We start from the raw sequence: 108891 nt of genomic DNA, 5'->3' as shown, positions 1-108891 counted from the left end.
ACAGTATCACCATTAGGACAGCGAAGATCAACAGACTCAGGAAAAGGAGAGTCTAAATTGACATCAACACACACGTTAGCAAAATTCATCCGTATGCATTTAGTAGTAAACTCATCACAGTACAATGGCTTGCCAACAGAACTAGCAACATAACTAAGACCACTTGCAGTCCAATACTCAAAAGGAACATTGTAAAATTGGACCCAGATTGGGACAGTTCGAAGCTGCTCTTTAATCGAAGCCCGATGAGGTTGCCACTGCTTCAAAACTAGTGATTTACTACCAATGAGCCAGGGACCAGCTTCTAACACCTTAAACAGATCTCCATCGTGTGCAAGATCAAAGAAAAAGAAGCCATGATCATTGGCAAGGACATCACTCAGCCCAAATTTTCATAGTAATGCTTCGCACCATCTTAAATGGTAATTTCTTATCTAGAAAATGGCCAAATAGGCAGTACTTTCATCTATCCAATCCCTATTCCTCAACCTCAGCAGGGGGAGATACTACTATTCTGTCATTTATCACCGGTGGAGGAATAAATTCCAGGTGAACCCGACTCTCAGAACCACCACCTACCTACCTTATCCTTCCAAGCGCCCACTGGAGGAGGAGGAGAAGACACAGATTTCTCAGCCAAGAGCTTACGTAACATACTATTTTCCATACTCAAATCCTTAATCCGTTTATCCGCAGAAAGTTCCCCAGCAGAAAAACTCGGAACAGAAACCATTTCAAGGAAATCAAGCAATTTAGGTTTAGGAACCGTAATCGTAGATGTACCCTTCATAGATCCAGAATGAACATGCACAAAGTCTTTCGAATTTTGTTTCTCCTGTTGTTTTATTCAAATCATCAGAACCTGCATTTAAACTGTCTTCATCTGACCATGAAAGTGTTCATTTTTTCTTCAACCTCAGAAGATTCTGGCCCGAATTAGCATGCAAGTACTTCAAATCTTTGACATTTCTGGATGTAGACTTTGACTTCTTTGGCCCAAGTGGTGATTGTTTATCTTGTGTGTGTACTACTGTAAGATCGGAGAGACTTTCTTTTTGATTGATGAAGTAAGGATTCGATGAAGTCTCATGGAAAATAGTGGACATCCTTTCCTTTTCTCTTCCTCTTTTATTAGTGCATCTTTTGAGTTACTTGTTTTACTTTTTTTCCATAATATCCTATAAAGTATAGTATTAGGAACTGAAAGCCTTGTGTTTAGAGTGCCAGTTTGCAGATATTAATTGCTGCTATCAAAGCTTGGGATTGTAATTTGTGACATTGTTCTGGCATGATCGTGATTGTGCTAAAGTTTATGAAAGGTTTATTAGGAACGGAAAGCACTGAGGTTGGAACGTAACATTATTTTGGGACACTGGTGTTGGCTTTCGAAGTTGACAATAGGGACATTGTCCAAGTGCTATGGAGCACGGGTACCGGTACACGGTACGGGTACGGTACCGGTACGGGTACGGGAAACGGCAAAATCCCAAAAAAGTAGGGTACGGGTACGGCGGGGGTACGGCGAATAGATATAGAATTTTTTTTCTATTTTTTATTGCTTTAAATGAAATATAAACCCATTTTACCAACAAAATGTAAGATAGATAAAAGTTCGAAGTTCATACATCAAGTTCAACGTGCCTAGATCAAAGCTAGACGAGTTCCTTGTTCCTTACATACCAACAGTACTTACAAACATTGACTTAGTGTAAACGTGTATGTGTATATAAAAGAGAAAGAACTTACGTCTTCTGTTCCGATTTGGAGCCCTAGACCGCTGCCTCTCTCAGTGACTCAGTAAACGTGTATGTGTATATAAAAGACAAAAAAATTACACAATAAGCCCATATTTTATAATTATTTACAAAAAAATCCCTGAAATTTTGAAAAAAAAATCATTTTGGGCTAAAACGTACCCATGCCGTACCATTGCCGTACCCATGCCGTACCCAAAATTATCAAAAGTACCCGATCAAATTTTGCCGTACCCATGCCGTACCCGGTACGTTTTTGCCGTACCGGCGCCGTACCCGTACCCGTACCCGTACCCGGTACGGGTACGGCGACATTTCTGAAGTACCCGTGCTTCATAGTCCAAGTGTGAGTCGGTATATGCTAACATTGCTTTACCAGTTGCATCTTTTTAAATACTATGGCATATTGAACGTCCAAGATAGAGGTGGCAATCTCAACCCATATTTTGTTTTCCGCCCACTTATAACCCAACTCAACCTGCCCATATTATATAATGGGTTCATATGGGTTGAATCCATATCAACCCATATTTATATGGGTTTAGATGGGTTAAAAATGGGTTGAAAAACGTTCATTATGAACTCAAACTAAAGGCCCAGAGCCGTAATTGAAGCATAACGAAGAGTTCTTTAATTACGAAAAATGGGAAATTTGGATTTTGGCTTTTCTACTTCTTCGGTCGAGTGAGGAGGAGACAACGAATTATCATACACACACGACGCCATTTAATTACCTCCTAATTATGAAGGCCTGAAAGAATAAAATCTTTTTTGTGAAAAAAAAGAATAATTCAAAATCAATAAAACTATGGTTACACCATTTGGTGCACACTAAATACACAACGCGTTGTGTGATAACTACCTTGGAGTTCCACACAATTGATTGACCCGCCCATTTGCTGCCTCTAGAAAATGCGATGTAAAAATTATACCCTGATCTCGTAAGAATTGAGAGAAAACAACCAAGAAAACTTTTTTTTTTTTTTTGTCTTCGTTTAAATTTTTTCATATTTGTTAGTTTTGCGTCAAACTTTTGTGACTTATTGATTCGTATTGACGAGAGAAACTGAAAAAGTAAAACACTTTGGACACGCAGGAAAATTAGGTTAACGCCCTCCAACTAAGTGTCGTCTATTACTTAAAAGACGGTGGGGGATACACGTACACGCATATACGCGCCCGCCTGCGACTAGTTTTTGCATGTAGGTGCGCGGGCGCGCACACCCCAGTGCCCGTGGCTTGGTAGATAAAACGTTGTTCACGTTTTATCACATTTCCCATAAACAACGAAGAAAGAAAGCGGAACGACTGAACGAAGTGAAGGAGTGGAGCGATATATGCTCGACTGACCGTAGGGAAGGAAGAGCATATGCACGTAGGAAAATTAGGTTAATTAGGGAAGCTAATTTTGGTTTGTGCCAAGTAAAATGGGTCGGGTTGGGTATGTCGCAATCTCAGTCATCTATTTGCGCAATCAATGATTGAGATTTGTTTTCAATTATAACTGGTTATAATTAATTGTTATCGGTCATAATTGATTTTCTATCTGGACCGTCCAAAAACACTTTGGACATGTGTGATTGGTCTCCATAAAACCTTCTTTACGGAATGGTCCGCAAATAAGATTTTCGTATTTGTTAATTTTGCTTCAAATTTTTGTAACTTATTGATTCGTTTCGTCGAGAGGAATCGGAAAAGTAAATTTTTTTGATCAAAACTCATAATTTTTTTTTAAAAAGAAAAGAAGTAAAAAAAGATATCACGGATAAGGAATCGTGTCGGGTGAAAAAAAGAAAAAAGAAAAAAGAAAAAAGAGGAAAACGGATCGGGTCGGGCAGGTTTGGCTTTGGCTTGACCCATATTCGACCCGACCCGTTTTAACCAGTTTACTATTTGACCCGCCCATATTTGATGTGCGACCCATTTCAACCCGTCCAGACCCGTCCAATTTGCCACCTTTAGTCCAAGATGTGAAAATTAAGATATTTGCCAATTTGATCCCTCCTTTGATTATGAATTATGCGTGATACATTGTAGCATACTTTTTTTAAGCTACTCACTTTTTAAGGCTGTAGCTCAAGTAAATGAATTTCAATAGACTTTACACGAAACTAGCATTGATCCATTGAACCTTTTTGCAGACGGATAGGGCTGCCATGCTAGACGAAATTATAGATTATGTGAAGTTGTTGAGGCTTCAAGTCAACAGTCTTGTATCATCTTTAAAGTGGTAACCATTTTGCCTATTTCATTGCTATCTTAACACGAATTTTGCTAGTTTTCATGAAAATATTCCATTGGATCCATTAGTTGCTTATATATGACTGTATGCATTTCCCTCCTTGTTTTTGTATTTGTCAATATTGTCTTTCCTTGTTTTTATGCTATTTTCTTTTGTTTCTGTAACTAATTTGATACCATATCTTTTTCTGGACTCTTTCTTTGGCCACTTCAACACTACGCTAAGGAACGTTTTCTTGTTGAGATGAGTTTAGTTCCTTTGGGTCTAATGGTGTTGAAGAATTTTTCTTCATTGGGAATTCAAGTTTCTGTAAATATTTAAATATATTCAACTTGCTTGCCAACTACTAACTAATCAAAACTTTTTATGTGCAATTACAAATCAACGGGCATGACATACGTGCTATGCAACGTAGCCCTTCACCTGGTAATATTAATATATTCCAAAATTTGAAAGCAACCGCTTACTTAAATGTCTCATGGCTTTATTTTGGTCTTTATAATCTCCTTATTTTTTGTTCTCCCAATAACAGAAATTGTGCAAAACTATTTAGTTAATCTTGGAATTGTTCATTAAGAAGTGGACTACAATGGAATATTTACGTAATCGATTGGAATTTTGACCTGGGGATGATGTTGTAAGCCAACTCACAACTCCTGTACTATTAGCTTATATTGACCCAATCTGGAGTCCATTTCAAAGATAAGATCCGAACCTTTTTTTGCAAGGCATTTAATGCATTAATTTGATAATGTTCAGAAGAGGTTGCTCATACTACATGCTTTGTAGGGGTGCGAGAAATTGCTATGAAATTTTTAAGGTGGTCCGATTATGCAGGTATTAGTTATTAAATTGTTTGAAGACTAATATTGGACGTTAATTGTGCAATGCAGGGAGGCAAATGCGGCTTTACGTTAACGACTTGTTGTGCCTTCCATGGTTTTCACACCCTATTTTCCCAACTCTTAATATCTTAAATGTTTTACAGTTTTACTGATTGTGTCCATGTTTCACGGCATTTGTAATTGTTTCGTGTTGGTGATATTACAAAAGTTTACAACAAAAAATAAACTTTACAATGGACAAATTAACAGGCTGAGTCGCAGAAATCTCGCTCTCTTTAAGGAGATTCAAGCCCCCTACGGTAATAAACCGGTGCAGTAGAAAATCTCTGACTTGTCCCCTCCAGGATATAACAGCCCAATAATTTATCGTATGGTTCGGACCTACTCTGCACAAGTAGGAGAACCCAAAGCTCCACAATAAAACTCCCTTACACTTTGCCCAAGACTCTCACACCGACTAATTTTTTAGAGAGCAAAGATGGAAGGGAGAATTGAGTATGGAAGACTAAGTATTTTGGAGAAGTCTTAGAATTGCTCTTGGGTTTCTTAGCTTAGATTGCTTCACTCAAGCAAGCTATATATAGCAAGAGAGAATCCAAATCAAATCTTTTCATTAATGACCAAATCTCACTTGGATATGGAAAGATATGCTTAGATTTGGAAGATATGAAAGATATGGATAGATATGAATCTAAATTATATCTTTTCCATTAATGACCAAATCCAATTAGATATGATCTTGATTTTTTCTAGATTTACTTAGATATCTTAGATTTTCTAGATTTGCTAGATCCTCCTTGATTCTTCTAGATATGCTTCTAGAAATCCAAGCAACCGCTAAGATAGAGCCTCTCACACAGATATACACTTGACTTGTAAAAGTCTAGAACCAGAAGATGTACATAAATTTAATATTAAAATAACAAATTTCCAACATTTCGTGTTTCATAATTTTTGTGGTACAAAACCCCAAAAATATCCACCCGGCCTGGCTGCCATCCCTACATGAGACTCACACACATCAGTTGAACACTTACGCGGCGGAATTTGCAACCCTCCGTTTGTATCTGTAGCATTTTTTCTGCAACTTCACCTTCTTTTATTTATGTAAGTTAATTCCACACAAAAATAACAGTATTTAGGCGATACAAGAATACTACTCCTACTAGCGCTAATTGACTAGCCAATCGAGCTAGTCAAGGCATGGGGACTCCAGTGGTGGTGATAACCCCATTTCCGGCTGTTTTATTTGGGGAGGAAGCTATGGTACACATGGTATACCGTATGTCTAAATTATGACAATTTGTGATTTTCATTATGCCAATTTTTGATTTTTTAATACATATTTATGATTCTAGTTACGACTTGTACATTAAAATTTACCTGTTGAACAGGTCATTAGTAGGTTACCTATAATTAAAAAATATTGTTATTATGTAACTATAATTATTCGTACCGAAATCCATAATACTTGTACCCTAACCAAATATATGCGTACAATATCAAAAATTAAATAATGTTACCCACAAATGTTATAACAACATCATAAATTGGCATTATCTTACCACAATGAATCGTACCAATTTTTTTTGACTCGTATGATATTCCGTAACAAAATCAAAATATGTCGTATCAGAATCAACAATTGTTATACTCAAGCCAAAAATATTTGTAAAATGCCACAAATTTTATAAAATAACCACAATTATTATGACAACACCTAAAATTGTCGTTTTCTTAACACAAGGTGTCGTATCAAAAGAAAACATATTTAAATACCACAAATTATATAACAAACCATAATTATTATGACAATACCATAAATTGACGTTTTATTACCATAATGTGTCATACCAAAGGAAATTAATTAAAATATTCCGTAACAACACATGTCTAAAATACCACAAATTCAGTAATATAACCAAATTTGTTATGACAACACCATAAATTGACGCTTTCATACCCACAACGTGTCGTATAAAAAAATTCAATCAGAATGTTCAGTTAACGATAGTTATAATCAACAAAATATCATACCACAAATTCAGTAATATAACCAAAGTTGTTATGACAACACCATAAATTGGCGTTTTCATACCCACAACGTGTTGTATAAAAAAAATTCAATTGAAATGCTCAGTTAACGATAGTTATTATTAGCAAAATACCATACCGCAAATTCAATAATATAATCAAATTTGTTATGACAACACCATAAATTGACGTTTTTATACTCACAACGTGTCGTATAAAAAAATTCAATCAGAATGTTCAATTAACGATTGTTATAATTAACAAAATATCATATCATAAATTCAGTAATATAACCAAATTTGTTATGACAACACCATAAATTGGCGTTTTCATACACACAACGTGTCGTATAAAAAAATTCAATTGGAATGTTCAGTAAACGATAGTTATAATTGACAAAATACAATACCACTAATTATTTTCAATTCCCGCCACATTATTTTTTTAAATTTTAAAATTTCCACCATATTATCTTAATTTTCGATTCCCTCCATACTATTTTTTCAAATTCTTATTTGTCCTTACACAATACCTCAATAATTTAAACTAAAAATGAAGTTCTCGCTCAAAATTTTCATCCAAGAAATTCACCAAAAAGTAAGAACTATACCCAAATTTTTGAATACAACTACAATTTCCTCTCAAAATATTGTCTAAATCAAATTCTTTCTCTACAAAATTTAATTCAAAAAATCAAAATTCCTTCGTGGAAAAATGAGAGGTCACTAAAAAAATAATTATCCTACTGTCTCAAATGCATATACTTTCGACACTAAAATGGAATACAAAAAAATAAGTGTAAATATCAAAAAATAGAGTGTGAAAATTACTCCTCTTTTTGTAATTGGTGAAATTAATTATATTAATACCCAATCTTATTAATATTCAGGGCGGTGCACTTAACAATTGGCACTATATATGTGACACATGGATCGGTGTCAAACCTTCACCCTATGCATACCAATCAAAATTTAATGGTGGTCCTTAGAATTAGGTCGTGGAAGTAAAATCTAAATAATTTTGTAAATTTATTATTATTGTACTTTCTTTCAAAAAAAATATTATAGTCAATATTTTGATTTACACCAATGACATAGGCTATAATATAATCTACAAGTGTAGGCCCAGCACTAGGACGGAGGCATTTGAGGTCTCTGTCTTCTCAAATTTTTAGCCTGAAAATAAAGTCCCTACGTACAAGAAAATATTATATAATTAATAGCCTTTAGAATTACAAATTCTCAATTGTGTACCATAGTGATAAAATTTTGGAGTTTGGACATTTATCTAAAAGATCTGGGGTTCATGTCTTACACCCTTCGTTCCTATTTTTTTAAAAGAATGTTGTTATTTTTTAGGATAAATTACATAGTTAGTCATTAAAGTTTCATACTTCAACAAATCTCGTCGTTCAATTTTAATACAACATTAAAATATAATAATGCATTATCTGAGCCCCACATAAGGTGTTTTTTTTATTTTATTTTTTATTTCATCAAAATCGTCTATCTTTTACATAATATTAATTAGGTCATTCGTACCAAGAATGAAGTTGATGGCTTATAGCTAGACATCTAATTGGATGGAAAATATCATTATATTATTCAATTTGCGTGCCAATGATGGAGCTTTCTAAACCTGATTGAGACAAAAATTTACGTAAGTGACTTAATCAACAAACATAAAAAAATTCAACGGATTTGATTGTCATTATTGTGTCACAGTCGCATGGCTACATTACATTCAACTACAACAGAGGACTGGGTTTCATACCAAATACTATAAAGACTGTACAGTCTAAATGTCGTTAGTGAGTGTACTTTTAAAATGATCGATCAGGACTATTAGAATGTTAAGTTATACAATATTTAATTTGTGATATTTTAGACATGTATCTTACTTGAGTATAATAATTATTGATTGTGCTACGATATATTTTGGTCTTGTATCTAGTATTTTTTGATCGATTTCTTTTGGTACGACACATTGTAGTAAGAAAGTGTCAATTTTTTGTGTTGTCATAACAATTGTAGTTATGTTATATAATTTGTAGTATTTTACACATGAGGGAGAGGGAGAGAAAGTCAAGGAGGAGAGAACAACCTGTTACCTGCTGAGCCCTTTTTTTATTTTATAAATTGATTTAATAAATGGGTGGTCCGGATTATTTACTTTGAAATCCAAGGGTTTAAAACCATGATGTGTACGGTACACCCCCTAATAAAGGGTGTGTACCATAGGACTACCCTTTATTTGGCAATGGTTTTTGGTCGGTTTGCGTATCTGCAACCGGAGGTGGCGGCAGGCTTGGTTTGATCCTCCTCATTTCCACGTTCCTCGCCTTGGCGTTGGCATTTTTGTCGGCAAAATGTACAACTTATTAGTACGCTGATAATTAAACACAGACCCAACCAAAACTTTGCTCAGGTCGATGGTTTAGTCTTCATGCTTATGGGGTTTGCTAACCCAATGGCAGTTTCCGTTCCCTAAACACAAAGTCAATTTTCATCAGGAGTTTGATAAGATAATTAAACTTCAACACAGTAACTAAACAAAAACCACGATAGAAGGGGAAATTCACTTGTCACTTTTTTACATCCTCGTGCATATTAAATGCAGATGCGAATAAAATTGACGTGAATTTGGCAATCTTTTTGGCTAACAATCCCTCCAACAATTCAAAACCATGTTGTTCAAATCTTGTATGACTTCTATCTGCGTGCTTTTAATCCACGTGTTATATAGGCTAGTGGACGATAGAATCAATCTCTTGATTAGTCGGTCTATTGAGTCGACTACCAAGTTAATATGAAAAAACCTAATATATCCCACCACTTTGGGTGCCTAACATACAGCCCAACACATATTCAAGAGTTAAAATTGCAACGTATAGCACATTGCATACCTAGTCGGACCAGACATCTTGAGTTCTAAGAAATCAGGAGGAAGCTATGGTACACAGGGTATACCATATGTCTAAATTATGACAATTTATTACTTTCATTATGCCGATTTTTGGTTTTTTAATGCATATTTATGAATCTAGTTACGACTTGTACATTAAAATTTATCTGTTGAACAGGTCATTAGTAGGTTATCCATAATTAAAAAATATTGTCATTATGTAACCATAATTATTCGTACCGAAATCCATAATACTTGTACTCTAACCAAATATATGCGTACAATATCAAAAATTAAATAATGTTACCCACAAATGTTATAACAACACCATAAATTGGCATTATCTTACCACAATGAATCGTACCAAATTTTTTTTGACTCGTATGATATTCCGTAACAAAATCAAAATATGTCGTACCAGAATGAACAATTGTTATGCTCAAGCCAAAATATTTGTAAAATGCCACAAATTTTATAAAATAACCACAATTATTATGACAACACCTAAAATTGTCATTTTCTTAACACAAAGTGTCGTATCAAAAGAAAACATATTTAAATACCACAAATTATATAACAAACCATAATTATTATGACAAATATCATAAATTGACGTTTTCTTACCACAATGTGTCGTACCAAATGAAATTAATTAAAATATTTTGTAATAACACATGTCTAAAATACCACAAATTCAGTAATATAACCAAATTTATTATGACAACACCATAAATTGACGTTTTCATACCCACAATGTGTCGTATAAAAAAATTCAATCAGAATGTTCAATTAAAGAAAGTTATAATCAACAAAATATCATACCACAAATTCAGTAATAGAACCAAATTTGTTATGACAACACCATAAAATTGGCGTTTTCATACCCACAAGGTGTTGTATAAAAAAAATTCAATTGAAATGCTCAATTAACGATAGTTATTATTAGCAAAATACCATACCGCAAATTCAATAATATAACCAAATTTGTTGTGACAACACCATAAATTGACGTTTTCATACCCACAATGTGTCGTATAAAAAAAATTTAATCGAAGTGTTCAGTTAACGATAGTTATAATCAACAAAATACCATACTACAAATTCAGTAATATAACCAAATTTATTATGACAACACCATAAATTGGCGTTTTTATACTCACAACGTGTCGTATAAAAAAAATTCAATCGGAATGTTCAGTAAACGATAATTATAATTAGCAAAATACAATACCACTAATTATTTTCAATTCCCGCCACATTATTTTTTTAAATTTTAAAATTTCCACCATATTATCTTAATTTTCGATTCCCTTCATACTATTTTTTCAAATTCTTATTTGTCCCTACACAATACCTCAATAATTTAAACTAAAAATAAAGTTCTCACACAAAATTTTCATCCAAGAAATTCACCAAAAAGTAAGTACTATACCCAAATTTTTGAATACAACTACAATTTCCTCTCAAAATATTGTCTAAGTCAAATTCTTTCTCTACAAAATTTAATTCAAAAAATCAAAATTCCTTCGTGGAAAAATGAGAGGTCACTAAAAAATTAATTAGCTTACTGTCTCAAATGCATACACTTTCGACACTAAAATGGAGTACAAAAAAATAAGTGTGAATATCAAAAAATAGAGTGTGAAAATTACTCATCTTTTTGTAATTGGTGAAATTAATTATATTAATACCTAATCTTATTAATATTTAGGGCGGTGCACTTAACAATTGGCACTATATATTTGACACATGAATGGGTGTCAAACCTTCACCCTATGCATTCCAATCAAAATTTAATAGTGGTCCTTGGAACTAGATCATGGAAGTAAAATCTAAATAATTTTGTAAATTTATTGTCATTGTATTTTCTTTAAAAAAAATTATTATAGTCAACATATTAATTTACACCAATGACATAGGCTATAATATGATCTACAAGTGTAGGCCCAACACTAGGACAGAGGCATTTGAGGTCTCTGTCTTCTCAAATTTTTAGCCTGAAAATAAAGCCCCTACATACAAGAAAATACTATATAATTAATAGCCTTTAGAATTACAAATTTTCAATTGTGTACCATAATGATAAAGTGTTAGAGTTTGGACATTTATTTAAAAGATCTGGGGTTCAAATCTTACATCATTCGTTCCTTTTTTTTTTTTAAAGAATGTTGTTATTTTTTAGGATAAATTACATAGTTAGTCCTTAAAGTTTTATACTTCAACAAATCTCGTCGTTCAATTTCAATACAACATTAAAATATAATAATGCATCATCTGAGCCCCACGTAAGGTGTTTATTTTATTTTATTTTTTATTTTATCAAAATTGTCTATCTTTTACATAATATTAATTAGGTCATTCGTACAAAGAATGAAGTTGATGGCTTATAACTAGACACTTAATTGGATGGAAAATATCATTATATTATTCAATTTGCAAGCCGATGGTGGAGCTTTCTAAACCTGATTGAGACAAAAATTTATGTAGGTGACTTAATCAACAAACATAAAAAATTCAACGGATTTGATCGTCATTATTGTGTCACAGTCTTATGGCTACATTACATTCAACTACAACAGAGGACTAGGTTTCATACCAAATACTATAAATTGACTGTACAGTCTAAATGTCGTTAGTCAGTGTATTTTTAAAATGATCGATCAGAACTGTTAGGATGTTAAGTTATACAGTATTTAATTTGTGATATTTTAAACATGTATCTTGCTTGGGTATAATAATTATTGATTGTACTACGATATATTTTGATCTTGTATCTAGTATCTTTTGATCGATTTCTTTTGGTACGACACATTGTGGTAAGAAAGTGTCAATTTTTTGTGTTGTCATAACAATTGTGGTTATGTTATATAATTTGTAGTATTTTACACATGAGGGAGAAGGAGAGAAAGTCAAGGAGGAGAGAACAACCTGTTACCTGATAAGCCCTTTTTTATTTTATAAATTGATTTTTTAATAAATGGATGGTCTAGATTATTTACTTTGAAATCCAAGTGTTTTAAATCACGATGCGTACGGTACACCCCCTAATAAGGAGTGTGTACCATAGGACTACCCAAGAAATCAGATGGTGTACCTGCATTGGCAAAATTCAATTGCATGAAGAATACTGCTACAATCAAGAATAACAGTACTGCAGTAGATATCGGTTTGCAAAGAAGGTATGCCATCAGAGTCGAAAAACTTGCTATCTTTCTCTTGCCCCGTCTCATCTGAATATAAACAAGCGAATTCATTCGGGTGGCGAATTCATTCGGGTGGCGAATTCTTGCCGGCATAGAAACTATTGATTACGTACTTCTCCGGGGCACCTTGAGAGCAAATACTTAAAATAAATTAATAAGCCATACGTGCATAACATAGTTACGCGGAGCAAGGCTGTCAAAACGAGATACGTAACGTGCAATCTTTTTGTGTGTGCGTATTGTGATACACATCTTTTAATCTTAAATATGCTCAAGTACAGATATATGTCAAAATAATAGTTATATCCGTAACACGTAGAATTTTGATGACATCGATTATTGGGTTAAAACGTGTTGGCCCACCTTCAAACAAGCATGGCGAGAGACCAATAGCAAACAAGTACTGCGAGGGAAAGATGAAAAGGATTTTGAAAAAAGAGTCAACGATTTTGGTCAATTAAGACAGCAAGACGGTGGTAATGGAAGTCTAAATCCGCAAAGGAATTCACTGGCCGAATCAACTAGCCCCGAAAATGGAAGTGCAATTTTTTTTTTTTTTATCCTCCATTTGAAATTTTGCAAACAGATTATTTTAGGTCGTTATAACACCCAAATTTGGATTATGTGCTAAAGAAAGCAAAAAATATGCATCAAATGTTAATCTTGTCAATTCAAAAGAAATCGGTACAATTCTCTGTAGTTATACGTGGTTTTCGATTTGTAGACCTTTGATTCAATCTTCTATTATGATCTAATCCAACAACTATCAGAATTTCTTGTCGAATCGAACAGCTTGATCATTTCTTTGAGTTCTGTCGAGAGCTTGAATCCCTTGATCATCAAAAGAGAGAAGTATTGGAACATTCTCTTTTCTTTTTAAATTTTGAGAATCATCTACGAGCCTTGAAAAATGTTGGACTATTAAAGGTGCTTGAGAACTTGTGCGAGACCAAGTAGATAGAACTTTATCTCCCTTTGATTTTGGCAATAAAATTTATGTGAGATGGATTTGAAATGTTATTTTAAAACTAACATCCCTTCATTGGTGATGTTTATTCATAATATTGTGGGGGTTGGGGGTTCACATCTTTTGTGTTGAACTTTTGATTTTGAACAAGCAAGATTCTATAGTATATATAAAAAATTGTTGGGAAGTCCATTATAGCATATTTGTAACCTACTAAATCCACTTCTAAATTTCATAACCCCTTTAGTCCACTAATTAGGTTTTGGTGAGGCCTTAAGTCCAATTCAATTAAAAAAGGAATTAGTTCAGGACCAAAATACCCTTACCTTTAAAAACTGTTAATCTGATATATCTCACTCCTATAAAATCTCCCATATCCCACTCCTATAAAATCTCCCATATTCACGTTGTTCCTGTTGAAAAATGTATGCATTATAATTTGTGAAAATTTATATGCATCTCTATTAATTATTTTGATGATTAATTCAATGATATTTTTATTCGGCAAATACAAAATTATCGAAAAGTCGATTCCCGAATTAAATATTTTCGTGACCTTGAAATATAGCATAAAGTCTCTTGGATTCATGATTTATATTTACAAAGACTTTATTGAGCTCAATACATGCTTTAACGGTTTATTTAGATGAAATTGTGAGCCACAGGTTGACGAACCGGCTGACAAGCCGGCTGTCTGAACAGAAAGCTGTGACAACCGGACGACCACCCGGATGACCACTCTATCAAACGGCTAGTTTCCAACGGCTAGTTTCAAACGGCTAGTTTCCAACGGCTAGTTTCAAACGGCTAGTTTCCAACGGCTAGTTCCGACGGCTAGTTTCCAACGGCTAGGAAGCATATGGATGGCTATATAAGGCATCAAGAACTCATTAATGAGTACATACACAAGCTACAACATTCCATATTATTGCTAGAGCAAATTCTCAAAAGATCAAAGCCAAAAATTCTCATTGTTCTTCCACTTTCATATTATTCTTGAGAGAAAATTTGTACAAGTCGTGAGCGATAATTTTCATACCTTCTTCACATACTTGTATTTCCTAAGTGAGTGTTTGAGTCAAACACTTGAAAGCTTAGAAGACCAAATTCGGGTTGGAATTTGGGTGTTATTGTTTTTGAGAAGTTTTCGGAGAAAATTCTTGCGGTTGTGCTAGCTCCTCGGGAAAGCTAGAGGCATTCGGTTCTTGTAAGCACCCGCAAGACTTACAAGTTGTAATCTTTTAAAGATTAGTCTAACCTTCAAGTAATTGCTTGAGGAGAAGTGGAGTAGGGCCGGACCGTGGACAAATCCGGACCGAACCACTATAAACGGGTTCTATCTCTCTATCTCTCTATTTTGATTGCATACTTATTGTTTGCATATATTGTTAGAGATAAATTTTTATTGGTAATTATTACTAGCAATCCTATTCACCCCCCCTCTAGGTTGCATAATTTGGGTAACAATTGGTATCAGAGCCTCGGCTCTTGTTTGTAGATTTAACCATCTAAGAGTTAAGATCCATGGCAACCACTAGTAATGTTTCTTGTATCGAAGGTCAATCGTCCAATAGACCTCCCTTGTTCACCGGAGAAAATTACTCTCATTGGAAAAATAGAATGATGATCTTTATTCAATCCACGGATTATGATCTATGGAAAATTATCAAAAATGGTCCCATTATTCCTACTAAGAAAGTTGGAGAAGAGACTATGCCTAAACCAGATTATGAGTGGAGTCATTTGGAAAAGGCTTCAATAGAAAATAACTATAGAGCTATGAACCTTCTTTTTTGTGCTATTACTCCCAATGAATATGATTGTGTTTCCGCATGTGAATCGGCTAAAGAAATATGGGATAAGTTAGAAATGTCACATGAAGGAGATAGTCAAGTTAAGGAGTCCAAAATTGATATTCTTGTGCATAGCTATGAGCTCTTCAAAATGAAACCGGATGAATCTATATCTCAAATGTTTGCTAGATTTGCTAGTATTACTAACGGTTTAAAAGCTCTTGGAAAGATTTACAGTCAATCCGAAATGACAAGGAAGGTGCTCCGTTCCATGCCAACCAATTGGGACACTACCACCTCCATCATCCTACAATCCAAAGATTTCTCAACATACACGATGGACAAGCTCATGGGATCTCTCATGACGGAGGAAATGCATCACAACCTCAAGGGTGAAAAAGAGAAGAAAGTTAAGGATCTTGCCTTCAAAAGTACAACAAGCAAATCAAAAAGCAAGGAGGATTCAAGCAACGAAAGTGAGGATGATGAAATGGCGCTCATCACAAAAACGTTCAAGAAACTCCTCAAAAATAGAGCATCTCACAAAGGCAGAGGATTTTCAAGAAAAGATGGAGGCAAAGAAGAAAATAGTAAAAAGGATCCAATCATTTGCTACGAGTGCAAGAAGCCCGGCCACATCAAAAGTGAATGTCCATATGCAAAAAAATATTCAAAGAAGGACAAAAAGAGAGCTATGATGGCCGCATGGGACAATAGTGACGATAGTAGCTCCGATGAGGACGATGAGCAACAAGAGGTCGCTAACTTGTGTTTCATGGCCATCGAAGAAAACGAGGTAGATCTCGACTCATCCTATTCCTTTGATGAATTATTTATTGCCTATAAAGAGTTGAAAGTAGAATTTGAAAAGGTTGTTTCTAAAAACAAATTTCTTAAAAAGGTTGCTAAAGATCTTTCACTAGAAATAGATGATTTAATTGAAGAGAAAGATATTTTAGAGGAAGAAAATGAAAGTTTAAGAACCTCTTTGGAAAAAGAAAAAGAGTATTTGAAGGATACTTCCAAAAACGAATCTTTAGAAAAACAAATTGATGATTTAACTAATTCTCTTTCAAAACTCACTAATGGAAAAGAAAGTTTAGACATTCTTCTTGGAAAACAAATGGTTTCTTTTCACAAGGCCGGAATTGGTTATAATCCCACTCAACACAAAAATCTTTTTGAAAAAGATGTTCCTCCTTCTAGCCATTCTAAATTGACATGTCATTATTGTGGTAAAATTGGTCATATTTCTCCTACTTGTCCTATGAAAGGATACTCATCTTCTAATGCAAAAAGGGTCTGGGTTCCTAAGAACCGTATCAATGCTAACCTTCAAGGACCCAAGATGATTTGGGTACCAAAAGTCAAGAATTGATGTGCTATTGTAGGTATGCTTCAAAAGTTCTCTCAAGGAAGGAAGTTGGTACCTTGATAGTGGATGTTCAAGACACATGACCGGTGACAAGAGGGCTTTCAATTCTCTTTCGCCTAAAGATGGTGGACATGTCACATTTGGAGACAACAACAAAGGCAAAATCATAGGAATCGGTGATATAGGTAATTCTCCTATTATTGAAGATGTTTTACTTGTTAGTGGTTTAAAACACAATCTTCTTAGCATAAGTCAATTATGTGATATAGGAAATCGTGTTATCTTTGAAAAATCCAAATGTATCATTGAAAATGTCAAAAGCAACAAGACACTCTTCGTTGGACAAAGACTTGAAAATGTATATGTTTTTAATCTCAATGATTTAAGTAATTGTGATATAAAATGTTTTTCCGCTTTGAGTGAAAATAGTTGGCTTTGGCATAGGCGCCTAGGACATGCAAGTATGGATGCTATTTCAAAACTCTCTAGAAAAAATTTGGTAAAAGGTCTTCCTAAAATCAAATTTGAAAAAGATAGACTTTGTGGTCCTTGCCAACAAGGAAAACAAACCAAGGCTTCTTTTAAGTCCAAAAATGTTGTTTCAACTACTAGACCTTTGCAATTACTTCATATGGATTTGTTTGGACCAACTCGCTCTCCAAGTCTTTGTGGAAACTATTATTGTCTTGTTGTTGTTGATGATTTCTCTAGATATACATGGGTGATGTTCCTAGCTCATAAGAATGAGGCTTATCCTAATTTCACTAAACTTTGTAGAAGAGTTCAAAATGAAAAAGGCTTTGTTATTTCTAACATTCGTACGGATCATGGAAAAGAACTTGACAATTCTTTATATGAAAAGTTTTGTGATGAACATGGTATTGGTCATAACTTTTCCGTACCTCGTACTCCTCAACAAAATGGAGTAGTAGAGAGAAAAAATCGTACTCTGGAAGAAATGGCCCGCACTATGCTTTGTGAAAACTCTTTGCCAAAATATTTTTGGGCGGAAGCCGTTAATACCTCATGCTATATTTTGAATCGAGTTTTAATTAGGCCTATCCTCAAGAAAACTCCTTATGAGCTTTGGAATGGTAGAATACCCAACATTAATTACTTTCATGCCTTCGGTTGTAAATGTTATGTATTAAACAATGGAAAAGATAACTTGGGTAAATTTGATTCAAAATCGGATGAAGGCATCTTTATTGGTTACTCTCTTACTAGCAAAGCATATAGAATTTATAATAAGCGCACTAATCTTGTTGAAGAATCTATTCACGTTTCCTTTGATGAATCTAATCCTTGTGCTACTAAGGATGTTGTTGATAATGATGACTTAGAGATTACACATAAAATTCATGACTTGACAATTCAAGAAAAAGTTGATGGTGATACTCAAGTAGAAAGCTCTCAAATCAAAGAAGATGAAGTTATTAATCAACCTCAAGATGCCATGGGAGACAACCAAGATCTTTCCAAGGATTGGAGATTCGTGCAAAACCATCCAAAGGACTTGATTCTTGGAGAAGTTTCGAAAGGGGTAACCACTCGCTCGTCTCATAGAAATTTTTGTGAAAATCAAGCTTTTGTTTCTCAAATTGAGCCTAAAAACTTTCCGGAAGCTCAAGATGATGAAAATTGGATTTTGGCCATGCAAGATGAGTTAAATCAATTTGAAAGGAATAAAGTTTGGGCATTAGTACCTAAGCCTCTTGATCACACTATTATAGGTACTAAATGGGTTTTTCGTAACAAGCTAGATGAATCCGGAAATATTGTTAGGAATAAAGCTAGACTTGTTGCTCAAGGTTATAATCAAGAAGAAGGTATTGATTTTGAAGAAACTTTTGCACCGGTAGCTAGATTAGAGGCTATTCGCATATTACTTGCCTTTGCATCTTTCAAAAATTTCAAGCTTTATCAAATGGATGTGAAAAGTGCATTTTTGAATGGGTTCATAAATGAAGAAGTTTATGTCAAACAACCTCCCGGCTTTGAAGATCATGTATACCCCGATCATGTTTTTAAACTCTCAAAAGCTTTATATGGTTTGAAGCAAGCACCACGTGCATGGTATGATAGACTTAGTTCATTCTTGCTTGACAATGGCTTTACTCGTGGAAAAATTGATACTACTCTTTTCATTAAAGCCAAAGGTAAAGATATGCTCATTATTCAAATATATGTTGATGATATTGTCTTTGGTGCCACTAATGATAATATGTGCAAAGAGTTTGCTAAGTGTATGCAAGGTGAATTTGAAATGAGTATGATGGGGGAGCTTAACTTCTTCCTCGGACTTCAAATCAAGCAAACTAATGAGGGGATCCTAATCAACCAAGCCAAGTATGCGAAAGAACTTATTAAGAAGTTTGGCATGGAAGGATCAAAGCCAACGAGCACACCAATGAGCACATCAACTAAGCTAGACAAAGATGAGAATGGTAAGGCCGTCAATGAAAAGATGTATCGAGGTATGATCGGCTCATTACTTTATCTCACTGCAAGTAGACCGGATATAATGTTTAGTGTTTGCATGTGTGCTAGATTTCAATCATGTCCTAAAGAATCGCATTTAAAAGCTATTAAACGTATCTTTAAATATGTTGGCGGTTCTCATGACTTAGGATTGTTTTATCCACGTGGAGTTGCATTTGATTTAATTGGTTATTCGGATGCGGATTTTGGAGGTTTCAAAGTTGATCGTAAAAGTACAAGTGGGACTTGCCAATTTCTAGGGCACTCTCTAGTGTCTTGGCATAGCAAGAAACAAAATTCCGTAGCTCTATCTACCGCCGAGGCGGAATATGTAGCGGCCGGAAGTTGTTGTGCCCAAATATTGTGGATCAAACAACAAATGGAGGATTTCAATTTGCAATATGATCATATTCCTATTAAATGTGATAATACTAGTGCAATTAGCTTAACCAAGAATCCAATTCAACATTCTCGAACAAAACATATTGAGATTAGACATCATTTTATAAGAGATCATGTTCAAAAAGGGGATATTGAACTTAACTTTATTAGTACCGACAAGCAATTGGCGGACATTTTCACAAAACCCCTTGGTGAAGAACAATTTTGTTTCATTCGACGAGAACTCGGCATGTCTAATCATTTATGAAAAAGTTGTGTTCTTGATGTCAAAAGTTTTTTTTTTGGATTCAATGTTGAGTTGATTGAATTCGTAAATATCATACTTGATGGAGAGTACAAATGATCTTGATAAAGAAATCACCCTCCAAACATTTTATCATATGTTTCATTTTCCTGTGTTTGGTATGAAGAAAATCAGTTTTATGGTCTTTAATGTTACTCCTCTTAAACGATTTCTGGACTTAACCTGCATTTGTCAGTCGGATGTCCAAGCGGATGTCCAACCGGACAACCGTGAGGTTGAGACTTATTCAAGCTTTTGCGTTGCTAACTCTGATTTATTAAGTCTGTTACACTTAGTTTGTATGAACTTCATGGCTTAGTGCTTAAATTGTCTCTTATATACTTCGCCGATATGAATTTCTTGTCTCTAAGCTTGCAGGGATAATCATTCTCGGTAATACCCCTCGCATTCTTTAAAAAGCTCTCTTTTAGGGGGAGCATGTATTAAGGGGACACAACAATAAACACCCGAACACAATTTTCTTCCCCTATTCTTGTCCTAATCGGCGCCGCATCCCCTATCCTCAATCTCAAATTTCAAACAATTCGGCCGCATCCCCTATTCTTATCTCTTTCGGCGCCGCATCTCTACCGCATCCCCTATCCTATCTCTATCTCTTCGTCTATCTCTCTTTCGGCGCAGCATTTCAAACAATTCGGCGCAGCATTTCAAACATTTCGGCAATCTCATACTCTATAAATTCAACAACACAATCTCTATCTCTTCATCTATCTATCTTTCCTTCTCTCTCGGCCTAAATCTCTCATCAAGCAATGGCAAACATACCGCAAGGGTTACCGTTTGAGTTTTATGAAAGAGATGCCGAACGAGCAGAGTTCAGGTTGTTTATCCAAACCATTTGGATGCAACTCTTTATCTTCATTCTGCTGTGTGCGTTACTTACCATGAGAATACCACCATGGTTCGGATGGAATGTAAATGTGGATACTCTGTGGTATTGGATTGGCATTATAGCTGCCGTTGTAGCAGCCATTATTCGAGAATACGAAAATCAAGGACGCCAAGCTCTCAATGAACGAAGATAGAGTGCTACAGGGCAAGAGCGGCATGGTGCTGGAACCATGGCCCTATTGTTTTTCTCTTTTTAGTTTTTTTTTTATGATGTCACAGGGGGAGAAAAAGCCAAGTTTTAATTGATCTATCTTGCCATTTTGGGCAAATTTAAAAAATTGCTTACTATGATCTGATGATTATTGCTATTACTCGTTGATCATAGATAACTGCTTTGGTGCATGTATTAAGGGGGAGATTGGCATAACTCCTACTTGAATAAAAACTATCATTTTGTGTCATCATCAAAAAGGGGGAGATTGTTGAAAAATGTATGCATTATAATTTGTGAAAATTTATATGCATCTCTATTAATTATTTTGATGATTAATTCAATGATATTTTTATTCGGCAAATACAAAATTATCGAAAAGTCGATTCCCGAATTAAATATTTTCGTGACCTTGAAATATAGCATAAAGTCTCTTGGATTCATGATTTATATTTACAAAGACTTTATTGAGCTCAATACATGCTTTAACGGTTTATTTAGATGAAATTGTGAGCCACAGGTTGACGAACCGGCTGACAAGCCGGCTGTCTGAACAGAAAGCTGTGACAACCGGACGACCACCCGGATGACCACTCTATCAAACGGCTAGTTTCCAACGGCTAGTTTCAAACGGCTAGTTTCCAACGGCTAGTTTCAAACGGCTAGTTTCCAACGGCTAGTTTCCAACGGCTAGTTCCGACGGCTAGTTTCCAACGGCTAGGAAGCATATGGATGGCTATATAAGGCATCAAGAACTCATTAATGAGTACATACACAAGCTACAACATTCCATATTATTGCTAGAGCAAATTCTCAAAAGATCAAAGCCAAAAATTCTCATTGTTCTTCCACTTTCATATTATTCTTGAGAGAAAATTTGTACAAGTCGTGAGCGATAATTTTCATACCTTCTTCACATACTTGTATTTCCTAAGTGAGTGTTTGAGTCAAACACTTGAAAGCTTAGAAGACCAAATTCGGGTTGGAATTTGGGTGTTATTGTTTTTGAGAAGTTTTCGGAGAAAATTCTTGCGGTTGTGCTAGCTCCTCGGGAAAGCTAGAGGCATTCGGTTCTTGTAAGCACCCGCAAGACTTACAAGTTGTAATCTTTTAAAGATTAGTCTAACCTTCAAGTAATTGCTTGAGGAGAAGTGGAGTAGGGCCGGACCGTGGACAAATCCGGACCGAACCACTATAAACGGGTTCTATCTCTCTATCTCTCTATTTTGATTGCATACTTATTGTTTGCATATATTGTTAGAGATAAATTTTTATTGGTAATTATTACTAGCAATCCTATTCACCCCCCCTCTAGGTTGCATAATTTGGGTAACAGTTCCCATATCCAGAAGGGAAACAGAGTCCAAACAAGAGAGAGAGAGAGAGAGAGAGAGAGAGAGAAGATTACCCTTTACATTCAAATCCTATATTTTTAGCCCATTATTCAAATCCCAGCAGTTACGTTGGAATAAAGCGACAGAAGATTCTCCTTTTCTGATACACTGTATATAACGTAATTGTACATATATAACGTTATATACTCGTTCTTCAGTTCTCATTTAACGTGCGATACTTACATTTTACGTTATATACTCATTCATCGGCTCGCATTTAACGTTATATGAGTTTTTGAAATCTTTTTTTATTATAATACAAGAACATATAACATTCCACGTTTACATCTGAACGTACATATATTAACATAAAATGGTATATGTTACGTTATATACTCATTCATCAGCTCGCATTTAACGTTATATACTCATTCACTCATGACAGAAGACCACATATAACGATATTAAGGATGCAAACCTAAAATGATTTTGGTTGTTTAGGTTTAACCTTATATAATGTCAATATAACGTCATTGTACATATATAACGTTATATAAGGTTATATATTTTATTGAATTAGTCCGCGCAACGGCTTCAATAGAGCGACAGAAGATTTTCCTTTTCTGATACACTGTATATAACGTTATATACTCGTTCATCAGTTCACATTTAACGTGAAATACTTACATTTTACGTTATATACTCATTTATCAGCTCGCATTTAACGTTATATACTCATTCACTCATGACAGAAGACCACATATAACGATATTAAGGATGCAAACCTAAAATGATTTTGGTTTTTTAGGTTTAACCTTATATAATGTCAATATAACGTCATTGTACATATATAACGTTATATACTTTATTGAATTGGTCCGCGCAGCGGCCTCATTGACTTGCTTCTGATAACCGTATATGTATGAGCTTCTGAAATTTTTTTTATTACAATGCAAGAACATATAAATAATCTTATATATGTTTACAATGAAAAAACAAACAAAGAACCTTATATGTGTTTCGATTACTTTGCCACATAAATAAATACACACAAAAAAACGTAATACGTGTGACAAAAAATAAACATATAACCTTATAACGTTATACATGAGATTCTGTCCTTTCTAACTCAAAAGAAAAAAAGAAAAAAAAGAGGAGATCTCGTAACTTCTGTCCCTTCGATTGCGATGTAGGATCTGACGAAGGCAAAGAACAGCGACGGCGACGGCGACGGCTTCCGATTGAAGAGAGGGCGAATCAAAGGCGACGGAGACGAACGTGGGTGAACGGAGACGTAAGTGGGAGAAGGCCGACGACGAACGTGGGAGAAGGCCGACGACGAAGAAGGGCTGACGCCGAAGAAGCCTGACGAGGATGAAGATTGCTGACTACCAAGAAGGCGACGACAAAGAAGTTCGTCTATGGTTTCTAATGGGAAATCGTCTGGGTTTTGTTCTTCTGGAAAAGGGGGGAGGGGGGGTAGGGGGGGGAGGGGGGATGGGTTTTATAATGGAGGAATCCGAGAAAAAAAAGGGAATGGAGGAAAAAAGGGAGAAAAAAACGAGAATCGAGGAAAAAGCAGGATAAAAGATTTTTTGAAAGCAGTGGTATATTAGACTAACCAGGGTTATTATATCTTTACTAATAGATTAGTGGACTTAGGGGGTTATAGAATTTAGAAGTGGACTTAGTGGGTTTGGAAAGTGGTACAGTGGACCTGGAAAAAATTCTCCCTAGTATATATTGGGGCAAAGTCTACTTATACCTCATGTAGAGGTCATGTGCGGATACAGACATCAAGTTCAATTTTGTACATCCACACCTACTATGCTTTGTGAAAACGTGCAGATGCACTCAATTTTGTTCATGTTAATGGAGGTATATCTCACACATCTATTGAATTCGAGCTGTTCATAATTTACAAATCAAAGAATATAGCATCTTTGTAAAAAATCATGTCGATCAGAAATCAATAACAAAGCCAAAGTGGCTTATTTTTTGTCCTTATTCAAAATTTTTTCATATCACTTGGTTTATCCTTATTTTTTTGGAGATTATTGCATCTTCATAATGAGAGGAATCTAAAAAGTATAAAATTTTGATCGAAATCCAATATTTTTTGAATAAAGACCAAAAAAGTGGCTTGTTGACTTATTTTTGTTTTTATATAGGTTTATTTGGCTTATTTTTTGCGGGAAAGCCAATGGTTTTTTAAGAAAAACAAGCATTCTTGTTAAAATGAAACGTAAATTTAAATTTAAGAATTTACATCATAATTGACCATGCGTTTCCATTTTTTGAACTTGAACTTTGGTGTGAGTGTAGTTTTCACTACAAGAAAAAGGGGAGTACGCGGCAGTTTGTTTCCGGCGTTTGTACAAAACCCCACCTCCGTCGACCTCACCATCGACTTTATATCCTGCGTCGGCCGGCCGATCTACTGTTTGTACCCCTTATCTACCTTTTTTTTTTTTCTCTTCGTTTCAAGGTAACCCTAAATCGTTCTTTAAACCGTGCGAATCAGACCTTAATCGAAGCCTATTGAGTTGATTCGAAGGCTGCTGTCTCTGTCTCGAGCCTAGTTGTACCTGATTCGAGGATAATCGAGTCCTAATCTACATCTTTGGTTTACGAAATCGAGTTGGGTCGAAGTTTTAAGCCCTAATCAGATTCCCGAAGTTATTCCGAGTGGATTTCGACCCACAAGCAAGGATTTCGACCCCTTTTCTGCGTGCAACTATGGATTTCGCGCAACTTGTCTGATTGGGGACATTTCGAACCAGATTAGAGCCTTTCAACTTCGATCTTCTTCAGGTTTGATGGATTCTACACAGGTGTTGCTCTTTTAATCTGTTTCCGTCTCTTTGTTTTAGTTTCTGGTCATCAATTGTGGGCTGAGTTTGATTGGGTTTATCAGGTCAGGAATGTGTCTTGTGTTATATGTATCTGTAGTTTTTGATCGTTATTTTCCTTGTAATCTTCTTGACTTAGTTTTATTGATTCTATTTCCTGGCTCCTGAGCTGCATGATATGTGATTTACCATGTCAATTTATCTCTTAGGGTTATGTTATTTGTCATTATCTGTTTGTTGACTCTAATTGTTCCTCTAGGGGAAATATGGTGGATGCCTTTCGAATGCATATAATGCAAACGAAAGAACTTGGTACATGTCCCTGAGGCAGATTGGAGGATGCTCTTTCTTTTACATGAGAATCAGTAATGTCTACATTGTAATCGTGGTCAGCAAAAATGCCAATGTAGCATGCACTTTAGGAGTTAACTAAAAGAACTATTTGAACTATATATTGTATCTTATCAAATGAGTAACAGGAAATCTATGGAGCACGGGTACCGGTACGCGGTACGGGTACGGTACCGGTACGGGTACGGGAAACGGCAAAATCCCAAAAAAGTAGGGTACGGGTACGGCGGGGGTACGGCGAATAGATATAGAATTTTTTTTCTATTTTTTATTGCTTTAAATGAAATATAAACCCATTTTACCAACAAAATGTAAGATAGATAAAAGTTCGAAGTTCATACATCAAGTTCAACGTGCCTAGATCAAAGCTAGACGAGTTCCTTGTTCCTTACATACCAACAGTACTTACAAACATTGACTCAGTGTAAACGTGTATGTGTATATAAAAGAGAAAGAACTTACGTCTTCTGTTCCGATTTGGAGCCCTAGACCGCTGCCTCTCTCAGTGACTCAGTAAACGTGTATGTGTATATAAAAGACAAAAAAATTACACAATAAGCCCATATTTTATAATTATTTACAAAAAAATCCCTGAAATTTTGAAAAAAAAATCATTTTGGGCTAAAACGTACCCATGCCGTACCCATGCCGTACCATTGCCGTACCCATGCCGTACCCAAAATTATCAAAAGTACCCGATCAAATTTTGCCGTACCCATGCCGTACCCGGTACGTTTTTGCCGTACCGGCGCCGTACCCGTACCCGTACCCGTACCCGGTACGGGTACAGCGACATTTCTGAAGTACCCGTGCTTCATAGCAGGAAATTAAGGGCTTACTAGCAACTTATTACTTATCAAAAATAGATCTGTCATAAATGGACACCACAATGTCACTGCTAAAAAACAACTATACCGCGTATGACTTGCACGTTTAATTCTTATTACTTATCAAAACTAGATCTTTCTGGAATGCCTGATTTGAAGTTGAGTTTAAACGATAAAATTGGCCTTGAGTCACGCCCCACTAAGAGGTAAATTCTGAGGGCTTACTATTTTTCGCTCCCATCCTGTATTCGCTTGTCTGTGTACATCTTGGAAGTTAATATAGTTCCCTACTTCCTTTGAGGAACTTGTAGAAAATGCACTCCTGGCCTGATAAAAACATGTATTCTAAGAAATATGTTGCTAGGTGAGCTGTTAGCATAACAGTTGTACATGTAAGTTAAAATGTTCCATCTGAACTAAGCCTGTCTACTAGGTGCGTGGGTTTTAGCTTTGATGCTTAACTTCTAAGTTTGCCGTTTGAACTGCTGGAGTTGTAGCTTTAACTTCTCAATTTGTCACTTTTTGTTTGTTTGTGATGAGTTAGTGTATAGTATTCTTCTGGCAGCTGCAGGCCAAACACGAGGAAGGTGCAACTAGTGGGAGATAACTAGAGATTGAGGTGGGTCTGATTTCATTTTAAGTGCAATTGTGGTACATCTCTGCAACATAAGGAAGTACATTCTTTGCTTTGGTACCGTAACATTTATTTGTTTATTTTCTTGTTTCAAGAGAAGGTTACATGGAACGCTTCTACAATGCTAGGTGACGAACTGCTTTAGTGGTTGGAGATGAGTACCTATTGTAATGCCCTATTTCATAGTTTCATTCTTTGTTACTTTCATATTATTTATTCTCCAGTTTTCAACTAATATTGCGTCTTTATTTGCAGATGCTTGAGAAAAAAGATGATTGGGAGATTGTGTTTGATAAAGGCGCGCGGGGCACTGTTTATTTTGGGGACTTAGTGTTTATTTTCTTTGACTTGTTTGTCTTTTTTTCCCTTGACTGTATTTTATTGAGTATGATTACATATGAACATGAATTTGGATTGCAAAAGTATGAATTATTGTTTCTATTGTTTCTTTTTGCTAGTATATATGGATTCTAAAGTTTTGTTGTTTGGATATCAACAGCATTCTTGCAGTTTTTTTAAAAAAATAAAATAAAAAATTCCCGGCATTTTTGTAAACCCCGGTAAAACCCACCCTGCCGGAATCGAAAAAGTCACAACCTTGGACTTTTCCCGGTGTTTTTGTAAACTCCGGTAAATCTCTGCCGGAATCGGAAAAAGTCGCCGGCCTTGGACTTTTCCCCGGGGTTTTTGTAAACGCTGACAGTAGTAATAAAAACGCTGGCGAACATTACCGGCATTTATCAAACACCGGGAACTATTCCCGACATCGGCAGTCGTGGCGTTCACTAAAAACGCCGGGGGAAACGCCGGGAAGACTTTTGCCGGCGTTTATAAAACGCTGGGAAGGCCAAGATTTCTTGTAGTGTGCTACTTTCTTTGTGGATCTTGATCTGATAATCTACTATGATATTCTGAAATTTGAATAAGGATTGGGTTTTGCTTTTCGCCATGCTATACCACATTTTGGTCTTGTTATGTAGCATTCATAATGGCATAGCTGCTGGGTGCTTTTGCCTTCCCTACACCGGCTACCCTACAAGATTCAATTCAATGCTTTGTAGATGCCAAGCTATTGCAAGGACATCAGAATGGAGAAATTTGTTTGAACATCAGGTTTTTGTTCAATCTCAATAATCTTAGTCTGTGTGATATTTTCAGATTATTATAATCTCACGAAATGCCGCGAAAGCTAACCAGGCGCCACCGATTTTCAAAACCTCGGCCTTTCACGTTCTCCCCATTTGCTCGATCAGCGGCACAAGTTGCTATGGCATTCAAGGTCAAGCGTCAGATCCAGAACTCCAAGTTTCAAAGAAAATCTTCCCCGACTTCTGCAGGTATTATTATTTTCGGTGAACTCTTCTGAGATAAGTATATCCTCCGGCTGTTTCATATAAATTCTCAATTTGTCAATTTTGGAATGGGCACATTGCCAGCATGCAATTTGTTTCTGTGATTCTTCGTTTTGTTTGTATTTCTTATAGAAGGTATAAATTCAAACGTCTAGGTGGCAAGTTTCCATTTGACGCTTCAAAAGATAAGAAGAGCGAATCTGGATCTTCTGACGAAGGAGAGTTTGAAGTAAGCACACATAGTTAGCTAGTTGTCAGCGTCAATAAAACCACAGTAACAAGCTCGCTGCAGGAAGTTCCTTTAGTTTTTGCTCATTCTTCTTTGTTCCTGTTTACTTTGGTCTGTTTGTCTGAAGGGAGTTGTTCAAGCAGACTTTGCTTTCTTTGATCCCAAACCTGACGACTTCCATGGAGTGAAGGGCCTGCTGCAGACATACATTGACAATAAGCAATGGGATCTGAGTGGTTTTGTGGACCTGATTTTGGGGCAGACCACAGTAGGTACCATAGTTAAAATTGAGGACGATGAAGATGATACACCTTATTCTCTAGTTACTGCTCTTAACTTGGGAAGATACAAGGCAAGAAACAGATTTTCAAAACCCCACTGTTAGTGCTGCTCACTTGCTTTATGGCGTTTTCATAAGTCAGATGATTTTTTATCTCTACCAGGATCATAGATGTATGAAGGAACTCAAAGAGTATTTGCTTAAAGTATGCAAGGAAGAGGATGTACTAAATAACTTGAGATCATTTTTGGGAGCGCAAGCACAAAATGTTGGGCTCTTGGTTTCTCAGAGGGTTGTAAATCTTCCTCCCCAGCTTTTGCCGCCTCTTTATGATGCCCTCTTTGACGAAGTCTCGTGGGCTACAGAAGATGAGGTTAGATGACAAACCTGTGAGATGGGGGAGCTTGACATACGTATCTTTATCATTATACACTCTGCACAATTTTCACATGAAAGCTTATCAACCATTTCTCAACTTATTGAAGCCGACAAAGGAGCTTAGGAAGTCCTTCTGCTTTAAGCACTATGTATTGGTCACCAAAATCTATGAGGTAATAGATTCTACTCCATCCCATTTTGTTCGTTTTGCTTATGACCTACCCTCAAATTCATAATCTTTCCCTGTTTTTTTCTTCTGGGTTTCTTGTGGGAACCTACAGCATAAGAATGCTGGCCAGAAAGAGGGGGCAAGTAGTAGCATTGACGAAGCTATAATCTACACTAAGCCAGAAGATGAAATTATTCACCAGGTAGAAGTTTTTTTGATAGGTAGAATACCATGAATGATACTGAGGCTCAATTACCTTATTGTTACTTTCTCTGAATCCATTTCAGCTCAGTTCATGGTCCTTCAGGTTCCCATTACTTACTCAGCAGCTTCCAACACATGAGGTAAGTAGCAGGGCTCTCAACTTGTCTAAAATGTACCTTGCTACCTTTCTGTGCATTTTGAAGAGCAAGATTTATGAAACTGCCTTGTTTGGATGGTGTTTTGGAAAAAAAACTCATTGAATCATTACTCGCATTTCTCTCTCCACTCATTACCTCTATCTCCAATTATTACTCTAATTTCTCTCTCCACTCAATACCCCAAAAACCAAACCCAAAAATTTTCAAAACACCATCCAAACAAGGCTACTGCTACACTGATTTGTCTGTGTTTTGCTATCTTAGTTGTGTACTCCCATAGAATCTTCAAGGACCAAATCACTTTTTCTAGTATTATGTGTTATTTGATGTATGCAATTCATTTCTCAACTGGGAAGAGAGGGAAAATGAAATTGAAAGGTGATTTGGCGTTTGAAGAGTGTGCTTGTATATTTCTTTCGGTTTCCTTTTCCCAACATCTTGTTTCTGATAGATGCTATGAAAGTTGAAGTTCTTTCATAAGACTTGACACTATTTCTTAGATCTTGTTTTGACTTTTTTGACTCGTGACTTTTATATTGCAAATATGTATCTTGCTTCATTTGTTGATTACTACCATATATTGCAGCTAAGAAGTTACCGGTTAGTGGGTTTACTTATGGCCTTAGAAGCAGAAAAAGTTCCTACATTCCGGCAACAGTTGCATTCTTTGATAAATGAATCATGATGCCATCAAAAGGTGCTCCATTTTATGAACGCTGTTGTTGTTTTTTCATCCGACACATCTTCGCTATAATTTTGGCGATTCCAGCTTATCATCATCTTTGGGGGATTTCTTTGGTGACCGTGATGGTATTTTGAATAGGCCGGATGCCTTAAATTTTGTTTTTCATCTTCCTGTACTCAAAGGAGCATTGCTTTTATGATAGTTTCTTCTTTATTTATCTTAGAAACAGATGTTAGTAAATTTCTTTTATTTCTGTACTTAAAAGGAGAAATGTGAAGGAAACATGGCAATGTTCTTTCAATCCTCCACTTGGCAACAGAAAAATTGTATTTCCATCCTTGTAGTTTATGCTGATGGCAGTGTTTTTTTTTCCCTTCCAGTTTTGAATTACAAACTGCGACACAAATCCTGCGAGAGACTAACAATCAGAAAGCCCAATTGTCCTGTTTATTCTCTTAACACCATTTGTTTGCTCCAAAATTGTAACTGCGTAAAAACAGCTGATCTCCTGAGAAAGAAACATGCAGTACTTCCCTTGTTGGAATTTTTTTTGCTGAAAATTAGGTAATTACTCAGTCGTATCTGTCTAGCGTAGAAGATTTCTAACAGGGGAAAAAGAACTTGCATCAAGATCAGGTTACAAAAATATCTTGTTTGCTAGGTTGAATGGTGATAGAAAGTGCTTAAGTCGCGGTACCCTTGGAACAAAACTTACTGATTGATCAGTTAACATCTTAAGTTGAAGTACTGCTCGGATCGGAAGTCAAAACTAGCTAGACGGAGGTTTGGCCTCGCCTTGCTTATTGATTCAGCTCTACTCTCATACTGCTACTGCTTGAAAGATATAGATGAAGTTCACGCCTTTACTCTCCGGAGTTTCCTTTGTTCTTCCTGACCGTTAAGGTTGTATAGGATACCTTCCATTGCCTCGGACCGATTGGTTCCTTTTCTTTGAATCTAGCATCTCCATGTTATATAGAGAACTCTCGTGTGAATCCCTAATAATTCTGTGACCATGTAACACAAAAGCAGATTATTTGGTGCTTTCAAAGCACTAGAGTGTGGTCATGCACGGTTCTTTTTCACCACATTTGTCTTGGTGGTGAAGTTCACATGAATGTGTGCTCGAGAAGGCCCGTAGAGCACCGCCATGTAGTACTCTAGGAGCAAGTAATAATTACCAAAGGATAATTTGGTCATTTTATTGGTGAAGTTAACACTGTTTGGAAGTAAATTAATAGAGTGGGAAATATGTACATTGTCAGTAAAAACAAGGAAGGGCAGAGTTATTTTAGAAACCTCAGGGGAGGTTTCTACATTTGTTAGAATTCTCAGGGGAGGTCAGTGAAACTTGCCCTTTTCCCGTTTAGCCTCTGCTAAAGAAGTGTAAAAAGTTGGCAGTGGATTATTTCCATCAACTAAAACTTTTAGTTTTGTTCCTATTTGAATTTTTTTCGCGTTTGTTAGTTTTGCGCCAATTTTTTTGTGGACTACTGATTCGTCTCGACCGAATCGGAAAAGTTAAATTTTTTTACTTCTACCCAAATATTTTGGAAAATAACCACTTTTAAGCAAAAAAAAGTTCAAAATTTTTTTAAACTTAAAAGTGGTTATTTCTCAAATTATTTTGGTTTTTTTTAACTTTTACTGATCCATCTTGTCGAGACGAATCAATAAGAACAAAACTAAAAGTTATAGAAAAAATTAGGTGGAATGGAGCCTAATTTTCTGTTGTAGCAGCTTTCAATTGCACCTTCTGTGTTGTTATTCACAATTGCACCTTCTGTGTTGTTATTCACACTTCACTTCTAGACACATGCATCTCACATTTTTGTCATTTTACAGACACGATGTAAATTGTGGTCAACAAAAATCATCTGAAATTAGTTTAGTTAGTGTGAATAAGTGTTTTCCACTAAGACGTCAAGAGTTCAAGTCTTCTGATAAGCAAGTTATGACATTGTAATATTCCAAAAGAACAGTGTGAACAGTAAACATGTACGATTGACATTGCTGGAGAATTTCAAAATTTTAATGCCAAGTCTTGAGTGTTGACCCAGTTATTATTTTGGAATTGGCTTATAGGTGGGGCTGTAAATGAATCGAGCAGCTCGTGAGCTCAGCTTGAATCGTAGAGTAAACGAGCTGAGTGGAGTTCGGCTTGTTCGACGAAAGTTTGGCTCATTAAGGGAGGCTCGGCTCGATTAAAGAGGCTTGTTTAGTAAATGATTATGTTCGGCTCGTTAAGGCTTGAGTTGAGCTCGGGTTCAAGTTTTTGGCTCGTTTACAGCCTTACTCATAGGCTACTGGAGTCTTCAACTTAAAACAATTTAACCCCCCCTGTTTTGTATGTAAGTACATCAATCTTGCATTATCAACTATTCATATTATGACCCACAACTTGATCACATTATTCTGAAGACAATTACTACAAATCATATACTAATTCTGAAGACAACTACAACACCAATACTTTAAAGACACAAAAGCTCATATATATAGTAGACTGAAAAACTATGCCATCTCCACTGCTCTACTACACCATCACCTTTATAACAATCGGCCACAGCCACAACAGCCCTTCCCTGCACATTCTTGTAAGCATACCGCCGTGCCAAGACCACATAAACTCCTAAATTCGCCACGGTGATCGCCACAAGAAGCCAATAAAAATAGTTCAAACGGCTACTATTCAAGTCCTTTCCGAACCAGCTTTTCCCCCTCTCCTCTGTGATACAGTCCACAATTGTTATCAACCAGCTACTTATGAAATTCGCCACTCCAATCACCCTACGGTAGAGTGCAATCCCCAAGCTTCTCATCGAATCGGGAACTTGGTCATAGAAAAACTCTTGCAATCCCACTAGAGCAAATCCATCTCCAAACCCAATTATGAGAAACTGAGGGGCTAACCAGAAAACACTCATTGTACTTGAACCTTTGGTTGGATCATTTTCAACGAGGGTTAGCCTTTGTTTTTCTACTAGGGCTGCAACAACCATAGTCCAGACCGAAAAAACCATACTGATTCCGATCCTCTGGAGGATCTTGATGCCTCTCTCGTTTCCTGTCGCGGTTCTCAGAAAGGGTACGAGGATTTTCTCGTAGGTTATGACCGATATGATCATTCCTATGGCGGCGAGAGAGTAATCGAGGCTGAAGGGATTACGAAGGAGTGGCCAATTTTGCGGTCTAGGGTTGCGCCTTGTTTGATGAAGAATGTTGAGGCTTGTGCTACACAAATACCAAATGGTAATGTGGTCAGCCAGATGGGGATCATGTTGAGGATTAGCTTTATCTCTTCTACCTGAGTAACAGTTGCAAGTCTCCATGGATTTTGTTGCTTTTCACCTGAACTTTGTTGGTCTTCGAGGATTGCAGCCTTGTCAAGAAATCTGAAACACATAATATAGTATCGTATACGAGAGTCAAGGAAAGTATATGGGCTTTGAGTGTTTTCTAGTTAAAGAAAAGGACTAGACGTGTCCTAACGAAACAAGCGACATGGATCCTCTGTCTGAAAATTCATGTCTCTTCCCCAATTCACTTGTAGTTGCACGACCCAAGCCATGTTCGTGCAACTATGAGTACAATGAGACGGGGAACATAAAGTTCAGGCGCAAAGGATCCCATGTCATGACAAGGTACATCGATGGAAACGAACTTACTTAAGCTTGTCGGTATGCCAGAGGAGCCTCCCCTCCATTCATACAACTGACTAGGATTTGAAGGACAAGCAAGATTTCTCTTGGCAAAGGCTGCAACAAGAACCTGAACCATGGGAGTCAATGGACTCCCCGGCTGCCTCCTGTACCGATAAAATGGCTTACCGATGCAAAAAACCACCAAGCTGGAAGCCATCACAATAGTAAGTATAATGTCAGCAACAGCCCAACTCACATGGTCTTGAACATAAACCACCACTGTCACACCAAGCAATAAGCCAGAGCACAGACCGAAGTTCCACTAGTTGAAAAACGACATCTTTTTTCTCCTCTCCTCTGAATGATCGTCGTCGAATTGATCTGCTCTGAAGCTCTCTAAGGAGGGTTTGTGGCCCCCAGTGCCGATGGATATCAAGTAGATGGCCAGGACGAAGAATACTTCGTGAATTTTTCTTGGTTCAAGGCAAGTGGTGGAGTCACATGGCCTAAGGTTTGGAACTAGTCTTGACATTGTCAGGAGGATTAAACCCTGTTTGCCAAACATCGGAAATTCTTATAATGAAATGAAAAGGGAAAAAAACGCTAATAGACAGGCCATCAGTTAAATATGACATATGGGAAGATCAAACTAACAGAAGAAAGCACTTGTCGATATTATTTCCTCCAAAAAAACATGTACTAGTCCAGTTTTGGTTATAGAGGCCTATGTGAAGGCACAACAGAATGAAAAGGAATTCGTATCATTTCAAATCACTGTTCTTATCAAAGAGAAGGAACGAGAAAAACCGAAATGATTTGACCATCTAAAGTGGGATTTGAGATTTGTTACCAGAAGATAAACAATGGATGAAGCAAGAACAGTAGTGAATCCGCCCAAATAAGCATCAGCTAAGAACCCTCCCAGAAGTGGCATTATGGTGGTAACACCAATCCAGTAATTGACATTCTTAGCTGCTGTTTTGAGGTCTTGATGCATCACTTTGGTGAGGTATATGATCAAACTTGTCGCGATTCCAAAGTAGCTCAACCTCTCACTGAACTCAATTGCTGCCACAAAAACATCACAGCCACAGCCAGACTAGTTTACTAATGTTTCAAGTTGCAAAGTAGCCATTCAAGAAGTAGTGAAAAAACAATACCAAGTTTGGTATTGTTTTTTTTTTTTTTTTTCTCGTTTTCGTTTATCTACTAGCATTAACTTGAGAACATGTAAAGCTTTTCCCAGGAAAAAAAAATGTTGTCAAATTCTGTTTTCGGGAAATTTCTTGCAAAAACTCTTCAAAAAGGGCTAAAAATGTTACCAGATTTCCAAAGGCTGTGTTTTTGGGAAAAACTAAAAACACTAGGAATTTTCTACACGAACCGGTTTTTGACAGAACCAGTTTTGTGCAGCGTCTACCGATGGGCATAGTGTAAACAACACTGCGAGGCCTGTGGCTTCAGAGACCTTTGTGTTCATAACTGTGAACAAAATCTTTGCACCTATCTTTAATCTTTTCGGAACTTTTATGGGTTTTGTTTTCAAGAGAACACGAATAATGACAACCGAAAAAAAAAAAAAAACGGAAACAATTCTAAGACCCTAGCGCCGTTTGGTTGCCCGGGAAAAAATGGAAGAAAAAGGCTTCTTCATGTTCGTGCAAGCAAGCCAAACAAGTCAAAAAATCTATCAGTATTTTTTAGGCATGGTGTCACAAAATATCAACTGTACTTATTCTTCTTACCAATAATGAAGAGTGAGGCTTTCCAAACACCAGTGGTGGCTCGGAGAGGAACCCTTCCTTTGTGATCCAAAGAGGAATCATATACCCATTTCTCTCTCTGTTCCATTTTGGTTTTCAGAATTTTGGTTTCACTACTTGCCAAACAGGACCGAATTTTGTAAACAGAACAGATGCCTCTTTTCTTAAGAAAAAAAATACTGCAGAGGATATCTGCTCTGGGGTGCATGGGTTCTTACTTCTTATATAGGGGAGGGAAAGGGTTGTTTGGGAGCTGAGAAAAAACACAAAAAACAGAAAGTTGGAAATGACTGTAATAGAGGGGGGGGGGGGGGGGGGTGGGAAATCATTCCGTCCACTTAAATCTCCCAAATGGTCTTCTTTCAAAGGGAAAAGAAAAACAGAATCCATTTCCATTGGACGGTTTCTACTGGATAGAAAGTCAAAAAAAGTGGATTTGATCCTGTTAGATGGTCCTCGTACCAGAGGTTCAAAAAGAAAAAAGAAATTTGGTTCATGTGACACGCCGAGGGGTTGCTCTTGCAGTGGTTCGGACGGATGTCCAGACTATGGGAATACTCTTCAAAGTCTCGGGTTTGATTCCTCACCTAGTGAGTACCCTGAAGTAATTGGGGGGCCCATGACTGGTATGGCCGCGCTAGCTCTCCGGAGGTCTGGGTTGCGCAGTCGGATCCATTTAGTGATCTGGCTGTAAGGCTGTTCCTCTTTTATAAAAAAAAAAAAGGTTCATGGGCCCAGTTTTGATAAAGCTACTTCAACTTTTTAGGACAGGGCTTCTCTGCACTCTTTGGATCGACTGCAGGAAGCACCCATTTTGATCGTGCATTTCGATAAACAATGGTTAAAATTCGTGAATGTTTCTTACTGCCGTGGAAACCGTTCAGCAAGTCTCAACCATCAAAAATATTTTTTGGCGGCTGCGATTGCAACGTCTGTTTAAGGAAAGTATTTTCGTGTGAATATGTTCTAAATATATCTTGTAACTTTTGTAATGCAATAATATATTTCACATGATATTATTTTGCTTTTTTGACAATCGCAACGCCCATATGTGCTTTTTTTTTTTTTCGTTTATAAAAGAAATTGAGAAAATTTTACATGAAATGTGAAATAACTTCAATTTCTAACCAGATTAAATCAACATTACTTGAATTTTCAGAAATTTCTATACTAATTACACATTTATAATTATATAACGCATTATTATAAGTTAGAAATTTCTGACCCCAGGTGTTTGGCCTCTACTTAGCTCCGTCAATGTCCACAGACCCCAAATGTTTGACTCTAATCCAAACCTGTCTCGTAAGGATGTGTTCCACTAATTAAAATAAGTACGTATTTTTTAAAAAGACACTCCCAACCCGTCGACCACACACCCTAGCATAGCCTTTCCCACAGGAACATCAACAATAGGTCTAGTGCGCTTGACAAGATCTCCTTCTTTAACATCAGTATCACTACCAAAGACAACAATCCCTACATTCTCATTCTCAAGTTTCAACGCTATTCCTTTCACTCCGCTGGCAAATTTCACCATTTTGTCTGCTTGAATCTCGTTCAATCCATAAACACGTGCAATCCCATTTCCAATGGAGACCACTCGACTGATCTCATCCACTTGAAAATTGGTGTAAAAGTTGGTAATTCGACTTTCTAATAAAGTAGTTAGCTCTGCAGCTCTTGTTGATTTTTTTTGAAGTAATTATGTTTTAAATTAAAGGTGATGTACTATGAGAGAATGACCTGTCTTGTAAAGTAAAAAATAAGTACTTAAAAAATAATAACCTTAACAGAACAGAGCCTAAATAAGCCATGATACCATTTTCTTGTTTGTTGCAAAATACCCTACGTAACACTTAGCCAAAAAAAAAAAAAAAAAACGAGGAAAAATCCATAGAATGCCCTGGTCAGCTCACCTTTATACCACTATACATCCACCATATTTCTCCAAACCTCAACTTTTTCGGCTCCACTATACATGGCTACAACGGTGATCCAAACAGTACAATGATGAGTAGTCTAGCAAAAAAGGTCTTTGAAATGTCCAACTTGATTAGCTATCGATAATTATACATATATATATAATTATCGAAATAATGAGAACAAATATTCCATACATGTGGGCATAGGAAAAGTTTATTCTCGACTTCCAAATGATTTTCTTACTCAACGTAAGTCACAAAAATAACAACCTCCTCGCATGGGTTTTTATTTTCATGAATTAACTTCAATGCTAATCTTTAACTTAAACAAAGTAAATTCAAACCTCCCTATGGGCAAATACTGCAATACGCACTGAATCTACGTCACTGCAACAACAAGAAGACTAGCAATTTCAAACATCAACATAAAATGCATAATAACAGGAGAAATTTTTGTTTTCATGTGGAATTTTCCATTTTGTCCCAAACAAACTAATAAAATTAATTATTCTCCTGTCGGTAAAAATAATTAATCTTATCAATTCAAACTTAATAGTAGATGCCATATAACACCAACATATATAGCCCAATGGCTATCCATGTGACAATTCTTAATATGAATACCATAATATTTCAAGATGTTGTGGCTAATCTCAAAATATTACGACGTCCAAGTCATCCCAAAAGGCATGAACCAAACTTTAACGGGACAAACCTCAATAACGTCCACTCCTGAGTCCCGATACCGTGAGTCGATCTCATGATCAAAGTTCGAACATGGATTGCAATCATGCATAGTAAGTAATATGGGCTTAAATGAAATCAAACTTTACTGTACATAATCTGAATATGCATAAAACATCAAGGCATATCGGTAGAACAAGTGCCCAAATAATTCTTACCATAAGCAGAATCAACCAATATGTCCACATAGAACCAAATAGGTTTGCACATGCTAAACTTGAATTTATCTTGATGCCTAGATCCCATAGTTGCGGTATCTCGAAATATATATCACGCTATAGAAAATTGCTCTTTCTTGTTGTTAATAGTCAAGCAAAACTAGGCTCTTAATATTCCAAGACCAGTAAAGGAATACCATGCAGTGATTTCAATCCAAGCTATCCCTCCACAATCAACAAATAGCAGCAAATTCATGAAATACATGTTGTGTGAGACCAAATTCTTCTATCACCAAGTAATTGTGAAAGATCTTGTAATGAAGTATATAAAAGTAAGAGAATTTGATCCACTGGACACATGAAATATAAAAAGCTTTATGACCACATTACTGCAAACTAGCATGTGAAGGAACAAGAACGATCATAACCACATACCACCGACCGTATGCGATCATATTTTGTTTCACTATATCTAACCAAAGAGCGTAGAGCAAAACAGAAATCACTTTTCAAGTATTTAATTATGATTGCAGTCTGATCATGTTCTATCGTAAACAGGATAAATCAAACATGTGTACATATGCAGGAACTTTAAGATCCGTATACTATACAACATGGATTAAAGATTGTTCTAATACCACATGTAATATAAAAATACCCATACCAGTATATGCACCGGAAATATGATCAAACTAACTTCTAGCCATTGTTGTTCAAGTAGAGAACACCAAACATTCACACACTCTAGATTTAGGTGTCTTCTAACCTATGCATGACTTGAGATGCCTTGATTGATGGATATCATAGGCTTATATAGATACTAGGTTAGGGACCCTTAATCTTCCTCAAGAAACCTTATAGTTTCTCTCCATCATGAAAACACACTTATGGAGATAGGGGAAAGCCAAAAATCTTTTGAAACCACCACTACATATTAAGTAAGTGGGCAACTAACTATAATCACACAAGTGTCTAGGTGGGCCCTAAAATATTTCTTACGTCGGATGTCGGAAGGGGTTTGATCAATCCGTTAACTTTACGATCCTTGAATTCAAGCTGGCATGCATAAAGATATAAAGGCCTTCCACGAAGATTCTTTTTTGCCTTTGTGAAATCAAACGCCAAAAAGTACAGTGGAGTAAATGTGCCTTTATTCCACCCAGACACCACCACCGACCCCATTATCATTTTACCTTTTTTTCCCCTTGAATTAGTATGAGAATAAATTTCTTATACCGACGGTGTAAACCCCTCATTTTCCTCCAAATCAATACATGAATTAGTATGAAAATAAATTTCTTACACCGGCGGTGTAAACCCCTCATTTTCCTCCAAACCAATACAAACACACCACGTCAGAAAAAAAGGTACAGAAGTGGAGAAATTCAAACCTTTTCCTCTCCTCTGGTTACCAGGGTTAACTTCACTTACAGGGTTAAAGTTTGATTAATTACAAAAAAAAAACCCATCATTGCATAAAGACCCATTTTCCTATTATCTTTACTTCTATACCGTCTCCACCGAATCGACAACTTCGGCCTTTTCCGCTCTGTGCGTGGAAGCAACCACCAGTCATCGTATAGCTTCCATTGCTCCATCAAGTAAGTATTTTATTTTTTAGACTTTTTCCTTATTGTTTCCAATACAATAACATACACGTATACACATATTTTCATGCCTATGTGTAAAGATTGATTGGGTATTCGAGATTTAACTTTGTTTTTAAAACCACTAAAATTTCTTCATACCTCCAAATACATATAGGGCTTGTATGTGAAATCCCTTTTCCAACTCAAACCCCCCCCCCCCCCCCCCCCCCCCCCCGTTATTTGCAATTGTTTGCTTGTAATGTATATGTGCATTTAATTTATATTGTAGAATTGATATGGAAAACACATCCAGTGGAGGAAATTTGAGAGAAGTGTACTATACAGAGGAAAATTCAATAGATGGTTTCAAGAATCCAGATTTTGAGAAAGAGCCCTTTGTAGACACTAATTCAATGGAAGGTTTGGAGAATTTCGAATTTGCGGAAAATGAAAAAGATCAACCTATGAAATCATCTTTGTATAAGGGTCCTCCAGAGCCATGTATAGGCTTGATTTTTGAGGAATGGGAAGATGCTCTGAGTTGTTACATAGCACTAGGTGCTCCTTCGTGCATAGCACGAATGCATGCCCGTTGAAGGGAACAAGTTTTGATATAGACCTGATATGTCTTGTTTGTATAACAACCCTTCTTCTTCAAGTATTCTGATAGATTCACTGGCAAGAAAACAATAAGAAAGATAATTAAGGGTGTGATTGTGCATAATGAGAGAGAGAGAGAGAGTACATGATCTTGCCCATAGGAAGTTTTAGCTTCTGGGATAGTTCATCCCTATGTACCCCTTTTTCCCGTCCACTGCAAACATAAATTGTTCTCAAATGTTGATAAATATCAGCATGCACCAAGGATACATTAAGCATTAGAGAAGGGATATGACAAGAATTTTGTACTTAGGATTATGAGAAATAAAGCTCAACTGTACCAATATTGCTGTTGAATGTAACACATTCAAGGCATTGCTTAATGTCTGAAACTGGTAATACCGGCCAAAAAAATCATAAAACAAGCAGACAATCAATTACTCACAAGTTCGAAGGTTGCTGCAGATTATCAAGCACCATTTGATCAAATCCCTTCAGTCCCTTTACACTAAATTGCCCAGAGAACTGGGGAGGAAAAATAACAAAATAGGATATTTACAATACTAAAGATATCACAACAAAAGTTGGTTTTCCCAATATGAATCTCATACATGATTTGGTGGTGTTGACTGATATCCATTTGATCCATCCCTCGAAGCTGTGTTTGTAGATGGAGTCATAGAATGAGACTGAGTTGTGGCATCTCGTTGCTGCTTTAAGCAGAATAAAGACAATCAGCTATACAAGACCAGGGAAGGCATATCTGAACACAAGCAAGGTGCTAATTTGGTATTTTTTTTTTTTTAGACAATTATAACCACGAAGGTGTTAAATATTTATACCTTTGTTCTGGAATTTTGCACTTGGAAATGTGTACACTCGACGAAGTGGAAGGTAAGCTCATCGAAGTTTGTCACGGGCCTGAAATGAGTCCAAAACAGCTCTTTAAAATTTAAATTATTGACTTGTGATAATTGCAGAGGAAGTGCACCGCCAATTGATGCATGCTACAGAACCGTAAGGCAGTGTGACGAACAGGTAAGATTTCCTTGACTAATCATTACACTTCAATATAGATGCAAGCGATGACATACATCATACATGCATCGCCGTCTATCCACTCCACTACATAAATGCATGCTACCACAAACATGGTTAAAGTACGTACAGCCACAGATGACAGAACTATAGACTATAGACTTTAAAGGCATTTGCAGAAAGCATTATACAATTTAAATAGCGAAGACAATCTTCAAAGCTGTTCAAGTAATTCTACAGCTTGACAATGATATAACAGTCAATTTTTTCAAGCTAACACTAACAAATATGTTTATCTATAACAATCAAATCTCAAGCTCCTCAAACATGGACATTGACACGGATACGGGGCAAGAAAATTCTAAATAAATGGGGACACAGTAAAAAATTTGTATACATGTACTGATATTTAGTTGCTACTTATGTGAACATTCCATCCAGAAACGATCATAACTAATATCTTTCTAATTCTTATTGTTTCCTTTTGAAATATTACAAGTCAAACAAGAGTTATTTTATCAAAATTAATTTATTCGTACTTTTTTCATTATATCTTTGGATTTCATATCATCAAAATGAACTTTCAGTATTATAAATTGATCCTTGTCATGCTTCCATTCACGTTCAAGATCAGACATGGCTGTCCCCAAAGTGTCCCCTGGTTAAAAATAACTAAATTGATTGGACGAACCATGGTGCGTCTCATACATGTCCCCATTTGTACGTCGAAGCATGTAACATGTGCCCCAGTGTCAATACAGATACAACAAGCAGGTAGGTGTGTTGGTGCTCCATAGGACATATCTAAAAGGCGAAAAGGAAGGAGGACAACAAAAAGTTAGGCAGAAAGCCAAACCGAAATGTGAAGAGAAGAAAATAGAATGAGAAAGTGAATCTGGCAAGTTATGACTCTTAACCAACCCAAGAAAAAATGGGGGGAAAACAAACTAATAACATTGACGACAATTGAAATAGTGCAGAAATTTAAATTCAATAAAAGTAACCCGCCCCATAAACTGTTTCAAAGTTTCCACCTGATGATCAAACATTTTGCCCCTTTTGAGGCAAAATTAATGCTGCAGACCCCTTTATCAGTTTTCAATCATGAAGTGACTATGCATAGCAATTGACTCAATTATTGGGAAAAGGGAGTAAAGCCATCTTTGCATACATACTTTGACACAGGAAACAAGTAAACGGATGTTTCACACTTAAAATTTTCCAATGAATTGGAACTCAAGTACATTGCATCATGTATGTACTCCAGTCTAAAATCTGAAACATTAAACTTGTAACTATATTTCGTTGCAATGCAGCGAAATGGATATAGTAAACAATTGACTAATAGAGTGTCACTTGAAAAGGACAACCGTCTCTCACCTCTGATTCTGTAATTCATGTGGCAGGCTTTTACCAAAGTTTACACCACAATGGTTGACAAAATAGAAGACTCTTGGACGTTATAAATACTCTAAAGCATATTCCATAACAAAGTCCATCCAAACAACGCCAAATACAGATACAGATGTTATGAAAACCATCCTTTGCTTCCATCGACATGTATAATTTAACTTAATAAAACCAGAATGGAAAAGAACCGACTATCAACATAAAACATAAATGCCACAAGCAACAAATGGAATTATTTTGAATTAATAATTAAAACAGAAATTCAAGCAATAGATATACCTAACAGAAAAAGCAACTAACTGCTTACTGCCTTAAAGATTTTTAGGCACCCATTGACACGAACATATATTCCATCTCTATGCAAAGAAAAAGAAATCATAAACAAAAAATAACGCATCCTACATGGAAATCAACCGACTCAATTCACAAAGTTAGACAAAAATCTCCATAAACTCGTATGAGATTGGAAACCTACTGTATGTCTTCCATTTCCTTGGTATTAAAAGCTTGTAGCATGGGATAGATATTTAACATTTAACAATGTGTCACAAACAGCTCTAATTACAAATAGTTCATGTTATTATTTTCCATGAGTTCACCGCACCAACAGAAATTGTATTGCCACAGCGTCGGAGTATAAAACCATAAATAACTAATTAATTTATGAAATCAACAATGGATAATCACAATACATCAGCACACAAATCCCTCAAGCCATCTAAACTCACAGGCAAAATAGAAACTTTATATATTTAAAAACAAATTCCAGTTGGAAGTCAAATTCCATATGCATGGAATATAAAACTCTGAATAAGTAATCAATTTATAAAATTGACATTTGATAATTGCAATATATTGACAAAACAAGCACCACAAATCCCTCAAGTCCTCAAGAAATATAAACTCGTAGCAAAAATACAAACTTTATTCATTCAAAGACAAAATCCCTATGGAAATCACAGGTATATACATCCAACTCAAAGAACTCAGACTTTCTCAATGCACAAACTGTAACCAAGACTGTAATTCTGGGGAAGGAAAACACATTTTAACTACAAATTCCTCAAGCCATCTAAACTGTATTCAAAGGCAAATTCCAAACGGAAATTACAGGTATATACATCCAAAGACAAATTCTGAACGGAAAACGCAGCTATTTACATCCTAAGACAAATTATGGGCGAAAATCACAGCTACGTACATCCAACCCAGAGAAATTAGCACTAACAAACACTCGCGGAGCCGACAAATCAAATAAAAGTAATAAAATTCAAAGGAAACCCCAGAAAATAGCAACAGAGACAGGGAGAGGAAGAGGGAGCTATTATACAGGGGAAAACTCCAGAAAAAGCATGCTAATAACAAAGACACGGAAAGCCAGCAAATCAGAAAAGACAAACAAAATTCAAATGAAACCCTAGAAGACAGCAAGAAGGACTGAAAGATTAAGAGATGTTATGCGTAAGAAAACTCCAGAAATAGCGTGAAAGACGCCAAGATCTCGCATCTACCTCTCCCTCTTTTGGTCTCCAAATGTCACGCCCTCGATTTTTAACATAATAAAGTAATACATTTCAATAAAAGAGAAACCTCGCATATCATATACGTTACCCAAATGAGTTTCCCACCTGTTTAATTTACAAACAAGTCCTTAAGTTTATATAATTACAACTTTAGTCAAAAGAAAATTCAGTAATAATTAGTTACAAAACCACCTTTAACAAAATGAGATCTTCACAAAGATGACAAAATAACCAGTGATGTCAGCTTCCAAAAGTCTTTTACTGTTAAGCACACAATGCATGCAATATATTGCCCTGCATCAGAACCTGAAAAGAAAGATTTGGTTGAGCTACACTAGCCCAGTAGAAAATTCTAAACTCAAGCTATATGTAATTTGAATGAACCATGCACCGAGAATGAATGAGTACTGACAGATACGCCTATACCACAAATGACTACCAACAAGCTGCGAATTATCGCCTAAGAGTCCTAGACTTCAGATCAATGTCACTATCCGTTTACTTCTTTAACTAGTTATGTTATTAAACTCACGTCATCCCACATTTGTCTATAATCAAATCAAAACATCTTATTCTTCTTTGTACGGTAGTACAATCTTTCTCGTATCCACATTGACCTTCATTAAAACCCTTTATTGCAAAACCTTTCCTTTCTTTTAATCCGGTATTTCCCATCAATCATCACTAGGGTCACCTCGGGTCTAGTTCCCTCGAGCGCAGGGTCACCCCGAGTCTTTTCCCTCAACAATAATAATCAGGTGGGGTCACCTTGGGTCTAGTTCCCTCGAGCGCAGGGTCACCCCAAGTCTTTTCCTCCAATAATATGAATCAGTTGGGTCACCTCGGGTCTAGTTCCCTCGAGCGCAGGGTCACCCCGAGTCTTTTCCCTCAATAACGACCGCTTTGGGTCACCTTTCACACTTTTCACAATCAACATCATTTCATAACCAATTTCATCATCCCTTTGATGGTTATACCACTGAATTTTAATTAATCATTACGTGACTCCACAAATATACGTGTTCATGCCTTTTCATTAATTTAGCCACTCACGTTTGACATAGCATACTAAGCCCGTACATATAATCCTACCATACTTTATCCGTTAGTTTCTACACTTGAGCCTCATAGAGAGAGTGTCAAAGGATTAAAAGGCTTGACGAGTCGAGAGGACACTAGTTATTTTATCATCTCAAACAATTCTTTCTCACATCAATTTTCACTTCAAGCATTCCAAACAATCTACCAATCTACCACGTTGATTACATCTCAAACCGTTCCTAACTATCATCCATGTCAAGACTCTGACTAATTAATTAATACACATCTTTTCCTTTAAGTGCACCATAATCCCACACGTCCTCACCGTACCTCTAAGTACATTTCCCGTACCTTTACAAGCCACATATTAATCCACGACTAGACTCTACGATGCCCGATTATCTAGTTTCTATACTCAGAGTCCGTAAAAGCATGTACTAAAGGAATCTAAGAATTTTACGAGTCGAGAGAGAAAACAGATTGCAATACTACTCATCGAATCCCTAGACATGTTCACTCTAGTCCATTGAATGCCACTCTAAGTGAGATACGAGTAATACTCACCAAAACACTTGGAAGGATGCTTAAACACACTCATTAGAGTCAATAAAAGCTTCGACATGCGAATTGAAGGATATAGGAAAGCAGCTGAAAGATACTGCAGCAGCTCAAAGAAGCAGCTCAAACTCCTAATCTCCTACCGGTAGGCAGGCAAGTCCTACCGGTAGAACTTGAAAACAAAAGGGCCAACATCTGAACAAAACCGCTTGACCTACCGGTACGGTAGAACTTGAAAACAAAAGGGCCAACATCTGAACAAAACCGCTTGACCTACCGGTAGGTAAAAAGTTCCTACCGGTAGAAGCACTTCACCTACCGGTAGGTGAGAAGTTCCTACCGGTAGAAATTGGGAACAGAAAGATCAACAGTTGAACGAAACAATTTTTGTACTTGACCTACCGGTAGGAATTTCTGGTAGGAGGCAAGTCCTACCGGTAGAACTTGAAAACAAAAGGGCCAACATCTGAACAAAACCGCTTGACCTACCGGTACGGTAGAACTTGAAAACAAAAGGGCCAACATCTGAACAAAACCGCTTGACCTACCGGTAGGTAAAAAGTTCCTACCGGTAGAAGCACTTCACCTACCGGTAGGTGAGAAGTTCCTACCGGTAGAAATTGGGAACAGAAAGATCAACAGTTGAACGAAACAATTTTTGTACTTGACCTACCGGTAGGTAAGAAATTCCTACCGGTAGAAATTGAATTCGTTGAGCAGCTTTTGAGCTGCTGCTGTACGTTTGAGCTGGTTACGAAGGAATTTCTCAATCGTTCTACCGGTAGGTGAAGAGTTCCTACCGGTAGGGAATCGATTTTCTGGTAAATTAACAACGTTCTACCGGTAGAAAGGACGGGCCTACCGGTAGGAATCCAGGAAAAACAGACAATTCTGACAGAGACTACGAATTTTCAATCCAAACTTAAACACGACATTATAAGCACGATTCATGCACCAAATCACTCATAAAACATATAAAGAGAGGTAGAATTCCCTACCTCAAGTCGGGAAGCGAAACCCACGCAATTTGAGTAAGCCCTAGCTTCCAGAACCTCAAAATCAGTTGAATACTCCTCTCCGAGCTAGACCCAACTGAATACACGCTCAAGACCACGTACGGAGGGTGGAATGGAGGTCAATCTTCATGAGTTTTGAGATTGGAGGTTGATTTGAGTTGATTTTGAGTGGGAGTGGAGGAGAGCCGAGAGAGGGATATGTGAGAGTTAGAGAGAGAGCCGAGAGATAGAAAATGAGAAAGAGGAAAGCATTCCTCTGGGAATTTTATTGGAAACCAAGGAGAATTTATCTCCTACTTTTCATACCACACTCTCTCACGTGCACCTCTCACACATTTACCCTTATATCCTTCCACAAATACGTCATTCCATATATCCACACCGTTTATCTCGACAAGCCGTACAATTATATAAAAAAAAATATAGGCCTAAAATACGGGTCTTTACACCAAACCTGTTCGTCTTTCGCTTTCTCTGTTCATTTGTGTTGTGTGTGAGCAAAAAACAGAGACGTGGGCGAAAGGGAAGGGGTGTGCCGGTGGTCGCCGGAGGTGGGTGGCTCGGTGGTGGTCGGCGATCGCTCCTCCTCCTCCTCCTCCTCTCTCTCTCTCTCTCTCTTCGTCGAATCCGCGAATGTATGTGCGCGTGGGTTGTGTGATAGAAAGAGGGAGAGGAAGCTGGCTACGTGGCAGTGGCAGCATGTGGTCCACTACCCCAAGCCCGTGGGAAATTACGATTTTAGACACCCAAAGCCCTCCAGCCTGGAACCTTCGGGGACATTATTGGAAAAATTGGACCAACAAAGGCATCCCCAATCCCGTTCTTATTATTTAGGAGGAGATATGCGAGAAGAAAGGATTTTAGCATTCAAAAATATCGTGCTCGACGATCTTGTACGGATAATTCAGTGATTGGGGTGGAATTTTGTTGTTATAGACAAGGATTTCGTCGTCCAAGTTATTACAAGAAGCATAAGGATGCTTCACATTGCTCTGAAACAATGATTGTAGAGATTCGTATTTTTTTGGTCGTATTTTTCTCTTGTAAACGTACGGCCCGTTGAGATAGACGGTGTGAATATTTAATGTGGTATATTCGTGAAAGGATATAAGAGTAATTGAGCGAGTGATGCACGTGTGAGTGTATGGTGTGAGAAATAGGGGATTACTCCCCCACCTCCATTATTTCTCCAGGAGCACGATAATTCTCATTTTTCTCTCTTTCTCACTCTCGGTTGTCTCTCTCGCCTCCTCTCCATCCGAAACTCTCTCCTCTCTCCTCTCTTCGATCTCAACACCTTAGAGCGTGATTCCGGATGAAGTCCAATAATTAAAGTTGCTATACGGAGCACGGGCTTTCCGAATATCTAAGAAAATTCATGATCGGACCTCGTGGAGCTTCTGTTGACTTGGTCAAATGGTTGGGTTTTGCTCAAAACCCATTAGGTAGGAATTTCTTACTCTTATTATGTGTTTATACGGTGTTTATGTATCTAGATCGTGCCTTGTTTTGTTGTTTGAGGTTGTTCCTTTCATTTCCGAAATTCTGCAAAATAGGTCACTGTTTTTTGGGTTTTTCGTCATCTTTTGAATTTTGGTCCCTTCATATGAAATAGAGTAGACTTAGAGCCCGTTCTAATGCCACTGGAATCACCCAAAACCGTTGAGAATTGAATTAATAGTGAATTTTAGAAAACTAGTCATGAATTTGTCTAGTTGTTGTTAGACAGATTCGTATTGCTTCTGTAAATGCCTGTTTTGCCATTTTTTGAGTATGAATTTGGCTAGGGTTCCTTCGCATCTTTTGAAATTCATTCAATCATGCAACTTGTGGGGACTGGAATCGCTCAAAATATTAAGAATTTGATTTATAGTGATTTTTAGAAGATTGCCCTGTAATCTGAAAATCTGGATAGCTTACAGAGCAGAGTTTTTCATCGTTTAGCTATGGTTAAACAACCCTATTGGTAATGGGTCCTTATGGATTTGAAAGATTGGAAAGTTGGTGACGTTTTGGCGTTGGAATAATGGAAAAATATTGAGTATGCAATTTTTAATGAATTGTCGAACACTGACTGCTCTGCTATCTGGATTGGTTTTTGTTGTTAGGGTATCGATCCCCATGTTGTGGGGGATCGATCCCCATGCTCTCTGGGACAGTTTTGGTCTGTTTGATTCTCGTTCGACTGTTTTGACTTCCGATCACTTCTAACACCTTTTAAACATCGTTAAACCATCCCTAAGCTTGATTGCTTGAGTTCCAATGATTCGTTGATCATTCAAATTCCTTCGATACTCGTCAAGCATAATCTTAGTGTTGTTGTAAATGGAATACATGATGTAGGGTTGTTTAGGAGTACCGTAGGCTATGTGGGACGTTGTGGAAAGTATAGTTGGTAGACATAAGCTTTTTTAGTAATCCGAGTGGTAGCATAGTAATGCGTGTCCGCATGACTCACTTATCCTTCAAACTCTTTTTGCGCTCATTCTATGAGATCTAAGTATCAATATTAGCTGGTAGTATGTTGTAAAGTCGCTATGGGGTTAATTGGTACGATATTGTGATATACTAAGAGAAAAAGGCGTGTACCAATTTATCAGTCGATGTTCTATCATGATTGATCATTTGGAATACATTGAAATGTGATTGTTGACGCGTGTTTGACTTATAAGTTGGTTTGATTGACGTGCTTTATTGTGACATGAGATTAGAGAAGTGTTTTTTGAAGGAGTTGTATGATTATTGGGATTCAAGTGGCTGTAATTGAGAATTGGAATGAGGAAGTGGCTGCAACGCAAGGGGTGATAATGCAGACTGCAACGCAATGGGTGAAAATGCAAAGTGGTTGAGATTATGAGGAGTGTCCAAATGGTTGCTAACCTATTGTGAGTACATTTGATTGATGTGAGTTTATTAATGCTTCTGCATGACATGCGAACTGTTAGGAATACTTACAAGATGTTTGGAACCCTTTGGCCATAGTTTGCCTTCTGTTGTGATAAACCCATATTTCTCATATTCACTTATCGAATTCTTTCACTTTGTGTACACTTTATCGCATTTTCATATAGCTTGAGTATAGATTTCTCTACTGGACAAATGTAACTCATCCTATCATTTTCAGGTACAAAATAGAGGAGTTGACTTGGCGTGTTTGTTGTGCATATTTGATCATAACTTTGAAAGGTATTCACGACGAGTCGCATTGCATAAGATTTGAAAGAATATTTTGGAAGGATGATTATTGTGAACTGTAAACATTATTATTATTATTATTTGATCAACTCAGATACACAGTTTTGATTAATTGGGGCCTTTGAGCCAAAAATGTAATAAGTGGAATCAATATAAGAACAGCGAACGAAAAGGTCTTTCGGGTATTATTTGTATTATAGCGAGAACTTTATTTATTAAAAGTGTTTAATATTTATGTTGAAAATCGATGGCGTGACAATAATTGGGTGTAAAGCAACAATGAATGTGACAAAAGATGATGAAAAATGGGTTGTAAGTAAGTTTGTAGCCGAACATAGAAAAAGGAGGGTGAAAATCATTTTTCAAAATAGTTTTAACTATATATTGCTACTCGTCTTGGATGACACTCGTTGCCTTTTTTCTTGCTCCTTTTAGTCTTTGTATTCACTTCAAAGATTAATAAAATTTTATTTTTTCGCCATTCAAAAAATATATATTGCTAATAGTGAGGTCCAAATGAGAGACAATATTATGTGTATGTGCATAATCGCCGTTTTATTTTATATTGGATGGTGAAAAATCTTTGCAAATGAATATTCAATTTTAAAAGATCCAGTTGAAGCACAATGAGCATAAAAAAAACTGGCCGTGAAGAGAGAGAGTAGAATTCTTGATAATAGGGAAAGGGGTCTTTATGCAATGATGGATTATTTTTGTAATTAATCAAACTTTGCCCCCAAAAGTGAAGTTAACCCTTTCAAGTTAACCCTGGTAATCAAAGGAGAGGAAAATGTGTGAATTTTTTCACTTCCGTACCTTTTTTTCTAATGTGGCGTGTTTGTATTGGTTTGGGTTTACACCACCAGTGTAAGAAATTTATTCTCAATTAGTATTTCCTTTTTCTTATTTGCCTCGAAGTTCCCAGGTTGAGGAGAGAGAGAGAGACAAACCCTTTCTCACTTCAATTCCGTGCGGCCGACTATATTGTCGCCTTTTCCCCACTGTTTATGCACGAGATCGAACAATCTTCACTTCCCTCTTCATCTCTGTTTATTGGGATTCAAAAAATTCAGCCATCACTCCACATGTGCATACTCTCTCTCTCTCTCTCAAAATTCCTCGATTCATTGATTTCTAATGTCGCTTCTATAAATCGTGTGTTTATTTTGCAGATGAAGACAGATAGGAGGCGGAACTCTTGAATTGGTTCTATAAACACTAGGAATGAACTCCCTAATCTTTCGTGTGCCCACTGCACAGGGATAAGATCTATAAATAAATCAATATACGTCTCTCTCTCTCTCTCTCTCTCTCTCTCTCTCTCTCTCTCTCTCTCTCTCTCTCTCTCTCTCTCTCTCTGTGTTAAGTGCATAAATATGGATGCCTCGTGGGCAGAAGGATGTTCTTCCTCTTCCATACCCATATTACCGCAAAGGATATACCACGTTTTTGTGAGTTTCAGAGGTGTCGATACTCGTAAAAACTTTACCAGCCATCTGTTTGCTGCTTTAGAGGACAATGGTTTTCGCACATTCAGGGACGACAAAGAGCTCAAAAGAGGAGAATATATTAGCGATGAGTTAGCGAAAGCAATTGAGGGCTCTAGAATGTCGTTAATAGTGTTCTCAAAAGACTATGCTGGGTCGAGGTGGTGCCTTGATGAACTTGTGAGGATCATGAATTGCAGGGAGACTTTGAAACAGATTGTCGTGCCCATCTTTTATGATGTTGTTCCATCTAAAGTGCGGAAGCAGATGGGGGTTCTTCAACGAGCATTTGCCGAGCATGAAAAGCATTTTAGAGAGGAATCGGATGGCAAGGTGGAAAAGTGGAGGGTAGCTCTTACTGAAGCTGCTAATTTATCAGGTCGGCACTTACTGAATGAGGCCAACGGGTATTTTCCTTGACTCTTCTGATATTTACAAGAAAATGACTTTAAAACAGCACACGTACACACTTAGAACTTGCAATTATTTGACATTTGTACATCAGAATTGTTTGGCCAAAATTAGCATGTTTCATCCCATAGTCATGACTAATTCTAGATTTAATGAGTACTTGTTCTTGTTTTTCATTGTTAATTGATGCACAAATTGGCAGAGATGAAGCTGAGTTAATTAAGATGATCATTAAAGATGTTAGAGAAAAAGTAAATCCAACACATCTAAATGTTCCATACCACCAAGTTGGACTAGAGCTTCGTGTTGCAAAGCTCAATGCATCGCTGAACAAGGAATCCAATTGTGTTCGCATTGTTGCCATATGGGGCATGGGTGGAATTGGCAAGACTACAATTGCAAAAGGACTGTATAATCTCATCCAACACAAGTTTGAACGTAGCGGTTTTCTTGCGAATGTCAGAGAAACTTTGCAGCGACCGAATGGTTTGGATGAGTTACAAAAGAAACTTCTTTCGGCTATATTAAAAAGAACTCATAAAGTAAGTAATTTTCATGAAGGCATTGAGGTTATAAAGAAGGAAGCTTTCAGTCAAAAAAAGGTTCTTCTTGTTCTGGATGACGTGGATAATGTCCAACAATTGGAGGCACTAGCCATAAATCGAGATTTCTTCGCTCCTGGAAGCAGAATCATCATAACAACAAGAGATAAGTCTTCGCTAAAAATTCTTGAATTGGGTGAGAATGAGATATATGGGCCAGAGAAATTGGACGAGGACGAATCCCTTGAGCTCTTCAGTTGGCATGCCTTTAAGGAAGACCACCCTCCAGAAGTCCATTTGGACCTTTCACGCCAAATTGGGCATTATGCTGGAGGGCTTCCGTTAGCTCTTGAAGTTTTGGGTTCCTATTTCTATGGCCAGAGCATACCTCAATGGGAAAGCGCAATAGCAAAATTAAGAAAAATTCTTGATGATGATGTTCAGGGAAAACTTAACATAAGTCTTAAGATTAGTTTTGATTCACTAAGCGAGCAACTGAAGAAGTTGTTCCTTGATATGGCATGTTTTTTTGTTGGAATAAGTCGAGATTTTACAGTAAAAATATTGGAAGGCTGCAACATTTTCGCAGAAGACGGGATTCGGAAACTAGTCGATCGGTGTCTCATAAAATACGACCATCATGACCAAATTGTGATGCATGATATGATTATAGACATGGCCAGAGAAATCGTCAGGCAAGAATCTTTTGAGGATCCTGGAAAGCGTAGCCGATTGTGGTATCTTGACGATGTCCTCGAAGTTCTGAGAGATGGCACGGTGAGAGCCATATGCATCGAGATTTTAATCAATTATTGATGCTTCGTTACTGCAATAATACTGCATGCACTTGTGCCCATTCTAATACTGATATATATGACATGAATATTCCCAGCTTTCTATTTTGTTTTCTCAACGAGTTACTTTTTTCTTCCCTCATTATGAACTGGGTTTTCATATCAGGGAACTGAAGCAGTTAAAGGCCTCATCCTAAATGCTACAAATGTTCAAGTGAATACAAAGCCACTTGAAAAGATGGACAGACTGTGGTATTGTGAGCATATCCTTGAGGTTCGAAGAGATGGCATGGTGAGGACCACACTGCATGATCTTTTTATCAACTGCTCATCTTTATTTACTGCTGTCTGCAGTAATGCCACATCTGTTTATGCACATTCTTAGTTCCACGTCTCAACTTACATGAACATTCCTGACTTATTTTACGCTTTCTAACCCAAGGTACTTTAATTCCCCTCGTTATGCACTGGGTTTTTTTTATTAGGGAACTGAAGTAGTTGAAGGTCGCCTTCCAGACTTTAATGATCCAAAAGATGTCCAAGTGAATGCTAAGGCATTTGAAAAAATGAACAACCTCTGGCTGCTTCATCTCGATTATGTCTATCTAACTGCTGGTTATGAACATATTTCTAAAAGGCTATTATGGCTAAGCTGGAAAGGGTTCCCTTTGGATTGTATACCTTGGAATTTTTCTATGGAGAAGCTAGTTGCTCTCGATTTGCGTTATAGCAGCCTGAAAAAAGTTTGGAATGGAAACATGGTACATCCTTATTTCTTTCTCTATCCCACATCTATTGCATGGTATATTTTGTGAAAATTAACTTTCCTTGAATTCTTTTGGACAGAATCTGGGCAAACTGAAGTTCCTTTACCTCGGTCACTGCCATTACCTAACCAGAACCCCCGACTTCTCTGGACTCTACTCTCTTGAGGAACTGTTGCTTAATGATTGCAAAAGTTTGGTGGAAGTCGACGAGTCTATTAGATGTCTAAACAAACTTGTTGTCCTGGATATGAAAAACTGTACAAAACTTCGGAAGCTTCCCTATGGCATTTGGATGTTGAAATATCTCAAACTTCTTGACCTCTCTGGCTGTTCCGAGCTAGGAAACTTAGCTGTATTTAAAGGACCGCTGCATAAATTATGGTGCTTATTCTTCTCGTCTTGGACAATGCCAAGAAAGGGTGTGAGTTCTTTTGGGTTTCCACTTACCCCTGTCCAAGCCTCCGGTTGCTTAACGGAATTAAATCTGGAAAACTGTCATTTGTCCCATCTACCAGGTGAGATGGGGAATCTAATCTCATTACGGACTCTGCATCTTACCCAAAACAAGTTGAGTATCTTGCCGGATAGTATCTGTAACCTTATTTGCTTGGAGCATTTGAGTTTGGACGACAACAATCTATCACATCTGCCTTGTGGAATTGGGAGGTTGACCTCGTTAAAGGTTTTGGATCTTGCAAGAAACAGTTTATGTACCCTACCGGATACCATTGATGGGTTGGTCTCATTAATGTCATTGGATATTGAGGAAAATAATATTTGCACCATACCAGATAGTGTCGGTAACATTCCTAGCTTGTGGGACATCCGATTGAATAATTGTGCAAATCTCCGATCTCTTCCAAAGCTTCCAACATGTCGTTCTGTGTATGCAATGTGTTGCCCATCATTAGAAAGCCTGCCACTTGAATTTGATCAGCTAGGGTGGTGGAGGGCGGACTATTCGGAATCCAATAAATTAGCTGAGAACAATTATTTAACTAGTCTCTTAAAACAACTCCCCAAGTGTAAGGTACTCTCTGTCTCTCTCACACATTGGATTACTTTATTATTACATAAGAAGGTAAAATAATGGTTTTCCGTAAAGTCATACTATGGCTATAATCCTTGATTTTCATTCATCGATCTTCCAAGTGTCGTTGTAATGCAATTAACCAAACCAAATTGAGCCTTGTGTTCCAATCAGTTGGGGTAGACTATATGAATCATGTTTTTCCATTGAGTTCTGTCTAGAGCTACCTCTTCTCTTAGATTTAGTAAGCCCAAGTCCTTTTGTATCAATATGTATGGGATCCGGCTATGATGCCCCAGTCCGGTTTGGAGGCATCCATGCCCCCATTTTTCCTAAACCGTTGGCTCTTTCTTTATTAATCTCAACTATTGCTTCAATCCTACTCATAGTAAGTGTGGCCAGTGGCGACTTCAGGGATTTTTATCAGTGGTGTTATTCAATAATTTTTTTGTAAAGTCATAACATATCTAGTGCATAGACAAATGAATCTGCACTTCTCAATTACTAACCAAATCTAATTTTTCATTACTAATGGAAATTTTGATCTGCGGAGTCATTTAATAATCTGCACTTCTCATTTATTATAAAAACAAAATGTAAAACAAAAACAATTACTAATAATATCTAATTTAGTAGTATACGTACAAGTGGAAAATATACAAAAAAGAAAGTCAAATGGCTTTCAGTATCTTAATAGGAGTAAGCCCCAAGGGTTAGTCCGGTTGGTTGGTGTGTTTACTCTCCACATATTTGACGAAAGCTAATTTAATTATTTCTTATGAATTTTCTAGTCCCGGCATGGATGCCTTTGACCGGACAGAGAAAGAGATTACTTGAGGAACATATGAGCTGGCTTGAACACTCATGAGTAGTTTTCGTAGGCTTGTACTAATAGTAGCATTTTTTACATTTATGGTGATCACATACACTTCTGAAAAATATTGGACAATTATTTTGATAATCCACTTTTTGATAACTACAATATAATATTATTTGCCTTTTTAGGGTTTTTTTCACGTATATTTTGAACAGGACGAGACACGTATGAGAGTGTGGCTATCAAAAAGTGGGGTGCAAAATAAATTTCCAAAGTGGATGAGTTCAATAGTTTTCTTGTAGTGGTGTCAACTAGTGGTAGGTCTAAAAAGTGGGAAAAAAATTTTCTCACTTAATGTTGGGAATTTTTGGTTGAGTGGCTTCACTTGACACCATACTCTAATAAATGGAGTCGCTCCTGAGTGTGGTAAAATCAGTTTGTGTGGTAAGTAAAATTGTAATTTTTGGCCAAAAAAATCATAAAACCACCTTGTTTTGCAAGTGGCTTCGATTCAATGGCTGAGATTTATTCATTTTTCAATCTAACGGCTCATAAATACGGGGCATCCATGGCCCAATACCACTGTGAGGCATGGAAGAAAAATTCATTTGTCTGAATATTTTTTCTATTTTTAGGTCGAATCTTGAGAAGAAGATGTTTGTACTGTGACTAATTCATGATCTATTGGAACAGGGGCTCTCTGAACTTCAGCATAAAGTTGAAATTATAGTTCCAGCAGGGGATGAGGAGATTCGTAATTGGTTCCCGTGCCATGATGGTACAGGCCTAAATGTATCTTTTGTGGTGCCGCATTCTCCTTATGTGAAGCAGAAATTGTTGGGTTGGATTCTACGCGTTTTAGTCTGGACTCCCCGACAAGCACATTGGAAATTATTGGGCTTTCATTATCTAGAGGTGATCTGCAATAAAATAAAAAAGAAAGTATCAGTAGTACCGGCTTTGCACTTCAATCGCTCCGATGTATATCATCGTGTGTGGCTTCTGTATATACCACAGGGTTACGCAGGATTGCACTTACAAGGCGGTGATGAAGTGGAGATCTCAATATCTGCAGATCCTGAAACACCGGTAAAGAATTGGGCGATTGATCTGATTTACAAGGCTGATGAGATTCACAAGGCCACCGACACCTTGTACCAAGTGGTGTCAATTTAGTGGTAACAACATTCAACTTCGACAAATACTCTTTGGAGATTTGGAGTACTCTTATTACTCCTGTTTTCATCCGATGAACACACTGGATTTTGTAAGTTGAACCCAGCTTTTCAAAAAGACAAAATACTTGTACTAATTGTTAATTTATGTTTTTCTAGGGTTTCATTACCAGTTTATCTCAAGTTCTAAAATCCACACCGCTCAAACTGCCTCTCAACTCTCTCACGTTTAGATTCTGATTGTGGAGGAGGTTATGGTTCTATGACGAAGGAAGGCAGCGGTTGTGGTACTCCAATGATGAATCAGATCAATTGGCTTGGTGGCCTCACTGATATAGGGTTAGGCTTTTTTTATTATTATTATGGTGAGTTTTTTATTGTGTGTAGGATTGCGATGGAGCCGATCCAATCTTTGGCTTTTAGAGGTAGTAGTGGTTTGGGTATTTGTACTTGGGAATGCTACGATCCTTTGTGACTTTCTAGTCCTTTGATTAATGAAGAATGCTATCTTTTAGGTGATTATTTTATGTATCTATGTTTCTTATCCATGAAAATATTACGGAGTACCATTTTCTTAAAAAAAAAAATCGAACAATCAATAATCATCTAGATTTTAGGTTCTAAACAATCATACAGAATTTTAATTCCGAAAAAGTAACCATCTCCAAATTTACAATTTCAAACAATCCATTATTGTACAAATTTACGATTATTCCAGCCTTTCACCGGAAGATTATTTATGGAGAGCTGCTATTCCCCCCTCCCCTGACACATACCCCTCCCGGCCCCACCACCCCTTTTCCGGAATTACCCCGCCCCTTTCTCTCTCTCTCTCTTTCTTCCTTTTCTTCTTTCTTTCTTTACAGTTTCTTTCTTTCTTTTCCTTTTCTTTCCAGTTTTTTTTTTTTTTCATTTTATTTCTTTTTCTTTCTTTCTAGTTTGAATTTTTTTTTCTCTTTAATAATAGGTTCAAGTCTAATTCTAGGCTTTGTAAAGTAATTAAGAAAAAAAAAGTGTTTCAATTGATCATGTTTATACGACTGTTTTTTTTTTCTTTTTTTGTCCTTTATAGATTAAAAAATATAGTTACGAAAATAAGTATTTCAATTTTCAATCCGTTTGAATCAGTGCAAAGATGCTATTTTTTCTGATCATTTCATCCTAAATGGTCGTAATAAATTTTTGGTTCCAAAGCCTTTCAATGGACATCCTAAGAGAGTCTTAGAACTAAAAAATAAGTCTTAGGGTGTTTTGTTGAAAGGCCTTAAAAAGATATGAGTAATTAAATAAAGAAATAAATTAAAATAATATGATCAGAATAAAAAAATCTTCACACCCGTTCAAACGCATTAAAAATTGAAGCACTTAATTTTTTAACCATATTTTTTAATATATATAAACGGTCTAAAAAAATTAAGTGCTTAAATTTTCGCTTAATTTTTTAACCATATTTTTTAATATATATAAACGGTCTAAAAAAATTAAGTGCTTAAATTTTCGCTCCGTTTGAATGGGTGCAAAGATCTTGTCAATATAATCAGAATAACAAGATCTTTGCACCGATTCAAACGGAGGGAAATTTGAGCATTTAATTTTTTGACCGTTTATATATTAAAAAATTAAGTACTTTAATTTTTAATGCGTTTGAATAGGTGTGAAGATCTTTTTATTTTGATCATATTATTCTAAAGAGACATAATCAAATTTTGTCTCTAAGGCTCTCATAATTACGTTTCTGCTCCATAGGATTGTAAATTGATGGTGAGAATTTCTTTTTAACCCAAACGAAAAACCCAAACGTCGCCGTTTGGGGCTAGCAGAGCCCAGACCAATTAAAATGGCGGAGAGAGGTAATTAAAAGGGCTAAGGGAGGGTAAAAGAGGAAAAAGGATGTGGGACCGGGAGGGGTGTGTGTCAGGGGGGGTGGGAAAAGCAATTTACCTTATTTATGGCTATAAAAGTAAGTGATTAATTATAGCCATAATGGCTGGCGTTGTCCAAAGTTGGAGGTAGAGATGGTGGTAGGTGGTGGTGGTGGTGGCGGCGGCGGCGGCAGCGGTTGGACTAGAAGAGGTGGTGGAGGTGGGAGTTCTGGGTATTGAGAAAAGGAATGGAGAGAATGGTAAATTTATGTGTTAGGTGTGAACACCCTCCTTCCTTGCAGTATAAATTTACATAGTACCCTGCGTACACTGAACTCAAATCTTCTGTACCGAAAACCTTTGTCTTTGTTCCGGTGCATTTTCACCTGGATGTCCTATGCGCCACTTTCCGGGAAGATACCTTTGTACAATCTTGCGGGTTAAAAATTCAAGGTAACAGAAGTACAAACAATTTTTGATACCGGTGATCTCACGAGCCCGACCCATGTATTTTCTCGTTTCCACTAATTTAAGCTTCACTCAAGATACCAATCCATGACAGCAATTGGATTCTTAGTGATATGTTTAATTTTGTTTGTTATTCCAAAAATGATATCACATTCGCGAAATCCATACCAACGTGCTAGTTGATCCTATCCAGATTGTGGCCCGCTTCACTACGAGTTATTTTTAGACATAGATCAAGAGCAACAAAAATGAAAGCACTACCAAAAAAAAAAAAAATTTCACGGCGTGTGAAAAACGCTGTAATATGTAGTACATGCTGAACGATGTATTAGCCCATGCTATTAAAAGTCTTCACTTTTCTATAGCGTTCATTGCCCGCTGTTGTTAACATATTAATTCCATAGCAGGAGACTGACCTATTTCATGAATGCAAATTGTGACCAGCTTCACTACGAGTAATTTTTTGACGTAGAAGAGCAACAAAAATGAAAGAAATAGGTGTTGTCTGCATATTTACATGAAGGCAAAATGAACATACGGGTGTTGCATAAAGATTTTTCCATTTCTCCCTGGCCTTTTCTATTTCATAAGCGTCAAATAGAATTGTGGAAGCATACACTTCACTTCCGAGTTGTTTAGAGGAAGAAGATCTATGAAATCCAAGCCCTGACCGGTCATTCGTTGACCTTTGAATATCAAGAAGGCCGTCCAACTTCTTTGAACCTGTATTTAAATGCTCAAAAAGATCGTTAGCACTGGTCAATTCAACTTGCAAATCGTTAATTTTACTTACCGATTGGATATTATCATCGGATAGGATTTTGTTCTTCTCTTTGAGAATCCCAACCTCCTTTATAACTTTATCTCTTTCAATAGTAAGAGTGCTCAAAGACCCTTGTAGTTCTTCTACTTGTATGCTCACAGCTGCTAGCTCCAAGTTAGACTTCTTATATGTTTTTACCAGCTTGAGATTGGTCTCAGCGATTTTCACACTTTCCTCATACAGCTGGTTATATTTTTCCCTTAATTCATGTATGCCCTCATCCTCATCTGTTTCTCCATCCTCACTATCATCTGAGGACTCATGATCACTCGAACGCTAATGCAAGGATGCTCCAAAAGCAATGAAATTTGTCTTGTCTTTATGCTCTTCCTCAGACTTGTCAGAATCACTGTCATCCCATGTTATTATTTGCCTTAATATTCATCTTCCTTTTTACCACGTTAACGCACTCATGAGCAATATGTCCATAGCCGTGACACTCGGAACATTTAAGCCTTGACGGTGGTCCTTTACCTCCATTTTTCTCTTTACCACTAGAAAACTCTACTTTGCCATCACAATTATTCTTTTTACTCTTAGAATCATTTTTTATGGCTTTCTTTTTAATAAACTTTTTTAAACTTTGAAAAAATATGTCCATGGCTTCAGTATCATACTCATCCTCACTATTGCAATCTGAATTCGTTTCATCAATTTGAGAATTTTTAAAAGCAATCGACTTAGTCGAAGGTTTTATTTTCAATTTATATATGAGATTCAGATTGCAACATATCTGCCTCATATGTTTGAAGGAGACCAACAATCTCTTCAACAGATTTTTCTGAAAGTTTTCGTTTTCCTTGAAGCATAGTAACTTTTGTTTTAAAACAATCAAGCAAAGATCTCAAATTTTTTTTAATGACTCTAAAAGAAGGGATAGACTCACTCAGGATTTTGCAACTGTTGACGATGGAGATCAGCTTTGAGTAAAATTGATTGAATGCCTCATCCTCATCCATTCTGATCATCTCAAACTCTGTAGTAAGCCTTTGCAGTTTAGACTGTTGGACCACATATGTTCCTTCAAGGCATATGACTAAAATATCCCATGCTTCCTTTGCAATCTCACAATTTGCTATTTTTCGGTGCTCAGTCACATCCACAGCACTGAATAGAATATCTAAGGCTCGATTATTTGATTGTAGCTCTGCCTTCTCCTATTTTGATAATTTAGAAGTAAGTTTCGGAACTGTTTCCTCGTCTATGATCTTTGTAGAGAGCTTTTACCCTCTCACACATGAGTTCCATATTTCCCCGTCTGCAGACCTCATTATTGCTTTAATCCGAGACTTCCAATAGTCGAAGTTCTCACTATCCAATATCGGTATACGATTCGAAGGATAGTTCATATTCATATCTATGTTCATCGTGAATAAGGATCCGCTCAAGAAAGATTCCTACAGAGTTATGAGTGACCCGCTCTGATACTAATTGACGGACCACTTTTCCACCATCTCTCCTAAAATCAATTGGTGGTAGGAAGGGTTTCAATCAAGTTTTTTATGGCATTCAACATCACACACGCAAGTCTGTTTTTACAGCGGTCGCAGGGAATAGCATTGTGTAACCAAATCCATTGGGGCATTCTAGGCCCAACAATTGCTCCCTCACAATGACGCTCCCGCGACTCGAACCCATGACTTCCTGACTCTGATACCACTTGAAATTTCTATTTTGCTACCAACAGTGTAATCAAGCAATAATAGAAATGAAGAATGAACGATGAACACCGAATATACATGGAAAACCCTAGATGGGTAAAAAATCACGGGAAGGAATCAAGCACTATAGAAAAACATTGTACGGTTACAATCAAACTTACTACACAATTGAGAATCCTCACAATTGACTCAAGAACGATAGCCGCATCCTCATTCACCGTACCCTGTGCTTGATTGCTGCCGCCTCGAATCCTCAAGCCTTCCGGATACTTTCAGAAATCCACTGAAAGTTTACTCATGAGATCGAATATGAGTTTGCAAAAACTTCTTGGAGTGATTAGGTTGGTCGCTGATCCATGAGAATCACTTGAACTCCAAGACGCAAAGCAGACATGTTTCTCGGTTCTTTAATTGCCGCTCCAATATATGTATTGACTGCAATACTCCACGTCCTTACCCTAGCTTCGAACAAAGTCTTCTATTCCCTCCGTCCTCTTTTTAAAGTCCAGTATTCATTTTGGGCTGTTCCTTAATAAGTGTCTATTTTGTAAAGTTAATGAGTAAAAGTTGATATATTTTCCATTTTGTCCCTAAAAGTAGATTTCATTTTGAAAAGTTAGTAAGTAAAAAGTATATTGATAATGTCTATGTAGAGGATAAGTAGGAAAAGTTGAGGTAAAAGTTGATGTGAAACGTATAATGATGATATTTTCTTAATAAATTGGAGTTACAAAGCGAGAGACTAAAAAAGGGTCGGAGGGAGTATTTATATTAGAGATACACCACATCACAAACCGAGCCATGCCACATCACAGAACAATCTGACCAGTCCCAAATTCCTTCTTTTTTAGACAAGAGCTTCCGATGGTTATCCGATTGATATCCCGATCAATCCGTTCCAGTTTAGCTTATAACAATCACTGTTAATTACAAACAATAATCCGTTCCAGTTTAGCTTATAACAATCACTGTTAATTACAAACAATGATTCATTCCATTCTAATTCTATACGGACTCACTACATTTAGACAATATTAAAACAAATTACAACTCGATAAAGAATGGAATGCAAAGGAAAATATGTTTTGTCAATGGAATTGCCAACCAAAATATAGCACCGCTTATTGGAGCTAACAAAGGTGAAACTATTCAATCACTTACAAAATACAACAAAAAAATGGTACTCCCTCCACCCCAAATTGCTCGCTGTTTTTGGGGCACCGTGCATTTTGCAAGCAAAAAATTATGTATATTTAAAGTTTATAGCTTCACAGAAAGACCTAAGATTAACAGGTTAACAGACATTATGACTCTAGTTTATGGTGTTAAAAGGTGAAACTATTCAATCACTTACAAAATACAACAAAAAAATGGTACTCCCTCCGTCCCAAATTGCTCGCCGTTTTTGGGGGCACCGTGCATTTTGCAAGCAAAAAATTATGAATGAGAATTTTTTTGAAAAATAATTACACCATTTTTTCTCAATAAGATCTTTTAATTGGTGTAAAAAAATTTGGGAAAAAAAAAACATGCTAACAAATTATTTTTTACATGTAAAATGCACGGTGCCTCCGAAAAGGCGAGCAATTTTGGATGGAGCGAGTAGTTAAACATAAATTATGCAATCTCGGGGCTCGAAAAACATTGCAACTAATAACATCATGGGTTTTTTTAGAATCTGATCAAAGGTTATCGCTCGAAAGGAAATGAAATCATTAGAATCCTAAGTTTAGTTACCAACGCCAATACCCTGGCCTAGGAAATTTTGATTTGGCACGCACGATCTGAAATGTTGTTGCATCTACTTACCAAAAACGGGGAATTTAGCTTCCAATGTGATCCCAAATATTTTCCTATGTAGGAACCTCAAAATATAAGACTGGGGCTTTAGCACGATAAGGGCAAATGCCAAAATTCATTTATAAAGTGGTAAGGATGCTCCTAGAAATCTGTTTAAGATGTTATACAAGCAAATAAAACTCTCTTTCATAGGATATTTATCAATTAGAATAAGCACATTCTGATCTTAATCTGTATGTCTACGTACCCACACCCTGTACCATAATTTAGGACAAGTCGTGTATTGCGATCCCATTCCTGTTCCAATTCCTCATACCTGAACAGTTTGCGTTCCAAGTAGATCTTAGATATAATGATGATTCTATTTGCCCAAAAAAAGAAACAAAACCACTGCAAAAACAGAAAAGAAACGAATGGCCCGCACCAATGCCACCGTTCAATTCTTATCTTGAGCCATATACTGTGTAGTTGTGGGGCAATTTAAGTCGGCATCTTCAACTTGAATCACTCGTTGTAATGCACTAGTTCATTTGTAGGTCCTAGTGGCACTCTTCAATATTGATGACTTCTCCTCATTTTATGATCAGCGCAAATCAACTTTTCAATATGAGTGGATTCCTTTAGCCTCAGTTTGGATATCAAGAATCTTGAGAAGGAATAAGAATGTGACACTATGCTGCTATGATTTCGACGTTTGGAAGGAACCGTAATTTGAATGTGATGCCACACTTTCAGGATTTTCATGTTTGGCAGAGAGGCAGGAATAGTATTGTGATTCCTGACGACGACACATTCTAACCAGGAGTCACATTACCAGATTAAGTAGGAATCTGATCCCATGGGAATCTTATGCCTTGTTCGTTTCTCTTTTTGAAAAAATATTTCCAACTCAAAAACTACCCATTACATCTACTTCCAATCATTATTCTTTACTCATTATCCCTATCTCCAATCATTATTTTCATTTCTCTCTCTATCACTCTCCATTCATTACCCTTACTTCCAACCATTACTCTCATAAAAAAAATTCAAAAATTTCTCAAAAACTCATCAAAATATAGCATTAGATTCCTGGCTCAATCAATTTAAAAAAAAATATTGACTTTGATAAATTTTTAAAATAATTAATTCCTGCATAAGAATACTGAATTAATTCAAACACTAAAATGAAATTACTTCAGGTGTTGTATTCCTAGGAATCTCATTCCTAATAGTCATATTCCTATTCTCACTCAATAAAATTCTTAATAATTTGATTCCTAGTAACACATTTCTATTCTTACTGAAGATTCCGATCATCCAAACTGAATCTATTTTTCCATGAACTTGTCCCCCTAACATCTTCATGTCTGCATACAAAGCTATGTTCACTTTTGTACACATTATTTCTTATGAACCAAAACATATAAGGCCCGTTTGGATATGGGGAAAGAATTGGGGGTATTTGTTAATAAAGGGATAAGATAGTAGGAGGTATTGGTTAATAAGAAATAGCCCATATTGATGTGATGTTTATGGAGGGGGATTTTATAGTAGTTGGTTTGGATGAGGTATTAGAGAATGTGGATTAAATAAGGGAAATGATTTTGCCACACCATTTTTTGATAATGCCACACCCTGCAAATGTATTTTTGCACCAAAAAATACACTTGCAGGTTGTGGCATTATCAAAAAATGGTGTGGCAAAATCACTACCCTTAAATAATACTTGGTTTGGATAGGGGATAATTTGGTGTATACGGGGGAATGATATAAAAAGCTGTCAAATGACTCTTTTGCCCTTATACATTATTAAATTAGATTATTCATTAAATTATATATAAAAGTGCAAAATTCAATGAAATTAATTAATTTTTCATAATGAAACAATAATAATTTAGTTTATTAATAAATAAATAAATTTAATAAGCATAATAAATTAAAAATCATTTTTAAAGTGTTTTTTTTTTTAAGTGGGGAATTTTCAATACCCTTCTTTAATTTACATTTACAATTTAATTATGTGTGCATGTTAATTTATTATTGGCGGGGTGTATGATAGCACATGGTCACACAAGCACATAATTATTTTTCTTTGTTGTTTTTAAGTGTTTTTTTTCTTAATTTGTTTTTTTTTAAAGTGGAAAACTTGTAATACATTTCTTTAATTTATATTTATAATTTAATTATGTGTGCATTTTAATTAATTATTGGTGAGGGTGTATGATAACACATGGTCTCAGATGCACACAATCATTTTTCTTATTCTTCTCTTCCTTCATTTTTGTCACCGTTTAAGAGAGAGAGAGAGAGAGCGAGAGACAGCAGCGGCGGGGGCGGCAGCAGAAGAAGAAGAAGCAGCAGCAGAAGAAGCAGAAGAAGAAGAAGAAGAAGCAGCAGCAGCTACGACTGGTTCGATCCCTCCTCTCTCCGATCTGTCCTTTCTCGGATCTGTCCTTTCTCCGATCTGTTCTTCTTCTTCCTATTTCTTCCTATTTCTTGTTTGTTGCTCCAGAAAACAAAACCAACGTTAGGGGTTGGGGAAGGGGGTTTAAGAGGGGTGGAATCGTCAATTTTTGAGGGGATTAGGGGTATAAGTTATGGATACCTCAAACCCTACCCATAGGTAAGACCCCCGAATACCCCTCTCTCCGGTGTTACACAAGAGCGGGATAAAACAATACCCAGCCTCAAATGGCTTCCCAAACCAGGGATAAGCCGTAGGCCCAGGTATAAATGGGGGGTATCGTACAAAATAGAGCACGCTAGCCTCCTTGTGAGTAAATAGGCAAAAGGCTTACACAGTGATGTCTGTTTGGGATGAAAGGGACAAACAGTGTTTCCTATTAATTGGCTTGTTGAATACACAGATATATAGTTCAATCCTCACTTGAGTCTTGTGACTAATTTGCAAATGTTAAACTTTCCTCAAGAATAATTCTGATGCAAAATAGATTCAAACTCACACACAAATCCCCACTATTGTTAAGTAAAACACTTTCACAAGTCAAGTTCACTCTCCAGTTACCAAAAAAAAAAAAAAAAGTGTGCTCACCAACATGATCAACATTCGTGGTATCAAGCTTAAATATTTATCGCAAAGCGTTCATTCGTATTTGGCTCTCGATTATAGAATCTCTGTCCTGTTTCTTGGTTCCTAAAACCAAGTGACGACTCTCAACAGTACAAGTGCGCCGCAATTGGCACTTTTGGTATTAGGTATGCCGCTATGGGTACCACGATTCTTTTGTTATATAAATAAACGAGCCTATCACTGTGTGGCGATACTTCTCCGAGGGGGTGTCCACAGCTATAATGTTTTTACACAAGTATTTAGGCATACAAAAAAGCTATGAAAACATCATAGTGTACGCTAAATGTACACCGGCTTGTGTGGGATCCGTTTTCGGGTTTCACACAAATGATCAGCACTATTCAATTTGGTTAAAATATTTTTTTAAGAATCTATGTAAAAAACTATATGAGTCGAATGTCAGTAGGGGTTTGATTAATCCGTTCACTTTACGATCCTTGAATTCAGGATGGCATGCATAAAGATAAAGGCCTTCCACGAAGATTCTTCTTTGCCTTTGTAAAATCAAACGCCAAAAAGTAAAGTGGAGTAAATGTGCCTTTATTCCACCCAGACAACACCACCGACCACCATTATCATTTTACCTTTTCTTCCCACTTGAATTAGTATGAGAATAAATTCCTTACAACGGCGGTGTAAACCCCTCCTTTTCCTCCAAACCAATACAAACGCACCACGTCAGCAAAAAAGGTACGGAAGTGGAGAAATTCACACCTTTTCCTCTCCTCTGGTAACTAGGGTTAACTTCACTTATGGGGACAAAGTTTGATTAATTACAAAAAAAAAAAAACCATCATTGCATAAAGACCCCTTTGCCCATTATCTTTACTTCTACTCCGTCTCTACACCGTCTCTACCGAATCGATAATTTTGGCCTTTTCCTCTTTGTGCGTGGAAGCAACCACCAGTCGTTGTATAGCTTCCATTGCTCCATCAAGTATTTTATTCTTGTAGACTTTTTGCTTATTGTTTCCTATACAATAACATACATGTATACACATTTTCATTCCTATGTGTAAAGATTGATTGGGTATTCGAGATTTAACTTTGTTTTTAAAACCACTAAAATTTCTTCACACCTCCAAATACATATAGGGCTTGTATGTGAAATCTCTTTTCCAACTCAAACTTAAGTCTCCTAACTCAAAATCTATAACCCCCCATCACAAAAAACTCTAGATATTTATTTCCCTGAAAAATTAGGTTTTGTTCCTTATGTTAATTTTTTTTCCTTATTTGCAATTGTTTGCTTGTAATGTATATGTGCATTTAATTTATATTGTAGAATTGATATGGAAAACACATCCAGTGGAGGAAATTTGGGAGAAGTGTACTACACAGAGGAAAATTCAATAGATGGTTTCAAGAATCCAGATTTTGAGAAAGAGCACTTTGTAGACACTAATTCAATGGAAGGTTTGGAGGATTTAGAATTTGTGGAAAATGAAAAAGATCAACCTATGAAATCATCTTTGTATAAGGGTACTCCAAAGCCATGTATAGGCTTGATTTTTGAGGAATGGGAAGATGCTCTGAGTTGTTACATAGCATATGCGAGAAGAAGGGGTTTTAGCATTCGAAAAAATCGTGCTCGACGATCTCGTATGGATAATTCAATGATTGGGGTAGAATTTTGTTGTCATAGAGAAGGATTTCATCGTCTGAGTTATTATTCATCGTCTGAGTTATTACAAGAAGCATAAGGATGCTTCAAATTGCTCTGAAACAATGATTGGTTGTAAAGCAACAATGAATGTGACAAAAGATGATGAAAAATGGGTTGTAAGTAAGCTTGTGGACGAACATAGAAAAAGGAGGGTGGAAATCATTTCTCAAAATAGTTATCACTATATATTGCTACTCGTCTCGGATGACACTTGCCTTTTTTCTTACTTCTTTTAGTCTTTGTATTCACTTCAAAGATTAATAAAATTTTATTTTTTGCCATTTAAAAAAATATATTGCTGATAGCGAGGTCTAAATAAGAGACAATATTATGTGTATGTGCATAATCACCATTTTATTTTATATTGGTTTGTGAAAAATCTTTGCAAATGAATATTCAGTTTTAAAAGATCCAGTTGAAGCACAGTGAGCATAAAAGAAACTGGCCGTGAAGAGACGGAGTAGAATTCTTGATAATAGGGAAAGGGGTCTTTATGCAACGATGGGTTTTTTTGTAATTAATCAAACTTTGCCCCCAAAAGTGTAATGGTTTGGAGGAAAAGGAGGGGTTTACACTGCTGGTGTAAGGAATTTATTCTCAATTAGTATTTCCCTTTTTTTACTTGCCTGGAATTCCCAAGCTGAGGAGAGAGAGAGAGAGCCGTTTCTCACTCCAAGTCCGTACCGCCGACTATATTGTCGCCTTTTCCCCGCTGTTTATGCACAAGATCGAACAATCTTCACTTCTTCAGCTCTGTCTATTGGGATTTAAAAAATTCAGCCATCACTCCACATGTGCATACTCTCTCTCTCTCTCTCGAAATTCCTCGATTTATTGATTTCTAATGTCACTTTTATAAACCGTGTGTTTATTTTGCAGATGATGATAAATAGGAGGCGGAACTCTTGAATTGGTTCTATAAACACTGGGAACGAACTCCCTAATCTTTCGTGTGCCCACTGCATAAGGATAAGTTCTATACATAAATCAATATACATCTCTCTCTCTCTCTCTCTGTGTTGTGTGCATAAATATGGATGCCTCGTGGGCAGAAGGATGTTCTTCCTCTTCCATACCCATATTACCGCAATGGATATACCACGTCTTTGTGAGTTTCAGAGGTGCCGATACTCGTAAAAAATTTACCAGCCATCTGTTTGCTGCTTTAGAGGACAATGGTTTTCGCACATTCAGGGACGACAAAGAGCTCGAAAGAGGAGAATATATTAGCGATGGGTTAGTGAAAGCAATTGAGGGTTCCAGAATTTCGTTAATAGTGTTCTCAAAAGACTATGCTGGGTCGAGGTGGTGCCTTGATGAACTTGTGAGGATCATGAATTGTAGGGAGACTTTGAAACAGATTGTCGTGCCCATCTTTTATGATGTTGTTCCATCCGACGTGCGGAAGCAAATGGGGGTTCTTCAACTAGCATTTGCCAAGCATGAAAGGCGTTTTAGAGAGGGGTTGGATGGCAAGGTGAAAAGGTGGAGGGCAGCTCTTACTGAAGCTGCTAATTTATCAGGTCGGCACTTGCTGAATGAGGCCAACGGGTATTTTCCTTGACCCTTCTGATATTTACAAGAAAATGACTTTAAAACAGCACACGTACACATTTAGAACTTGCAATTACTTGACATTTGTACTTCACAATTGTTAGGCCAAAATTAGCATGATTCATCCCATAGTCACGGATCAAAAATAAAAAATAAATCCCATAGTCATGACTAATTCTAGATTTAATGAGTACTTATTCTTGTTTTTTATTGTTAATTGATGCACAAATTGGCAGAGATGAAGCTGAGTTAATTAAGATGATCATTAAAGATGTTAGAGAAAAAGTAAATCCAACACATCTAAATGTTCCAGACCACCAAGTTGGACTAGAGCTTCGTGTTGCAAAGCTCAATGTGTTGCTGAACATGGAATCCAATTGTGTTCGCATTGTTGCCATATGGGGCATGGGTGGAATTGGCAAGACTACAATTGCAAAAAGACTGTATAATCTCATCCAACCCAAGTTTGAACGTAGCGGTTTTCTTGCGAATGTCAGAGAAACTTCGCAGCAATCGAATGGTCGAGATGAGTTACAAAAGAAACTTCTTTTGGCTTTATTAAAAAGAACTCATGAAGTAAGTAATTTTTATGAAGGCATCGAGGTTATAAAGAAGGTAGCTTTCGGTCGAAAAAAGGTTCTTCTTGTTCTGGATGATGTGGATAATGTCCAACAATTGGAGGCACTAGCCATAAATCGAGATTTCTTCGCCCCTGGAAGCAGAATCATCATAACAACAAGAGATAAGTCTTCGCTAAAAATTCTTGAATTGGGTGAGAATGAGATATATGGGCCAGAGAAATTGGACAAGGACGAATCCCTTGAGCTCTTCAGTTGGCATGCCTTTAAGGAAGTCCACCCTCCAGACGACTATTTGGACCTTTCACACCAAATTGGGCATTATGCTGGAGGGCTTCCGTTAGCTCTTGAAGTTTTGGGTTCCTATTTCTGTGGCGAGAGCATACCTCAATGGGAAAGTGCAATAGCAAAATTAAGAAAAATTCCTGATGATGATGTTCTGGGAAAACTTAACATGAGTCTTAAGATTAGTTTTGATTCATTAAGCGAGCAATTGAAGAAGTTGTTCCTCGATATGGCATGTTTTTTTGTTGGAATAGGTCGAGATTTTACAGTAAAAATATTGGAAGGCTACAACATTTACGCAGAAGATGGGATTCGGAAACTATTCGATCGGTGTCTCATAAAATACGACCGTCATGACCAAATTGTGATGCATGATATGATTAGAGACATGGCCAGAGAAATCGTCAGGCAAGAATCTTTTGAGGATCCTGGAAAGCGTAGCCGATTGTGGTATCTTGACGATGTCCTTGAAGTTTTGAGAGATGGAACGGTGAGAGCCATATGCATCAAGATTTTAATCAATTATTGATGCTTCTTTACTGCAATAATACTACATGCACTTGTGCCCATTCTAATACTGATTTATATGACATGAATATTCCCAGCTTTCTATTTTGTTTTCTCACGGAGTTACTTTTTTCTTCCCTCATTATGAGCTGGGTTTTCATATTAGGGAACTGAAGCAGTTAAAGGCCTCATCCTAAATGCTACAAATGTCCAAGTGAATACAAAGCCATTTGAAAAGATGGACAGACTGTGGTATTGTGAGCATGTCCTTGGGGTTCGAAGAGATGGCATGGTGAGGACCATACTGCATGATCTTTTTATCAACTGCTCATCTTTAGTTACTGCTGTCTGCAGTAATGCCACATATGTTTATGCACATTCTTAGTTCTAAGTCTCAACTTACATGAATATTCCTGGCTTTATTTTATGCTTTCTAACCCAAGGTACTTTATTTCCCCTCGTTATGCACTGGTTTTTTTTATTAGGGAATTGAAGTAGTTGAAGGTCACCTTCCAGACTTTAATGATCCAAAAGATGTCCAAGTGAATGCTAAGGCATTTGAAAAGATGAACAACCTCTTGTTGCTTCATCTCGATTACGTTCACCTAACTGCTGGTTATGAACATATTTCTAGAAGGCTATTATGGCTAAGCTGGAAAGGCTTCCCTTTGGATTGTATACCTTGGAATTTTTCTATGGAGAAGCTAGTTGCTCTCGATTTGCGTTATAGCAGCCTGAAAAAAGTTTGGAATGGAAACATGGTACATCCTTATTTCTTTCTCTATCCCACATCTATTGCACAGTATATTTCGTGAAAATTAACTTTCCTTGAATTCTTTTGGACAGATTCTGGACAAACTGAAGTTCCTTTACCTCAGTCACTGCCATTACCTAACCAGAACCCCTGACTTCTCTGGACTCTACTCTCTTGAGGAACTGTTGCTTAATGATTGCAAAAGTTTGGAGGAGGTTGATGAGTCTATTAGATGTCTGAACAAACTTCTTGTCCTGGATATGAAAAACTGTACAAAACTTCGGAAGCTTCCCTCTGGCATTTGGATGTTGAAATCTCTCAAACATCTTGATCTCTCTGGCTGCTCCAAGCTAGGAAACTTAGGTGTATTTAAAGGACCACTATGTAAGTTATGGTGTTTATTCTTCTCGTCTGGGACATTGCCACCAAAGGGTGTGGATTCTATTGGGTTTTCACTCACCCCTGTCCCGGCCTCCAGTTGCTTAAAGGAATTAAATTTGAAAGACTGCCATTTGTCATATCTACCGGATGAAATAGGGAATCTAATCTCATTGCGGACTCTGGATCTTGCCCAAAACAATTTGAATACCTTGCCGGGTGGTATATGTAACCTTACTTGCTTGAAGCATTTGCGTTTGGACAACAACAATGTGTCCCATCTGCCTAGTGGAATTGGGAGGTTGACCTCATTAGAGAGTTTGAATCTTGAAAGAAACAGTTTATGTACCCTACCGGATACCATTGGAACGCTGTCTTGCTTGAAGGAGTTGTTTGTGGGAAATAACAAGCTCTCACATCTTCCTAGTGAAATTGGGGATTTGGACTCTTTGAAAATTTTGAAACTTCAGCATAATAATGGTTTCAGTGCCTTCCCGGAAAGTATATGCAAACTTATTCGCTTGCGGGGATTGAGTTTGTATGACTGCAACTTGTCTCATCTTCCTAGTGGAATTGGTGGGTTGGTCTCATTAGGTTCCTTGAATATTGGGAAAAATAATTTCTGCACCATACCCGATAGTATCAGTAACCATCCTCGCTTGGAGACGATCGGCTTGAGTAATTGTGCAAAGCTCCAATCTCTTCCAAAGCTTCCAACATGTCGTTTTGTGGATGCAGTGCGTTGCCCATCATTAGAAAGCCTACCACTTGAATTGGATCAGCTGGGGCAGTGCGTGGACTATTCGGAATCCAATAAATTAGCTGAGAACAATTTTTTAACTAGTCTCTTAAAACAACTCCCCAAGAGTAAGGTACTCTCTCTCTCTCTCTCACGCATTGGAATACTTTATATTTCTATAAGAAGGTAAAATCATAGTTTTTGAAAAGCCATATGATCGCTATAATCCTTGATTTCTATTCATCTTCCAAGTCTCATTGTAATATTAGTAACCAAACCGAGCCTTATGTCCCAATCAATTGGGGTCGGCTACATTAATCATGTTTTTCCATTGAGCTATGTTTAGGGCTACCTCTTCACTTAGATTTAGTAAGCCCAAGTCCTTTTGTATCAGTACATCTAGGATCCAGCTGTGATGCCTCAATCCGGTTTGGGATTCGGCCATAATTGGTGGTAAGTGTAATCATAGTAAATGGTATGTAAAGTTTGTGTGGTAAGTAAAATTGTAATTTTTTGTGGAAAACCATAAAATCACATTTTTTTTTTGGTAAGTGGTTTTGATCTAATGGATGAGGTTTATTCATTTTTCAATCTAAAGGCTCATATTTATGGGGTATCCATGCCCCAATATCACTGTGGGGCATAGAAGAAAAATTCGCATGTCTGAATACTGTTAGGTCAAATCTTAAGAAAAAGATGTTTGTACTCTGACTAATTTCATTATCTATTGGAACAGGGGCTCTCTGAACTTCAGCATGTTGTTTCTATTGTTGTTCCAGCACGGGATGACGAGGTTCATACTTGGTTCCCGTACCATGATGGTAGAGAGCCAAATGTATCTTTTGTGGTGCCGCCTTCTCCTTCTGTGAACCAGAAAATGTTGGGTTGGATTCTACGCCTATTACTCTGGGCTCCCCGGCAAGCACCTTACCAACAACTTCACGAATTATGTATTGAAGAGGTGATCTGCAATAAAATCAAAAGGGAAGGATTACTCGACGTATTATTCCATTTTAGAGCCGGTCCCACCGATGTGAATCTTGTGTGGCTTCAGTATATGCCACAGGGTTACGACGGATTGCAATTAGAAGGCGGTGATGAAGTGGAGATCCCAATATATGCAAATGACGCATTGGTAAAGAACTGGGCGATTGATCTGATTTACGAGGCTGATGAGATTCACAAGGGCACCGACACCTTGTACCAAGTGGTGTCAGTTTAGTAGTATTAACAAATTCAACTTAATTTGACAAATACTCTTCTGCTACACATTGGAGGCATTGTATAAAAAGAAAATCTGTTCGAGTCCTTTGTGTCCAATCTGGCAAGAAGAAGTGGAATCGTCCATCCACTTGCTAGCTAGGTGTCAGTGGGTTCAACAGGTTTGGTATTTTTCTCCACTATGTTTAGACATGAAAATTATAGCAGGTGAAACGGTGAGGGACTGGTGGTGTAGTCTGCTTGATAAGTGGAAAGGTGAGTCTAATCCACTTAATTTGTGGGCTGCAGTTGGGGCAATAATTTGGAGAGTGTGGAAGTGTAGGAATGATCTAGTTTTTAATGGGATCAGGACAAGGCCAGATGTTGCGTGTCAAATGGCTATTTCCGATGCAGAGTCCTACTTGAAAGCTATGGAAGGAATGAGACGAGGAATTAACGAGGAGAGATCAGCAAGGGTCCAAGAGCAGATTCGATCTGGCAGCATCCGCAAGAGGGATGGGTTAAAATTAATTTTGGCGTTGGCTTGGATCATCATAGCAAATGTGGGGGTGGGGGTGTGCGAGTGGTTATCCGTGATTCTTTGGACAGATTCAGAGCAACTCATTCGGTTAATGTTCCAAATTTGTTCAATCCATTGCTTGGGGTAGCTCTGGCTGCTCGGGAGAGTTGTAAATTTGCAGAGGAATTGGGTTTTTAGCATATCGTGTTTGAAGGAGATTCCAGGCAGGTGGTACAGCTTATTCAGAGGCAAACGGAGGAGCACAACAGATTAGCAATTGTGTTCTGTCTGCTTTTATGGAGTCTTTGGTGCAGTTTGCTCGTCATGGTGGCAATGGAGTTGCTCATTGCTTGGCCCAGAGTGCTGTGAGAGGGAGTCATTCTTGGACTTGGGAATTTATCCCTCCGTCGTGGCCTCTGTCCTCCCTTATGAGGGATGGATGCCCTATTTGATGTTTTTGACTTTCCTTCTTTTATAATCAAGATCCTATCATTTTGACAAAAAAAAAAATCAAAATCAAAATCACATTAATTAGGTTGAAAATTTCTGATGATTGCAGAACGGAAGGGAAAAAAAAAAAAAAGCTTTATCGATTCAAAGCTTTGTTAGAGGTTAAGGGAGAAATACAAGTGGCGAGGAAACTTGGTTTAGGTTTTTCACACCACATCACATTCGCGAAATTCATATCAACATGCTAATTGGTCGTATGCAGGAAAGAGTCCAATTGTTACCCCAACCGCGTATCAGCGAGACAGATGAGAACAATTGCCATCCCAGCATCTGTTGTATTGTTAATTATTTCATAATACGTGAATTTTATCAAAGCTACCTGCAACAGAGGAGGAACAAAAGATGGCCAGGAAAGACATGCCACTTGAATGCAGACTGTGGCCCGCTTCACTCGGAGTAATTTTTTGACATAGAAGAAGAGCAACAAAAACGAAAGAAATAGGTGTCTTCATAATGGGAATTACGAAAACTAAAATGGTAGTTCTAAATCCCAGTCAAAAAAAAAAAAAAAAAGGGTAGTTCTAAACGAGAACTTCAACAAAATTCAAACCTTTTGCTGTTAGTTACTTAAATATCAATGAGTTCTTTTAATTTGTCAAGAAAAAATTGAACTTTTCATGATAAAATGGTATTTATTTTAGTTCTCATTTTTGCGGACGGGACAATCTTATTGGAAGTAGATCTTTTATATGCAAGTAAGAAACTTTGGTGAGAAATATGTACACGTTTATTGCGAGTGGCAGCTCTAGAATTAGATACAGACGGGAGCCACATAGTATGTTCAATTTTTTTTAAAGGGACTAAAGGAAAATTATGTCCGTCTATTTTATTTTATTTTAAATTATCAAGATTTTGAAGACATCAAATCACAAAATTTTCTTGCAACTATCAAAGTAAACGTACAAAAGCGAGATTATTTAAAAGTTGAGAGGTGTTATGGCCTCCATATAACGATCCGCACCCCTCCCGTGTGACGATCATCCCAATTTTTTTTTTTCTTTTGAGTGGAGAGGTGTATCTGTGTATATTGTTTATAATTTGACATGCATAAGCAATCCAGTTATATATTCTCTATCGTATTTTGCCAAGTTGAAATCATAGGGAAATTTTTACAACGAGCCTTTGTTTATTGATTCAATCACTGGGCAAAACGACGACTTACTCTAACACCAAAAAATAAATAAAAATTCACATGGCTAAATATGTTGTTTCAAGGTAAATGTTAGTAGAACAGAAAAACAAAAACGAAACTAGAAGAAAAAAAAAATTAAAAAATCCGAAACCATCCATTGTAATGACAACTTTCCAAATCTCAATAGATTGTTCTCACGCATTTTTTCAGGCTTGCAGTGGTAAAGAAGTGGGCGATTGATGTGAATTACGAGGCTGATGATGAGATTCACAAGGGCACCGACACCTTGTAGTCTTGTACCAAGAAGTGGTGTCAATTTAGGCTCCGTTTGTTTGTTTGTTTGGACGTAAAATATTTTTCGGTAAAATGTTTTTCCTATTTTTCAGTGTTTGGTTGTGTAAAAAATGAAGAAAACATTTCACATGTAAAACATTTTTCATTAATTGGATGAAAATGACTTACCTTTAAATCTTCCATAAGTTATTTTCCGAAATGAACGCGTTGCCCCACCGTTCAATTCCAATATTCTCAGATCTCTCCACCCTTTAAGCCTCCCCCCTCTCTCTCTCCTCTACACTATTTTGTTGATTTCTAAAAATATTTTTCAAGTACCAATCAAACACCGAAAAATAAAAATTTGAAATTTATTTTCTGAAAAAATATTTTACAAAGCAAACATATTACGTTGTAAAACATTTTACATCGAAACAAACGGAGTCACTAACAAATTCAACCTAATTTGAAAATACTCTTCTGCTACGCATTGTGATATTTGGACTTCTTTTACTCCTGCTTTCATCCAATTTACTCCTGCTTTCATCCAATGTACCCACTGGATTTCGTAGGTTGAAAAGACAAAATACTTGTACTAATTGTTAATTTATGTTTTCCCTAGGGTTTCAATTTCAGTTTATCTCATTTGTTTAGTTTGCATTTACAGTGCCGCACATAGAACAATCGTCTTTGATGTACAACTGCGTGGCTTGGCGGTCTCCCTGTTATTAGGGTGAGTTTTCTATTGTGTGTAGAACAGCGATTGGTGCGATCCAGCCTTTGGCTTTTAGAGAATATAGTAGTCGTCTGGGTGTTCGTACCTGGTAATGCTACCCTCTTTTGTGGCTTTCTAGTTCCTTTGATTAAGGACGAATGCTACCTTTACGTGATTATCTTATGTATTCGTGTTTCCTATCAATGAAACTATTACCATTTTGAAAAAATAAAATCGAACAGTCATTTATCGTTTGGATTTAAGATTCCGAACAATGATACAGAATTTTAATTCTGAACGAGTAACCGTCTCGAAATTGACAAATTCCAAACAATTCTTAATTGTACAAATTTACGATCTCGAACACCTAAGACCATCAGAATAAAAGTAAGCGATTACAGCCATAATGGCTAGTGTTGTCCAAAGTTGGAGGTAGAGATGGTGGTAGGTGGTGGTGGAGGTGGAGGTGACAATAATTGGTATTGTTTGGGGATGAGGTGTTTGTGAGAGGTAAAGTTAGAGGAGGATGAGGAGGAGGTGGAGGTCATGGTGGTTTTTGGACTAGAAGAGGTGGAGGAGGTGGAGAGAATGGTAAATTAATGTTAGGTGTGGGTACTGAGCAATCTGAATTTCCCCAAATTTTAGCCATTCTTGTAAACACGTACATAATTACCGAAAAACCCTGCGTACACCGTTGCCAGCCAAATCCACTATACCGAAAAACTCTATGTGTCTTTGCTCCCATGCATTTTCAACCACGTGTCCTATGCGCAATCTTTCCGGGAAGATACCTTTGTACAATTTTGCGGCTGAAAAATGCAAGGTAATGTAGGTACAAACACTTTTGATACAGGTGATCTCGTGAATCCCACCCTGTATTTTCTCGTTTCCACCAATTTAAGCTTCACACATGATACCAATCAACGACAGTAATTGGATTCTTAGTGATTGGTTTTTTTTTTTTTTTTTTGGTTCTTCAAAAATGATATCACTATCTCCCCTATAAAAAGGCCAAGGGAAACTACATAGGACAGTTCTCCAAATCAATATTTCGGGTCTTTTAATTCCCTAAAACAGCGTAATTTTAGTTGTGGTCCAGCAAATTTGTTTTTGTAAGGTCGGATTCTGATACTTTTTGGGGAAGTGCATAGGTCTCTTCGATGTTTCACTTTTGGAGCAATTGATTACAGCAAAAACCTACGCGGTCACGGTTGCGGTGGTGGTGAGCGGCGGGACTGGAGGTGGCGGAGTGGGATAAGGCACCAGAGTGTGGTGATTCCGTGGATGGTGGAGGAGATGGGTGGGTTTACAAGGAAGTTTTTTACTGTAATTTTTTTGGACCGGTGCAAAGAGAAAATGAGGCTAGATAGAAAATTTTCTGGGGTCATACAGAATCACTCAACATGCTTGCCAACAAGTAGTAAATGGAAGGACAATCTTGTCTTCTTATATTGTCAAATCAAATAAAGTACGGGAGGATCAAAAGCGAGTGTCAAAATTATTTTCCTATTGACAAAAGAACACAAAATATCCACTTATCCGAGAAATACTTGTCCTTCAATTGTAAAATTGGAGTTCACTAAAAATGGGGTGTTTTCGGTAAAGTATGCGTACTTGCTGTCTCAGATTTCGGATCAAGATCTTGGTGAGAACCAAGCTCGGTTTGGAAAATGGGGAAAGGTTTGGGATTTGGGTCTTCCGCCTAAATTTCAATTGTTCATCTGGAAGGTTTTACACCGAACTTTAGAGGTTAAAAATGCTCTTTTGAGGAGGAATGTTAATGTGGAACCGGGGTGTCCTTTAGGTGAGAAGGAAGTGGAGACAATAGAGCATCTATTTTTCTAGTGTGCTTTTGCTAAAAGATTGTGGAGGGCGACTCATTTGGGATTCAATTTTTGATTTGGGTGTTCCTATCCCTTTTGGGGAATGGTTTGCGAAGTGGATCGCGGAGGTGCCGAGTAAAGAGTTAATATGTGATTCAGTTTTAATCTTATGGTTTATTTGGTGCATTCGTAATGAAGCTTTATTTCAGCATAATGTTGGTTGTGTGGATAATGCGTTGGCAACTTGGCTCGATTTTCAGGACTCAGAAGTTTATGCAGGTCCGGTTTGATAAGCGGCAAACAGATTGGGCATGGTGTTTAACAGTTATTGCAGAGCTGGTGGGCGTGAAGGGAGTGTTCAGTTTGTGTTGAAAAAGAGGGATTGTGAGTTTAATGGGTACCAAGTTTTTGTTACGGATGGAGCTAAGAGGATGGGCACGGGATGTGGTGCGGCAGCCTAGGTTCTGTTGGATGGAGCAGGACAAGAGGTGGTTAGTCAAGTGATGCTTTGCAACGCATCTTCAGCGGCAATGGTGGAGATTCGAGCGGGGCTGCTAGCTCTTCAATGGGCTTGTGCACAAGGACTTCCCGAAGTTTTTATCCAGACAGATTGCATTACTCTTGTTCTTTGTAATCTTAGCGTGGTGAGATTAGTCTACAGGATGCTCTTGAAGACTTTTGTTCCTTGTCTTCTTATTTCAATGCTGTAAAAGTTATTAAGGTAGATAGACATGGTGGGCATGCCTGACATGAAAAATAAAATAAATTCATATAATTGAGCTAAACATTTTTATGGGTAATTTTATACATTAGACATTAATTTGATGAATCGTCAACTAAAAAAAAAAAAAATTTAGCGAAAGTAGAACTTTTTGGCATTATAACACGACCCGAAAATGACACGACTCGAACATGACACAAAAGATTTGATGAGTTGAAAAATGTTGTGGAATTTCATAAATACGATTTTGATACATAACCCGAAAATGACACAAAATTACCTGTTGCCCACCCACCCCTAAACATGTAGTCGAGGCAGCTCATTTTAAAGCTAGAGCTGCTTCGGCTGGTTTGTAACTCAGTCATGGTTATGGTATATTAATGGGATTAGTTTGTTCGTCGATAAAAAGTGTAGGAATGACTTCACATACACTTTTCAACAAAGGAAAGGGAACTCAAGATCCAAGAAGATGAACTGCAGTACGGAGAGAGAGAGAGAGAGAGAGAGAGAGAGAGAGAGAGTGCTTGTGTGTGTGTGTGTGTGTGTGTGTGTGTTTATCAAAGCAAAAGAAGAATCCGAGCTTCAACTGATGTCTGAATTAATCATTGCCAAAAACAATAGTAACCTGAAAATTTTCGATTGATGTACGCTCTCAGAAATTTGGGCGATCATGAGATCTCGAAAATGTATTATCCAATAATGCTTCTACGATTATTCATTTTAATATGGGCAAAAAATGACAAGCTATACACAAAGAATAAGAAGCTCCATTTCAGCCGCCTCAAAAGCCTGATACCTATCCGATCCTGCTAAAAATCAAGACAATCCTCTATATGGAAACCGTAACATTGATGAATGTAATACCTTGTCTGCTACTTTAGATGACAAGAAAATCCGGCAAAGAAATCGACTAGTTCCACTTCATATCCTGGATGATTCTTTCCACCTTTGGGGACAACCGTGGAAGGTTATTGAACAACTGAAAAACATAAAATTAGCATGTTAGGATCTGTAAAAGTTAGAGAGAAATGAAAACAAAATTCTCAACACATAGAAGGGCATTCGCTAGTTAACACGATTGTGGAAATTTGTGCAAATTGAAACAGAAATTCTCCAAACTCAAAAGCATGTTGACATCTTCGCAAACTTCTTCAATTGAATATCCTTAAGAGTCCTGATCATGTTCAGTAAACACCATGGTGAAAGTTTTAGGATGATACCAAGTTGCGCACTCACAAATTCCTCACTAGAACATCTACGGTACACACCCTTGTATGGTATGCCCGTATAACCAAACCAATGAGAGAAGTAACCAAATCATTGAGAGGCGTAACATAGGCATAACAGGCATAACCAAAACTATTGAGAGGCATAACCTTGGCATAACCATGCGTACCATATGCACCCTTACCATTGAGAGGCATAACTTGACCATTGAGAGGCATAACCTAACCATTGAGAGGCATAACTTAAATCATTGAGAGGCAAAACCCAAAACCATTGAGAGGCATAACATATTTAGTTATGTCGGGTGTGTACCGGATTTTTTTCCATTCCTCAGTATACCTATCACATGTGACACTTAGGGATGTGCCAATGAAGCGATGTAGAAAAGGATTTAGATTCACATACCAGAAAGTGTCTGGCATCATTAGAAGGTATTCAATACACAAACATAATCTACCACCATTCCAAATAAAGGAATTTTGGACATTAATTTTAACAACCCTTGAAAAATCGAATGATAAAAGGCAAATCATAAAAGATTTCGGTTAAAATTTATAGAGCATCGTACATGCATATTGGTGGTAAAAATATTGGTGCAAAAATATCCAGGAGTTGTTCCCTCTGATCTTAATCTTAAACTCTAAATCACATGATACGGGTAGATTATTTTGAATATCGCACAAATCCACAGATTAGTTTGACCCAGCCATCCCTTTGGGATCTGAAAATGGCAGGAAATCTATGCATAGAAGAAATGGGTGTGTATGACTTGGTTTTGTTCTTCAGCTTGGAGAGCGGCATGGCATATTGTGCGAGAATACTCTGATAGCGATGGGTGAATGTGACCCAGGGATCAATTGGATCAACTTTCGGTTGGGATTGTTGTCCCATTAGCTAGGAAAAGAAAACGTTTCAAAACATTCTTGAGACATTTCAAAAAGGGAATGACTTCGGTGTCCCCGGTCATTTTGGGGACACCATAACTTTTGGCATAACAAAACCATTATGAGTATAACCAAAACCCATTACAAGCATAACAGAACCATAGCAAGGCATAACCAAAACCATAGCAAGACATAACTTATTTGTTATGCCTTGGTTGGGTTTAGTTACGCCTTGGTTGGTTTTTTGGATATTCCTTGGTTATGCCTTGTTTAAGTTCTGTTATGCTTGTAATTGATTTTAGTTATGTTCCTAATGGTAAAATTATGCCAAAAATTACGGTGTCCCCAAAATGACCGGGGACACCATAGCATCATCCTTTCAAAAATATTCCGGTACGTGTCGGAAACATTTTGAAACAAGTAATTCAAACATAATATAAAGGTCAAACAACAATGGGAATGTTGGAAAAAGTCTTTGTTGGACTAATAGGTATCGAATCAACTCAACAATTTTGTACTTTACATAGAAAATCAACTCAACAATTTTGTACGTTCCATAGAAAATCAACATGTTTCGGAGAGTTTCGGTATGTGTCGGTGGAAAATTTAGCATTCAATATATCACTAATGATGCATTTTGGTCTCCTAAGAAACAAAAACATTTCGGCTATCCCAACGGAAATGGAACAAAATTTTGTTCCTTGATATGACCCCATATTAACATAGGGAAGCCCTGGTAAGTGTCCTAAGGGAAAGTGACATGACAACTGAAAAAACGAGTCATTTGTTTCAGGTGTTAAAATTTTACCCAAAGCTTCGCACAACAATCAAGGAAAACTGGAACAGTGCAGATGTATATGGTTATAGCAGCCTCATCAACCTCAAGGCCATAATGCTCAAGGGCTATCTCTGTCAAAGCATGCCAACCAACTTCAGAATGGCTTCTGCAAATTTGCATTTTCATAAGTTACTGCTTTGAGATTCATAATGACAACATTTAGGTTGAATTACTGATGATGGCGAAATGAAAAGATAAACAACTAGCTTTCTCAATTGTACAACTGTTAAGCAAAAACAAATTCACTCAATAACTTAGACACAATGTTACCTGCAAATTTGAAATTTCATGGGACTGCTACGAAATTCATAATCACACAACTTAAGTTGAAATTTCTGATGATTGCGAAATGAAAAGGAAAAAAATAAAAAGCTTTCTCAATTAAAAATTTGCTTAAAGGTAAAGGAAAATCTCATAGGACTACTTTTAAATTCAAAATCACACAAACTCTCTCTCTCTCTCTCTCTCTCTCTCTCTCTCTCTCTCTCTCTCTCTCTCTCTCTCTCTCTCTCTCTCTCTCTCTCTCAGCCGAAAAGACAAGAGGCGAGATCTAGGGTTCTGCCGCCTGGGGGGAGGCTCCGCCCCTCCCCTCCTCCCCCGGGCATTCCTCCTCCTTTCCCTCTCTTTATCTATTCTCCTCCTCCATTCCTCATTCCTCCTGTTTTCTCCCTTTTCCTCCTCCTCTCGCCTTCTTTTTCGTTCTCTTTTTTCCTATTCACAAAACGATCAGCAACGGCAACTATGAGATGGTGGCGACAACGGTTTCTGGTGGCAATGCTAGCATCCTTGGATCTCAATGGCCGATTACCTCTAGTTGTTGTTGGGAGCCGAAACACAGAGCTTCACAGTGGCTTCGTAAGAGGTTTTCGGTCCTCCAACGAGGTCGGCTCTGGTATTGTCTTCGATCTCCTTGTCATCTCCTTCTCCCCTCTATTTTTTTGACCCCCTACCCTCGTCGGTTGGTTTTTTCCAGTTTCACAGCCACAATTCAGCCCGTGAAAGCCCCGTTGGTTTTCTGCTGAGTTTTCCAATCATGCCTAACGGCGTGGGTTTCCACGGGTTGTATGGTGTGGTTGGCATGGCTCCTGCCATAGTCGTTGTTGGACGGTCCAATTCTTGCCTAATGGCAAGGGTAGCATCCACGACATTGTTGGTATGTTTGGATTCCAGGAGGCATCTCCAAAGGGGTGGCTTGGAGGATCTAGGTGGTGGCTTTCACTGCTGAGGATGTTTCTGTCTGTTTTGGGAGGGAAGTTGCCTTAGGGTTAGGTTTTGCATTTTCTTTGGGTTGGGCTTCAGTGTTTAATTTGGGCATTTTTGGCCTTTTGGATGTTTGAGCTGTAATTGTTTTTATCTAGGCACTTTAGGCCCTCAAGTGTTGTTTTTTGGCTTTGTCCCACCGGCTGTATTTTCCAACTTTTGATTGGAGTCCCTTCCTCTATCCCTAATAAAATGTTACTGATCAAAAAAAAAAATCACACAAATTAGGTTGAAATTTCTGATGATTGCAGAACAAAAAGGAAAAAAACGAAGCGTTTTCGATTCAAAACTTGGTTAGAGGTTAAGGAAGAAATACTACTCGATTGAAAACTAAAAATACAAGTGGCAAGGTAACTTGGTTTAGGTTTTTCACACCACATCACATTCGCGAAATCCATATCAACATGCTAATTGATCCTATATATGCAGGAAAGAGTCAAAATGTTACCCCAGCCACATATCAGCGAGACAGATGAGAACAATTGCCTTCCCAGCATCTGTTGTATTGTTAATTATTTTATAGCCTGTGAATTTTAGCAAAGCTACCTGCAACAGAGGAACAAAAGATGGTCAGGAAAGACATGCCCACTTGAATGCAGATTGTGGCCCGCTTCACTAAGAGTAATTTTTTGACATAGAAGAGCAACAAAAACGAAAGAAATAGGTGTCTGCATATTTACATGAAGGCAAAATGCACATATCGGTGTTGCATAAAGATTTTTCTATTTTTCCCTGGCCTTTTCTATTTCATAAGCGCCAAATAGGATTGGGGAAGCATATTTAAAGTTTATGGCTTCACAGAAAGACCTAAGATTTAACAAGTTAATAGAGATTATCACTATGTGTTAAAAGGTGAAAGTATTCAATCACCTAGAAAATACAACAAAAATGGTACTCCCTCCGTCCCAAATTGCTCGCCATTTTTGGGGAACCGTGCATTTTGCAAGCAAAAAATTATGTATGAGAATTTTTTTGAGAAAAATTTACACCAATTTTTTTTTCTCAATGAGATCTTTAAATTGGCGTAAAAAAATTTGGAAAAAAAATTCACACTCACACATTATTTTTTAAGTGTAAAATGCACGGTTCCCTAAAAAGGGCGAGCAATTTGGAACGGAGCGAGCAGTTGACATAAATTAGGCAACCTTGGGGCTCAAAAAATATTGCAACTAGTAACATCATGCATTTTTTTTAGAATCTGATCAAAGGTTATCGCTAGAAAGAAATGAAATCACTTTCCAATACCCTAGGGAATTATGATTTGGCACGCACGATCTGAAATGCTGTGCATCTACTTTTCAAAACAGGGAATTTAGCTTCCAATGTGATCCCAAAGATTTTCCTATGTACTTCCTTTACACTTCCCATCATAGCAAATCACAATGTAGGAACCTTAAAATATAAGAGTGGGGCTTTAGCAGGATAAGGGCAAAATGCCGAAATCCATGTATATGTGGTAAGAAAGCTCCTAGAAATGTGTTCCAGATTAATAAACAGGCAAATATGAATAAAATAAGTGCATTCTGATCTTAATCTATATGTCTACCCCCACCGTTCCATAATTAGGACAAGTCGTGTGTTGCGATCCCATTCCTATTCCAAATTCCTCATACCTCAACAGTTTGGGTTTGCGTTCCAAGTAGCATAGATATAATGATTCAATTTACCCAAAAAAAGAAACGAAACCACCGCAAAACAGACAAAAAACGAATGACACACACCAATGCCACCATTCAATTCTTATCTCAAGCCATATACTGTTTACTTGTGCGGCAATTTACGTTGGCATCTTCAACTTGAATCACTCATTGTAATGCACTAGCTCATTTGTAGGTCCTAGTGGCACGCTTCAACAATAACTTCTCCTCATTTTATGCTCCACACAACTCAACTTTTCAATGAGTGGATTCCTTTAATCTGTTTTTCCATGAACTTGTGCCCCTAATGTCTTCATGTCCTTATATAAAGCTATGTTCACTTTTGTACACATTATTTCTTATGAACCAAACATATACAATAAAATAGAGCACGCTAGCCTTGTTGTCGTATCAAACATCCCTTTTACGTAAATAGGCAAAAGGTAACACAATGATGTCTGTTTCTTTCATGGATAGCATTGCACCAAGTACCTATCACCCATGTCACGTCAAATGAATGGTAAATTAGAAAATTAAACCATATTGCTTAAAATGTTTGCACAATTCTCAATTCTCTGTTACGTATTTCCTCATAGGTAGGGAAAAGAAAACTGAAGTAGTGAGAAAGTTACATTCTGTGAATAATAAAGAACCTTTGGCAGAAAGAACTGAAGTAGTGAGAAAGGTACATTCTGTGAATAATAAAGAACCTTTGGCAGAAAGGTGAATGACAACTCACTTTACTTTTGTTGGTGTATAAAAGAATGAAGAACGAGATCCCAAATACCATGTCTGACAATATATTAGCAAATGCACTACGATTTGCTAACCTTCGTTCATCTCGCAACTCTAACCTGTTAGAGCAACAAGGAGGACATTAAGATTAACATTCATAATTTAGTTGCAGGTTCAGTATGTGAGAGCCGGCACAAGTACCAAAGATGACCGTCAAACAATAGATAACCTGTGCTAGCATGCCTAGTAACGAAAACTCTTCAGATTACAGGGTAAGTACTCCCTCTGTCCCATTGTTTGCCTAGTATTCTATTTTGGGATGTCCCACATTGTTTGCACTCTTTGAAAAAGTCAAAGATAAAGTATGTTGAGTTCCACAAACTAACCCTCGTAAATGACCAAAACTAAAAAGTAGCTTTAAAGGTAGAGAAGGAGGGGAAATGTTGGAGATCTCATTAAACCTTATGAGGGGACATACATAAATTGCATGTCCCTTAAAAAGTTGAGTTCCCCGTACGGGACAAACAAATTGGGATGGCAGGAGTAATACTTACAGTTATGGAATACATAACTCATTTTGATGGGACATGCAAACACATCAACAATGAACTAAGAAGTCAGGAGGCATTTCCAAAGACCATGTTACATTGGGACAACTTATAAGCAGTTGCTGAGAGCCTCACTCTTGTAGAGCATTGGCCAAAATGAGAAAAAGACATGGTAGTGCATTGTGTAGCACGTCCTTGGGTCTGATATGAGGCTATGAACTGTGATTAACATCTACTCCCTGGCCACATTTAGATAAAATGCACCATTACAATAGTGGAACGAGTTACCAACATAATGGCAGGTTACAAATTTATTAAGGTAGTGGTCTGACCCGTGGAAAGAGTGACATCGCAAATAGGGAGCTTTTTTCTTGGCCAATGCCAGGGACACATTCATTCTACCTGCTCTCCCGCCATCACTTGTGAGAGAAGTTGCAAAGATGGACGTGTGCCTAGAATTTTCCTTTTTCTTTGTACTGTTAAGCAAATGGACTCCCACTGTGCAGCAGACACAAGAGGAGACATAACAAAATCTATGGAAGCATTCCAATCGCGAAATATGTGAATCTCAAGCCAAACTCATTTGGTACCAGTACAATCGTGTATGAACATATTTTTAGACTAGGATGAGTCTTATTATACGATTATTTGGTTGAGTTTACATGCGGTCTGTTTGTTAGTGGAAGCATAATAGGTTTCCTATATTTTCGTCACAACACGCTTCAGGCAGCTAATTATGCCCATTCCTTAGAAAGGTGGTTAAATGAAGCTGTTTACATCCGTAAGTAGTTTAATTCACATAGCAACATCAACCATATGAACAGGAGATACTGAGGGGGAAAAATATATAAAGAAAAGAGTACCAAAGATTGTTTAATCTTACGCTTTATGTCGTAACTCCAACCAAACCTCCTCATCAGAAAGAGGAGGAGATTTGCCAATTTCTACCTCAAGCCGGTATCTTGCTTTTTCTAGTTTTATTTCCTTAACCAATTCCAGCTTTTGATGTCTTGTCAGGTCAAGCATCTCTGCTGCAAGTGGTACAGTCTTTACATACCTGCTCAAGCCATTAACATCAGCTGATCCGTAATTGCAAATTAATTATTTCGAGCAAACTCAACTCTATTAACAGACAAATACACCTCGAGTACAACTTATCAAAGAGACAATGAGTGAAAATTCAAAGGAATTGCATGTCAATTTACTAATATGTATTAAACAAGACAACAATCACTCTTATTACACTATCTAAACTAATTCAGCAAGATAACTAAGTGGCGTTGCCTGGACGTTCTTTGGCCTGAATCCTATGCCTATGCTCGTGTTTGCCGCATCTGGGGGATGTGGTCCGATAACGGTGTCAGTGAGATGCACCCAAGTGGGCCTGGACTGCCATCTGGAGCTTGAGAACATCTTCCTGAAGTGTCTTCAAGAGCTCATCCTACTCATCCAAGTGGTTCTCGACTGCCTGATGTAGGCACAAACATGGATATGATGTCAGAAGAAGAGATGGTGGCATGAGAGCCACTGCCCTGGTGCACACCGTCCTGGAACCGTTACAACGAGAAGTGGCAGCGTCCTTGCCACCATTGTTACCGCCGGCAAGAGCCAGCGAAGGATCCATGTGTACTAAATCGAGAAAATTTGAGAGAGTAGAAGATCAACAAAGAAATCAACTGATCCCCAATTGTGGGGTTGGGGATCCGTTCGTCTCTTTATTGGGTTCTCGGGTCAATCCAAATACGCTCTCCTTCATTTTTAGGGGGACACGCGAGGAATACATCAGGGACACGGGAAGGACACATATAAGGACACGGCAGGGGTTAAATATGCAATTTTTTAAAAAAAAAATGGGGGGTAAATGTGGATTAGTACAAATAATTTGGGTTAAAAGTTCAATCTGATCTATATATAATACTTGTTTGTATATATTGAAGCTTCATACTTGTACATTTAACTATATTTCCACCGGTATAAAACAAATACTATTTATTTATTTATTTTGTTGTGTCCCCTACCGTGTCCGTGTCCCCATCTTTTAAAAACTCACAAGTCCGTATCCATGTGCATAGCTGCTTATTGTAACTACGTTGTTCATCCAAAACAACGAAACTTTTGTCAAGGAAAGCACCATTTTAACAAAATCAAAGAGCACCGACACTCCTAGAGGCCGGTGTGACACGGGGTCACGCGGGGGGCATGGAAAAAAACGTATGGGACATGCCAAGAGTTCAATATGCAATTTTTTAAAACTTTGGGGTGTAAATGTGTAGTTGCTTCGTATATTTTGGAATAAATATTATGTTTTACGATGTATATATGTTGCTTGCTTGTAAATATTGAAGCTCCAAGCTTATACACCTAATTATATTTTCGCTGGTATACAATAAATATTATTTATTTATTTATTTTTGTTGTGTCCGTGTCTGCATTTTTTTAGAAATTCCGTGTCCCGTGTCCGTATCTGTTTCCATGTCCGAATCCGTATCTGTGTCCGTGCTACATAGAATCAAACACACCAGTGTGACAATTAGACAAAAACAATGATACGGTTTTGGTTGTCTTCGTTATTTCTTTTTGTGCAGCATGCATCCGTGCGCGTTTGTGTTTTTCTTTTCTTTTCTTTTCTTGGTTTTGGGGGTGGTTGGTTCATTTCAGTTGGTACGAGAATCCATAGTATCACAATGATTACCTTTCCAAAAAAGGCATGAGAACAAAGTCATGAACCAAAAAATCCAATGTCAACGGTATGATTACCAATACTGCCAAAAATTTTGCCTGCAACAAGACAAATGAATACGGTTAGAATAGTTATCCTTCATCTAATCAAATGCGCCAATATGAAACATAAGATGCAAGGTTCTGAAAACATAACTACATACTAGTTGTCAAGGAGTTCCAAATAACAAGAGCCAACATGTTATGCGTACACTAGGGCGAGGAATCCATAGTTTAAGTCCAAACTATCCAATTCAATGTGATGTCACCTTATCTCTTTCTCAAACGCAGGTGACCAGACCTCAGTGTTCAATTAAAGTCAAGTGAACGGATATGATTTCAATAATTTGGGAGTCTGAAGCTAAAAATTTGTGATCTAATTGGTTGACTATGTTTTTGGGATCCGATTGTTTGACTGTGGCTTTGGGATATGATTGATTCTTTCCTTGTATAGCAGCTCCAGGTCTTCCATATATTAGGTAATGAAGGAAAAATACAGATTTCCTCTTGAATTAAGAGTCGTTTAGCTTAGCTATTTCTTTCCATGCTATCATAGCCTAAAGAACACACGTTCTCTTCATTGTGACAGCAATACATAGATTCTGACACAGAGCGGAAGCGAGTTCTAAGTTCTTTAATTCCCGAGTCCACGGGACTGGAATCCATCAGGAGGAGGAATAATTTTGAAGAGGAATATTATTGAAGATGGAAAAATAAGTGCCTTGGCCTTATGCCTTACAAGAATACGTAAACTACTAGGATCTTAACCAAAAGGGAAAGCAATCAAAAGTCTAAATTTGCCTAAGATTATGGTAGAACATGTTACTAAAATAGAAAAGAAAAATTCTAAGACCCTTCCATCTATTACCAACCAATCACATAGATATCCAATCAATCACACATTTCTTGCGATTGTAATCACAGCATTATGTCCTGCATCAGATTCCCTGAATGCAGCACTATGACATCCTCCTGCCCATCAATAACATCACTGACTTCCAATTAGATCAGTCTCCTCTGTCCCTTTGACTGACAGAAATTGACAACTAAATTTCTGTAAGAGCATCCACAGTGGTATAATCAAAACCAAAAGATTGTAAAGGTTAGCAACATTTGCTCAAAAAAGAGCTCACATTAGAATAACCAAACTTAGCAATCTCTTAGCAACTCATCAAATTTTAGCCCTTGGATAATCAAAACTAGCAACTTTTTGCCAATAACCAAATTTAGTTGTTTCCATATTTCCTCAATCAAGTACACCATCATTACACAAAAATATTCTCTCTTCCATTTTCAACATGTTTCTAAGAAAAATACTTTTAAAAATAGTTTTTATTTTTTTGCAAAAACCTTTTTTTTTCAAAACTTTTTTTTTTGTGAAAACTGTTTTTTTATTAAAACTGTTTTTCCCAAAACTATTTTTTTTGCAAAAACAGTTTATTTCAAAACAGTTTTTTTTTTTGTTTTGTTTTCAAAAACTGTTCCTTTTAAAGAAAAACTCATTTTCCAAAAACTAATTTTTTATTCAAAAACTGTTTTTTTAAACTTTTTCCCGAAAACTGTTTTTTTTTTTAATCAAAGTTTTCAAAAAACAGTTTATTAGTTTGAAAACTATTTTAAGAAAGTTGTTTTCTATGTCACAATTTTTAGATTTTTATAAGTTGAAAAGGTGACGTGGAAAATTTTGGTTGTTCAATTTTAATTGTACCATTGTGGACCTCTACATAGCTAACCTTAGCGACCCCTTAAATGGATAATCAAAAGATGATGTGGCAACTTTTAATTATTGACTTTTGGTTATTCCACTACAGATGCTCTAAGGTTTAACAAAACCAATGATCAATCAGCAATTTACCTGTATCCTTGTTGCCAATGATCTCTATTGTTATGATGGATGCCCAATACCCACCACCAACGAACATTTAATCCAAGGAGGAAGCAAAAGTTGATAATCCAGATTTCATCACATGTCCCATTATGGATCAGTGTGCTTTATGCGCATAAATACAACCCTCACCCACTGTATGCTCTTGACATATTTTTTGGAGTCTCCACTGCACACCGAGTTTAGGACAGCCTTCATTCAATGTTTCAGTAACAAAGCCAACCACATTTTGATCTACTGCAAAATGATATTCAATCCACTGAAAATGGAACACTGTCAGTCTCAGATTACCTAAATCGGCTCAAACATCTTGCAGATTCATTAGCTGCAATGGAAGATCCCGTCTCTTACAAGGAACTGGTCAATCACAATCTTAGTGGTCAGGGACCAGAATACGGTCCATTCACATTAGAGCTTGTCCCACATTGTTTAGCTATTATCTCCAAAGCTAGTATGTCAGCACTGACGGCCTCTTTATTCATACCCGATTAGTTTTGAGTTGGATGGTTTAGGATGGTATGAGAGTTCGTATTACTCCCTCCGTCCAAATTTATTGGTCCCTAGTGGGGATTCCAACTTAATAAGGGAACACAATCATTGCCTTTTCTTACTATTAATATAAAAATGGAAGGGTAGAAGAGGAAATCCATTAACTATTGCCCACTTAGTTTTGAAGTGGGACAATCTTTTAGGACAGCAAAAAGTGCTAACTGAGATCAATAAAGGGGGATAGAGGGAGTAATTGATTCCACCTTTCTCTGTGCGATATCAAAACTTTATTTTGGTCTGATCCGTTGTTATAGATCGTTTATTTACCTCTCCACGTACGATTCAGGGGTAGCACATGCGGGTGTATTAGAGCCACTCTCATATTGATTAATTTTTACCTCCAAAGCTAGCAAATGACCCTGGGCAGCCTCTCACCTCATTGCGATTTGGTTTTTAGTTGGATCCTTTAACAATTTGAACTGATTGATATCAGCAACTACCTGCTACCTTTGCTGATCTCAGGTTTACACAATCCAACCCATCCGTAGGAGATGCAACTCTCGTAGCTGCACATAAACCAACACAAAAGAGGGGGTCGGGGGGTGGAGGGGGAGATGTGACCAGAGGTAATGATTCACAATGGTCAAACCCTCATTCTCAAACACAAAATAGTGGTCGTAGTAACATGGGAGAATGTCACATCTGCCACGACCAATGTCACATGATAGTTTTGGTACCAAGATAATGGTGCAGCCAATCACGTGAGAGGGCTTCGTATCTACAAGAACCAGCAGAATACTCAGGTTCAGGTAATGTCATGATTGGAAATGGTGCAGGCCTACCGATTTCTGTTATTGTAGTATTTATTTTTATAATTACCATTTAACACTTCAGCTTCAGAATCTGTGGTCCATTCATGCAATTAAGAAAGAACTGATAACTGTAGAAAGATCTACTATGGATAGTAGTTGTTCCTTTCGTCTTCCCATGGGTTACTGTGTTAGTGATCTGACAATGGAGAAAGCTCTTCTCAGGGGAAAATCAAGGACAATCTCTACCCACTTCAATTCCATACAATTAGTCCTCAAGGCAAAGTTGGATCAGATGTTCCCTCTTTGCAGCATCAGCTTACATCAGCTTGATTGTGTTACATACTTCGAAACCTAGATATGTCCATTCAAACATCCTTTACAGAACTTAACATGTCTGTGGTGGCATGTTTTGCAAGGACACCACATCTTTAGACTCAATACTGAACAATAGGGAGTTACGTATTTTGCTTTGCGTAGAATTTGGCATTCAGTGAGTCACTGAAGTTACTTCTTTTGTTCTATGAGTTATGCTTGGGAGGTTGCTTATTGAGGAAAAGGAAGAAGACTTCCATGGTGGCTCCAATGTTCTTGATGTGGGAACAAAATGGGGGGGACTTTTGCTTTGTGCAGATAACCTACATAGATTCAGATGACATGCTTCTCTTTTCTGACCCTTTGGAAAGTTTTGTGAATCTGCTTTTCATTTCATTGACTATAAAGGAAAGCTGTATATCGGTCATAGCAGCTCTGTATACTGCGTGTATAGAGGATGGTGTCCCTTCAAGGACTCTTTTGTTCAATATATCCAAGAGATATCTGCTTGGAGGTCTTCGGAATATTCATATGACAATTCCGAGGATTAAGAACCCACCAGTACACATGTAGGCCACCATCTCACCTTAGAGACAGCACAGACCCTAGATTTGAAGATTGTACAATCAATTTTTGAGCAGCTTAAAACATAGGATTCTTTCACTTTTGCTATGAGTGGACAGGTAAATTTAAGCTCCCAGCAGCTTGCTTTGACTCTAATCTTTTCACTCAACTGTGCTTGTTAGTAAATGTTAATGAGAAGATTCAAGCCTAATGACTAGAGGAAGGCCTAACTTTGCAATATTAGATACATTTATTCTGCACTTTCCGTAACTTCAAGTAATTGTCTTCGACGAAAGTTGTTTCTTTAAGAACATTAATTTCTCTCTCATCTTGAGTGTTGGTTATTCAACGTTGCATATAACCTAAAATACAAATCAGTTGCAGGGCCCAATATCCTGTTCTTTGGACATTGTGCATGATGAGGTTACCCAATATTGTACATAACGAAAAATCAAACTTCTAGTCCTTCCACACCTGGAGTAGTTATATCTATGACCTCAATTATTTTCAAAGTTGTACATGTATGTGTAACATAATACATAGCAAACTGGACTATACAAATGAGGCAACTCTAAGACTTGATGAATGACTCCTAAAATCAGTTTGCACTTTGCCAAAGCGCAGAAATTAATTGGGGCTCTTGTGCTTTTCTTTTTCTTTTTTTTTACTTGAGCTCATGTGCTTTCGGCTATATCAATTATCAGAAACATCTTGACTCCTTGGAAATAATATCCCGGTACACATTTTCGAAGGACAATAATTTGTTTTCGTTTCCTTTGGAACAGATGAAATGCTTCTTCCTAGAAGACTGTAAAACAAAAAATTACTAGAATCTCAAAATTCAAAGGTCCTCTGTGATGCACATGAAACATACTGAAACATCGAGTCATTTGACACCGATTAGAAACATTTGACACTGACACTTTCATACACATTCCCAAATACTTTTGGTAATATTTCACACTCTTTAGACGATGTTTCCTAGATATTTCTTTTTCCTACTCAACCGAAACAGCATGCCAGAAAAGAAAATTTGACAATTATAATTGGTCTCTAATCTATAGAGTGTAGATCCATCGTAGGATGATAAATCTATTACAAAACCAAGGTACCAACATATATTTTTATCCCAATAGTTTGAAGACATGTCAGGAATGCATATTTATGTAATACGAACTAAGCAGATAGATAACAAAATGCAATCAGACTGGATAGGAACTAGATAGCTAAGCTGAAAACAACAACAATACTCTTACCAACTTGAAACAAAGAGCAAATGAACTCACTGAATTAATCGAAGCATATCGAAACACACGATCCTCGTATAGCATGTCCTCATCTTCACTCCCCTCCACAAAATCTCTTACATACTCAACCAAACCTCTCCGAGGAATCATCTGACTAGGATCCGCCCTTACATCTTCTCTCCATTTCTCGTGCCTATCGTTCCAATCTCCTCCATCCCACGATGAACTACTACTACTAGCATCATTTGTCTCGTCCACTACCCAATCTTCCCAACTACGATTCTCTTCATTTCGCATATCTTCCTGTGCTTCCCTCAACTCCATAATTGCCTCAGCCCTCCTCTTCCATTCTTCGAATTTTTCTCCTTCAGACAACTCATCTTCGCTTGAGCTATAAAACGCCTCCCCCTCAACCATATCCTCATCCTCCTTGCCAAGCCAATTCCCGCCATCCTGGAAAAAAAACTTCCGCCACCAACTTTTGTTCCCTGAATGGCTGTTCTTCTTCGCATGGGGAGTGAGACCGCATATCCGCGTCCTTCCACTGCTCCGTTGAACAACAATATACAAGGATTTGTGACGATTCAAGGACTCACGAGACATACTTTGATTCGAAAACATCAAGATTTTGGACAGGAAAGTTGAATTGCTCATTAAGAAGGTGCAGAGAAGCCAACATTTTTCAGCCTCGTAAACACATAAAGCAGTCCAAAATCTGCTCAATTGGTTTCACATAGCAACACCACCCGAAAAAATCGGAACCCTTTTAAGACCCACAAATGTTTTATCCTTTTCTAAACAAATATCAGCATTATTGTCCACAAAATTGAAGATGTTCCTCATAAGAAAGCCCAAAAAGAGCAACAAAACCCTAAACCCTATCGCAGCGAAACTCAAAAACCCTTGGAACAGGACCAGAGAGAGAGAAGGAAGTGATCTCACTTGCTTGGGGTTGGAAGATTGCTGTTTGGTTTATCTGAAACGTCTGCCAGTCTCTGTCTGTGTCTATCTGCTGTTTCGTTAATCGTTAGCGGGAGAGGATAACGGTTTCCATCGAGTTCTTTATTACTATTGGATAAAAGAAGACTTCAAACTGAATCACAGTCCAAATTAAAAGGCTCAACGTGTTTTTATCTCATCCATATGTCATCCAATAATTATAGTAGTAGTTATGATTTAGCCCCGTTTCCGGTAAGGTAACACTTTTTTGGCTTTGTATAGAATTTAATTTAATTTAGTTTTGGTAGTGAGTGCAGAGAGAAATAGAATGATAATTGAAGAGAAGGATAATGATTAGAAAAAGATAGAGAGAGAGATGAGAAATTAATAATTGGATAAATAGGGTAATAATCGGAGAAAAAAAATAAAGTAATGATTAGAGAGAAAAGTAGAGTTATGATTGAAAAACTAAATTAAAATGTGAACCGAACAAAAATAAACGCGTGATTAATTTTGTGTCAAATTTTTATAAATCATTAGTTCATCTTGACGATAGAAATAGAAATAAAAATAAAAATAACTTTTACCCAATTTTTTAGGAAATATCCAAGAAAAAATCCAAAAAGTTGAGTCATGTTTTACTTTCAAAAGAATTTCTTATTGAAATGAACCATTAATACAGAAAAGTTTGGAGCAAAAAAAGATCGAACAGGGATAGAACAAAAAAGTTGTAGTCTACAACTTGTACGGCTCCACTCTTGTAAACTTTTTTTCTTCTTCTTTGTTTTGTGTATTTTGTTCATCTTTTTTGAATATTAGTTGGATTTGCGTTATATTTTCTGATTAATCATCCGTCTCAACAAAAGGAGTCTAAGAAGTACAAAATTATGACCAAAAGCGAAAACAAGTCAATAAAGACGGAAAAAATGCCAAAAGCTGTTTTTTGTCTTAAATGTCGCCTTGTATGAATTATTTTTCAACATCGACTTACATTTTTATACTTTTCTAATTTCTCTCGTCTAGACGAATGATTAATCCCACAAAAGATGACAAAAAGCTCAACAAAAAACTTTTGAAAAATAAAAAAATACTGAAAAAAGTTTTAGACAAAAAGTTCACAAGAATATTGGAACCGTAGTTTAGCTGAAGCGAGACGTCTTTCGCAGTCTTTCTTTCCGACTCGGCTCGAGCACCTTTTTGTTGACGATTGTCTCTCGACATAGACTTGGAATCAAAGGAAAGAGATGTAAGGTCTATGACAAATTATGTCAATCCCCATTGCTAGCAACCCATTTACTTTTACTTACCAAAAAAAAAAAACATATGTCATGGTAAATTTACATAATAACTTATGATAAGTTTCTTTATATATATCCTAGTTTTCTGCTAACCTAGGTTTAATCATGATAAAAATGTCACAGCTATAATTTATTTCATGATTACTCTTTCATTGTGGCGAACTTTTTATTGAATCTATCATTATACAAATATTTTTTAGGACAAAACGGTCTTCTTATGTGCCTTCAATTCGGGTCTCGTCCGAAGCTTCGTGAGCATAATTTGAACTATTCTTTGTTTGGAGCTAAACGGGAACAGAAACATTTGAAAAAATCATGTCGTATTTGTTGTCTATTAACGGGAAAAAAAACCTCCAGCCCAAGTCCAGCCCAGCCCAAAGACTTGAAACATGGATAGGCCCAAAAGCTTATCAGGCTAGGCTCGGCTTACTCGGCTTCGAATTCGATAAACCTGCGCTACAGCTCCGACTTCCGAGAGTAGAAAACGCCGAGTGAGCTAGGGTTTTTATCTAATCGCCACTGAAGAGGAGAGAGAGAGAGAGAGAGAGAGAGAGACAGGAACTTGATCGTTTTGGCAGCATAGCAGAGTTGGAGCGAGTAGAACAAGAATTCAGGTATATCTAATTGTATATATATACAGAGAGAGAGAGAGAGAGAGAGAGAGAGAGAGAGAGAGAGAGAGATGAAGCCGGTGGTGGGAATGGTGGTGAAGAACAAGATGCAGAAGTCGGTAGTGGTGGCAGTGGACAGGCTGTTCCACCACAAGCTCTACAACCGATACATCAAGCGAACCTCCAGGTTCATGGCCCACGACGAGCTCAACCAGTGCAACATCGGCGACCGCGTCAGTACACTGCTCCCTTGTCCCACCTCTCAATATTTTGGCATTTCTAATTGAAATTTTCGGGTTTTGAATATTCTAATTCTTGGAGGATTGAATTTCCTTCAAGCATGGAAGATTAATGTTGAATATTCGCATCCCATTTCTTGATTAATTTCTAATTGTCTCCTTTTTCACACTTCTTTGCCGTTTCACACCTCGGAACACACTCATGTCTTTTTTTCCAATACTGGATGAAAGGAAGTTCGGACTCGTTTTGTTATTTTGAATCGCGGGCCTCATGGGACGCAATTAGCATTCCGGTGATCATTTTGGTTGTTTTTAGTTGTTACTTGAAGTCGTCTAATGAGCTATTCATGTATTGTTATTACTGTGTGTTTGCTGCTTATTTGGTGATCTCTTTCCTTGTCTATCATTCCTGATCATGAGTTCCAATTACTATCCATGTACAATGAGCCTTATTGCGTGAAGTGCTACATGCAGGTTAGATTAGATCCTTCTAGGCCATTGAGCAAACATAAGAATTGGATTGTTGCTGAGATTATTAAAAAGGCGCGAATCTATGTACCACCATCAGTGGAGACCAATACCGATTCAAAGAGCAAGACTGAAGTATCTGCCTCTTCCTCTGCATGAGGTTTGGCTAGAACCGTCTATAGAACCATCTTGGGGATTGTAATCTTGTTTATCTGTCTTTTGCATTAATAAATGGATTTTCAGCCCGTATGTTTGATTGTGTCGCATCTGAATGTTAATCCTGTCTTTCTATTTTCAAATATGAGTCGTCTTTTGGAGTGGAACAATTGTCTAGAGTCATCACAGTTTTGTGAGGTTATCAATCTGTCAAGTTAACAATGTTGTTAGTCTTTATTTTTGGTTGGCTGGTGTTACAATGTCAATGTGGTTCCTATAAGTAACTTTTGATCCCTCAACTAAGTGGAAGAGAGAGAAGACTGCTGTATTTTCCGAGGCACAGTGAAAGAACTTAGAGTATACTCACATATTATGTGTAGTTGTAGTTATGTGCATAACTGCATGTGTGCGTATGTGGTTGGGGGAGGGGGTGTTTCAAACGTCCGCTACCTTTTGATGGTTAGGTGGTTAACACAAGTCAAGCAATTCCCCACCCCATTAAAACTCCTGGCCCATATCATTGATGCTGATGAGTCTTTGTTCTGCATAAAAATAGCCATGTGAAAGCTCCTCACCAAGTGTTAAGAAACACAGTGCAGCCTGGAAAGACGTCGGCCTTGTCTGGAGAGAGAAATGGAGAGCTCTCCCAAAAGAATGTTGTAATACAAGGGCTATGCTAAGAGTGGCGAAGATCTGCATAATGTGCTCCTGGCATTGATCTTCTTATCATTAAAGCAAGGAAACTGGGCAATTTTGTAGTGTTTCAACTGTCAACACGTGTGAGCAACTAATCCAATTGACTGGTCAGTCTATGTGCGTTGGATCTAACCTCTAAAACGAGAAGCGTAGAGGTTGAAGGTCAAGGGAAATGAGAGGATATTCACTAAAAAGATTACTGGTGCAATTGAAATGTTTGAACTGAAATTTCAAATTACTACTTGACTTAAGAAGATATAGCTATTGATTGTGGTGTCCGAATCAGTGAAATGCTCTTAAAAAGCTAAACTCAAGATGAGTAGTTTCTGCACCTTGCTTTCTTCTATTCATAGAACTCAACTATGGAAGGTAGCAGCCATGTTCACCATATTCGCAGCCCATTACTTCCGTCTATGGCCCTTCTTCAGTTGAAGCCATGAGGGAAATTCTGCAACTCTAATTGCATTCCTTGCATGATTCAGTGCCTGGACTTTCATGCACTACTCGGGCACTCCGATCATGCAATGTGTCCTGGGTTACTTACCTCCGTAAAGTTGCAGTATTCAGTTGCCATGTGTCCCTCTTTGGTGTTTGACGATTTGACTTGTCAACCTCCCCTTCCTGGCATCAACATTATCCAGCTGGATAGGTAGTGACTAATATGTTTTTTGCAACTTGCAAAAATTGTCACATAGTATTATTCTTCACAAATTACCATTGACTCCTGTTAAATTTGTTTACTGTGTATATATTCCATGTGCATGTTACAAAGTACGGGACTACAAAATGCTTTATGTGAATTTTTTGTGGATAGAATTACTCGTTAAAAAATAAGTGGTTTGAATTGCTAGAATTGCCAGACAACTTTACAAGGAGTTCATGCTAAGCAGGAGTTTGCATTTTTTGTTGGTGTTGATTCTAGACTTTAGTGGTCTCTTCTTTTCACCAGGTCAAGCTGTAATCAAGTTGATCAAGTTGCAAGGGTCTGGGTAGTTGCTTAACTGTGCCAAGGAAGGATGGGTGAAGACGAATAGTTTCCTTTTATCTAGACTCTAGCTGTTAGTGTCAAGAGGCAAATGTTTCACTTATTGCTAAAATGAGGAATCTATCTATCTAGTTTTGTACGAATTTTTACGTGTAAGATTATGATTGATTTCTTCTAGTGCTTATGTCATTTTTGGATCTGATATGGAAAGTCTAAGGTTTTCATTGTCTTTCACCTATGCTTGTAATGAAAGAAAATTGTTTTCTTTTCAGCCATGAGGATTTTGTGTTTTTTTCGAGAAGGAAATGTGCATTATACAATGTGTCTGTGGAAAAGAATTCATGGTACATAATCTGATGGATCCTACTACATAATGGTAGGATCATTATCTTTGGAATTTCTTGCCCCAGTGAGGATGGTCTATGGTACTTTTAAATGGTGTTGGGTGCAATTCTTTTGGATGCCCATTTCACGTGGTAAGTAAATATATGGTAAGTATTCCTCCCGTGGCCGCCTCCAAAAATGCTGAAATGCTGCCCAATGCCTTTGAAAACTTGCCATCCATTGCTTGAATAAGGCCATCCTGTGTCAAAAGCAAGAGATTGTGGGTTTATGGCGACCAATGTTAAAAGTTGTTCGGCGGTAGTCGGGCAGTCGGCCACCTTCAAGCTTTGAGACCTTATTAATTCCAATTTTTAGAACATTAACAGTGACTAGCCTGCTAAATAATTGTTAATGTTTGTCTAAGTTGTCTTACTGTTGTTAAGAGTTGGTGCACCATTCGCTGGTTTGTGCTGTGGTGCTTCTTCTTTTTTGGTGTTTTTGGTGCTGCTTTCTTCTAGGAAATCAGAACTTCAATATTTACCACCACTGCTAGAAAGCAAAATGTTATACTACCATATATTGTATCTGGTTGCAAGAGTTGAACTGAAGGCTAATTTTCAGGTATATTGCTAGTTCCCTGAGTCATAAATTCTCAACCCTTTCCTTCTGATATGCGAGGTAGTATGCATTAGTAATGTGAACTTGATTTTGTGTCCTCTGTAAACTCGATTTGAGTTCAATGCAAACAATCATTGGTTTAGTATAGGTCCGGTAAGTGGATATATTGGTCTCTTATCTTAGGGACATACTGTGTATGGTCCGTCCAGAATTGGGCCATACGAAATATTTTTTGCAACTGGACCGTGTGATAGCGAGGAAATAGAGATCAGTAAATTTTTTGCAACTGGACCGTGTGGTAGCGAGGAAATAGAGATCAGTAACAACACTCTTTCGAACTCTCTCTCTCAACTCTTTGTTGGCTATTTGGATTAAGAAACTAGGGTAATGCTAAGACAAAGAAGGCCTAATAATGGTGAGTAGAATCAGGAGCAGCAGCCGTTCCAGTAGTCTTGGTGTGAAGTATGCTCATGAACTCTTTCGAAACCAGTCAGTTGCTGATGGATAGTTTGCTGGAAAATTGTTTTCTTTTTTTTCTTTTAACGGCACAAGCTGGAAAATTGGTTTATGGCGGTAGATGAAAGCTTAGCACTGGCAAATTCTGCTTGGAAATCGAAAACAAATCCTCTAGGGAGGTCCATGCAAGGCAAATAACATATTTAAAACCAACTTTCTTTGCAATGAAGGAAGTGTATAGTAAATGTGGACTCAACGGCCCAAGTTTCTCTTCAACTAGAAGGCACATCCAACTGCGGAAGTAATTAGACGAAAACTACTCTGATCAAACACACATTTTTCTGAGAAAATTTTCAATGCCGGGTGGGTACAAGTGGTGGGGTGAGAGGAGAGAGAGGATTTCAATTTGGGTCGTCCAACACACTTTTGGATGGCCCGGATGGGCTGCTCGGGTACCCACTCGGCCATTTTTCTGATAGGATAAACTGTTTCTAACCCTGATTCTCTAGCTCTATTCTGCTGTACCCATAGCTCTTCGTTAATCCTTTTGCATCCATATATTTCCTCACTTGTTCCACACCAAGCCAGTTACTAGACTCGGCACAAACCATACTCAACAACGTATGATTGGCAGCGTTCTCTGGCTCTAGTTTAACGAGCCGATGAGCCAACGCTTCTGCAACTTCTAGTCTTCCATGAAGCTTACAAGCCCAAACCAGAGAGCTCCAAATCTTCATGCTAGGATTCATCGGCATCATGCTCACTACATCACATGCATCTTCGACCTTCCCGGCCCTCCCGAGAAGGTCAATGTGGCAAGCATAATGCTCTATACTTGGCGGTGTTTTGTGATCTCTGACTGCTTTGTCGAATAGCTTTTTTCCTTCTTCCACGAGGCCACAATGGTTGCAAGCTGATAAAACAGCAAGGAATGTGATCGAATCAGGTTCCTCTCCTCTCTCTTGCATCTCATGAAAGAGTTGCAAAGCTTCCTCTCCATGACCATGAAGGCCGTACGCACCAATAATTGTGCTCCACGAGAAATTATCCCTCAAGGACATCTCTTCAAACACATTTGATGAATCTGTGAGACAACCACATTTGGCATACATATTTAGAAGGGAATTCCCGACGAACAAGTCAAAAACCAAGCCGGATTTCACGATACGCCCGTGGACTCCACGTCCATGACTTAGTGAACGTAAAGTAGTGCAGGCGGAAATCACTGCCAATATAGTCACATAATTAGGTTGAAACCCCTCTATTTGCATTTGATGGAAATGCTTCATTGCTTCTTCAGCACTATCCTCACTTTGCGCAAAACATGAGATCATTGAACTCCACATCACCACGTCTTTCGTTGTTGATCTTTCAAAAATTAGTTTGATAGAATGCAACAACCCCCCGCAGTTGCAATACATATGCATAAGAGCTGATGATATACAAATGTCCGAATCAAACCCATGTCGGAAAGCATAACCATGAATCTCTTTCCCATGCCCAATAAAACCCAACTCAGTACAAAGTGGTAACATGGCAACTAAAGTTACCCTGTTGGGCTTTATACCTTCACCCTGCATTGCTCGAAAACAATCCAACGCAATGCCATAATTCTGATTAGCAACACACCCTGAAATCATGGCAGTCCAAGAAACCTCATTTCTCTCTCCCATTCTTTCAAAAACCCGAAAAGCCATCAAGGAGTCAGGACATTGACACCTCAAATACAAGTCAACCAATGCTGTCGACAAGAAAACCGACTCCTCCTCCATCAATCCATTAACAACCACAAGTCCATGAATCTCTCTTCCCAACCTAAAATCTCCAGTCTTTACGCATGTAGATACAACACTAGCGATTAACTCGGGTTTCGCCACAAAACCCCGTGCATACATTTCCTTAAACATTTCCAATGATTCGATGAAATACCCATTTCGGATAAAACCATTAACCATTGAACTCCAAGTGATTTCGTCCCTAACAGGCATATCATCGAACAGCTTTCGTGCACATTCGACGCCCGAAAACTTGGCGTACATGGAGATGAGAGAATTGGATAAAACGGGTTTGGCATCGGCACCTGATTTGAGGACAATGCAATGAAGTTGAAGGCCAACATGTTTGTTTTGAGCATAAGCAGAGGCTTTGATGATGGAAGGAAGAATGGAGGCGGTAAGGAAGAGAGGAGAGGGATGGAGTTGTTCTTTGTAGAGGTGAAGGGCTCCGTTATACAGTCCTTTGGAAACCAAATCTTTGACTATGTTATTAAGCTCTAATAATGGTGGTGGAGGTTGTGGGACTATTATTGATGTGAACCGTCTGATGAGATGATGATGATGATGCATGTGGGTGGATTAGTATAATTTGTGTGAGATAGCAATTTTTCAGGTTTTGAAGTGGAATTGGATGCTAAATGTATGCCAGACCTCCACAAACAATCTAAATCAGAGCTCTAGTTTGTGATTGCAGGAACTTGATGGAGCTGTGCAATGTGCGGGAAATTAAACAAGTTTGGCAGGGAGTGGGGCTGTAAATGAGCCGAGAAGCTCGCGAGTTCAAGTTTTTGGCTCATTTAGCGTTCACTCGGCTCGTTTGATGAAAGCTTGGCTCGATCAAAGAGATTCGTTTAGTAAATGACAAAGTTTTGTATGAGCTCAAGTTTTTTGCTCGTTTAGTAAAACGAGCCGAGCTTGAACTCAAGAAAGCTCCGCTCGGCTCATTTACAGCCCTAGCGGAAAGTAAACCAATGTACCAATTTATTAGCAAAGATGGCATTTGATTTTTGTCCCAGAAATTAGTAAGTTGTTTTAGGGAAATGACTTTGTCACTCCCTTTTTTGTTAAAGTCACTCTCCTGCAAGTATATTTTTGGGACGTTAACAAAAAAGAGAGTGGCAAAATCAACCTTGTTTTATCCGTTCCTCCTATTTCCGTTTCAAAACAACAAGTGAGGGGTTAAATATCCGAGACTCTCTTATGCTTAGTGCTTTATAATATCTCTTTGCTACAAAAATAAAAAATAAAAAACAATAAAAAAGTGCAGGAATTTCGTTTAACATGTGGTGAGGGAAATTCGCGAAGCATTTTAAAAATCTTCCCGCGGTTAGTGGTGTCGTTTATTCTATTCTTGCTTATCTATACTTTACATTATTATAAAACGACTTTTCGTGAGGAATGATTTTGAACTTTTATTCTAATTTTTTCAATATGGCCAAAGAGGTAAAACTTAACAAATAAAGGAATGGTTTCAACCGCGAGCCCCTAAGAACGAATTATTGAAGGACATATATAACAAGCCAATATATAAGTAAGAAATTTTGGCTAAGAAATATATACACTTTGGGGCATCTTGAGTATAACACAATTGAGAAAGCAAAGAATGCAACCACAAGTACAACCTCAATAGACAGGTAAACTATCTTGTAGTCACAGAATTTGCAATATCTGAGCACTTTAGATGATAGAAACAACATACAAAAGCAGCATATTGCATACATAAAATTTAGGTCCTGAAGCATCTGAGATCTTAAACAGCTATCTATGGTTGGACCAGATCTTCAGATTGAGCCATCCTTGAACCACATTTGCTTACCACATTTTGGATATTAGGTGCATTGATAGAGGACAAAACAACATTACACGAATTGCGATTCTTTCTTTCAAAGATGAGATCAATTTCATATCTCCTAGAGAGGGGGGAAAAACATTTCTTTGTTGGAACATTTTTAATAAAATAAATGTTAAATATTAATTCCTCTATTATCATCCTCATTATTCTTCAGTTACACAATTATGTTTATATTAAACCAAAATCGGTTACAAGATTTAAGGGAATTTATGATTGTTATTATGTCTATTAACACCTTTTACATCTATATATATGGGTACTCCATATAAGTATGATGTTATGGAAAATAGATGAAGTATATGGAGAGTATACACAAAAAAATGAAAGAGAGCTTCAGAGTATTCATAAACTATTTTCTATAAAGTTGGGTAACTCAGTTCATGACTCGTTCAAACCTCTCGGTAGTCGTGAACATCGGATGAGGAATGCTTGTGAGCTCTTGGGTTTAATCTTGGAGTTAGTACACTCCGGTGGAACCTTCGCGAGGAGAGGAATATTAGCCTTAAAACAGTAACTACACGACTCTCATTCTCACAAGCAACATATTTCCTACTTTCATTACTTGTATATTCTCTCGTATCTACTTGTTGAGTTTTTATGTTTATGTGTACCTATATAATTCTTGGAGGAAAGTCCACTTTGACCCCCTGTGGTATGGGCCATGTGCGGATACACCTCCTATGGTTTAAAAATGTGCACATAACCTCCTGTGGTTTTAAAATTGTGCGGATAGACCCCCTGCCATCATGTTTTCCGTCCATATTAACGGAGGTGTATCTCACACGCCTCTAAAATGTAATCTGAGTCGTTCATAATGTATTAAATAAACAATAGAATATCTCTGTAAAAACTCATCTCGATCAGGTATCAATAACCCAGTGATCTAATTTGTGGTAAATTCAAATTGGAAAATTTAATTTCATAACAAAATTGATTCGACCATGAACTTTTCATTTTTTGATTGACTTGAATTTTGGAATAGATGTAGTATTCGTCACACTCTACAATATCAACGGTTTGGATTCAATTTTTGGTATAGGGAATGGTGTGGTTAGATTTAAAAAAGAAAAAGGATCAAGGGAGATGATGAGGGTATATCGGTCTTGTAAAGTTGTGTCCGTTAACATGGACGGAAAACATGACGGCAGGGGATCTATCCGCACAATTTTAAAACCACAGGAGGTTATAACCATAGGGGGTGTATCCGCACATGGTCCATACCACAGGGCGTCAAAGTGGACTTTCCTCTAATTCTTGTGATAAATAAATATTTGTGAATAAAAGTTCTAACATTTCTCCCCATTCATCGAGCCACGGGAAATCATCAGTCACACCAGTGGTAAGGTTCAAACATACAGCATGCAGCATATGCATCTCTGCCCATCTGAGAAACGATAAAACAAATTAATGAAAGGAATCCACCAACTATAACTACACATATATACTAATTACCCAAATTCGTGCTGCTCAAAAAAAAAAACCCAAATTCGTGAGCTTTCTGCAGTATCATTTTTAGTTTCATTTCAAACAAGAAAGTACCACTGGATTACAAGAATGAACCTTCTTCATGGAACTCAAGCAAACATGCGTCCTTTACAGCCCCACTTGAAGCAACTCAGCGTAATTACGAATTACAACATGCAAAGCCTTCAAATTCTCAACCACTTCCCCCACGGTTGGCCATTCGTGTGTGTATATATATATATCAATAAAGTGAGTGCAGATGGCATATCCGCATATATATATGCTGTAACGCTCCGAATTTTGGGAACGCTAAATAGACAATTTTATTGAATATCTAAATAAAGTCTGGCTCATTATTACATCATAACCCCCATAATTACACAAAGGGAGGGAACTAAGGTTCCTAACTACAGCTCCACTTGCTCTTCTATCCTAGCCAGTTCTTCAGCTCCATAAGCTTCCAAGGTGTAGAGTTCACTATGTTCATCTATAAGGTCTGACACATTATACCAGCGTCGCCACCAATATAATATGTCAGGGTCACCAAAGGTAACACCGTGAGCTACAAAAGCTCAATAGAATAATTCATACCCACTAACCCTTAACTTACAAAAAATAGATCATAAAATTAACGATTTTCACATAGTACATGCATATTCGACGAAACAGCTAACAATGCCGCATCCACATTCACTTATCCAAACTAATATTGGTATCCTTGATTTTCTGAGTTTCTCCTACGCGACATTTTGTAAACCGTGTCACTGGTTTCACCTTTCATTTACCAAA

At 37.4% G+C, this 108891-nt stretch overlaps 8 protein-coding genes and 1 pseudogene across 20 annotated transcripts; 4 read left to right on the top strand and 5 right to left on the bottom strand.

Annotated features, from left to right (window-relative positions):
- Positions 1–24962: 24962 nt before the first annotated feature.
- Positions 24963–31178, top strand: LOC131326228 (protein BCCIP homolog). 5 transcript variants are annotated; one of them, XM_058358952.1, is made up of 12 exons: positions 24963–25514; positions 27276–27329; positions 27445–27511; positions 27600–27694; positions 28503–28681; positions 28852–28925; positions 29053–29277; positions 29369–29578; positions 29691–29756; positions 29865–29954; positions 30040–30096; positions 30701–31178. In XM_058358952.1, exons 5-12 carry the CDS (start codon positions 28522–28524, stop codon positions 30797–30799), a joined length of 981 nt encoding a protein of 326 aa, XP_058214935.1. In that variant the 5' UTR covers positions 24963–25514; positions 27276–27329; positions 27445–27511; positions 27600–27694; positions 28503–28521; the 3' UTR covers positions 30800–31178. The 5 variants fall into 5 exon arrangements, with proteins under 5 accessions (XP_058214935.1, XP_058214908.1, XP_058214927.1 ...); XM_058358930.1 differs by having other exon boundaries at positions 24969–25494; positions 27440–27511; XM_058358925.1 differs by having other exon boundaries at positions 24963–25494; positions 27600–28681.
- Positions 31179–33142: 1964 nt separating this feature from the next.
- On the bottom strand, positions 33143–36440 carry LOC131298061 (protein NRT1/ PTR FAMILY 5.6-like; annotated as a pseudogene).
- A 515-nt stretch (positions 36441–36955) lies between these two features.
- On the bottom strand, positions 36956–39118 carry LOC131328423 (ATP synthase subunit alpha, mitochondrial-like). Its single transcript, XM_058361373.1, has 3 exons — positions 39031–39118; positions 37583–37823; positions 36956–37070 (listed from the first exon to the last, which is right to left on the bottom strand). The coding sequence occupies exons 1-3, from the start codon at positions 39116–39118 to the stop codon at positions 36956–36958; spliced, it is 444 nt and encodes a 147-aa protein (XP_058217356.1).
- Positions 39119–40883: 1765 nt separating this feature from the next.
- Positions 40884–45225, bottom strand: LOC131328415 (replication protein A 32 kDa subunit A-like). Its single transcript, XM_058361364.1, has 6 exons — positions 45179–45225; positions 42062–42140; positions 41831–41929; positions 41665–41744; positions 41365–41433; positions 40884–41294 (listed from the first exon to the last, which is right to left on the bottom strand). The coding sequence occupies exons 1-6, from the start codon at positions 45223–45225 to the stop codon at positions 41174–41176; spliced, it is 495 nt and encodes a 164-aa protein (XP_058217347.1). The 3' UTR covers positions 40884–41173.
- A 7089-nt stretch (positions 45226–52314) lies between these two features.
- Positions 52315–58550, top strand: LOC131300527 (disease resistance protein RPV1-like). Of its 3 annotated transcripts, XM_058326436.1 has the most exons (7): positions 52315–52894; positions 53101–54217; positions 54401–54526; positions 54720–54995; positions 55081–56031; positions 57542–57763; positions 57866–58550. In XM_058326436.1, exons 1-7 carry the CDS (start codon positions 52377–52379, stop codon positions 58022–58024), a joined length of 3369 nt encoding a protein of 1122 aa, XP_058182419.1. In that variant the 5' UTR covers positions 52315–52376; the 3' UTR covers positions 58025–58550. The 3 variants fall into 3 exon arrangements, with proteins under 3 accessions (XP_058182419.1, XP_058182410.1, XP_058182426.1); XM_058326427.1 differs by having other exon boundaries at positions 57542–58550; XM_058326443.1 differs by lacking the exons at positions 57542–57763; positions 57866–58550 and adding an exon at positions 57484–57510.
- An 8326-nt stretch (positions 58551–66876) lies between these two features.
- LOC131300514 (disease resistance protein RPV1-like) lies at positions 66877–75476 on the top strand. Of its 2 annotated transcripts, none has more exons than XM_058326408.1 (7): positions 66877–67028; positions 70256–70927; positions 71167–72283; positions 72467–72592; positions 72786–73061; positions 73147–74304; positions 74908–75476. In XM_058326408.1, the coding sequence occupies exons 2-7, from the start codon at positions 70410–70412 to the stop codon at positions 75391–75393; spliced, it is 3681 nt and encodes a 1226-aa protein (XP_058182391.1). In that variant the 5' UTR covers positions 66877–67028; positions 70256–70409; the 3' UTR covers positions 75394–75476. The 2 variants fall into 2 exon arrangements, with proteins under 2 accessions (XP_058182391.1, XP_058182399.1); XM_058326416.1 differs by lacking the exon at positions 66877–67028 and adding an exon at positions 69474–70170.
- Positions 75477–81643: 6167 nt separating this feature from the next.
- LOC131300549 (chloroplast envelope membrane protein) lies at positions 81644–97323 on the bottom strand. Its single transcript, XM_058326452.1, has 7 exons — positions 96261–97323; positions 90887–90972; positions 89078–89251; positions 87651–87765; positions 85723–85820; positions 83985–84120; positions 81644–82044 (listed from the first exon to the last, which is right to left on the bottom strand). The coding sequence occupies exons 1-7, from the start codon at positions 96873–96875 to the stop codon at positions 81976–81978; spliced, it is 1293 nt and encodes a 430-aa protein (XP_058182435.1). The 5' UTR covers positions 96876–97323; the 3' UTR covers positions 81644–81975.
- A 1615-nt stretch (positions 97324–98938) lies between these two features.
- Positions 98939–102351, top strand: LOC131334679 (uncharacterized). Of its 6 annotated transcripts, none has more exons than XM_058369853.1 (3): positions 98939–99302; positions 99783–99936; positions 101994–102351. In XM_058369853.1, the coding sequence occupies exons 1-2, from the start codon at positions 99141–99143 to the stop codon at positions 99933–99935; spliced, it is 315 nt and encodes a 104-aa protein (XP_058225836.1). In that variant the 5' UTR covers positions 98939–99140; the 3' UTR covers position 99936; positions 101994–102351. The 6 variants fall into 6 exon arrangements, with proteins under 6 accessions (XP_058225836.1, XP_058225843.1, XP_058225825.1 ...); XM_058369860.1 differs by lacking the exon at positions 101994–102351 and adding an exon at positions 101886–101948; XM_058369842.1 differs by lacking the exon at positions 101994–102351 and adding an exon at positions 101578–101884.
- Positions 102352–103206: 855 nt separating this feature from the next.
- LOC131336495 (pentatricopeptide repeat-containing protein At4g31070, mitochondrial) lies at positions 103207–105483 on the bottom strand. Its single transcript, XM_058372367.1, has one exon. It carries the CDS (start codon positions 105354–105356, stop codon positions 103503–103505), a length of 1854 nt encoding a protein of 617 aa, XP_058228350.1. The 5' UTR covers positions 105357–105483; the 3' UTR covers positions 103207–103502.
- Positions 105484–108891: the final 3408 nt, after the last annotated feature.

This window comes from Rhododendron vialii, chromosome 1a (genome assembly GCF_030253575.1).
Source record: "Rhododendron vialii isolate Sample 1 chromosome 1a, ASM3025357v1".
NCBI lineage: Eukaryota > Viridiplantae > Streptophyta > Magnoliopsida > Ericales > Ericaceae > Rhododendron > Rhododendron vialii.
The sequence above is the reverse complement of the archived record's forward strand: the minus strand, read 5'-3'. Positions and strand labels throughout refer to the sequence as shown.

What these genes read in the sequence shown, in the direction of transcription:
- LOC131326228 (XM_058358925.1), top strand. Translation starts at nt 28,522, where the DNA reads ATGCCGCGAAAGCTAACCAGGCGCCACCGATTTTCAAAACCTCGGCCT. An exon ending in TGGTCACCAAAATCTATGAG is followed by an intron (nt 29,757 to 29,864) that starts GTAATAGATTCT and finishes GGGAACCTACAG; the next exon opens with CATAAGAATGCTGGCCAGAA. An exon ending in AGCAGCTTCCAACACATGAG is followed by an intron (nt 30,097 to 30,700) that starts GTAAGTAGCAGG and finishes CATATATTGCAG; the next exon opens with CTAAGAAGTTACCGGTTAGT.
- LOC131328423 (XM_058361373.1), bottom strand. Translation starts at nt 39,118, where the DNA reads ATGGGATCTAGGCATCAAGATAAATTCAAGTTTAGCATGTGCAAACCT. An exon ending in ATTGGTTGATTCTGCTTATG is followed by an intron (nt 37,824 to 39,030) that starts GTAAGAATTATT and finishes CCAATTTTCAAG; the next exon opens with TGGATGAGATCAGTCGAGTG. An exon ending in GTGGGAAAGGCTATGCTAGG is followed by an intron (nt 37,071 to 37,582) that starts GTGTGTGGTCGA and finishes TTTCCACGGCAG; the next exon opens with TAAGAAACATTCACGAATTT.
- LOC131328415 (XM_058361364.1), bottom strand. Translation starts at nt 45,225, where the DNA reads ATGTTAAAAATCGAGGGCGTGACATTTGGAGACCAAAAGAGGGAGAG. An exon ending in TGCAAAATTCCAGAACAAAG is followed by an intron (nt 41,930 to 42,061) that starts GTATAAATATTT and finishes TGCTTAAAGCAG; the next exon opens with CAACGAGATGCCACAACTCA. An exon ending in CTGCAGCAACCTTCGAACTT is followed by an intron (nt 41,434 to 41,664) that starts GTGAGTAATTGA and finishes TTATGTTTGCAG; the next exon opens with TGGACGGGAAAAAGGGGTAC.
- LOC131300527 (XM_058326427.1), top strand. Translation starts at nt 52,377, where the DNA reads ATGGATGCCTCGTGGGCAGAAGGATGTTCTTCCTCTTCCATACCCATA. An exon ending in TTACTGAATGAGGCCAACGG is followed by an intron (nt 52,895 to 53,100) that starts GTATTTTCCTTG and finishes ACAAATTGGCAG; the next exon opens with AGATGAAGCTGAGTTAATTA. An exon ending in AAGTTTGGAATGGAAACATG is followed by an intron (nt 54,996 to 55,080) that starts GTACATCCTTAT and finishes TCTTTTGGACAG; the next exon opens with AATCTGGGCAAACTGAAGTT.
- LOC131300514 (XM_058326408.1), top strand. Translation starts at nt 70,410, where the DNA reads ATGGATGCCTCGTGGGCAGAAGGATGTTCTTCCTCTTCCATACCCATA. An exon ending in TTGCTGAATGAGGCCAACGG is followed by an intron (nt 70,928 to 71,166) that starts GTATTTTCCTTG and finishes ACAAATTGGCAG; the next exon opens with AGATGAAGCTGAGTTAATTA. An exon ending in AAGTTTGGAATGGAAACATG is followed by an intron (nt 73,062 to 73,146) that starts GTACATCCTTAT and finishes TCTTTTGGACAG; the next exon opens with ATTCTGGACAAACTGAAGTT.
- LOC131300549 (XM_058326452.1), bottom strand. Translation starts at nt 96,875, where the DNA reads ATGAGCAATTCAACTTTCCTGTCCAAAATCTTGATGTTTTCGAATCAA. An exon ending in CTCATGCCTTTTTTGGAAAG is followed by an intron (nt 89,252 to 90,886) that starts GTAATCATTGTG and finishes TGGCTTGAGCAG; the next exon opens with GTATGTAAAGACTGTACCAC. An exon ending in CTCGCTGATATGTGGCTGGG is followed by an intron (nt 84,121 to 85,722) that starts GTAACATTTTGA and finishes GCAAATTTGCAG; the next exon opens with AAGCCATTCTGAAGTTGGTT.
- LOC131334679 (XM_058369853.1), top strand. Translation starts at nt 99,141, where the DNA reads ATGAAGCCGGTGGTGGGAATGGTGGTGAAGAACAAGATGCAGAAGTCG. An exon ending in AGTGCAACATCGGCGACCGC is followed by an intron (nt 99,303 to 99,782) that starts GTCAGTACACTG and finishes TGCTACATGCAG; the next exon opens with GTTAGATTAGATCCTTCTAG.
- LOC131336495 (XM_058372367.1), bottom strand. Translation starts at nt 105,356, where the DNA reads ATGCATCATCATCATCATCTCATCAGACGGTTCACATCAATAATAGTC.